This window comes from Oncorhynchus kisutch, linkage group LG15, assembly GCF_002021735.2.
Source record: "Oncorhynchus kisutch isolate 150728-3 linkage group LG15, Okis_V2, whole genome shotgun sequence".
NCBI classification, from domain to species: Eukaryota; Metazoa; Chordata; class Actinopteri; order Salmoniformes; family Salmonidae; genus Oncorhynchus; species Oncorhynchus kisutch.
The window spans coordinates 73,157,406-73,279,926 of NC_034188.2; the positions used below are offsets into that span (position 1 = coordinate 73,157,406).

At 44.4% G+C, this 122,521-nt stretch overlaps 2 protein-coding genes across 2 annotated transcripts; both read right to left on the bottom strand.

The window, feature by feature from the left end:
- Nucleotides 1-13,646: 13,646 nt before the first annotated feature.
- Nucleotides 13,647-73,663, bottom strand: LOC109905846 (solute carrier family 12 member 9-like). Its single transcript, XM_020503480.2, has 13 exons — nt 73,046-73,663; nt 61,361-61,495; nt 60,850-60,987; nt 57,095-57,403; nt 54,347-54,454; nt 54,147-54,258; nt 47,468-47,625; nt 45,946-46,028; nt 44,493-44,617; nt 26,611-26,803; nt 17,721-17,895; nt 16,505-16,651; nt 13,647-16,365 (listed from the first exon to the last, which is right to left on the bottom strand). The coding sequence occupies exons 1-13, from the start codon at nt 73,269-73,271 to the stop codon at nt 15,434-15,436; spliced, it is 2,841 nt and encodes a 946-aa protein (XP_020359069.1). The 5' UTR covers nt 73,272-73,663; the 3' UTR covers nt 13,647-15,433.
- Nucleotides 73,664-79,679: 6,016 nt separating this feature from the next.
- On the bottom strand, nt 79,680-85,710 carry LOC109904876 (cis-aconitate decarboxylase). Its single transcript, XM_031789418.1, has 6 exons — nt 85,502-85,710; nt 84,978-85,035; nt 84,112-84,299; nt 83,221-83,313; nt 81,916-82,121; nt 79,680-81,031 (listed from the first exon to the last, which is right to left on the bottom strand). The coding sequence occupies exons 1-6, from the start codon at nt 85,517-85,519 to the stop codon at nt 80,086-80,088; spliced, it is 1,509 nt and encodes a 502-aa protein (XP_031645278.1). The 5' UTR covers nt 85,520-85,710; the 3' UTR covers nt 79,680-80,085.
- Between the last annotated feature and the right edge of the window lie 36,811 nt (nt 85,711-122,521).

The window sequence follows — 122,521 nt, forward strand, 5'->3', positions numbered from 1 at the left end:
TTCCTGTCTCTGTGTTTTGCACCAGATAGGGCTGTTTTTGGTTTTCCACGTTTATTGTTTTGTAGTGTTCGTGTTTATCTGTTTTTATTAAACATGAATCAATATAACCACGCTGCGTTTTGGTCCGCCTCTACTTCACCCCAAGAGAACCGTTACAGTTCCATTATTAAGTGGCCAGTGATTCCAAGTCTATGTATATAGGGCACGCGGCCTATAATGTGCTAGTAATGCCTATTTATCAGTATTTAACAGTCTGAAGGCCTAGAGATGGAAGCTGTTTTTCAGTCTCTCGGTCCCTGCTTTGATGCATCTGTACTGACCTCGCCTTCTGGATGATAGCGGGATGAACAGGTAGTGGCTCAGGTGGTTGTTGTCCTTGATAATCTTTTTGGCCTTACTGTGACATCGGGTGCTGTAGGTGTCCTGGAGGGCAGGTAGATTTCCCCTGGTGATGCGTTGGGCAGACCGCACCACCCTCTGGAGAGCCATGTGGTTGAGGGCAGTGCAGTTGCCCTTCCAGGCAGTGATACAGCCAGACAGGATGCTCATAATTGGGCATCTGTAAAAATGTGTGAGGATTTTAGATGCCAAAACAAGATTGAAGAGGCAACTTGAAGCTTTCCACCTTCTCCACTGCTGTCCCGTCAACGTGAATGGGGGGTGCTCCCTCTGCCGTTTCCTGAAGTCAACGATCAGCTCCTTTCTTTTATTGATGTTGGGTGAGAGGTTGTTTTCCTGGCACCACACTCCCAGGGCCCTCAGCCTACAGGGAGGATGTATCTCGTTATTGTTGGTATTCAGACCTACAACTGTTGTGTCGTCTGCAAATTTGATGATTGAGTTGGAGGCATGCTTGGCCACGCAGTCATGTGTGAACAGGGAGTACAGGAGGGGCTGAACACGCATCCTTGTGGGGCACCAGTGTTGAGTATCAGCGAAGTGGTGTTTTTTCCTGCCTTCACCACCTGGGGGTGAGCCGTCAGGAAGTCCAGGACCCAGTTGCACAGGGCGGGGTTCAGACACAGAGCCTCATGATTGGTGATGAGCTTGGAGGGCACGATGGTGTTGAATGCTGAGCTATAGTCAATGAACAGCATTCTTACATAGGTATTTCTCTTGTCCAGATGGGATAGGGTAGTGTGTAGTGCAATGGAGATTGCATCATCTGTGGATCTATTGGGGTGGTAAGCAAATTTAAGTGGGTCTAGTGTGTCAGGTAAGGTAGAGGTGATATGATCCCTGACTAGTCATATAGTTCAGTTACCTTCACTTTCTTGGGTACAGGAACAATGGTGGACATCTTGAAGCATGTGGGGACAGCAGACTGGGATAGGGAGAGATTGAATATGTCCGTAAACACTCCAGCCAGCTGGTCTGCGTATGCTCTGAGGACGCGCTAGAGATACCATCTGGGCCGGCAGCTTTGCGAGTGTTAACACGCGTAAATGTCTTACTCACATCAGCCACGGAGAAGGAGAGCCCACAATCCTTGGTAGCCAGCCGAGTCAGTGGCACTGTGTTATCCTCAAAGCGGGCAAAGGTGTTTAGCTTGTCCAGAAGCAAGATGCCGTGTCCATGACGTGGCTGGTTTTCCTTTTGTAGTCCGTGATTGTCTGTAGTCCCTGCCACATATGTCTCGTGACTGAGCCGTTGAATTGCGATACCCATTCACCTTGCCATGGTTAAATGTGGGGATTCGCGCTTTCAGTTTTGCGCAAATGCTGCCGTCTATCCACGGTTTCTGTTTAGGGTAGGTTTTAATAGTCACAGTGGGTACAACATCTCCTATACACTTCCTGATAAACTCAGTTACTGTATCAGTCTATTCGTCGATATTATTCCTGGAGGCTACCCGGAACATATCCTAGTCCTCGAGCCATTGGATTTAGGTTAAAAGTTGGGTGAAAAAATGTAATGCCCTTACGTTGATGTCTTTTTGCAAAACCATCAGTTTTCCATGTGTATTCATCTTCATCACATTGATTTTTGGGGTTGAAATTACTTATAAACAACGTTGATACAACCAGTTTTTGCCCAAAGGGATCATGACCCAAAATTGTCAAAGCACAAGGAATGGTGTGGTAATGTTTTTTAGATGTTGTATGGATGTTTGGTTGGGGTTGAAGCAATGGGCTGGGAGCCCTTGCAGACTTCAGTATTGTCTTTTAGTACAGAAAAACATTTCCCAGGCATTTTATTTATCGCTACAGGGATATGCATTTTACCTAGAGAGTGGGAGAGATGGAGGAAGGAGGGGGAAGGCAGAGAGGAAAAACAGAGTGGAGAGGGGGAAGAGAAGGGTCCTGAGATGGCTGCTATAAACATAAGGGTTTCTTTCATCAAAATGAGTTGCAGCTTCATAAGGCTAGACCAACTTTAATCTTATTCACTCACTCCATCCTCCTCTCGAACTTCCTGCTATGTAGAAAACATATTTTATTAACTCTTTACTCTCTCCCACCCACCCACCAACCAACCACCCACCATCTTCCTCTCTCATTTTTGCCCCATCTCTCTCCTCCTGCTCCCTCCCTCCCTCCCTCCTGCCCCACTCTCTCTCTCACTCTCTCTCTCCCTCCCTCCTGCCCCCCTCTCTCCCTCCCCCTTCTCTCTCCACAGTGTCTCTGGTTTTATGAGTCCTGGGGATATGAGGTGGGTTGATCCTTGATGGCTCCACCATGTGTGAGTGGGCTATTAATCTATCATCCCTAGCCTCTCCACTAGTTCATAAAAGCCCAGGCAAAAACACCCTCACAGGTAACCACATATGCCTTGAAGGATACGGACAGAGGGAAAGAGGGATGAAAAGAGGAGGAGAGGGGTGGAAAGAGAGAGGAGGTATGTGTTGAGGAGTAGAGCTAAGGGAGTGTATGTTTTCTTAACCAGCCCCTCACACACAGCTCCATCCAGATCAGTCCCAGAGCAGTGATCCTGTGGTCAGTTAGGGACTGTGGATGGAGTATTACCTTTCACCAACAGGTGGGCCTTGGCTGTCACTCTGACGGGACCTCAGGGGACCCCAGTGGGGACAGGTGACCTGTAGAGCACAGCCAGGGGCCACACTGACCAGGGAGAGACATAACTGAACACACACTCCAGGGCCCGACCTGACCATGTAAAAGAGTACTGAGCATAGTGGTAGTGAAACCCCCCCCCCCACCCACCCACACACACACACACACACACATTGAACATTGAAGGGATGGAAACCTCTTTTCATTTTGATCAGATTGGGCGCACGCATACACACACCTCTGTTTGTGATCTCTCAATGCCACGCCTCAACAGATTCAATCAAAGGGGAGATTTGTTTGTCTTCCTTTCTGCCATTTTATTTACCTTTCCTTTCTCGTTCCCCCACCGGATCCAAATCACTTCAGTCTGAATGTTCAGAAGTGTCTGTGGAACAACACACAGAGACTCACGGCAACACCACACACACACACTGCAAAAACAAATACCTAAACTCACTAAAACACACACATCCACGGGGGGGAGGGGGGTGATTGAAACTACCAGATGATGGTTATATGTGAGTGAAACAAGTGTGTGTTTGTCCAGGAGGAAATGAGTGTGTGAGGTACAGTGTGTTGGTCCAGATGACAGAGTGAGTGACTTTCCAGCTGTGTCTTAGTGCTCAGATTGGACTGGCCCTGAGATTTATACACAACCTCCTTTTTCTCTGTCTTCAGTAGACACACACACACACACTGCTGAAGTCTGGATACCTTAACGATGCCTCAACTCAATGTCAGAAACACTTATAACAAATGTCAGGAAGAATTTGTTTGTTACAATTTATGAGGTAACCCATACCCTGTAAATTGTACTAACCGATACAAGGAGAGAGAAAAGTTGGCACACTCTACATTGGTATGCCATTCAAATGTAATTCAACCTGACATACATTTTTCCCCAGAATGGTTTTGAATGACAGAGCCAGAGTCTCTTAACAGTGATACATTTTTATTGTTGGGATGTGACTTACAATACATAGGTCTGTGTTCATGGAGTATGAACCTGTCTTTTTCGCTTTCCAAGGGGATGTTTACAGACTGACCAACAGCTTTATTCCTAAAATCTCTAGTCTACCTAGGACCACTTCTGTCTTTCTCTCTCTTTCATTCTCTGACTCTTTTCTCCCACCCTCTCTTCCATTCTCTCCCTTCCTCTGTCTCTCTACTTTCCGCTTTTTCTCTCTCTGCCTTTCTCTCCACTGTCTCTCCCTCCGTCTCTCTCACATAAAGTTTGCTGCGCTCTGCTGACTTTTATATGACAGTCGCATTTTCTGCTGGGGCTAAATAACAACACACAGAACTGTTAGTGTCAGCAGCTCTCTCTCTCTCTACTACCAGTCCCTCTAACCTAGACATAACCATACTCAACTGCATTCAATGACTCAGAACCATGTTGAAGAACACACTGATTGTCATTGAACCACTCTGGACCAGAAGTGGTCAAACAGAGCTTGAGAGCATAGCAGGGGAGTGATCACAGACATGGGCGTTTGTGCGTCAGTAAATGAGCGCTGTTGGCGGGTGGTAGGGAACAGTCCATTACCGTCCAGCCAGCCATTCCTTCTGCACCAGTTGGCTTGAACACTTACTCACGATGCTCTAATTACCAACGCTCTAACCAACAACTGTGTCCTTCCCCGTTTTTCTTTCTCTAAACCTGTGATCTCTTGTTCCCGTAGAGGTTGAGAGGTATTCATTTGGTGCCTGTGTGTTTGTTCCCACAGCGATAAAAGATGAACAGACTCACCTGGGAGAACAAAAGAGAAAAGACAATCCCATTAAACAGGAGTGGTCATGACAACTGGGCCGCTTAAATATGGAGGGAGGAGAGGGGAAGAAAAAGAGAGGAAGAGGGAGGAGAAAGAACAGTAAAGAGGGAAGAAACATAAGAAAATATTTGGAAAAAATCAGAGATGGAGATAAGATGGAAATTAAGTGATGAAGAGGAGGTAAAGAAAGGGAAATGAACAGAATAAGACAGAAGGTGGGAAAGAGGGAGAGAGAAAATAAATTAGGGAAATAGAGATGATAGTACATAGTCAGAGAAAGGGGAGGAGAGAGATTGGGGTGAAACAGAGGTTGAGAAGAGGGGATAGTTAGGGAAAGGAGGATAGTTAGGGAAAGAAGGAGTTTGGAAGGGACTTTTAGGGGCCCTAAACTTATGCAAGCGCAGACACGCATGTGCACACCCGCACACAGGTTGGTAACATAACCCCCCCATTGGGTGTAACCATACGTTTACACAAATGGGTCCAATTACAGTGAATGAATCTATGAAATCTGCCAACCTCATAACTACATTCATTCCCCTGCTTCCTTCCTCGTTTCTCTTCGCCAGGACAGACAGGGCTTTCAGACAGAGAGCCTGAACCCAATCAACAAGGAGAGCCTGCAATTACACACATCCTCTCACACAATCTCACACGCACTCTCTCTCACACACTCTCACAGCTCAAACTATTTACACAGTTTGGGAGCAATTTGAGCAGAACCTAGCAGAGAGCTGAGTCACCCAACATTGCACTTAACTGCTAGGTATGAAGGAGGATGTTATGTAGGAACACAGCATGAAACATCACACAGGAAAGGACTAGAGGAGTCACGCCCTACTGAATCTGAGACATCTGTGTGTAACATCTCATTGAAATGCCCCTCAATTTCATCCACTTGTATGATGGGAATACATAAGATGTAGCATTTGTTCCGTCACATGGAATGAATAGCAGACAGCAGGACATTAGGCCACCAGGGATCCCTTAAAACACATGAAGCCTCTGATGCATGGGGTCATGATGGCATGGCACAGCTAGACAACTCACACCACAGCAGCTACACACAGCATATATTAACTCTACAGCACCTCTAGAACTCAGTGTGAGTTGTTGTTTAGTGGTGGTCAGGTGGTGAGGAGGCGGGCAGGCAGGCAGGAAGATGAGAGCGTGGCTCCTCTTTGTGGTAATAACACCCTGCAAGCTCGTGATCTCCCCAGATTAGGACACCTAAAGCAGCCACCGCAACGAGCAAACAGCCCAATCAATATGCAGCATGTCTGTGTGTGCGCTTGAGAGACAGAGAGAGACAAAGAGAGAGAGAGAAAGCAATAGAGATGGGATGGATAGATCGATCGATAGCACAGGAGGTTGGTGGCACCTTAATTGGGGAGGACGGGCTCTTGGCAATGGCTGGAGTGGAATGGTATCAAATACATCAAACACGTGGATTCCATAGATAGATTGATAGATGGGTGTTGTGGGGATGAGTCCTTGAACCAGACAGAATAATCAACAATTTCCTGTCTCATAATAACTGCTGATGACAATTTGACATTGACCAGACATTCAATTATTTGTGTAGGTGTGTGTATTAACAGCAGGTAATCCTTTTCCCAGACTATAAAGTGACCCAGACACAACTCACAGAGCTCCCACTAACCCCAGACTACACACTCATACAGTGCTTTTCAGTCAGCCTACTGGGGGTCTTGAGATGGAATAGAGAAGAGTGAAGCCATGATGTCACAGGGAGGTAACTGATGTCATAGAGAAGACAATGGTGATGTCAACGGAGGAGCTATGAGTGATAATAGTGATGTCATAGAGGACCTAGAAGTGATGTCACAGGGAAGATAAGTTAATACTTTATAGAGGAGATAGTTGTGATGTCGTCACAGGCATGATTGCCATGTTGTCATAGAGGAGGTAGTAGTGATGTCACAGTGCAGATGTGCTCATAGGATCCGATTCAGACATTGAAATGTATGCAAGTGCATAACAGGCTATGCAGGAGCAGTTCCCATTAGTGTGAGCTGAATACATGTGATTTAACCGCTGAAAACCCTCCAACTTGCTGGCCAACATACAATTTTTTTTGTTTTCATTCAATAGGGCTTTCAGTACATTTATCTTAGGCATTCCATTTAAATATGGTGTACCAATTCGAATTTTGTCAATGGACTAAAATAGTTAGAGAGAACAGGTTCAGAATATAGAGATCAATCAAAAAAGCCATCAAAATCTATGCATATTGATCTCTGTTTCAGTACAAACTGGTAGATTTAAAAATACTCTAATCTTGTAGATTATTTAGGGACATTTTGGGTTATTAAGAAAGTATGTAAAAACATATATTTTTTAACTGATTTGGAGAGCCTTTTAGGCACAAAATATATTGATGAATAAAAAACATTGGTTTGATTCATTCTGAAAGTTGTAATATTCAAGTTCAATCCATTAAATATTGGAAGGTGCGGAAAAAAAGTATAAAAAAGTGTAAGTGACAGTTATAAATGTATGTGGGTATTACTGATGGTGGCTAATAGTTAACATGATACAAATGGTCAAATAAAAAGGAGAAGAACCTGGGCATATAATCAAGACATTCTAAAGCGCATACATCAACTCTGCAGGTTCCGCCCTACAAAAGGCATTAGCTTGTGTATCCAAATTTCATCCATACAAATGATGAAGGAACACAATTCTGAATAACAGCACAACTATTTATAGCCTACTTTACTGTGGAAAAGGTGCCGCAATGACAGGTTTCACATTTGTCTCCAGGGATCACAAGGAAAAATAATCTAAAACAATTGCCATGTGTATTTACAATCCCCTTCTACAAACGGATTACTCATTTAACAAGCCCTTATCAATATATCAGCATATCGATTTATAATTTACAGTGCGTGGAGAATGCTGCTATTGCTATCGGGAAAAAGAAAGTAGAGGCTTTTTCAACTTGGAACCGGCATCTTCGCTCGACCTTATTCGTGGTTTCCTCAGCATAAAGATGGTAGAATTGAGAGGGAATTTTGTCAAGGTCTGAAGACACACCTCCACCATATCTTCATTTCCTAGATCTCCACCCGAATGTATACCATGCTATTCTCATGTTTAAATTCAATGTCAAATTACGCATAGAGAAAAAAGTACATAGAAAGGGAATTACGTTCAATTTATGCGCTTAACTCAGGTCGGAATCAGCCCCATAGTGCTGCTTGCAGTTTCATCACTGGAGAGCCTGCCATGTCATTAAAGAGAACCCTACAGAGATGTTAAAACTAGTAACCTGCTCAACTTGAAGCCTTGATTCAATTTTACTTCTGGTCTTTCTCATCAACCCAAGAATGTATCTTTGAGCCCTCATTTCTAAATGACATGGAGGTTCCCGAATTCTGATTAAATTGGAAAATGTAGTTGCATTGAAGGGTGAGATTATGGCAGATTGACTGTGTAAAGGGCACTGGAATATGAGACAGATGTAGCAGAATAGAGGAGGGCACACACAGTATGCCCCAACCCCAATCTAATACCCAGCATCTCTCTATATGGTACAAACTCACACACATACAACGATCTCCCAAAAACAAATACAGTGCATTTAGAAAGTATTCAGACACCTTTACCTTTTCAACATTTTGTTGTTACTTTAATAGTTTCCCCCCCTCATCAATCTACAATACCCCAAAATGACAGAAAAAAAGTAAATAGAAATGTTTGCAAATGTATATAATAAACAGCAACTTAAATATTACATTTACATTAGTATTCAGACCCTTAACTCAGTACTTTGGCAGCGATTACATCCTCGAGTCTTCTTGGATATGACGCTACTGTCACGACATCCGCCGAAGTCGGTCCCTCTCCTTGTTCGGGCGGCATTCGGCATCGCCGGTCTTCTAGCTATCACCGCTCCCTTTCATTTTCCATTTGTTTTGTCTTGTTTTCCCACACACCTGGTTCACATTCCCTTATCAGACTAAATGTATATTACCCTCTGTTTCCCCCATGTCTGTGTGTGGAATTACGCTACGGGCTGGCTTGCGCTAGGTTTTGTTTGTTTTGTTTAACCCGGTTCATGTTACCGTGGTTGTGCTTTTTGCTCGCCGGTGCCTTTGGGCCAGGGTGTATATTAAAGTTCTCCTGTTATCACCCATCTCTGCTCTCCTGCGCCTGACTTCCCGGCAACCAGTTACAGCTACAAGCTTGGCACACCTGTATTTGGGGAGTTTCTCCCATTCTCCTCTGCAGATCCTCTCAAGCGCTGTCAGGTTGGATGGGGAGCGTTGCTGCACAGCTATTTTCAGGTATCTCCTGAGATGTTCGATCAGGTTCAAGTCCGTGCTCTGGCTGGGACATTCAGAAACTTGTCCAGAAGCCACTCCTGCGGTGTCTCGGCTGTGTGCTTAGGGTCGTTGTCCTGTTGGGAGGTGAACCTTTAACCTCAGTCTGAGGTCCTGAGTGGCCTGGAGCAGTTTTTCATCAAGGATCTCTCTATACTTTGCTCAGTTCATCTTTCCCTTGATCCTGACTTGTCTCCCAGTCACTACCTCTGAAAAACGTTCCCCCAGCATGATGCTTCCGCCACCATGGTTTCACCGTAGGGATGGTGCCAGGTTTCCTCCAGACATGACGCTTGGCATTCAGGCCAAATAGTTCAATCTTGGTTTTATCAGACCAGAGAATCTTGTTTTTCAAGGTCTGAGAGTCCTTTAGGTGCCTTTTGGCAAGCTCCAAGCGGGCTGTCCTGTGCCTTTTACTGAGGAATGGCTTCTGCCTGGCCACCCTACCATAAAGTCCTGGTTGGTGGAGTACTGCAGAGTTGGCTGTCCTTCTGGAAGGTTTTCCCATCTCCACAGAGAAACTCTGGAGCTCTGTCAGAGTGACCATCGGGTTCTTGGTCACCTCACTGACCAAGGCCCTTCTCCCCCGATTGATCAGTTTGGCTGGGCGGCCAGCTCTAAGTAGTCTTGGTGGTTCCAAACTTCTTCCATTTAAGAAAGAAGGATGGAGGCCACTGTGTTTTGGAGGACCTTGAACGCTGCAGAAATGTTTGGGTACCCTTCCCGAGATCTGTGCTGCGACACAATCCTGTCTCGGAGCTCTACGGACGATTCCTTCGACCTCATGGATTTATTTTTGCTTATATAGACAGGTGTGTGCCTTTCCAAATCATGTCCAATCAATTGAATTTACCACATGTGGACACCAATCAAGTTGTAATATCACAAGGATGATCAATGGAAACAGGATGCAACTGAGCTCAATTTCAAGTCTCATAGCAAAGGGTCTGAATACTTATGTAAATAAGGTTCTGTTTAATTTAAAACATTTGCAAAAAATGCTTTGTCATTACTGGGTTGTGTGTGAGTAGATTGATGAGGTAATTTTTTAAAATCCATTTAAGAATAAGGCTGTAACGTAACAAAATGTGGAGAAGTCCCTACTGTGCATATTCGTAGTACAAATAGTTGAAGGGTTAACTTTCTCAGAAACTGATATTTAATTTTCCACCGTACCTTAATCATCCTTCCTGATATAGATTTGAGATGACAGTAGAATTGTTTCAGGCAGTTCAAGCCATTGAAGGTACGGCCTCCATTACTACCACAAGAAAACGGACTCAAGGGGCATCATGGGATGTTGGCTCTTTCTATTAGTGTACCATACCAGGGCTTTTCCATTCACTGCTTTATTTGTGTATCATACTACATTTGTATCCCTCTCAAACACACCTCTCCTTCATTACTAATCCTGCCTAGCATCAAGTGTGACCAAGTCCCAAGTCCCTTCTATCCTTCTGATGACTCTGACAATCTGCATCTCATGTAAAATTAACCAGATGAAACCATTGGCATTGTGATATAACTCATACCCTGAGATAGATAGAAAGAGAGAGGAGAGAGGTAGAAGAGATGGAGGAGAAAGAGGAGAGAGCGAGAAGATAGGAGAGAGAGAGAGAGAGAGCGAGGCTAGAGACGAGAGAGAGATCGGATCAGAGGAGAGTGCTAATTCAAAGTGATCAGTGGGTATGTATAAATTATGTGTCCCTGTGGTGTGCCCAGTGGTCAGTGGTTGGCAGTGTGAGTCTTGGTGAGTGTGACATGTTGCCCCTCTGAACAGGGTTTCAAGTCTGTTGTACACCAGGGGCACCGCAACACCCCAACACATAGCCAGGACCCTAACAGTGAGACCCCCCTCCCCAATCCGCTCTGACTGCACTCCCTATTTCCTACTATCCCAGAGCAATAAGAGTTCTCTTGTTAGAAAACTGTCAGAGGAAATTGAGGCTCTCTGATCATACAAACACATTACACACATCACACACTTTCTTTGACCTTTTCAGGGCAAATAGAGAAATCTTACACCAAATACCATGTCTTCTACAGCACTTTCAGTGTGGCTCTTTATCTCAATCACTGTTCAGCTCCGTTTTCTGACCAGTTATTCATGGTTATGTTGGGTCATTTTTCATATCTCTCCCTTACCTTACCTCCATTTATTTTATAGTTGCCAGCTAGGGGACAGAGCAATGTGTCTGGGCTTGTCTGTGTGGACTGGAGCCTCCCCATCCAAGTCTAGTTTATTTGAGAAACACAGCACAGTTGGCACAAGGCCTACAGCTGCAAGACACATGAACTAATTAACCTTGACACACCCAAAGGTTACCATAGACAGGGCAACAACCAGGGTTTGAGATGAAAGGATTCCCACTGACACGTAGCATCAGTGACAGTCAGTTATAATAATTAATTGCATAAAATCATCCACTCTTTACATTGATCTCTCTTTTCTCAGTGTTCATCAGTGGAGGCTGGTGGGAGGTGCTATAGGAGAACGGGCTCATTGTAATGGCATAAATGGAATTGACTCCGTTACATTTATTTCATTCCAGCCATTAATGAGCCCATCCTCATATAGCTCCTCCCCCCAGCCTTCACTGGCGTTCATTGCGAATCAAGCACCACACAAAACACGAGCCCGCAGAAATACGTTTTTTTCACATCCACATTATTAGAATATTTCTTATGATTATGTTGAACAGTGATGTAGTAGTAAAAAAGGGTGGGTAATGGGTACACTATAAACTCCATTGGGCGATAGAGAGATAACCAATATAAACAAAAATATGTTAAGAACTGTGTTGTTTGATGTATGCTTAGGCCCATAGGGAAGATGTGATGTTCATATTGAAACAAACGGTTTTAAAATGGCCTTTTGTCCAGCATCTCGCACACACACTGTCAGCAGCGTCTCTACTTGAGCCGACTCGCTCACTTCAAGCTGGGTTAGTTCGTTTCACGTCTCAAGTCTTCGGCCTGTGCCACCAGAGAGCGGAATCAGCCGTTTGAGAGAGTGGCGAATGTGCTGCTAAAAAGCCAAATCCCGGGGACGCATGCGAACATATCGAACAAACTGTTCATGATTCCACTCATTCGCAGAGGCAGGCGCGTGTAGAATGCAGATCAATAATATTAGCGTTCTGAGCTTTGATCAACGCTAGGAGCAATATTTAGGTGTTGACCTTGACCCGTGATAGATTTTCTTTAGTGTACAAGACATATATTTTTTCAAATTAGAAAACATTGCTGAGGTCCGGACCTCGGTGTCCTTATATGTACACTGAACAAAATATAAACGCAAAATGCAACAGTTCATACAAGGAACAAGTCCATTTAAATGAATTAGGCCCTATTAAATAAATGAATTAGTCCCTAATCTATGAATGACTGGGAATACAGATATGAATCTGTTGGTCAAAGATACCTTAAAAAAAAAAAGATATGGACGTGGTTTAGAAAACTAGTCAGTATCTGGTGCGACCATCATTTGCCTTATGCAACGTGACACATCTCTGCATATAGTTGATCAGGCCAGTGATTGTAGCTTGTGGAGTGTTGCCTCACTCCAATTCAATGACTGCAAAGTTGCTGGATATTGGCGGGCACTGGAACCATGAAGTCATACACTTCGATCCAGAGCATCACAAACCTGCTCAATGGGTGACATGTTTGGGGAGTATTTTCAACTTCTAGGAATCGTGTACAGATCTTTGCAATATGGAGCTGTGCATTATCATGCTGAAACATGAGGTGATGGCAGGACAATGATCTTCAGGATCTCGTCAAGATAGCTCTGTGTATTCAAATGGCCATCGATAAAATGCAATTGTGTTTGTTGTCCGTAGCTTATGCCTGCCCATACCATAACCCCACCACCTACATGGGGAAGTGTTCATAAAAGTGACATCCGCAAATTATCCTGCAGGTGAAGAAACCGGATGTGGAGGTCCTGGGATGTGGAGGCCTTAGGCTGGCATGGTTATATGTGGTCTGCAGCGATTGGACATACAAATTCTTTAAAACCACATGAGGCGGCTTATGGTGGAGAACATTCAATTCTCTGGTGGACAATCCTGCAGTCAGCATGCCAATTTTACACTCCCTCAAAACTTGACATCTATGGCATTGTGTTGTGACAAAACTGCACAATTTAGTGTGGCCTTTTATTGTCCCCATCACAAGGTGCACCTGTGTAATGATAATGCTGTTTAATCAGCTTCTTGATATTCCTCACCTGTCAGGTGGATGGATTATCTTGGCAAAGGAGAAATGCTCACGAACAGGGATGTAAACAAATGTGTGCACAAAAATTGAGAGAAATAATGTGTGTGGAACATTTCTGGGATCTTTTATTTCAGCTCATGAAACCAACATTTTACATGTTGCGTTTATATTTTTCTTCAGTATAGTTAACCGTTAACATACACATCAATCAACACTGTTTAGATAAATTACTGGCTTACTCAACTAATACACAATGATGAGACAGTGAAATGAATATAAAGACACAGAACTGTTACAAAATAGCTTTATTTAGTTACAATATAAACACACTTTGAAACATGATGATTTGGATGGTGCTTTTAAAATGTGCGTGTTTCAGCAAAAAGTTACTGAGCTGTATACCGGTCATACCCCAGCATTCTTTGCATAGGAGTGTAGTGTCCAATAGAAGGGCTCCATGGAGATGAGATAGATCTATATAGAATAGATATCCCTTCAGTAAACATCCATGGGATTCCATGTAGAGGAGCAGACTAGAGTTCCATAATAGTCCCATTAAACAGATTGCTGGATTTTCATATTTTAACTGTAAACTTAAGGTCACGTTTCTGATTCTGTATTAAAGACAAAAATGGTGATTTCAGAAAAGAAAACCTTTTACTGAGCTCCAATGACTTGGCAGTGTCAGACTTCAGTCCCCTTTAAGCATTATTATTTACTTTTTGGCCAGTGCAACCCTTCCATACTCATAAGGAGGATAGGGGAACGGAGGAAATACACTATATTACCAAAAGTAAGTGAACATCTGCTTGTTGAACTCATTCCAAAATCATGGGCATTAATATTAGAGTGGAGCAACAGCCCCCACTCTACTGGGAAGGCAATTCACTAGATGTTGGAACATTGCTGCGGGAATTTGCTTCCATTCAGCCACAAGAGCATTAGTGATGTGGGGCACTGATGTTGGGCGATTAGGCCTAGCTCGCAGTCGGCGTTCCAATTTATCACAAAAGGTCAGGTTGAGGTCAGGCCTCTGTGCAGGCCAGTCAAGTTCTTCCACACCGATCTCAACAAACCATTTCTGTATGGACCTCACTTTGTGCACTGGGGCATTGTCATGCTGAAACAGGATGACTTTGCCCCAAACAGGATAGCCTTTCCCAACCTGTTGCCACAAAGTTGGAAGCACAGAATCGTCAAGAATGTCATTGTATGCTGTAGTGTTAAGATTTCCTTGCCCGAACCATGAAAAACAGCCCCAGACCATTATTTCTCCTCCACCAAACTTTAGTTAGCACTCTGCATTTGGGGAGGTAGCGTTCTCCTGGCATCCGCAAAACCCAGATTAGTCCGTCGGACTGCCAGATGGTGAAGCGTAATTCATTACTCCAGAGAACGCGTTTCCACTGCACCAGAGTCTAATGGCGGTGAGCTTTACACCACTCCAGCCGATGCTGGGCATTGTGCATGGTGATCTTAGGCTTGTGTGCGGCTGCTCGGCCATGGAAACCCATTTCATGAAGCTCTCATTAAACAGTCATTGTGCTGACATTTCTTCCAGAGGCAGTTTGGAACTCCGGAGTGAGTGTTGCAACCGAGAACAAAGGATTTTTAGGTGCTACGCGCTTCAGCACTCCTGTTCTGTGAGCGTGTGTGGCCTACCACTTCACGGCTGCGCCGTTGTTGCTCCTAGACGTTGCCACTTCACAATAACAGCACTTACAGTTGACTGGGGCAATGCAGAAATATGACGAACTGACTTGTTGGAAAGGTGGCATCCTATGACAGTGCCACGTTGAAAGTCACTGATCTCTTCAGTACGGGCCATTCTACTGCCTGTTTGTGTATGGAGATTGCATGGCTGTGTGCTCGATTTTATACACGTCAACAACGAGCATGGCTGAAATTGCCAAATCCACTTATTTGAAGGAGTGTCCACATACTTTTGCATATTAGTACAGCTTTGGGGAAGGTAAGTGGATCCTTGAGCTTTGTCTAAGTAGCACTTCTACCTGCAGCAATTTGGTAAGGGGATGAGGGTTTAATCAGGGATCAGTTGGTGAGAGTTCAGGTGTTAGAGGTCAGTGGTGAGGACAGGTGTAACCCCGTGTATGAGCAGGGTAGGACCCAGGTCCTCGGTGAGCAGGTCTAGCTGGCGGAGGTAGGCCGTGTAGAGCTGCGTGTCAGCCGGGGGGTGGGGCAAATACAGGAAACGCACAGCCGGAGGGGGGCAGGCCTGATCCAGGATCAACCTATTAACCGCCAACAGATACTCATCCGACAGCCTTGTGGCGTTGCTAGGGAAGCTATTCACATAGTCACCGTCGCCTCCTTCCTTCTCCTCAAACAACCCCCTCTTCCCCAGCCCCTCCTCCTCTCTCTGTGACTGGTGGGTAGGCCTCCTCTTGCCCGCCTCACCCTGCCTCTGCCAGTGTAGCGCCACCTGCTGGTCCCAGGGCACAGTGTACACATTGGCTTTGATCCTCAGTTCCTTCAGCAGCTGACCCAGCTTTTCCTCAGAGCCTCGCAGGCTCCGCCCTTCCTCCACACATAGAAAGAGGCGGAGTCTAGCATGGCGCCACGCGCGGACCATGTTGAGGACGCAGGCAAGCTGGAGCAGGAAGAGGGAGCAGGTGTCTACATAGCTGGAGCTGTCTGGTCTCAGCAGGTTGACGGGCCACACGTCCACGTACAGAGCACCCTTCCCTGGGGACGAGGAGATGGTTGAGGCCCGGTCGAACTGGTGGAAGTAGCGGGCTAGCGCTACATTCTTCATCATCTTCATGGCATCTGCGATCACCGCCACGTATTCTTGGGGTCCCATGACTTTTCCGTTTTCCCCCATACCATCATTGGATGGCCGCAGGGCGGGGAAGTGGTAGGGCGGGCGTTCGTCCTCGGGGTCCTGAGTGGGGACGGTGGCAGTGAGGGCGGGGTCAGTGAGTTTGTCTTTGGGAGTGCAGTCATCATAGAAACCCAGGACCAATGTGTTGGGCCTCATCCCACCTAGAGAGACAGAGAGGGAAGGAAAGAGGGAGAGATGAGTGAATGGGTGTGATCGTAAAAGAGGTGTATGAGTGACAGTTGGGCCAGTTACAGCTAATAGAGTGCATGGCATCAGAGAGTAGTGAATATAATCATTGACCTAGGCCAGAGATGAAGAGTAGATGTTGGACTCCGTGCCGTACTGAGTCAGCCAGGGTGAGGTTGACAAATGCCTTGATGTTGAGGTGGTCCACCAGAGACAACCATGAGTCATAACGACACTGGAGAGGGTTGGACGGTAACGTGTCTGAGAGAAAGAGCAAGAGAGCGAGAAGGGGTGGAGGTGGGAGTATCGATCGAGAGGGGGGGGGGGGGGGTAGGAAGGAAGGAGAGAGCGAGAGAAACAAAACATCAATATCTGTGCAAACATTTTGGCCAGGGGCCATTATCTGCCAAGTCCTCAGAGAATAAGAGATTAAGTTATTTCTCTGTGTAGTGACCTGATTGTGCAGTGCCACAGAAAAACATAAGACACGAGAGAGAGACCTGAGCGAAAGAGCGTGATCGCGAGAGGCGCCCCCGAGAGCGAGCGAGAGGCGCCCCCGAGAGGCACGCCGAGAGAGAGCGAGAGGCACGCCGAGAGAGAGCGAGAGGCACGCCGAGAGAGAGCGAGAGGCACGCCGAGAGAGAGCGAGAGGCACGCCGAGAGAGAGCGAGAGGCACGCCGAGAGAGAGCGAGAGGCACGCCGAGAGAGAGCGAGAGGCACGCCGAGAGAGAGCGAGAGGCACGCCGAGAGAGAGCGAGAGGCACGCCGAGAGAGAGCGAGAGAGCGAAACACCACTGCTATACTGCACCATTATTTGCCCATTTGTGGCCCACCTGTTAGCTTGCACGATTCTTGCCATTCTCCTTCGACCTCATCAACGAGCGGTTTTCGCCCACAGGACTGCCGCTGACCGGATGTTTTTAGTTTGTCGCACCCTTCTCAGTAAACCCTAGACACCGCGTGAAAAGCCCAGGAGGCCGACCGTTTCTGAGATACTGGAACCCATGGTTTATTTAGCGAGCTACGACAATGTGACTCACTGTCAGAGCGAACCATTTCCGTGAACGAATAAACTTCACACACACTGGTAAGCAGCCTGGCTTACCACACATATAGCTTTAGTTACTGTACTAGCCAAGTCAGAGACATACTTCTTCAAACATTGGTTTGACATCAACTCAGTCGAACACAATTTCACTAGACATTCACCAACAAGCCTGAACTGTGATGGATGACAGAGGTATTCAGCCACTCTGGGAGAATAACAGAAGGGAAACGTAAAAGGCTTCTTTATTCTTAAAAAGCAAACGTCTCCGTGTTTCCTCTTACCCAGGTCTCCCAGCTGTACATGTCCCAGGACATAGAGACCGCTCTTCTTGATGTCGTTGATGAAGGTGATGAGACCTACACTGCTACGAGGGTTAGACACCATCAGCAACAGCTGGGGTCTCCAGAACTTCACATGGTCCTTACGCACGTCCAACATCAACAGGTACTTACGCACCTGGAGGGAGAGACCGAGAGTTACGTTACAAGAGCTGTATAATGTATAGCAGTGGATCCAAACCTTTTTTCAGTTACTGTACCACTAACTGAATTTTGCTCTGCCTGGAGTACCCCCTCAAACATTTTACCAGTAGGCCTATGGTCTCATGAGCCTTCTCAAGTACCCCCTGTAGATAGGCCAAGTACTCCTTACTATGGTTAGGAACCACTGATCTATAGTGCACACACTAGTTATCAGGACTGGAATGCTAAATGGTAGCAACATAGATGTAGGATCATAATTTGACCAATATTGTCACAGCAAAATAATCCTGCCGCAACAGGACTGCTATTTTTGGCCATAATTTTTCTTAAAATCGATGGTTAGGCTATTAGCCAGCCTAAAGTAAGCTATATGAAAAGTGCAATACTGTTAATATAACAATGTGTTAGTGTGGGCTTTAAGTTAATTTAAGTAAATCACTAAGCTCATCTGCGGTTCCTGCACTGCAGTAAAATTCTTAGCAACAAAAGCGTAATCAAATTAAGAGCCTACATATGTAGCTTGGTTGCCAAGGCATGTTGCTACTATTGTAGCTTAGTGGCCAGATTCTTTGGCAAACTCCCCAGTTGTTCACTGTTATACCATACATGTTCATGTCATATAGTCGTGGCCAAAGGTTGAGAATGACACAAATATTAATTTTCACAAAGTCTGTTGCCTCAGTTTGTATGATGGCAATTTGCATATACACCAGAATGTTATTTAGAGTGATCAGATGAATTGCAATTAATTGCAAAGTCCCTCTTTGCCATGCAAATGAACTGAATCCCCCCAAAACATTTCCACTGCATTTCAGCCCTGCCACAAAAAGACCAGCTGACATCATGTCGGTGATTCTCTCGTTAACACAGGTGTGAGTGTTGACTAGGACAAGGCTGGAGATCAATCTCTCATGCTGATTGAGTTCAAATAACAGACTGGAAGCTTCAAAAAGGAGGGTGGTGCTTAGAATCATTGTTCTTCCTCTGTTAATCATGGTTACCTGCAAGGAAACACGTCATCATTGCTTTGCACAGAAAGGGCTTCACAGGCAAGGATATTGCTGCCAGTAAGATTGCACCTAAATCAACCATTTATCGGATCATCAAGGAGAGCGGTTCAATTGCTGTGAAGAAGGCTTCAGGGCGCCCAAGAAAGTCCAGCAAGCGCCAGGACCATCTCCTAACGTTGATTCAGCTGCGGAATCGGGGCACCACCAGTACAGAGCTTGCTCAGGAATGGCAGCAGGCAGGTGTGAGTGCATCTGCACACACAGTGAGGCGAAGACGTTTGGAGGATGGCCTGGTGTCAAGAAGGGCAGCAAAGAAGCCACTTCTCTCCAGGAAAACATCAGGGAGAGACAGATATTCTGCAAAAGGTACAGGGATTGGACTGCTGAGGACTGGGGTAAAGTCATGTTCTCTGATGAATCCCCTTTGATTGTTTGGGGCATCTGGAAAAAAAGCTTGTACGGAGAAGACAAGGTGAGTGCTACCATCAGTCCTGTGTCATGCCAACAGTAAAGCATCCTGAGACCAATCATGTGTGGGGTTGCTTCTCAGCCAAGGGAGTGGGCTCACTCGCAATTTTTCCTAAGAACACAGCCATGGATAAAGAAGGGTACCAACACATCCTTCGAGAGCAACTTCTCCCAACCTTCCAGGAACAGTTTGGTGATGAACAATGCCTTTTCCAGCATGACGGAGCACCTTGTCATAAGGCAAAAGTGATAACTAAGTGGCTCGGGGAACAAAACATAGATATTTTGGGTCTATGGCCAGGAAACTCCCCAGACCGTAATCCTACTGAGAACTTGTGGTCAATCCTCAAGATGCGGGTGGACAAACAAAACCCCACAAATTCTGACTAACCCCAAGCATTGATTATGCAAGAATTGGCTGCCATCAGTCAGGATGTGGCCGTGAAGTTAATTGACAGCATGCCAGGGCAGATTGCAGAGGTCTTGAAAAAGGGTCAACACTGCAAATATTGACTCTTTGCATAAACATGTAATTGTCAATAAAAGCCTTAGACACTTATGAAATGATAGTAATTATACTTCAGTATTCTATAGTATCTGACAAAAATATCTGAAGACACTGAAGCAGCAAACTTTGTATCATTCTCAAAACTTTTGGCCACGACTGTACATATATGTATGGTATAACAAACCACAGAGGAGTTGGCTAAATCACAAACAAATCCAGTTACTACTGGCAACTAGAAACCATGGTGTACATGGCTTAAGGTGGCCACTCTCGCTGCATAAAACCCTTCCTTTACTTTCTTCTTACATGTGTTCCTATGCACATCCCACACAATGCCCCTTGTCTGCAGAGTGAGCGTGTGGGTCTGTCTGTGGTCTAATCAGAAGGATTCCACCACTGCAGAAACAAATTGGATCCAGAATCAGAATCCCATTAAGACATGAGACTGTGGCAGAGACTGCAGACCAGGGAGTGTGTAGGAGGGGTGTGTGGTGGTCATGAAGAGACAGTTGGCATTATGGAATGGCAGTACTGCGACCTCCCGTCATATTCTCATTACATAAAAATCACATAGCGCTGTAATTATATCTACAAGACCAATGTTGAAACATTCCACGTCTGGAACATAAACCTGCCTATCCTATATTAATTCCTGTTACATAGCCAACCATAGAAATAATTAGCAAATACTAGGTCCAAATGGCCACCAATCTACAGATATTCAAGGCCTATTAAAAATCTCTGAAAACATTACGTTCCTTCCACCCTTCCATGGCGTGATCACTGAAGGGGCATGACTTCCATGGCGTGATCACTGAAGGGGCATGACTTCCATGGCGTGATCACTGAAGGGGCATGACTTCCATGGCGTGATCACTGAATGGGCATGACTGCATATGTGTAAGACGTGTAGTCGATTCTAGGTTTCACTTAGTATCCGATCTCCCTAATTACTGATCTAACAAAAGTATTTAAAAAATAAAACGCTATGATACACGGTTTACCGATTACCATTCGTGTGTGAATTCGTGTGTATGTATGTTTCTGAGAGAGTACGTGTGTGTGTGTACATACGGCTAATGAGGAGAATGCTAAACAAACATTATCATCATTATAATCATTATCAAAGTTTTTGCCAAACCGAGAGTTCCTGGAGTCCACGTGCTTCTGCCTCCTCCACTCATCTACCGCTCCAGCTGTCCCTCACGCCGTCCTTCTCCATCACCCTCTCTTCTGATCACACATGTAATCCCTCCCCTCTCTCTCACCACCCTATCCCGTGTCATTGCATTTGCATCTTTTCTTAACTTCAACATTATTTTCTATCCGTCCACCAAGAAACTCATCTCTGGCTTTTTCTTTCATGTCAATCACTCCTTTAATACTATCCCCATCCCTCAAGACTATCAGCTTATATCTCCTTGCCTGTATCACATGAATCCAATCTTCTTCAGTCTTTCCTCAATGTGACCGATCCATACTGAGCACTGCCAAAACATGCACCCTCGTAATCCCTCCACACACACACAAGTTAGTTTAAACTAAGTGTCTCCGCGTTCCTCGTGTTTCCCTCTCTCCCTGGGGATGGGGAGAGGAAGCATTGGAGAAAGGCTCAATAAGTTAAGTGGCTGTAATAATACTCCTGGAGCAGCCTAGCTTTTGACAGGCTCCTGGCACTTCACTGCCCAGGCAACCGTCCCCTTGGCAACAGTCCCTCCTGGCAACACTAGAGCAAAAGGCTTGTAGAATAGAGGACAAATATACAAATACTTCGGGATGATAGGCTTGGGCGATATATATACCATATTCCCGGGGTATTTGGAAATAGCCACAGAATGGTTTTTCAATACTGCCAATACCATTGAAACTGTTTGAAGTATTTCCATACATTTTTATATTTGCAGCTACTTTAAGTAAATACCTGCAATACGTTAAGAGATGAAGCTGATTGTTCTTTATTTCACCCGTCACATTATTTTACGTTGTGAAGCTTAGCATAATTCCCCAGAACAGTTGAGCCAGAAAATAGCTTCATTTTCAGATGACAACCAAAGTGCAACGCTATTTGGCTGGCAAACACACAAGTAAATGAGCTTACAATGAAAAAGCAAGGTCTTTCTTGCAAGAACAATGGATGGCCATATTTCTAAATGTTTATCATATCAAATTTGATTTGTCACATACAGTTGAAGTCAGAAGTTTACATACACCTTTACCTGAATACATTTAAGCTCAATTTTTCACAATTCCTGACATTTAATCCTAGTAAAAATTCTGTCTTAGGATCACTGCTTTATTTTAAGAATGTGAAATGTCAGAATAATGAGAGAATGATATATTTCAGCTTTAATTTCCTTCATCACATTCCCAGTGGGTCAGAAGTTTACATACACTCAATTAGTATTTGGTTGCATTGCCTTTAAATTGTTTAATTTGGGTCAAACACGTCGGGTAGCCTTCCACAAGCGTCCCACAATAAGTTGGGTGAATTTGGTCCAATTCCTCCTGACAGAGCTGGTGTAACTGAGTCAGGTTTGTAGGCCTCCTTGCTCGCACACGCCTTTTCAGTTCTGCCCACAAATGTTCGACAGGATTGAGGTCAGAGCTTTGTGATGGCCACTCCAATACCTTGACTTTGTCCTTAAGCCATTTTGCCACTACTTTGGAAGTATGCTTGGGATCATTGTCCATTAGGAAGACCCATTTGCAAGCAAGCTTTAACTTCCTGACTGATGACTTGAGATGTTGCTTCAATATAGCCACAATTTTCCATTCTCATCATGCCATCTATTTTGTGAAGTGCACCAGTCCCTCCAGCAGCAAAGCACCCCCACAACATGATGCTGCCACCCCCGTGCTTCACGGTTGGGATGGTATTCTTCAGCTTGCAAACTTCTGACCCACTGGAATAGTGATACAGTGAATTATAAGTGAAATAATCTGTCTGTAAACAATTGTTGGAAAAATGACTTGTGTAATGTACAAAGTAGATGTCCTAAACGACTTGCCAAAACTATAGTTTGTTAACAAGAAATTTGTGGAGTGGTTGAAAAACAAGTTAATGACTCAAACCTAAGTGTATGTAAACTTCCGACTTCAACTGTACACATGGTTAGCAGATGTTAATGCAAATGTAGTGAAATGCTTGTGCTTCTAGTTCTGACAGTGCAGTAATATCTAACAAGTAATCCAACAATTCCTCAACAACAACTACCTAACACGCACACATCTAAAGGGGTGAATGGGAATATGTACATGTAAGTATATGGATGAGCGATGGCAGAGCGACATAGGCAAGGTGCAATAGATAGTATAAAATACATTACATACATGTGATATGAGTAATGTAAGATATGCAAACATTATTAAAGCGGTATTATTTAGAGTGCATTGTTTAAAGTGACTAGTAATCCATTTATTAAAGTGTCCAGTGATTGGGTCTCAATGTAGGCAGCAGCGTCTCGGAGTTGGTGATTGATGTTTAGCAGTCTGTTGGCCTTGAGATAGAAGCTGTTTTTCAGTCTCTCCATCCCAGCTTTGATGCACCTGTACTGACATCGCCTTCTGGATGGTAGCGGTGTGAACAGGCAGTGGCTCGGGTGGTTGATGTCCTTGGATGATGTTTTTGGCCTTCCTGTGACATTGGGTGCTGTAGGTGTCATGGAGGGCAGGTAGTTTGCCACCAGTGATGCGTTGTGCAGACTGCACTACCCTCTAAACAACCTTGCGGTTGAGGGAGGTGCAGTTGCCGTACCAGGCTGTGATACATCCCAACAGGATGCTCTCGATTGTGCATCTGTAAAAATTTGTCAGGGTTTTGGGTGACAAGCCAAATTTCTTCAGCCTCCTGAGGTTGAAGAAGTGCTCTTGCACCTTCTTCACCACACTGTCTGTGTGGGTGGACCATTTCAGTTTGTCGTTGATGTGTACTTAAAAAAAAAACGTTTCACCGTCTCCATTGCTGTTTCTTCGATGTGGATAGGGGGTGCTCCCTATGCTGTTTCCTGAAGTCCATGATCAGCAGTGGTGAAGGGTGCTGCACTTGCGTGTAGCGCAAACAATATGCTGGAAGAATTTAGGTTTGTTAAAATCCCCAGTTACAACAAATGCAGTCTCAGGATGTATGGTTTCCAGTTTGCATTTAGTCTAGTGAAGTTCCTTGATGGCCATCGTGGTGTCTGCTTGAGGGGGAATGTACACAGCTGTTATAACTATAACTTAAGAGAATTCTCTTGGTAGGTAAAATGCCGGCACTTGATTGTAAGGAATTCTTGATCGGGTGAGCAGGACATAAGTTCCTGTATGTTGTTGTGATTATGCCATGAGTCGTTAATCATAAAGCATACCCCCACCCTTCCTCTTCCCAGAGAGGTGTTTATCTCCGTTGGCGTGATGCATGGAGAAGCCCGGTGGCTGGACCGATTCCAACAACATATCCCGAGAGAGCCATGCTTCCGTGAAACGGACATGTTACAATCTCCAATGTCTCTCTGGAAGGCAACCCTTGCTTGAATTTTGTCTACCTTGTTGTCAAGAGACTGGACATTGGCTAGTAGTATACTCGGGAGTGGTGTGCACGTCTATGGAGCCTGGCCAGGTGGCCGCTTCGTCTGCGGCGTCATTCTTTTGGATCGCCTACTGGAATTCGCTCCATTGTCCTGGCTGGTGGTCCGAACAGAGGATCCGCTTCGGGAAAGTCATATTCCTGGTCGCAATGTTGGTAAGTTGACATTGGTTTTATATCCAATAGTTCTTCCCAGCTGTATGGAATAAGACTTACAATTTCCTGGGGTAACAATGTAAGAAATAACACAAAAAAATATTTCATACTTTCCTAAGAACTCGAAGGGAACATCTGTCAGTTCTGTACAGCTAACAATGCAAAAAATAGTTGGTCCTTTGCACAATGTCTCTCGTTCACATTCGCTTGGAAATGTCCAAACTCACCAAAAATGACATTCGATAGCTCCTACCTCCAGTGTATTCGGTACGTATTCAGACATTCCCCTTTTCCACATTTTATTACAGCCATATTCTAAAATGGATTAAATAAAAAAAAATCCTCAATCTGCACACAGTACCACATAATGACAAAGCAGAAACAGGTTTTTAGAAATGTTTGCAAATGTATTAAAAATAACAGATATACCTTATTTACATAAAAAGTATTCAGACACTTGCTATGAGACTCAAAATTGAGCTCAGGTGCATTCTGTTTCCATTGATCATCCTTGATAGGTTTCTACAACTTGATGTCCACCAATCGATTGGACATGATTTGGAAAGAGACAGCTGTCTATATTTGGTCCCACAGTTGACAGTATGTCAGAGCAAAAACCAAGCCATGAGGTCGAAGGAATTGTTTGTAGAGCTCTGAGACAGGCTTGTGTCGAGGCAGAGATCTGGAGAAGGGTACCAAAACATTTCAGCTGTATTGAAGGTCCCCAAGAACACAGTGGCCTCCATCATTCTTAAATGGAAGAAGTTTGCAACCACCAAGACTCTTCCTAGAGCTGGCCGCCTGGCCAAACTGAGCAATTGGGGGAGAAGGGCCTTGATCAGAGAGTTGACCAAGAACCCGATGGTCACTCTGACAGAGTTCCTCTGTTGAGATGGGAGAACCTTCCAGAAGGACGGCCATCTCTTCAGGCCTTTATGGTAGAGTGGCCAGACGGAAGCAACTCCTCAGTAAAAATGCACACGACAGCCCACTTAGAGTTTGCTAAAAGGAACATAAAGGACTTAGACCATGAGAAAAAAGATTCTCTGGTCTGATGAAACCAAGACTGAACTCTTTGGCCTGAATGCCAAGTGTCACGTCTGGAGGAAACCTGGCACCATCCTTATGGTGAAGCATGGTGGTGGCAGCATAATGCTGTGGGGATGTTTTTCAGCGGCAGGGACTTGGAGACTAGTCAGGATCGAGGGAAAGATCAACAGAGCAAAGTACAGAGAGATCCTTGATGAACACCTGCTCCAGAGCGCTCAGGACCTCAGACTGGGTTGAAGATTCCCCTTCCACAGGACAACGACCCTAATCACACAGCCAAGACCACGCAGGAGTGGCTTCTGTATAAGTCTCTGAATGTCCTTGAGTGGCCCAGCTAGAGCCCGGAATTGAACCCAATCAAACATCTCTGTAGAGACCTGAAAATAGATAATCACTGCCAAAAGGTGCTTCAAAGTACTGAGTAATGGGTCTGTACACACACACACACACACACACACACACACACATATTATACTATACAATACATTTGCATACATTTCTAAAAACCTGTTTTTGATTTGGAGAAAAAAATCAATTGAATCCATTTTAGAATAAGGCTGTAACGTAACAGAATGTGGAAAAAGTCAAGGGGTCTGAATACTTTGAATGCACTGTATGTATAATTTTGTGAGCTAGAGTGCCTGTCTTTGCAATTCATTTATTTTCATTTGTGCTCGTTAACATAGTTAGCTAGCAGCTTCCATGGAAATTAGTTATTATTTGTGCTAATTTTGTTAGCATTGTGGTAGACGCCTAATGGGATTTTTGCCCCCTTGTATACGAAACTGGTAATAGCATAAATTCCGAGATGAGAGAAGGACAGAAGGACAGTAGAACAATGTGAAAACCGCCCAACCCTACCGGATGTCATGTCAATGTTCTGCAGACTGATGTAGCTGAGGTAGTGGATGTAGAACAGAAGTGTGTGTGTACCTGGTGGAAGATGAGAGCCTGGCTGATATAGCCCCAGCTGCTGGTAGGGCTGAGGTAGTGGATGAGCAGCAGTAGAAGCAGCATGAAGGCGATGGAGGCTGAGGCGTAGATAGCGTTGATCAGGAACATCATGACAGCACAGCCCACGATGCCCAGCACACAGGTGTGCCAGGTGAAGTAACGGAAGGTGGGCCTGGAGGGAGAGGGGAGAGGGTTTACACACACACACACACACACACACACACACACACACCTTTGCAAATGCATGTGCTTTTAGAAGCAAATGATCTTATTTTTTCTCTCGCTTTCCCCACTCTCTCTCTGCTCGTGTGTGAGCGAGCGAGCGAATCTAAGTGAACGTAAAGCTCTAAGCATGATAAACAACTGAAGGTAAGTCAGTGTATAGAAAGTGATTGGGTTAATTATCCGTTGTGTTTTTGTGCACACTCATTCAGTCTTAGACTAACTGCATCTATAGAAAGGTGTACTGTTCAGTGTGTAGTTTACATGCATTGTGTGCGTTTGAGAGAGAGAGTAATGAGTGTGTGTTAGTTAATGTGTTTGTGAGCATATAATTAGAATACTAGAATGGACAGGAACCTACACACCACATATTTATTTATACTGGATTCTTGACAGCTCTAATAAACACTGAGTGTATAAAACCTTAGCCACACCTGCCCTTTCCATGGCAAATTGACAAGGAGAATCCAAGTGAAAGCTATGATCCCTTATTGATGCCACTTGTTAAATCCACTTCAAAATCAGTGTAGGTGAAGGGGAGGACACAGGTTAAATAAGGATTTTTAAGCCTTGAGACAATTGAGATATGGACTGTGTAGGTGTGCCATTCAGAAGGTGATTGGGCAAGTTAAAATATTGAAGTGCCTTTGATAGTAGGGGTATGATAGTCGATGCCAGGTGCACCGGTTTGAGTCAAGAACTGCACCGCTGCTGGGTTTTCCAGTGTATCAAGAACTTGACAACGGTGGGAAGCATTGGAGTCAACATGGTCCAGCATCCCAGTGGAACGCTTTTGACCGTAGAGTCCATGCCCCAATGAATTGAGGTTGTTCTGAGGGCAAAAGGGGTTCAACTCAATATTAGGAAGGGGCTCATGTTTTCTACACTCAGAGTACCCACTGCTGTTCACATCATTCTTAGTTTAGCTTGTGTAAATATGTATCGATTGCAGTTTAAAAAAATATTCTAGTTGTTTGACTGCATTGTTAGGAGCTAGTAACATCAGCATTTTGCTGCACCACTATAACACTTGCTGAACTGTGTTTGTGACCAATAAACTTTTAGTCAGGGAGTTGGTCAACCATAGATTTCCAGTGGTGTGATAAGATCAAATAATGAATTTGAAGAATTGATCTTATCTGCACTTTATGTTTGCTAGCAAGACAGTTTTAGAGGACTGCCAATATTCCAACATTCCATTAAAACAATGCAGTCAATCCACAGACAAACGGTTTCAAATCAGTTGATAAGGACTTAGACAAGTTGTAAATGCAACAAGTACTGATATTGTATCATATAATAACACAAGCTTTCCAAAACATTGAGGGCTCTAATTGAACAAACCGTAAGCAATGGTAAATCTAAGCGCAGGCCGTAGTGCTATAGGTTCAAGGGTTTGTCAGGAATATTATTTTCCATTTTCACTATCCCAATTATCAGTGCACTTGCTGGCGGTGTAGTGAAAAGGCTGGGTTTTGATGAATAAACAAGTAGTGGGCGTGTTGAGGCGTGGCCCCTCACTGGCCAATCAGCACATGCTCCATTGTGAAAAGTTTGGTTGCTTCAAAATTGTGTATTTATGGTCTTTTATGTATTGCCTTGGAATCAACTCAATTCCAAAGTTAGTCTCTTATAGTTTGTTAAATAGCTTATAGAAATGAAATAACAAAATGTAGACCTATCCATGCTAAATGCAATAACTTGAACCCATTTGCATTCCACATTGTTCTAATTAATTGCATGGATTCAATAGCATTCACACGGACATAGGGGCTAGACCTACTATAAATTGCATTACGGCTGAGCATGGTCATGCCAAACATCAATGAGGAAGATTCATTTAATTATTGATAAGGTCTAAAAACAAATAATCAAAACAACTTGTTTTAAATAGGCCATCACACTTAGGCACCATCATTTCTCCCCGTGGGCATAGAATATTAAAACAACGCAGACTATGGAGGGTTTTACGCACATCCAAACATTTCACAGTAGCTGGACAAAGATCCAATATAAAGAGAAAGGGAGAAAGTCCACACCGTTGTACTGCTCCCAAATAGGCCTGTGTTTTATGAACATAATCAGAACCATCTTACAGATCAGATAACATTCACACATCTCCAGAAGTTGCATTGCATGTACGCCACAGACGTAGTCTCAATAAAACCCGGAAAACTACTAATAAGATTGCTTGTTTTTCTTTTAATTATATTACAACAAATCGCTTGTTTTTCTTTTAATTATATTACAACAAATCCCTTCTTTTTTTTACAACAATAAATGTAAAAATGTAATGATATCATAAAATCGGCAGGATAAAACACACTGATGTTAAACCCGCCTTTGTTATACAGTAGTAGGCCTAAGGGAGGGCTTGGGTTTATATACAAACGTATGTGGACACCCCTCCCGAGTGGCACAGCTCAGTGCTAGAGGCGTCACTACAGACCCTGGTTCGATTCCAGGCTGTATCACAACCAGTCGCGGCTGGGAGTCCCATAGGTCGGCGCACAACTGGCCCAGCGTCGTCCGGGTTAGGGTTTGGCCAGGGTAGGCTGTCATTGTAAATAAGAATGTTCTTAACTGACTTGCCTAGTTAAATAAAGGTTAAGTAAATAAATACGTGGACTCAGCTATTTCAGCCACACCCGTTGCTGACAGGTGTATAAAATCGAGCACACAGCCATGCAATCTCCATAGACAAGCATTGGCAGTAGAATGAAAGTCACTGAGCTCTTCAGTAAGACCAATGTATCACTGTCATAGGATGCCACCTTTCCAACAAGTCAGTTCGTTACATTTCTGCCCTGCTAGAGCTGCCCCGGTCAACTGTAAGTGCTGTTATTGTGAAGTGGAAACATCTAGAAGCAACAACGGCTCAGCTGTGAAGTGGTAGGCCACACAAGCTCACAGAATGTGACCGCTGAGTGCTAAAGCACCTGTCCTCGGTTGCAACACTCACTACTGAGTTCCAAACTGCCTCTGGAAGCAAGGTCAGCACAAGAACTGTTCATTGGGAGCTTCATGAAATGGGTTTCCATGTTCGAGCAGCCAAATGCAAGCCTAAGTTCACCATGCACAATGTCAAGCGTCAGCTGGAGCGGTGTAAAGCTTGCCACCATTGGACTCTGGAGCAGTGGAAACACATTCTCTGTAGAGATTAACCACCTTTCACCATATGACAGTCCAACTGACAAATCCGGGCTTGGTGGATGCCAGGGGAACATTACCTGCCCCAATGTATAGTGCCAACTGTCAAGTTTGGTGGAGGAGGAATACTGGTCTGGGGCTGTTTTTCATGGTTCGGGCTAGGCCCCTTCGTTTCAGTGAAGGGAAATCTTAATGCTATAGCATACAAATTACATTCTAGACGACTCTGTGCTTCCAACTTTGTGGCAACAGTTTGGTGAAGGCCCTTTCCTGTTACAGCATGACAATGCTCCCGTGAACAAAGTCAAGTCCATACAGAAATTATTTGTTGAGATTGGTGTGGAAGAACTTGACTGGCCTGCAGAGCCCAGACCTCAACCCAGAGAAGACCTTTGGGATGAATTGGAAGGCGACCGTGAGCCAGGTCTAAATCACCCAACATCAGTTCCGACCTCACTAATGCTCGTGGCTGAATGGAAGCAAGACCCTGCAGAAATGTTCCAACATCTAGTGGAAAGCCTTCCCAGAAGAGTGGAGGCTGTTATAGCAAAGAGGGACCGACTCCATATTAATGCCCATGATTTTGGAATGAGACGTGTGAGGAGCAGTTGTCCACACACTTTTGGTAATGCAGTGTATGAAACCGAACAAGCAATTGTTACAGGTTACAAATAACTTAAAATACGAGGTTCACCGGGATTCACATTTCTCGCTTCATGATGGGCATGTGCACGTACATCATGGACAGGGTTTTACACACGTCCAAAACAGGACCTGCATGGTCAAAACAATGTGGGCCTGCCTGCAATGCATTGGTAAAAAGGGGATTTCAGTTCACCGTTTTACTCCTCTCAAATGTTATATTTTAATAAAACGTTGGTGATTAATATTTATTTCCAAGCGATCTCAGGAGCCAAACCCTTTAGACTACTTTGTGATTGCATTGGGCAGGACAAAAAAAGCCTTCATTGAGGGGAGGCTATGCCAAATCAAAAACAAAATGGGAAAAAAATTGTTTATATGCTTCTAAATACAAAGAATACAGGCACCAAAAGCACCTTAGGCTGGTCTTGCTCCATGCTCATATGGGCAGTGTGCGTCGTGGCTGGATAGGCTGCGTTTCCACGGTCAAAATTCATAACATAACCAACTGGGTTACCGCCAAAACCAGCTTTTGGTTCATCTTAAAACATCCCCATCAGGGCTGTCTGAAATTAGCACTTTGGATTATGTTAAGACATACCTCAAATATTTCCACCCCTCCCATTTTTATTACATTTGCAAAAAAAAAAAAAAAAAATATGGTTTTGATTTGTCATTATGGGGTATTGTGTGTAGATTGATGATGAAAAATATATACTTTCCGAATGCACTGTATGTGTGTGTCAATGAGTGTGAGCGTGTCTGATGTATGCATTTGCGTGTGTTTGATGCATGTGTATGCCACACCTGAGCTCCCCATGAGGGCAGGTGCAAACAAAGGTAGGGTCATTGATCACGTAGCGACCCCAATCTCCTGCAATAACATCTTCAGCAGATAAACAGCTATTAAGGCTAGCTACTATAATTACCATCCAAATGAACAGGCCTGGGCCCAGCTGGGAGAGCTAGGCTACGCTAAAAGGCTTAGCTTCATTAACAGAGTGGAATGCACCCGAGTGCTAATTGATAAGTAGCTCCCGCTAAAACGGGATGGGAGAGAGAGAGAAGATTAGAAAAGGAGAGGAGTGTAATGACTGTACCACTCTCTCAATCACCAGAGAAGAGTGAAGTACACTACATGATCAAAAGCATGTGGACACCTGCTTGTTGAACATCTCATTCCAAAATCATGGGCATTCATACGTTGGTCCCCCTTTACTGCTATAACAGCCTCCACTCTTCTGGTAAGGCTTTCCACTAGATGTTGGAAAATTGCTGCGGGGACTTGCTTCAAGGTCAGCCAGCCACAAGAGCATTAGTGTGGTCGGAACTGATGTTGGGCGATTAGGCCTGGCTTGCAATCGGAGTTTCAATTATTACCAAAGGTGCTCTATGGGGCTGAGGTCTGGACTCTGCAGGCCAGTCAAGTTCTTTCACACCAATCGACAAACCATTTCAAATCAAATTTTTATTTGTCACATACACATGGTTAGCAGATGTTAATGCGAGTGTAGCGAAATGCTTGTGCTTCTAGTTCCGACAGTGCAGTAATAACCAACAAGTAATCTAACTAACAATTCCAAAACTACAGTCTTATACACAGTGTAAGTGGATAAAGAATATGTACATAAGGATATATGAATGAGTGATGGTACAGAGCAGCATAGGCAAGATACAGTAGATGGTATCGAGTACAGTATATACATATGAGATGAGTATGTAAACAAAGTGGCATAGTTAAAGTGGCTAGTGATACATGTATTACATAAGGATGCAGTCGATGATAGAGTACAGTATATACGTATGCATATGAGATGAATAATTTAGGGTAAGTAACATTATATAAGGTAGCATTGTTTAAAGTGGCTAGTGATATATTTACATCATTTCCCATCAATTCCCATTATTAAAGTGGCTGGAGTTGAGTCAGTGTCAGTGTGTTGGCAGCAGCCACTCAATGTTAGTGGTGGCTGTTTAACAGTCTGATGGCCTTGAGATAGAAGCTGTTTTTCAGTCTCTCGGTCCCAGCTTTGATGCACCTGTACTGACCTCGCCTTCTGGATGATAGCGGGGTGAACAGGCAGTGGCTCGGGTGGTTGATGTCCTTGATGATCTTTATGGCCTTCCTGTAACATCGGGTGGTGTAGGTGTCCTGGAGGGCAGGTAGTTTGCCCCCGGTGATGCGTTGTGCAGACCTCACTACCCTCTGGAGAGCCTTACGGTTGAGGGCGGAGCAGTTGCCGTACCAGGCGGTGATACAGCCCGCCAGGATGCTCTCGATTGTGCATCTGTAGAAGTTTGTGAGTGCTTTTGGTGACAAGCCGAATTTCTTCAGCCTGCTGAGGTTGAAGAGGCGCTGCTGCGCCTTCTTCACGATGCTGTCTGTGTGAGTGGACCAATTCAGTTTGTCTGTGATGTGTATGCCGAGGAACTTAAAAACTTGCTACCCTCTCCACTACTGTTCCATCGATGTGGATAGGGGGGTGTTCCCTCTGCTGTTTCCTGAAGTCCACAATCTCCTTAGTTTTGTTGACGTTGAGTGTGAGGTTATTTTCCTGACACCACACTCCGAGGGCCCTCACCTCCTCCCTGTAGGCCGTCTCGTCGTTGTTGGTAATCAAGCCTACCACTGTTGTGTCGTCCGCAAACTTGATGATTGAGTTGGAGGCGTGCGTGGCCACGCCGTCGTGGGTGAACAGGGAGTACAGGAGAGGGCTCAGAACGCACCCTTGTGGGGCCCCAGTGTTGAGGATCAGCGGGGAGGAGATGTTGTTGCCTACCCTCAACACCTGGGGGCGGCCCGTCAGGAAGTCCAGTACCCAGTTGCACAGGGCGGGGTCGAGACCCAGGGTCTCGAGCTTGATGACGAGCTTGGAGGGTACTATGGTGTTGAATGCCGAGCTGTAGTCGATGAACAGCATTCTCACATAGGTATTCCTCTTGTCCAGATGGGTTAGGGCAGTGTGCAGTGTGGTTGAGATTGCATCGTCTGTGGACCTATTTGGGCGGTAAGCAAATTGGAGTGGGTCTAGGGTGTCAGGTAGGGTGGAGGTGATATGGTCCTTGACTAGTCTCTCAAAGCACTTCATGATGACGGAAGTGAGTGCTACGGGGCGGTAGTCGTTTAGCTCAGTTACCTTAGCTTTCTTGGGAACAGGAACAATGGTGGCCCTCTTGAAGCATGTGGGAACAGCAGACTGGTATAGGGATTGATTGAATATGTCCGTAAACACACCGGCCAGCTGGTCTGCGCATGCTCTGAGGGCGCAGCTGGGGATGCCGTCTGGGCCTGCAGCCTTGCGAGGGTTAACACGTTTAAATGTCTTACTCACCTCGGCTGCAGTGAAGGAGAGACCGCATGTTTTCATTGCAGGCCGTGTCAGTGGCACTGTATTGTCCTCAAAGCGGGTAAAAAAGTTAGTCTGCCTGGGAGCAAGATATCCTGGTCCGTGACTGGGCTGGGTTTCTTCCTGTAGTCCGTGATTGACTGTAGACCCTGCCACATGCCTCGTGTCTGAGCCGTTGAATTGAGATTCTACTTTGTCTCTGTACTGACACTTAGCTTGTTTGATAGCCTTGCGGAGGGAATAGCTGCACTGTTTGTATTCGGTCATGTTACCAGACACCTTGCCCTGATTAAAAGCAGTGGTTCGCGCTTTCAGTTTCACGCGAATGCTGCCATCAATCCACGGTTTCTGGTTAGGGAATGTTTTAATCGTTGCTATGGGAACGACATCTTCAACGCACGTTCTAATGAACTCGCACACCGAATCAGCGTATTCGTCAATATTGTTATCTGACGCAATACGAAACATGTCCCAGTCCACGTGATGGAAGCAGTCTTGGAGTGTGGAGTCAGCTTGGTCGGACCAGCGTTGGACAGACCTCAGCGTGGGAGCCTCTTGTTTTAGTTTCTGTCTGTAGGCAGGGATCAACAAAATGGAGTCGTGGTCAGCTTTTCCGAAAGGGGGGGCGGGGCAGGGCCTTATATGCTTCGCGGAAGTTAGAGTAACAATGATCCAAGGTCTTTCCACCCCTGGTTGCGCAATCGATATGCTGATAAAATTTAGGGAGTCTTGTTTTCAGATTAGCCTTGTTAAAATCCCCAGCTACAATGAATGCAGCCTCCGGATAAATGGTTTCCAGTTTGCAAAGAGTTAAATAAAGTTCGTTCAGAGCCATCGATGTGTCTGCTTGGGGGGGGGGGGGGGGATTCTAAAAATCAGGTGAACAGAAGGATTTGAGTTCCTGTATGTTTCTTTCATCACACCATGTCTCGTTAGCCATAAGGCATATGCCCCCGCCCCTCTTCTTACCAGAAAGATGTTTGTTTCTGTCGGCGCGATGCGTGGAGAAACCCGTTGGCTGCACCGCCTCGGATAGCGTCTCTCCAGTGAGCCATGTTTCCGTGAAGCAAAGAACGTTAGTCTCTGATGTCCCTCTGGAATGCTACCCTTGCTCGGATTTCATCAACCTTGTTGTCAAGAGACTGGACATTGGCAAGAAGAATGCTAGGGAGTGGTGCACGGTGTGCCCGTCTCCGGAGTCTGACCAGAAGACCGCCTCGTTTCCCTCTTTTTCGGAGTTGTTTTTTTGGGTCGCTGCATGGGATCCACTCTGTTGTCCTGTTTGTAACGCAGAACACAGGATCTGCGCCGCGAAAAACATATTCTTGGTCGTACTGATGGTGAGTTGACGCTGATCTTATATTCAGTAGTTCTTCTCGACTGTATGTAATGAAACATACATTAGTACCCAAGGTCATCTTAAGAAATAACACGTAAAAAAACCTAAAAACTGCATAGTTTCTTAGGAACGCGAAGCGAGGCGGCCATCTCGGTCGGCTCTGTATGGACTTCGCTTTGTGCATAGGAGCATTGATAAGACTTCCCTTCACTGGAACTAAGGGGCCTGACTCAAACAATGGAAAACAGCCCCAGACCATTATACCAAACTTTACAGTTGGGCCTATACATTGGGGCAGGTAGCGTTCCCCAAACCTCTGTCAAACCCAGATTCATCCGTCGGACTGCCAGATGGTGAAGCGAGATTCATCACTCCAGAGAACACGGTGAGCTTTACACCACTCCAGCCGATGCTTGGCATTGTGCATAGTGATCCTAGGGCTTGTGTGCGGCTGCTTGGCCATGGAAACCCATTTCATGAAGCTCCCGATGAACAGTTCTTGTGCTGACGTTGCTTCCAGAGGCAGTCTGGAACTCAGTAGCGAGTGTTGCAACCGAGGACAGACGACTTTATGCACTTCAGTACTCAGCGTTTCCGTTCTGTGAGCTTGTGTGGCTTACCACTTCACAGCTGAGCCATTGTTGCGCCTAGAAGTTTCCACTTTACAATAACAAAACTTTCAGTTGACCGGGGCAGCTCTAGCAGCACAGAAATTTGACCAACTGACTTGTTGGAAAGGACGCATCCTATGACGGTGCCACGTTGAAAGTCACTGAGCTCTTCAGTAAGGCCATTCTACTGACAATGTTTGTCTATGGAGATCGCATGGCCGTGTTCTTGATTTTATACACCGGTCAGCAACGGGTGTGGCTGAAATAGCCGAATCCTCTTATTTGAAGGGGCATCCACATACTTTTGTATTTTTATATATATATATATATATATATATATATATATATATATATATATATATATATATATATATATATATATATATATATATATAGGTGTAGCTCTTCTTTCCCCTACAGTTTGCTCAACTTTCTATCTACACTTTACATTTGTTTTCGCTCTAATTACACATTTGTCACCCCCAATGTCTTACTTTTCAATCTTACACCCCCCCCCCCCCTTCTCTCAGTCCCTCTTCCTCGTTATCCACTCCTCTTTCTTTCTCTCCCTGCTGGAGTCATTATGTTAAAAGCTCAACCTGCCTGCTCTCCCCTTTTCACTCTCTCCTTTGGTCTCTTTAATCCCCCTCTCATTAGTGGCAGTGCGTCGCTGGCACTCCATGTCTCTCCCCTCTCTCGCATACCAATCATTTCCCAATGACTGATGTCACTTTGCTGACATTATTTTTTTGCTAATGTCCACCAAGTATTGAGAGAGGGAGGGGACACGGCAGCGAGCCAAAAGACACATCATGATTAGATGACATAACTGTGCAATGGCCGACCATCACCTTAAAACACCCTCGCTCTGCAAACACACACTTGACTCAAGTGCACACAAAGCTGGCAGATCTATAAATACAATGTCAGTGAGTGCTCATTCACACATTACATGTAATTTGAGAAGTAATTAGACTAACCTTCACAAAATGTACACTCAGACTGACTGCATGTTAACAGAGCCTGGCCTTCAAGTCTTACTCAAAAATATAGCCTGTGTGTGTGTGTGTGTGTGTGTGTGTGTGTGTGTGTGTGTGTGTGTCTAAGCCACTCAGCCCTGTCCTCTAGTCTAAACCCAGTAGCCAGTCCCATCAGTAGTAGAACATACTGACCCAGAGGAGCGCTCTGAAAAACTGGAGCCATTTACTGATAAAGCTGCAGCCAACAGCCCTTTAAACACACATTCAGAAAGATGAAGAGGAGTGTGTTGGACACAGTGAACACGCACACAGATTCACACATCCCTTTACACGCTTCTCTCACACACACAGGACACACACTTAACAAGCGGACAGCTCTTCCGCTACATCATAATTCAGTATCCCGCTCCCTGTCAGCTAAAACACCCGTGTGCCAAATTTAGGGGAAAGAGGAAATATTTCTGCTAAATTAGTTATGCTAATTACAGAGCAGTTCTCAGGGGAGAGACGCACTAAATGGCTTTAAATTATTTCCGGCTGGAAAGAGACGCAGGGAACACAACAAACACCCAATACCAGCCCTGCGACAACAGCAGCAACAACAGGCTAATAGAATTAAGGAAGTGCCCCACAGCAGCCAGCCAACCACGCGCCTTATCAGCACTCCGCCCGAATCCCATCGGCCAATAGGGAGGGAGATACGGAGGGTGGGAAAAGTTTGGTTAACTATATATAAAAAACTTTGTTCACTTAATACCCTTGACACATGGACAAGCACTGATATGGACAGAAGTACAGGGATGCAGGAACTTCTAGAGATAGTTTCCCCTCTATGAAAAATGAGTTGTGATACACAGATGTGTCCACATACCTACCCAGGCACACATTATTAACAGCATACATTAGAGCTGCACAACATTATTATCTAGGTAATGCTCTAAGACTAACTGAACTGTGCTGTCTGCTGGAGTGAAAGGGGGTGGGTCTGTGTGTGCTGTGGATATTGCACATCAATATCGCAATTTAGATAAAAATTTGATTAATTGTGCAGCCCTAGCACACATCAACGTTAAGGATTCACCATATTCAACTGCATCCCTTCTGAGATGTGCAGCTGGGAGAAGTGGACAGTTGTCTTAATTAGCAGGTGACCATGACACCCAGCTGGCATACAGTGGAACACTAACACACTCAACACCATCAGACGGGGGGCAGCATGTGTATGAAAGGAAGAGATAGAACCAGAGCGAGACGGGGGGAGAGATATGGAGGCGATCGAGAGAAAGAGATGACGGAAAGAGATATGGAGGAGAAAAATAAAAAATAACAATTGAGGGAGAGAAGTCATGCAGTGGAACAGCTCCTGACTTGTTATAACTTTCTGGTTGTTAATCTCTCTGGGATATGTGGGACGGTAGCGTCCCACCTCACCAACAGCCAGTGAAATTGCAGGGTGCCAAATTCAAAACAACAGAAATCCTATTATTAAAATTCCTCAAACATACAAGTATTTTACACCATTTTAAAGATACACTTGTTGTAAATCCAGCCAGTGTCCGATTTCAAAAAGGCTTTACGACGAAAGCACAAACAATTATGTTAGGTCAGTACCTAGTCACAGAAAGCAGAAAGAGATAAAATGAATCACTAACCTTTGATGATCTTCATCAGATGACACTCATAGGACTTCGTTACACAATACATGTATGTTTTGTTTGATAAAGTTCATATTTATATCCAAAAATCTGTTTACATTGGCAGATTACGTTCAGTAGTTCCAAAACATCCAGTGGTTTTGCAGAGAGCCACATCAATTTACAGAAACTCATAAACATTGATAAACATTGATAAAAGATACAACTGGAATTTTAGATCCACTTCTCCTTAATGCAACCGCTGTGTCAGATTTCACTTCACGGAAAAAGCACGCCATGCAATAATCTGAGTACGGCGCTCAGACAACAAAACAAGCCAAACAGACACCCGCCATGTTGTGGAGTCAACAGAAGTCAGAAATAGCATCATAAATATTCACTTACCTTTAATGATCTTAGTCAGAACGCACTCTCAGGAATCCCAGTTCCACAATGTTTGTTTTGTTCGAGAAAGTCCATCATTTATGTCCAAATACCTCCTTGTTGTTTGCGCGTTTATTACACAATCCAAACTCACGAGGCGCGGGCAAGTCCAGGCGAAAGTTCAGACGAAAAGTCATATTACAGTTCGTAGAAACATGTGAAACGAAGTATAGAATCAATCTTTAGGACTTTATCATAAATCTTCAATAATGTTTCAACCAGACCCATGACTCAATCAGCTCTCATTCGCCCCCTCCTTCACAGTAGAAGCCTCAAACAACGTTCTAAAGACTCTTGACATTAATGGAAGCCTTAGGAAGTGCAATATGACCCCATAGACACTGGATATTCGATAGGCAATGAGTTGATAAACTACAAACCTCAGATTTACCTCTTCCTGGTTGGATTTTTTCTCAGGTCTTTGCCTGCCATGAGTTCTGTTATACTCACAGATATCATTCAAACAGTTTTAGAAACTTCTGAGTGGTTTCTATCCAAATCTACTTATACATATATTAGCAACTGGTCCTGAGTAGCAGGCAGTTTACTCTGGGCACCTTATTCATCCAAGCTACTCAATACTGCCCCCCAGTCCCAAAGAAGTTAAGAGCGAGACTGACACGATTAAATTAGCAAAAAGATGTGTAGGTAATCAAATTGTACAACTGAAGATCAACACAGGAGGTAAATATTGGTATTTTAACTCACTCTGTCAATCATCGTGGTAGCTAGCCAAATTCAAATATGTCAGCTAGCTTACTGTCTAGCTCCAACTGTTTACTGGTGGTAACCATAGCAACATGGCCACTGAGGCAGCGCCAGCAGCAGAGAGACTTTCCCCCCTTTTATTTTTGAATACCCAGCGAAAATCAAATCCGTGAGGGGAAGAATTAATTTTAAAAGGAATTCTGAAGGAGAACCCAGAAACTTTGTTTGCCAATTGCTCACAAAACAGGACTGTTACAAACCTGTTGTTTTACACAGACCACACTACTGCCTGGCATACAGCTGTAACCAGGCATTTCAGCTATACCACAAAGAAAGGCATCTGCAAAGGAAGGCAAATCCATATTTTTGAGGACAGCAATAAGGACCAGGAAAACAGGTTTCGGATGGTAAACATGGACCATGACAGTGAGGTTGCACTCTGCTCTTTTGTGCAGGACTTCCCCACTCTAAGGAATATGGCGGAAAGCAAAAAAGACAAGGACAGCACCCCAACCTCTCCCATCACCTCAGGCACCCCAACTGCAAGACTATCCTCCCCCCTGCCTGCCTGCCTGCAACCACCAGAGCCAAGACCACACTACCACTACCATCAGCCTGCTGAGAGACAGACTGGCTCTGTTAGATGTATGGGTTACTGAGCTGAAGGAGCAGCCCCCCAGCTACACAACCTCCAGCCTGCTGAGAGACAGGCTGGCTCTGTTAGAGGTATGGGTTACTGAGCTGAAGGAGAAGCTCCCCAGATACACTACCATCAGCCCAGACACAGCTTCTACAGGACCAGATCAACCAGTGCATGACCCAGCTGAAGAACTCTGTCCAGGAGCTCAGAGAGCCTTACCACAGCGCTTGAGGAGGTAAAGGCCACCATGAGGAGAGAGCTGGTTCAGGTAAAGGAGGAGATGGCAAAGGAGTTGTTTGTCATGAAGAGGGTGCTACAGCACAGAGAGCAGACTGTAGAGACTCCTAGAGAGAAGCTGCAGCCCCTCACCACCCCACCTTTATCCAACCCCCAATACCGACGACCCTTTACACACACACACACACACCGGGCCCAGCCTACTACCCCGCACCAGACCACCACCTCTACCAGACCAGAGAGGAAGCCCCATGGCCCAGACCTGCCCCCCCCCCCCCCCACAGGGTCCAACAGCAGGATCAGCGCAGCTACTCGGAGGATGTCATAGGACAGGAGAACCCTGTAGTATTGAGTGAGATTAAACAGCTCCTCCAATACATCTGCACTAAAACACACACGGACGCATGTGCACACACACACCTATTGTACTAAAAGTTTACTTGTTCAATGAATAGGAATATATACACAGTATATACACTGCTCAAAAAAATTAAAAACACAATGTAACTCCAAGTCAATCACACTTCTGTGAAATCAAACTGTCCACTTAGGAAGCAACACTGATTGACAATACATTTCACATGCTGTTGTGCAAATGGAATAGACAACAGGTGGAAATTATAGGCATTTAGCAAGACACCCCCAATAAAAGGAGTGATTCTGCAGGTGGGGACCACAGGCCACTTCTCAGTTCCTATGCTTCCTGGCTGATGTTTTGGTCACTTTTGAATGCTTCTGGTGCTTTCACTCTAGTGTTAGCATGAGACGGAGTCTACAACCCACACAAGTGGCTCAGGTAGTGCAGCTCATCCAGGATGGCACATCAATGCGAGATGTGGCAGAGAAGGTTTGCTGTGTCTGTCAGCGTAGTGTCCAGAGCATGGAGGCGCTACCAGGAGACAGGCCAGTACATCAGGAGACGTGGAGGCCGTAGGAGGGTAAAAACCTAGCAGCAGGACCGCTATCTCCACCTTTGTGCAAGGAGGAGCAGGAGGAGCACTGCCAGAGCCCTGCAAAATGACCTCCAGCAGGCCACAAATGTGCATGTGTCTGCTCAAACGGTCAGAAACAGACTCCATGAGGGTGGTATGAGGGCCCGACGTCCACAGGTGGGGTTGTGCTTTTACAGCCCAACACCGTGCAGGACGTTTGGCATTTGCCAGAGAACACCAAGATTGGCAAATTCGCCACTGGCATCCTGTGCTCTTCACAGATGAAAGCAGGTTCACACTGAGCACGTGACAGACGTGAGTCTGGAAACGCCGTGGAGAACGTTCTGATGCCTGCAACATCCTCCACCATGACCGGTTTGGCGGTGGGTCAGTCATGGTGTGGGTTGGCATTTCTTTGGGGGGCCGCACAGCCCTCCATGTGCTCGCCAGAGGTAGCCTGACTGCCATCAGGTACCGAGATGAGATCCTCAGGTACCGAGATGAGATCCTCAGACCCCTTGTGAGACCATATGCTTGTGTGGTTGGCGCTGGGTTCCTCCTAATGCAAGACAATGCTAGACCTCATGTGGCTAGAGTGTGTCAGCAGTTCCTGCAAGAGGAAGGCATTGATGCTATGGACTGGCCCGCCCGTTTCACAGACCTGAATCCAATTGAGCACATCTGGGACATCATGTCTTGCTTCATCCACCAACGCCACGTTGCACCACAGACTGTCCAGGAGTTGGCGGATGCTTTAGTCCAGGTCTGGGAGGAGATCCCTCAGGAGACCATCCGCCACCTCATCGGGAGCATGCCCAGGTGTTGTAGGGAGATCATACAGGCACGTGGAGGCCACACACACACACTACTGAGCCTCATTTTGACTTGGTTTAAGGACATTACATCAAAGTTGGATCAGCCTGTAGTGTGGTTTTCCACTTTAATTTTGAGTTTGACTCCAAATCCAGACCTCCATGGGTTGATAAATTTGATTTCCATTGATCATTTTTGTGTGATTTTGTTGTCAGCACATTCAACTATGTAAAGAAAAAAGTATTTAATAAGAATATTTCATTCATTCAGATCTAGGATGTGTTATTTTAGTGTTCCCTTTATTTTTTGGAGCAGTATATATATATATAACACACACAAAAAAAAATGTTTCTCACTCTTAACTTTAGTTAGTAGTTACTATATTTCTGACTGCTATTCTTTCTTTTTGCAAGTTAGCATGTGGAACATTCAGGGCCTAAACTCAACCTTTGGACTGAAGAGTTTAGCACTGGAATTCAACAAAAATCTTAAAGATGTTGACGTCATCATTCTGCAGGAGACATGATGTACGGCTGACATTGTCACTCACTGTCCCCACAGGCTACAGAGAGGTGATTGTGCCATCACAGAAACACAGCTCTGTCAATAGAGGCAGAGACTCTGGAGGACTGATCATTTGGTACAAATCCAAACTACAAAATCCAATTGATCTCCTCAAAATGGGTAAATATCACATTAGGTTAAAACTGAAAAAGAACTTGTACTGACAGAAAAAGATGTGTTCCTTTGTGCAATATATATCCCCCTCAGAATCCCCATATTACTCAGAGGAGACCTTTCCCACACTTGAGGAAGAGAAAGAACATTTCCAGGCCCAGGGAAATGTGCTCATCTGTAGGGACACAAATGCGTGCACAGGAACACTACCTGATCTAATGACCACATGAGGGGACAGCTTTATTACAGGCTGTATTGTTTCTAACGGTCTTCATCTCCCCCATAGTGACAGCACCGTCTACACCCAACAACAGTGACAGCACAGTCAACAAAAATGGAAGGTATCTATTGTAGCTCTGTAGAAGCCTGGGTCTGCACTAAGGTCCTTTGCTGATGTTCTGTGATTGATTTGCACTTTCCGCACCAAAGTACGTTCATCCCATGGTGTTTATACTGTGTACTATTGTTTGTACAGACAAGGTCTGAGGTCTTGGCTGATTTCTTTTGATTTTCCCATGATGTCAAGAAAAGGCACTGAGTTTGAAGGTAGGCCTTGAAATACATCCACAGGTACACCTCCAATTGACTCAAACAATGTCAATTAGCAGCTTCTAAAGCCATGACATCATTTTCTGGAATTTTCCAAGCTGTTTAAAGGCACAGTCAATTTAGTGTATGTAAACTTCTGACCCACTGGAATTGTGATAGTGAATTATAAGTGAAATAATCTGTCTGTAAACAATAGTTGGAAAAATTACTTGTGTTATGCACAAAGTAGATGTCCTAACCGACTTGCCAAAACTATAGTTGGTTAACAAAAATGTGTGGAGTGGTTGAAAAACAAGTTAATGACTTCAACTGTACATATCTACCTCAAATACCTTATTCCTCTGCACAATGATCTGGTACCGGTACTCCCTGTATATAGCTCCACATTGACATGGTACTGGTACTCCCTGTATATAGCTCCACATTGACATGGTACTCCCTGTATATAGCTCCACATTGACATGGTACTCCCTGTATATAGCTCCACATTGACATGGTACTCCCTGTATATAGCTCCACATTGACATGGTACTGGTACTCCCTGTATTTAGCTGCACATTGATCTGGTACTGGTACTCCCTGTATTTAGCTGCACATTGATCTGGTACTGGTACTCCCTGTATATAGCTCCACATTGATCTGGTACTCCCTGTATCTAGCTCCACAATGATCTGGTACTGGTACTCCCTGTATATAGCTCCACATTGATCTGGTACTGGTACTTCCTGTATCTAGCTCCACAATGATCTGGTACTGGTACTCCCTGTATATAGCTCCAATCTTCTGCATTTTATTCCTTGTTAGTTACCATTTAATTTTGCATTATTATTTTCTAAACTCTGCATTGTTGGGGAAGTTTCATAAGCAAGCATTTCATTGTAAAGTTCACACCAGTTTTATTTGGCATGTGTGACAAACCCAATTTGATTTAGTACCTGAAGTTAGGAGCTGAGGCCCACTCCAGAGCCAGACAGGCCAGGTCCACAGCTGCGTACACCAGCAGGAAGAAGATGGTTACAATGCTGGCGATGGTGTTCAACTTCCCTGTGAACAACACAAACTACAGATGGAGAAAAGGAGAGAGAAGAAATAGATGAGAGAGATGGAGGGGAGAAATAGTTTCTCCTCTGACATCCACAACACAGTCAGTGAGAGTCAGTCTCCTCAGTTCTCCCCTTTAATAAGAGTATTAATTAGCTATTAACTGAGCCCTCAGCCATAGGACAGTATGGGCAACTTCTGGGCCTGCCACTGCATCATTGTCCTGTCTGTCTGTGAGTGAGATCAGGTCAGTTGTCTTCGTGTTGTATGTCCAGTCCCCATAAACCCATGGTAATCACCAAGCTCTTCTGAGAGGCTGAGTTATCACTAACATCACACAGCCCTTTACAAAAAGGTCAAACCACAAAGATAGAGGGGCTTCTAAATCAGTCCCAAGGTTTCCCCTCTTCCTCAAATATCATCTGGATCACTTTGAATTGATGCATGACTTGTCTCTATAGCCATCTCCCTTTTGGCCCAACACCTTCTTTCACCTTCCTTCCTGACCTCCCTCGCTCCCTTTCTCTCATCTGTGAGATTGTTTAACATGGAGTGAGATTAGAATCACACTTGTGTCATCAGTGAATCATTCAAATGGCAGAGAGAGAAAGAGCAAGCGGCAGAAAAGAGGGGGAGGACTAGTTAATGAGCTCTGATACAGGCTAATGATTTCACTCTAATTACTCCCCCACTCCAGTGTAGAAGCGGAGCGAGGGATGAGCGAGGAAGACAAAGACCAGCCATTTGGACTTTAACACTAGCTTCTTGAAGAGTATCTGACTAGCCAGTCATTATCAGAGCTCTCTCCACCTCCATCTATTTTTTCTGTCTCTTTGTATCTTTACCCTCCCAACTCATCTCCTTTTCTCATTATGTTTTGGCCAATTCTCAGTACTCTCAAAGTACTTTCCTTCTCCATCTCTCTTTTTCCATTTACCCTTCTCTCTACTATATCAATCTACCTTTTCCTTCATCGGACCTGATCAGAGATTATTGATCAGGTGAAATCAGACCTATTCTCTCCTCTGTGTCTTACCTGTACTAGTAACCAGGAGAGGACAGACACCCAGGGGTTCCTATTGACCTACCTGGTCTAGGAACCAGGAGAGGACAGACACCCAGGTCTTCCCATTGTCTTACCTGTACTAGGAACCAGGAGAGGACAGACACCCAGGGCTTCCCATTGTCTTACCTGTACTAGGAACCAGGAGAGGAGGACAGACACCTAGGGCTTCCCATTGTCTTACCTGTACGAGGACAGACACCCAGGGGAGGGGTTCCCATGGTCTTACCTGTACTAGGAACCAGGAGAGGAGGACAGACACCCAGGGGTTCCCATTGTCTTACCTGTACTAGGAACCAGGAGAGGAGGACAGACACCCAGGGGTTCCCATTGTGAGATGTCTTCTTAGCTGGAGACAACACCGTGCCTGCAGACGGGGGAGAGGAGTGAGCAAGAGAATACAGTTGTTTACATACACTTAGGTTGGAGTCATTAAAACTCATTTTTTAACTACTCCACAAATTTCTTGTTAAAACTATAGTTTTGGCAAGTAGGTTAGGACATCTACTTTGTGCATGACACAAGTAATTTTTCCAACAATTGTGTACAGAGAGATTATTTCACTTAATCACAATTCCAGTGGGTCAGAAGTTTACATACACTAAGTTGACTGTGCCTTTAAACAGCTTGGCACATTCCAGAAAATGCTGTCATGGCTTTAGAAGCTTCTGATTGGCTAATTGACATCATTTGAGTCAATTGGAGGTGTACCTGTGGATGTATTTCAAGGCCTACCTTCAAACTCTGTGCCTTTTTTCTTGAAATCATGGAAATATCAAAATACATTTCCACATGCCTGAAGGTACCACGTTCACCCGTACAAATAATAGTACGCAAGTATAAACACCATGGGACCACGCAGCCGTCATACCACCAAGCTCAGGAATGAGACGCGTTCTGTCTCCTAGAGATGAACGTACTTTGGTTCGAAAAGTGAATATCAATCCCAAAACATCAGCAAAGGACCTTGTGAAGATGCTGGAGGAAACAGGTACAAAAGTACCTATATCCACAGTAAAAACGAGTCCTATATCGACACATTCACATGTGTGAATGTTCACCTTCTTAAAATAAAGAGGTGATCCTAATTTTTACTATGATTAAATGTCAGGAATTGTGAAAAACTGAGTTTAAATGTATTTGGTTAAGGTGTATGTAAACTTCCGACTTCAACTGTATGTGAGAGCAAGAGGGAGGAAAATAAAAGGATGGAGAGAGGGAGGGAGGAAAATAAAAGGATGGAGAGAGGGAGGGAGGAAAATAAAAGGATGGAGAGAGGGAGGGAGGAAAATAAAAGGATGGAGAGAGGGAGGGAGGAAAATAAAAGGATGGAGAGAGGGAGGGAGGAAAATAAAAGGATGGAGAGAGGGAGGGAGGAAAATAAAAGGATGGAGAGAGGGAGGGAGGAAAATAAAAGGATGGAGAGAGGGAGGGAGGAAAATAAAAGGATGGAGAGAGGGAGGGAGGAAAATAAAAGGATGGAGAGAGGGAGGGAGGAAAATAAAAGGATGGAGAGAGGGAGGGAGGAAAATAAAAGGATGGAGAGAGGGAGGGAGGAAAATAAAAGGATGGAGAGAGGGAGGGAGGAAAATAAAAGGATGGAGAGAGGGAGGGAGGAAAATAAAAGGGTTCAGTCTAGTCTCTGTTCTGCTCCAGTTGCCCACTCTACAGGGGAAACCTGCTTAATACTGCTATTCATCTCCCATATCCACAAACAACGCCAGTGAGAAGGGAGAGAGAAGAAGCTATAAAGAGAAATCATAAGGGTGAGGTGGATCGTGAGAAAGAGGACATAAATGTACCCACCAAACAGGTCGTCCCGTGCCAGGGCGAAGAGGATGCGAGAGGCCCCTATCAGGTTACTCATGGCAGCAGACATGGTGGAGGAGTACACACCAACGGTCACCAACGGGTTCCACACATTAATGTCCCGCAGGAAACTATAGTCCCTCTGGAGGAGAATACTGAGAGAGGATGAGAGAGAAATCAGATGATATACATGCATATGAAACCCTCCCCCACTCCACCCATCTCTGTCAGTTAGTCTGTTTTTCTGTCTGTCCCCTCTGTCTGAAAATTAGGAAATGCCAATGATATGATTTGTGTGTGTGTGTGTTATTTGGTGTGTGAGTGTTGGTCTGCATTATTGTTTGTGTGCCGCAGTTAAACGTTTATGAACCATTGCTTTAAAATCAGGCTCTGACATTCTTAATAATGATTCACTTTAAAATGTTACCATCCACCAGCAGCACACACAGAGTAGTGAAAACAAATCAAATCAAAATCAAATCAAATCACAAGTCATTTGAGTATGCACGTGTGTTGGTTAGACCATTGAAAGTTACTCTGGTGTGTGTGTGTGTGTGTACGCGTGAGCTTGCGTAATGGAGCTGGTCAATGCTATAGCCTGGTTATTCATTCCTGTGACGTGTGGAGTGCAGTATAAATCTGAACAAGCTTGACATTTTAAAACCTGCACTCCAAAACAAAGCCATCATAAAGAGGTGGCAGCCATGCAGAGAGGGGGAGAGCGGAGGCCAGCCCGTGAGCCATGCAGAGAGGGGGAGAGCGGAGGCCAGCCCGTGAGCCATGCAGAGAGGGGGAGAGCGGAGGCCAGCCCGTGAGCCATGCAGAGAGGGGGAGAGCGGAGGCCAGCCCGTGAGCCATGCAGAGAGGGGGAGAGCGGAGGCCAGCCCGTGAGCCATGCAGAGAGGGGGAGAGCGGAGGCCAGCCCGTGAGCCATGCAGAGAGGGGGAGAGCGGAGGCCAGCCCGTGAGCCATGCAGAGAGGGAGAGCAGAGGCCAGAACGTGAGCCATGCAGAGAGGGAGAGCAGAGGACGTGTGTGTGTATGCACATTTTGGTACTTTGTGATTTTTTTTATTAACATGTCTGTGAAGGCTATGCCTTTGTATAAACAGGCGTATACAGTTGTTTTTGAGTGTGCGTCCTCCCCTCCATCCCATAATACAGATTATTGATCAGATCATGAAGCTGGAATGAGCTGTGCCATGGAAACAAAGAACAGAACGAAGTAAAGCACCTGACAGAAGAAAAACATTATTTTAGGAGGGGAGTGCAGCTAAATGAGAGCCTGGAGAGACTGGACGTTCATTCTCATTCTACACATAATTTGTTTATTCATACGTTAATATTATTTTGCCATTTCTTTTAAATAAGCTTAAAAACCAACTACAGGGGGTGGGAGGCAGAGAGAGAGCAACAGACAGAGACAGGCTGAGGAGTATTAAATGGGATCAACAGCTAACAAGGCCTGTAGATCTCCTCTCCACCCCTCCCTCTGCTACTCTTTCACATTCACTCTACCTCTCTCAATCTCAGACTGTCTCTACTATAACCCTTTTCTCATATTACCTATTGTTTTGCTACATTCTCATTCCTTCTACTATATTTATGGTTGTTTTTTTATTTCCTTATTAGGATCCCCATTAGCTGTTGCTTATGTAGCAGCTACCTCTTCCAGAGGTCATGGGCAACATAACATGAACCTCCTCATTGTCTTCTCCATCTCTATCCCTGTGTGTTGGCAGGGACAGAGAAAGATACAGAGAGAGATCAGAGATGGAGAGAGACCGACAAGAGAGATCTGTGGTGGAGAGATAGCAAGCAAATAAAGGATGGATGGACAGAGAGCCAAGGACAGGCACTCTGCAGTGGGGTGATTGCAAGGGAACAGAGGTATGAAATGAAAGCAGAGAAGGGCAGACAGACTGAGAATGTTGGACTTGTTGCCTCAATGTCTGGACAAGAGACTAGCACTACGAGCCAGCGAGTATGGGGGGGACATGAGAGAGAATTAAACAGCCCCAGGGGAAGCTAGGGAGGAGACAAGATGCTCAAGGGAGAACGGGAGGGAGTGAAAAACAGTACCACATTCTAACACAAATAAAAGCCATATGGGGGGGGGGCTGAAAAACAGAAGAGAAAGCTAAGAGATAGAGCCTTGGGGGACTGCACAGCTTCCACACACACACCAGGCTGCATGTTGAAGATAGCAGAACAAAAGAGGGAGGCAGATTTAAATTAATATAATTATTCAGCCAGTAATAAATACATAAGCTTCTATAGCAGGATGGGATTAGTCAACAGGTCACTGATGCACAATACACAGAGGTGTACACACACACAACAAAGTCACTCAACCAGAGACACACACATGCGCCACACCTGCATATATACACCCTCCAATGTCACTCATCCATAGAGGGAAGATAAAGATACACACACACAACCACACTCTGTAGTTAGTCATCCAGAGAACGAATGCACACACACACACACACACACACACACACGTTCTTCACTTATCCAAAGAAAGAGATACACACAGATCATTCAGGTCTCAGTCCCTAAACAAGATACAGACACACTCACTCTAAGCTTACTGTATGTTGGGGGATTGGGCTGGAAAGTTGGCAATGGGCTATCTGTCACCACTCCCTACCCTGTCACACTGGGTTAATATACTTCTCATAGCTGGACAGGAAACCATCATCATCGTCTTTTACATTGGGCTCCTATGCACCTTCCCAGAACACATACACACTAACTGTACACCTGTAACCTATTCAGGTATGCATCAGATGTCATTCTCCTAAAAGGCAGCACTATTGTAGATCTGAACAGCCATTCTTAAATCTCCCTGACATTTATGTTAAGTGAACACAGTGCCTTTTACCAAGAAAGCAGAGTAACTAGCTGAAGAGGGGAGCAATTTACTTTGGCTTTATTCAAAGGTTATCATTTCTGTATCTGTAAGGTTGCATCCAAACAGGTAGCCCAAATCTGATATTTTTCAACCAATCAGATCAGCTCTGAAAAAATGTAATTTGATGTGAAAACTACTAATGTGATTGGTCAAAATATCAATTAGTGGGGAAAAGATCAGTATTGCGCTGCCTGTGTAAACGCTACCTAAGAAACCCCTCAATGTCAGAGTGAAATTCAAAGGGAGCTCCTCATGTGAGATGGTGTGACCTCCACCTGTTGGATACTTCTGGGTACTGCTACCAAGTAACTTTTTTTTTTTTTACCAAAAAAAAGGGGGAATAACGTCCAACTCAAAAAGCTTCTATTTGTTCCCCCCAGAGAAAATCACTTACCCAGACCATGATAGACATTCAACTGCTCTCCCTTCAACGAGGCTTTGTTGCTATAGCAATGCAGAGAGTGTCCGTGGTGAAGGGGGGGGTCCAGTGTTTGGCATTTAGTAATGTCACTTTGATGTGACGTTGACTGATGGCTTTAATGCACATTCTCCCTATTTAATCTGAGTAATCCATTTAGTCTGTCTCTTAATGACACACTGGTGACACATTGACTTTAAAAGTGCAGAAAGTGCTCTTTAGTTTGGCGACAGATGCAACAATCCGTGACTAGCGCCAGGAGTTTCTGAATAGTGACTTGACTTGGAAAAACTCTGGCCCCTTTTTCTGCAGCCTTACAACTGACAACCAATTGTAACTTTCAACTAAAGGAAATGTGGCCCATTGTTGAAAGACAACCTGTGACCTACCTTGTGACAAGGGTGTAACTGTTTCATAATGTAAATTGGCATTTATGAGAGTTTACCTCTAGTCAAGAATGTTATACAGCCCTTTGAAGTAAATTAGGCTACAATCAATGTGGAATTCCATGGCCAGAAAAAACACATGATTCCAGTAACATGCATGATGAAATGGTGACCTCAGCCCTGGCCAAGTTATCATTATCACTTCCACGGGTCGCTGTACTCTTCCACGGGTCGCTGTACTCTTCCACGGGTCGCTGTACTTTATGTACAACTGGAAGAGCAGTCAGTGTGTTTTCACATGTACAGGAACTACTAAGACAGTTCAGGATAAGGTTTAGATATGGTTGACACACCATCAAGTACCATAAAAGGACCTTGGAGGCAGTATCATTCATAAACCCTGTAAATTTCCTCCATTCAGTCCGACTATCTAAGACCAATAACGTCACACTCCACTGCATGCCGGGCCCTGTCCAACAGCAATAAAGCAACACTAAACCAACAGCAGATAAGGACACAGCTAGATAACAACCGGACTGAACACACCGAAGGAGGAAATGCATTCTTGTTATCCTTTGTTCATATCCTGAAGTATGGATTGAAATGGACTCAATTTCCCCAGTGTAAAAAAGAATGTATGCGTGCATGCGAGAGAGGTACTGACCGGTCCTGAATGCCACTTCTCATGATCTAGATTGTGTAGAAATCAACCACCTATGATTTCATGATCCAGTGTGTCTGATCAACGACTACATTATCCATCAACGACCACATTTACATGCGCAAAGTATTCCACATAGTAGCTCATATCCTGCTTACGGTCTTATTCGGGATAAGCTGTTTACATGCACCTTGATATCTCGCTCACGAGTATCCTATAGCCATGAATAAAGGGAATATTCCTCATTTAAGTTCATTTGGGTTAAATGGAAAAGTAACAGAAATCTGGACACTGACTATAGACCTATAACCTCTCACATGTAGAGGAATATCATATGAACTCCTACAGAATTAACAATTTCTTGTAGTCTGCTTAAAATTAGATAACATGGGTTACATATGTGTCTCGGGAACAGGAGTGGAGAAAAAGGACTTCGGTCTTTCAGCATCTCCAGAAAATGCAAATGTAACTTATATATTTTACACTAACGTAAGCAGACAGTATTTCTACCACATATAATATGCACCCAAGGCAAACTGAAGTACTCAGCTTTTCATTTCCTTAACTGGCCAAACGGATGACATTTGGACATTTTGCACAGGGATAATCTTTTCACCGTTGTGGAGTTTCCTCCACAGTCCCTAACCAAACAGAGAACTTTACCGGTGTTAACTACATTACTAATTCTATTGGATGTAAGACATTCTGGTTAGCACTACTTTAGTGAGAAGCTGCATGTATCTAATTATAGTTGATAAACGGCCTACCAAATGCTGGAAATTATAAGCAGAAATGTATCTAAATTAGGGGTGGAAGTAGCCGAAGCCACTAGGCTATACGGTCCAGTAGGCTACGGTGTATCAGCAAAATAATTCCATAATTTATGGTGGACGGAAATGCGCAGGTATGGCCTACTTTAAAAAACAAACATTTTAAGTGATTTGTTTGATAATCAGATGAAAACATCAACACCCATGATATTCAATACTGACCCTGAGCAGACTGCAAAAACAGTAAACTGGATAAGATGTTTATATTTATGTTATTTATTTCTGTTATTTTACCAGGTAAGTTGACTGAGAACACGTTCTCATTTACAGCCACGAACTGGGGAATAGTTACAGGGGAGAGGAGGGGGATGAATGAGCCAAATGTAAACTGGGGATTATTAGGTGACCATGATGGTTTGAGGGCCAGATTGGGAATTTAGCCAGGACACCAGGGTTAACACCCCTACTCTTACAATAAGTGCCATGGGATCTTTAATGTACAGAGAGTCAGGACACCCGTTTAACGTCCCATCTGAAAGACAGCACCCTACACAGGGCAGTGGGATATTTTTTAGACCAGAGGAAAGAGTGCCTCCTACTGGCCCTCCAACACCACTTCCAGCAGCATCTGGTCTCCCATCCAGGGACTGACCAGGACCAACGCTGCTTAGCTTTAGAAGCAAGCCAGCAGTGGTATGCAGGGTAGTATGCTGCTGGCATACATGCCACAGTATCCCATCTAAGATCAGCATTTCCCAGGCATCCTATCCGGGTTTCTCATAACCGCGATAGAAGCTTTTTCGGGTTATTATAAATGGGATATGATGTTAATATGCGTCAACTCAAAAACAATACTTGAGTATCCCGAATAATAACGGGATTTTGGTGGGCATGTAAACACGGTCAATGAGTCAGCATATTTCCCTTTCTATCTGCCAATGTCTGATCTACTGAGGGGGAGAGGGCGAAACAGGCAGATTTTTTTATTTTATTTTTTATTTTACCTTTATTTAACCAGGCAAGTCAGTTAAGAACACATTCTTATTTTCAATGACGGCCTGGGAACAGTGGGTTAACTGCCTGTTCAGGGGCAGAACGACAGATTTGTACCTTGTCAGCTCGGGGGTTTGAACTCACAACCTTCCGGTTACTAGTCCAACGCTCTAACCACTAGGCTACCCTGCCTCCCAGATGGGAGGACAGGGAGGAGTATAATTGATGGCTGTATTGATTTCCAATGCATCTTTAAAGGGCCTTTTATGTCACTTTAGCACTTTGGCAACACTTGTGTTAGTGCCACATCAATACTGCACACTGGCACTGAGCTAGAGACGGGAGAGGGAGTGAGAAAAAGTGTGTCGGCGAGAGATAGAATTGTAAATGCGAGTATGTGTGTCTTTCATTGAATGCAAATGTTTGTGTGTGCCTATATCTGTATGTGAACATATGTGTTACAGGTGTGTTTATCTACATAGATTATGCCCAAACTAGTGTGTGTGTGTGTGTGTGTGTGTGTGACTGACCGGTCACAGGAGCAGGCCACCATCAGACTGAGGAGGTTGTAGATGATGAATGTGAAGATGACAGCTGTGATGGTTCCTCGAGGGATAGAGTAGCTAGGGTTCTTTAGGTCACCTGGGACACAGCACAACACCAGGTTAGACACAACACAGACAATCACACATTCCTGACAGACTCCTTTGATCAAAAAACTATTTATTACCTGACATGTTGGATCCGGCCATGATGCCTGTGCAACCGTTAAACATGACCGCAAACACCGTGGCAAAGGACATCATGGTTCCTGTTGTGTAGTCCACAGCATAGTCAGCTAGGGGAGGGTTAGATATAAATTCAATCAGCTTAATGTTCAAATCCTCCACAAATTCAGATAATGAACAACAAAAATGGAATTGATTAACATGCATGCCTCTTGCCTTTGAGGACAGCAATGCTTCATCTTGCCATGTCAAGTTCAGATATAGCTTGTTACAGTTGAAGTCAGAAGTTCACATACATTTAGGTTGGAGTCATTAAAACTAGTTGTTCAACCACTCCACAAATTTCTTGTTAACAAACTATATAGTTTTGGCAATTAGGACATCTACTTTGTGCATGACAGGTCATTTTTCCAACAATTGTTTACAGACAGTTTATTTAACTTATAATTCATTGTATCACAATTCCAGTGGGTCAGAAGTTTACAGACTGTGCCTTTAAATAGGTTCGAAAATTCCAGAAAATTATGTCATGGCTTTAGAAGCTTCTTATAGGCTAATTGACATAATTTGAGTCAATTGGAGGTGTACCTGTGGATGTATTTCAAGGCCTACCTTCAAAATCAGTGCCTCTTTGCTTGACATCATTCGAAAAATCAAAAGAAATCAGCACAGACCTCAGAGAAAAAGAAAATGTAGACCTCCACAAGTTTGGTTCATCCTTGGGAACAATTTCCAAATGCCTGAAGGTACCACGTTCATCTGTACAAACAATAGCACGCAAGTATAAACACCATGGGACCACGCAGCCGTCATACCACTCAGGAAGGAGACGCGTTCTGTCTCCTAGAGATGAATGTACTTTGGTGCAAAAACTGAAAATCAATCCCAGAACAGCAGCAAAAGACCTTGTGAAGATGCTGGAGGAAACAGGTACAAAAGTATCTATATCCACAGTAAAACGAGTCCTATATCAACAGAACCTGAAAAGGCAGCTCAGCAAGGAAGAAGTCACTGTTCCAAAACTGCCATAAAAAAAAAAGCCAGACTACGGTTTGCAACTGCACATGGGGACAAAGATCGTACTTTTTGAAGAAATGTCATCTGGTCTGATGAAACAAAAATCGACCTGTTTGGCCATAATGGCCGTTGTTATGTTTGGAGGAAAAAGGGGGAGGCTTGCAAGCCGAAGAACACCATCCCAACCGTGAAGCATGGGGGTGGCAGCATCATGTTGTGGGTGTGCTTTGCTGCAGGAGGGACTGGTGCACTTCACAAAATAGATGGCATCATCAAGAGGAGGAAAATTATATTGATATATTGAAGCAACATCTCAAGACATCAGTCAGGAAGTTAAAGCTTGCTCGCAAATGGGTCTTCCAAATGGACAATGACCCCAAGCATACTTCCAAAGTTGTGGCAAAATGGCTTAAGGACAACAAAGTCAAGGTATTGGAGTGGCCATCACAAAGCCCTGATCTCAATCCCATAGAAAATGTGTAGGCAGAACTGAAAAAGCTTGTGCGAGCAAGGAGGCCTACAAACCTGACTCAGTTACACCAGCTCTGTCAGGAGGAATGGGCCATTCACCCAACTTATTGTGGGAAGCTTGTGGAAGGCTCCCTGAAACATTTGACCCAAGTTAAACAATTTAAAGGCAATGCTACCAAATACTAATTGAGTTCATGTAAACTTCTGGTCCACTGGGAATGTGATGAAAGAAATAAAAGCTGAAATTAATCATTCTACTATTATTCTGACATTTTACATTCTTAAAATAAAGTGGTGATCCTAACTGACCTAAGATAGGGTATTTTTACTAGGCTTAAATGTCAGGAATTGTGAAAAACTGAGTTACGGTATTTGACTAAGGTGTATATACATTTCTGACTTCAACTGTATGAAGCTATTGACTTCTAACCTACTTCCTTGTTATTGGAGGGAAAGCTTTACAGTGGCAAACAAAGTGTGAAGTGTGTCAATGTGTGATTTTGTTGACAACAAGGTCTTCGAAGGCGAAGGTGGATTTCCACCCTGAATATAAATCCTTCAGCTCAGTAGTCAGGTTGGTACGTTACGGTGGAAATGGGGAGCCAAAGGATATTTACGAGACCCACTAATTACAACTAAATAATCAATTACCTTTTTCACTGCCAGCAACCCTGGTAAACATTCAGTAAATCAAGAGGCTAAGGCTATAAATGGTGTGTGTGTGTGTGTGTGTGTGATAAACCAGTAAATTCTGCCACCATAAAGTATGTGCATAACTGACATGAGACGTCACTCACATATGCGCATCTTAATAATTATTTGCTATATTCATTCCTTAAAGATGCATTATGCACAAATTGCTCCACCATTTCCTGGTTGCTAAAATTGTAATAGTTAGCCTAATTTCAGTTTATGTGAGAAAACAAGCAATTAGAATGTAGAGAATTTTGTACAAATTTAAACAGCAGTGAAATATATTTTCCATAACCAAAAATATTGTTTTTTTAGCTGTTTGAAGCTGGTGTACAAAACCGAAAGTAAAAGATGCAAAAACTAAACTCAAGAACAGGAAGCATAGCGCGCACAGATCAGATCTACTGCTTTTTAGATTTGCTTTCAATGAGAAAGAAATGTGTGTTATAGAGCTTTCAATGTGAATTGGTACTGGCGCCCAAAAAGTGATATATTGCAGCCTTAAATCAAGCGAAATTCTATTTAAAATGACACATACAGTGCATTAAGCACACACACCCCTTACTCACCATCCAGGTTGCCCAGCAGTGTGTCCAGTTTAAAGCCGGTAAAGTTGGCCATGTTGGGTGGCTGTGGCCCTGTGTTGTTGTGGGCGGCAGGCAGGAGGATGGTACGCGGGCTCATGGCGAAGAAGCTGATAAAGATGCTGGCCAGCACAATCATGACCACCAGGAAGATGAGGAAGGAGGCCTTGGCATAGATCTCTGCCCCCACCAGACACACAAGTAGGCAGAGGAGGAGGATGCCGGTGGCATAGAGCAACGACCACCAATACCCAGCTGGCAACACCTGGAGGGAACCCGCTGGGCTCACCCCATCTGGAGTGGGAAGGAAGGGATGGTGGTGAGTAGGTTAAAAGGTGTAGGGGGTTAATAAGAGAGTGAAGGAATGAGGGTGAAAGGGTGAATGCTGAAACAGATCATGAAAGGTCAAAGGGTGGGAATCCAATTCAGTTTGAATTAAACTGAATACATTTAAATCAATGAGCATTAACATGGGCATGCAATGCATTAGTAGCCATTGTGAAATCAGATTAGTTTTAGATCAAATACAAAAATACTAGAAAACTAGTCTGTCAATGTAAACATAGCCGACCCCCCTCAGCTCCCAGCTGTGCCCTGGACACCATTTGTGAATTGATCGCCCCCCATCTAGCTTCAGAGTTTGTTCTGTTAGGTGACCTAAACTGGGATATGCTTAACACCCCGCCAGTCCTACAATCTAAGCTAGATGCCCTCAATCTCACACAAATCATCAAGGAACCCACCAGGTACAACCCTAACTCTGTAAACAAGGGCACCCTCATAGACGTCATCCTGACCAACTGGCCCTCCAAATACACCTCCGCTGTCGTCAACCAGGATCTCAGCGATCACTGCCTCATTGCCTGTATCCGCAGTCAAACGACCACCCCTCATCACTGTCAAACGCTCCCTAAAACACTTCTGTGAGCAGGCCTTTCTAATCGACCTGGCCCGGGTATCCTGGAAGGACATTGACCTCATCCCGTCAGTTGAGGATGCCTGGTCATTCTTTAAAAGTAACTTCCTCACCATTTTAGATAAGCATGCTCCGTTCAAAAAATGCAGAACTAAGAACAGATACAGCCCTTGGTTCACCCCAGACCTGACTGCCCTCGACCAGCACAAAAACATCCTGTGGCGGACTGCAATAGCATCGAATAGTCCCCGTGATATGCAACTGTTCAGGGAAGTCCGGAACCAATACACGCAGTCAGTCAGGAAAGCTAAGGCCAGCTTCTTCAGGCAGAAGTTTGCATCCTGTAGCTCCAACTCCAAAACGTTCTGGGACACTGAAGTCCATGGAGAACAAGAGCACCTCCTCCCAGCTGCCCACTGCACTGAGGCTAGGTAACACGGTCACCACTGATAAATCCATGATTATCGAAAACTTCAATAAGCATTTCTCAACGGCTGGCCATGCCTTCCGCCTGGCTACTTCAACCTCGGCCAACAGCTCCGCCCCCCCCGCAGCTCCTCGCCCAAGCCTCTCCAGGTTCTCCTTTACCCAAATCCAGATAGCAGATGTTCTGAAAGAGCTGCCAAACCTGGACCCGTACAAATCAGCTGGGCTTGACAATCTGGACCCTCTATTTCTGAAACTATCTGCCACCATTGTCGCAACCCCTATTACCAGCCTGTTCAACCTCTCATCTCGTCTGAGATCCCCAAGGATTGGAAAGCTGCCGCAGTCATCCCCCTCTTCAAAGGGGGAGACACCCTGGACCCAAACTGTTACAGACCTATATCCATCCTGCACTGCCTATCTAAGGTCTTCGAAAGCCAAGTCAACAAACAGGTCACTGACCATCTCGAATCCCACCGTACCTTCTCCGCTGTGCAATCTGGTTTCCGAGCCGGTCATGGGTGCACCTCAGCCACACTCAAGGTACTAAACGACATCATAACCGCCATCGATAAAAGACAGTACTGTGCAGCCGTCTTCATCGACCTTGCCAAGGCTTTCGACTCTGTCAATCACCATATTCTTATCGGCAGACTCAGTAGCCTCGGTTTTTCGGATGACTGCCTTGCCTGGTTCACCAATTACTTTGCAGACAGAGTTCAGTGTGTCAAATCGGAGGGCATGCTGTCCGGTCCTCTGGCAGTCTCTATGGGGGTGCCACAGGGTTCAATTCTCGGGCCGACTCTTTTCTCTGTGTATATCAATGATGTTGCTCTTGCTGCGGGCGATTCCCTGATCCACCTCTACGCAGACGACACCATTCTATATACCTTCGGCCCGTCTTTGGACACTGTGCTATCTAACCTCCAAACAAGCTTCAATGCCATACAACACTCCTTCCGTGGCCTCCAACTGCTCTTAAACGCTAGTAAAACCAAATGCATGCTTTTCAACCGGTCGCTGCCTGCACCTGCATGCCCGACTAGCATCACCACCCTGGATGGTTCCGACCTAGAATATGTGGACGTCTATAAGTACCTAGGTGTCTGGCTAGACTGCAAACTCTCCTTCCAGACTCATATCAAACATCTCCAATCGAAAATCAAATCAAGAGTCGGCTTTCTATTCCGCAACAAAGCCTCCTTCACTCAAGCCGCCAAGCTTACCCTAGTAAAACTGACTATACTACCGATCCTCGACTTCGGCGATGTCATCTACAAAATGGCTTCCAACACTCTACTCAGCAAACTGGATGCAGTCTATCACAGTGCCATCCGTTTTGTCACTAAAGCACCTTATACCACCCACCACTGCGACTTGTATGCTCTAGTCGGCTGGCCCTCGCTACATATTCGTCGCCAGACCCACTGGCTCCAGGTCATCTACAAGTCTATGCTAGGTAAAGCTCCGCCTTATCTCAGCTCACTGGTCACGATGGCAACACCCATCCGTAGCACGCGCTCCAGCAGGTGTATCTCACTGATCATCCCTAAAGCCAACACCTCATTTGGCCGCCTTTCGTTCCAGTACTCTGCTGCCTGTGACTGGAACGAATTGCAAAAATCGCTGAAGTTGGAGACTTTTATCTCCCTCACCAACTTCAAACATCAGCTATCTGAGCAGCTAACCGATCGCTGCAGCTGTACATAGTCTATTGGTAAATAGCCCACCCTTTTCACCTACCTCATCCCCATACTGTTTTTATTTATTTACTTTTCTGCTCACCAATATCTCTACCTGTACATGACCATCTGATCTTTTATCACTCCAGTGTTAATCTGCAAAATTGTAATTATTTGCCTACCTCCTCATGCCTTTTGCACACATTGTATATAGACCCCCCCTTTGTTTTCTACTGTGTTATTGACTTGTTAATTGTTTACTCTATGTGTAACTCTTTGTTGTATGCTCACACTGCTATGCTTTATCTTGGCCAGGTCGCAGTTGCAAATGAGAACTTGTTCTCAACTAGCCTACCTGGTTAAATAAAGGTGAAATAAAAATAAAAAAATAAAATAAAAATAGCGCAGGATGGCATTTATTGGGATGGCTCATGTACTGGAGGCAGCTCTGCAGGGCAGTCACTAGCTGTCACAGCCAAAAACTAATAAAATCAGATTTTAAACCGCACCACACTTCCAACATTATGCCTAACCTTAAATTAAGACCAAAAAGTACATTTTTGTTTTCATCAATTTTTACAATATATAGTAAATCTTGACTTGACCGCTGGCCCATCTTGTGGAAATCACACAGCTCTGCCTCCAGGACAAGATCTATCCCAAAAAACATTGACCTTCAAACAAAGCAGGAAAAGGGAGAGAGTATGGCTGTATACCTTCTGGAAGCCCGAAAGTTGCTACTATGGCCTCAACCAGACCCAGTATATAGAGGGCACTGCTACACACATTAGCCAGGAAGAACATAACACCTAGACTGCCCCCAAACTCTGGCCCCAACGCACGACTTATCATGTCTAGGGGAGGAGGGAGTTAAGGCTGGTTCAATGTGTGTGAGAGAGAGTGTGTGTTTGTATGTGCATACTAAAGTGTAGTGAAGGCACTGAAAGAATAGGCACAGACATACATACACACCGCTCACACACTCACAATGTGTCTTACAGATAAAAATGAAAGCAATACCAGCCATTCACTGGCACACACACCAATACCTGAACGAATGCAATGCTACATTAATGAAATAGAAAGAACACTGAACACACTAGAGTGTGTGTAAAGTATATGGGGTGGTGTGAGAAAGGCATTCATACATCGCCTGAAATAATATGTCTATACATCTGACTATCATATTCAGCTGTGTGTGTGTGTATATATTGCTGAGGAGGATACAGTAGGCTCCTCCTGCGTCCAGGGCTCCATTGGTTGAGATGGCACACACCGACAGCACGGTCATACTGATGATGAAGTAGGCCACTAAGAACATGGCTATGGCCTGATACAGCCCACACTGGCCCACCACAAAACCTGAGGAGGAGAGAACACAAGGGCCACACTGGTTAAACACAACGAATTCAAATAATCGAATTCAACGAATTCGAATAATCTCAAAGTCACTAATGGGAACCGGGTTTGGTGATTTAACAAGTGGTGGAACAACTTTCCTACAGGAAGTTGAAACTGGAATTTACAGTAATTGTCTATAAGAACGTGCAGTGGGGAATTCTCATTAGCTTTCACCTTAACTACACAGTTGAGACAGCAGTTTGACCCACCTCCCTCATACAGCATCATGTCATTATTAACCAAAACATCATTCCAAGGCATTAAGATTACAGGTCGACCAATTAATTAGAATGGCGGATTAATTAGGGCCGATTTCAAGTGTTGATAACAATCGGAAATCGGTATTTTTGGGAGCCAATCTGCCGATTGTAAAAAAAAAAAAAGGTCAGTTAAGAACTCTTATTTTCAATGACGGCCTAGGAACGGTGGGTTAACTGCCTCATTCAGGGTCAGAACGACATTTTCACCTTGTCAGTTCGGGTGATCCAATCTTGCAACCAGTTAACTACTCCAACACAATAACGACCTGCCTCGCTCTCGTTGCACTCCACAAGGAGACTGCCTGTTACGTGAATGCAGTAAGCCAAGGTAAGTTGCTAGCCAGCATTAAACTTATCTTATAAAAAAAACAATCATAAGCCCTAGTTAACTACACATGGTTGATGATATTACTAGATATTATCTAGCGTGTCCTGCGCTGCATATAGTCTGACTAAGCATACAAGTATCTGACTGAGCGGTGGTAGGCAGAAGCAGGCACGTACACATTCATTCAAACAGCACTTTCTTGCGTTTTGCCAGCGGCTCTTCGTTGTGCGTCAAGCATTGCGCTGTTTAGGACTTCAAACCTATCAACTCCCGAGATGAGGCTGGTGTAACCGATGTGAAATGGCTAGCTAGTTAGCACGGGCTAATAGCGTTTCAAACGTCACTCGCTCTGAGCCTGTGGTTGTTTCCCTTGCTCTGCATGGGTAACGATGCTTCGAGGGTGGCTGTTGTCGACGTGTTCCTGGTTTGAGCCCAGGTAGGAGTGAGGAGAGGGACGGAAGCTATTCTGTTACACTGGCAATACTAAAGTGCCTATAAGAACATCCAATAGTCAAAGGTTAATGAAATACAAATGGTAGAGGGAAATAGTCCTATAATTCCGATAATAACTACAACCTAAAACTTACCTGGGAATATTGAAGACTCATGTTAAAAGGAACCACCAGCTTTCATATGTTCTCATGTTCTGAGCAAGGAACTGAAACGTTAGCTTTCTGACATAGCATATATTGCACTTTTACTTTCTTCGCCAACACTTTGTTTTTGCATTATTTAAACATGTTTCATTATTTACTTGAGGCTAAATTGATTTTATTGATGTATTATATTAAGTTAAAATAAGTGTTTGTTCAGTATTGTTGTAATTGTCATTACAAAGAAATACTTTATTTTACTATTATTTGTAATTATTATTTTTTTTTTAATTTTATTGGCCGATTAAAAAAAATCGGTATCGGCTTTTTTGGTCCTCCAACAATAGGTATCGGCTTTTTTGGCCCTCCAATAATCGGTATCGGCTTTGAAAAAATCATAATCGGTCAACCTCTAATTCAGATACGTTTAAGAAATGTTGTTGAATGTCACAAAATCAGTTTAGACTGACAATATTTTTTTATTGATAATAGCCTATGGCAAAATACCAAACTTCTACAATGCTACTATTTCCTTGCAACATTCAACAATAGGTCAAAATGCATAACAAGTTATTTCATGCTTTTAACAAAAACAGAACTCTTCCAATTCACTGGGCAGCACTCCTATTGCTCCTATGCATTGTTGAAACATAAGCACTATATTGTTCCAGATAAGACCCAATGCACTGCAGTGCTTATGTTATGTGGAATAGTATTATTGTCTCTCAAACTGGTGGCTGTTCAGCCTGTGCGTTTCTACACCACAGCAGCAGAGGTATGAGACAAGGGGCAAAACAAAGGGGGGAGCACATCAAGGCAGGAGAGAGAACACTTTACTTACCGTGTGATAGAATGAAACACCTCTGAACAAAGAAAACAGATGAGATATTAATGAATGGGGATTGTATTTGTAAACATATCTTCGTAATATTTGTGATTACATTAGAGATACTGTTGTATTATTGCCATCAGATATTGGACTTCGAGCTCTGCATCATGTGAACGTGATTAATGGCTCGAGACTGAAGTTATGGTGCGAGGCAATAAAGCCATTTCTTCCAAGAGCTAGAACTACATTTTACTCCAAGTTAGTCCACTTCAAACTACTCTATTCCTCCAATAAGAAAATGGTTGTCTTACATATTATTTCACATTTATTATCATGACTATGACCGCCATAACAGTCCATTCCCAATGTGTCCTGGGATGCACTCACTCCAGTAGGCCCTATCCGTTAACCTACTTTTTCTCCATACCTCTCAGGAGTTCATACCCTTGTGCTGTAACACATCAAGGGACTTTCCAAGTGGTACAAGGGTCATTCCACCAAGTGTAACGTGGTAAAAAATGGTTTGATTTCAACTAATTTCAAGATTGTCATAAAGAGCACTTTCAACACGTTATTCCCATCTCAAGCGGTTAAAAACAAAATGCCTATAGTAAGTGCCAAGTTGAAGATTACAGGGTTTCACCTTAAATCATCCATTGATCTCATTATGACAGGGGTAATCAAAGCATGGATGTGTGTATCAGGGAGTAGCAACTGAACGCAGAATTGCTAAAACATTTCAAGCTGGTCTATCCATGTCAGGGTTGAAGTGTTCTGCTCAACCTGCTTCAATTTCCACCAGAAAATGGCCAATGAGAATAGAACCAGCTCACCTGCTTTTACACTGTTTAAAAAGGAATAGGTTCACCATAACAAAATGAGAGTTTAGTTCATGTAACAGGGTTGACCTTAAAATGAGGGACAGATGTAAATTAAATCCCTACTGAATAAAACATACAAGTTAAATGGGTTTCCATCGCGGTTTCAACTTTACTGATCTCATATTTTTTTCTTTACATTATATATAGTGAGTACGCCACCTCCCGAATTGGCATGTGTTCTAACCAGGGGCATCACTGGGGACAGGGCGGACATGAGACACACACACCCCCCCCCCCCACACATTCTGAATCAAATGATGAAACTGTAGATACTCTTTTTCAGCGCAATGTCTTTATTAGTCAGTATAGCAATGTAACTTCATTGATCTGTCAGTTTCCCTAGCTAATTTCCAACTGGTTACACTGACATGGTATAAACAGCTCTACAGGCTTCACTGTTATGGTGCACAGTCAGTACACAAGACTATGCTCATGTCTTAGCAGGATCAGATGGTGACAGGTGTCCCTGCAGGGTCATACAGCCATGGAAGACCAGTCTACAGAGCTCAGGTAAATGAGTGAATGGATATATAGTTCCATCTTGAGTTGATGGGTAGGCTACAGTCTGGGATCTGGGAATAATGGTAATTTAAATTATTGAGCCATTATATTATCTAAGAATAGAATCAATGTATAAATGTACACCAAGGTAATTATTTGTAATGCTTCATCTGAGCAGGATCAGATGGTGACAGGGGTCTCAGTGTCAGGCATCCAGGGAAGACCAGTCTGTGACTTCACTGAGGTGAACCTTTTTGCAGATGCAACACTTTATTCTCTTGTGCAGTAAACACTGGACAAGCCAGACGCTTCAAAGATTGAACCTATTGTAAGGCAGTCTGGCAAACCTCTAAAATTGATATCCAAAATATATCAAGGGATGATAGAGGCTTTTCCAGATGACAAAACAAAAATGTGAGGAAGACCTGGGAGACTGAATGGAAACAGATGTTTGAATGCTCCGTCATGTTCATATAATCTCAGACATAAATTACTGTAGTTTAAGACCATCCATAGAACGTACTATAATGCCAGAGAAACTAAACGTCATTCACTCAGAAATTGTATTATTCTGTTGGAGGTGTAAAGCACAAAACGGAACATATTTGCATATGTTGTGGTCTCATGAAGGCGGGCTGAATTCTGGCAAAGAGTAAGTTCTTTTATCTCAGCATGTCTACAGATTTTCCCCGTTTTTGTTTGCTTGCAAACGTTGATACTGGAGATTGTTATCAGAAGAAACTGTGCAACCTTGCATTTATAGCAGCTAAGAAATGCATTGCCATTAATTGGAAGGTTGGTTGTCCTCCAACAATATAACAATGGATGGCAGAAATATCAAGTTATGTATCACTAGATTTGATTTATTACAAGATTAAGGGTTTGCTTTGCAACTTTCATGAGGTCTGGATGCCTTATATGGAATACAGTACAACAAAAGGAGACTAGATGGAAAACATGCCCACTTCAAGGGAGATACCTATTTAGGCAATTTGTAGCTGCTGGACTGCTCAGTCCTGGCCCTGGGGGTCTGCCATACTGTTGGTTGTCGCTCTGGAATTGGCCTAAAACGGAACCAATAACGTATGTTTCACTAAGATCCTAAAGCTGAGTTGAGTTGGGTCGCTGCAGGGTGGTGGTCCCATAGGAGCAGGATGGGGTGATTCCAGCTATATTGTATGCAAGTAAAAATAGCTCTACAGTACTAAACTCAGCAAAAAAAGAAACAACCGGTGACAGGACCCTATCATTCAAAGATAATCAAAAAAAACTTGCGCCTCAGGCATGCTGCAAGGAGCCATGAGGACTGCAGATGTGGCCAGGGCAAGAAATTGCAATGTCCGTACTGCGAGACGCCTAAGTGATAGGAGAATTATGTTCTCCAGGTACATCACCCAATTTATTTATATTACTCTCAGTCTGCAAACCAGAATTTGTAAGATCCTGGTCGAATGAAACAGACGGAGGCCCAGCTAAATAGTCAAAGGTTTATTCACGGAACTTTGAAGTCAAGAATACAAAACAATTCATTTTATACTGACTTCTCACGCCCACACAAACACACGCTCACACACGTCCTGCTACGTACACTCTGTCTCTCACTACCCAGCCGACAGAGATAGTGACTTTGTCCTTGAGATGTACTCCCAGTTCTCTCCCAAATCTCTAGTCAGGTTGGCACCACTTATCACCAAGACAGCGCTACAGGGAGCCAGGACAGACAACTGATCGTCCTCTCAGTGGCAGACCATGTGTAACAACGCCTGTACAGGATCAGTACATCCGAACATAACACCTGCGGGACAGGTACAGGATGGCAACAACTACCTGAGTTACACCAGGAACGCACAATCCCTCCATCAGTGCACAGACTGTCCGTAATAGGCTGAGAGAGGCTGGACTGAGGTCTTGTAGGCCTGTTGTCTGATGAGGACCTGCCTTACATCACCGGCAACAACGTCTTTTATGGGCACAAACCCACTGTCGCTGGACCAGACAAGACATGCAAAAAGTGCTCTTCCCTGATGAGTCACAGTTGCGTCTCACCAGGGGTGATGATCAGATTTGCGTTTATCGTCGAAGGAATGAGCATTACACCGAGGCCTGTACTCTGGAGCGGGATCGATCACAGCATCATCGGACTGATCTTGTTGTCATTGCAGGCAATCTCAACTCTCCTATCCAGCATGTAAAATGCATGTTCAAAAGGATTCAGATCTGGTGATTGACTCAGCCAGTCAAGGATTTTCCACTTTTTGGCCATCAAAAACTCCTTCGTTGCTCTAGCAGTATGTTCAGGGTCATTGTCTTGTTGCATGATGAAGTGCCGTCGAATGAGTTGGTTTTATTTGGTTTTGCATTTCGTTTTATCTGAGTAGATAAAATATCTGTAGACTTCAGAATTCATTGTTCTACTTCTGTCTGCAGTCACATTATCGATGAAGACAAGTGAGCCTGTTCCACTGGCATCCATACAGGCCCAAGCCATAACATCCCCTCCACCATGTTTCACAGATGAGGTGGTATGCTTTGGATCATGGGCATGTCTTTTTCTCCACACTTTCCTCTTTCCATCACTCTGGTACATGTTCATCTTTGTCTCATCTGTCCACAACACTTTTCTCCAGAACTCTTGGGGCTCTGTTAGGTGCTTTTTAGCAAACGGTAATCTGGCTTTTCAGTGGTTTGCATTAGAGGTCAACCGATTAATTAGGGCCGATTTAAAGTTTTCATAACAATCGGAAATCGGTATTTTTGGGCGCCGATTTTTCTTATTTTTTTACACCTTTATTTAATCTTTATTTAACTAGGCAAGTTAGTTAAGAACACATTCTTAATTTCAATGACGGCCTAGGAACGGTGGGTTAACTGCCTGCTCAGGGGCAGAAAGACAGATTTTCACCTTGTCAGCTTGGGGGATCCAATCTTGCAACCTTACAGTTAACTAGTCCAACACAATAACGACCTGCCTCGCTCTCGTTGCACTCCACAAGGAGACTGCTTACTGCATTTACGTAACAGGCAAAGGTAAGTTGCTAGCTAGCATTAAACTTATCTTATAAAAAACAATCAATCATAATCACTAGTTAACTACACATGGTTGATGATATTACTAGTTTATCTAGAGTGTCCTTTGTTGCATATAATCTGACTGAGCATACAAGCATACAAGTATCTAAGTATCTGACTGAGCGGTGGTAGGCAGAAGCAGGTGCGTAAACATTCATTCAAACAGCACTTTCGTGCGTTTTGCCAGCAGCTCTTCATTGTGCGTCAAGCATTGCGCTGTTTATGACTTCAAACCTATCAACTCCCGAGATGAGGCTGGTGTAACCGAAGTGAAATGGCTGACTAGTTAGCACGCACTAATAGCGTTTCAAACTTCACTCGCTCTGAGCCTTGGGGTGGTTGTTCCCCTTGCTCTGCATGGGTAACGCTGCTTCGATGTGGTAGCTGTTGTGTTGCTGGTTCGATCCCAGGGAGGAGCGAGGAGAGGGACGGAAGCTATACTGTTACACTGGCAATACTAAAGTGCCTATAAGAACATCCAATCGTCAAAGGTTAATGAAATACAAATGGTATAGAGGGAAATACTCCTATAATAACTACAACCTAAAACTTCTTACCTGGGAATATTGAAGACTCATGTTAAAAGGAACCACCAGCTTTCATATGTTCTCATGTTCTGAGCAAGGAACTGAAACGTTAGCAAATATTGCACTTTTACTATTACACTTTGTTTTTGCAATATCTAACCAAATTTAACATTTTTCATTATCTACTTGAGGCTAAATTGATTGTATTGATGTATTATATTAAGTAAAAATAAGTGTTTGTTCAGTATTGTTGTAATTGTCATTATTACAAATACATTTTTTATTATTATTTTTATTATAAAATCGGCGGATTAAATCGGTATCGGCTTTTTTGGTCCTCCAATAGTCGGTATCCATATCGGCATTGAAAAATCATAATCGGCCGACCTCTAGTTTGCATCTTGTAGTGTACCCTCTGTAGTCCTGCTGGTGTAGTCTACGTATGGTAGACTGACACATCTACACCTGCATCCAGGAGAGTGTTTCTGATCTGTTGGGCTGTTGTCAGGGGGGGGGGGGGGGGGGGGGGTTCTTCACCATAGAGTATTCTCCAGTCATCCACTACAGTGGTCTTCCTCATGTCTTTTGACATAGAGTTCACCGGTTGTTTTTTTCTTGTTAATGATGAACCAAACTGTTGACTTGGGCATGCCCAGGGTTTTTGCAATGTTCCTGATTGATTTTCATTTCTGAGCCTTATGACGGCCAGCTTAATTTGCATTGACACTGCCATCTTCCTCATGTTGTCACACCCCAACAACAACGTCCAAAGGCAAGAGCATAGTCTAGAATCAATACTTTTCATCAACAGCGCTCCTGCATTCACTAACGACACAAATTAATACACCTGCCTAACGACACACATCTGAAGCCAATTCAACAAAAACTTGCAGTACCTTAAAATGGGGGGGGGGGGACCATGTACAAAAAGGTGCTACCATTTCTAAACGGTTCATCCAATGTATGAAAATACCCTCAAATTAAAGCGGAGTCTGCACGTCACCCTCATTGTTATTGTTTCCTTTCAAAGTGCTAGAGTACAGAACCAAAATAACAAAAAAAAGGGTCACTGTCCAATGAATTATGTAGATATTCCAATTATTATTTATCTGCTGTTTCCAGCTACAACAGTCATTTACAACATTAGCAATGTCTACACTGATCTGATCAACTTGATCTTATTTTAATGCACAAAAGTGATTTTCTTCCAAAAAACAAGGACATTTCGAAGTGACCCCCAAAAAAATGTTACGTTAGCGTATGTGTGATTTTATTAAATGTATTTTTTCCAAACCTTTGCCCTGAGACATTAAAAAAAAACATAGGAAGGAAGTTGTGTTGGGGAGAGATTTGAGTTATTGACTAGAGTGATAAGGGTTGGGCGTGCAGGTGGTTCAGGCTGGCTGGGCGGTCTGGCTGAAATTTGATATAGATGTCTTGATAATTTTTTATTCTTTAAGTCTGTACTTTGTAAGAGTTGTTTATTTGTTAGGCTATTGGTTAAAGGTGCAACAATATTGATTAGTTAATTATCATTGATCTAGTTTTATCAATCACTCAGTGGCGATTTAAGTCTGTACATCTTGGTGGGTAAACATTTTTTTAAAGTGAGATGAATGCCGGCAAAGCCACTACACAACACTAAACAATACATTAACTGCAATATAACGATGACAAACGGTGCCCACAAACTATTAGGGCCTACATAAGAGTCCCAACAGCAGTCCCAACTCCTTACCACTGCTACACCTACCTGGCTATCAGCGGAGCCTTGTCTGGCAGTGAAACAGTCTCATTTACTGACTTTAAAAAAAATATGGGCTGAGATCCCGCTAACGGGATTGATATGACAACAGCCAGTGAAAGTGCAGGGCGCCAAATTCAAAACAGAAATCCCATAATTAAAATTCCTCAAAAATAGTAGTATTTCACACCATTTTAAAAGATACACTTCTTGTTAATCCCACCACAGTGTCCGATTTCAAATAGGCTTTACGGCAAAAGCACCAAACAATTATGTTAGGTCAGAGCCAAGTCACTTTTTTCCAGCCAAAGAGAGGAGTCACAAAAAAAATCAGAAAGAGATCAAATTAATCACTAACCTTTGATGATCTTCATCAGACACTTATAGGACTTCATGTTACACAATACATATGTTTTGTTCAATAAAGTTCATATTTATGTAAAAAAAAATCTCGGTATATATTGGCGCGTTGTGTTCAGTAGTTCCAAAAACATTCAGTGATTTTGCAGAGAGCCACATCAATTTACAGAAATACTCATTATAAATGTTGATGAAAATACAAGTGTTAAGCATGGAACTTTAGATACACTTCTACTTAAGGTAACCGCTGTGTCAGATTTCAAAAAAGCTTTACGGAAAAAGCAAACCATACTATAATCTGAGTTTGGCGCACCAAACAAGCCAAAAAGATATCCGCCATATTGTGCAGTCAACATTAGTCAGAAATAGCATTATAAATATTCACTTGATCAGAATGCACTCCCAGGAATCCCAGTCCCACAATAAATGTTTGTTTTGTTCGATAATGTCCATCATTTATGTCCAAATAGCTACTTTTGTTAGCGCGTTTTGTCTCGAAGCGCAAAGTCACGAAGCGCGTTCACTAGGAGCAGACGAAATGTCAAAAAGTTACGTTACAGTCCGTAGAAACATGTCAAACGATGTATAGAATCAATCTTTAGGATGTTAACATAAATCTTCAATAATGTTCCAACCGGAGAATTCCTTTGTCTGTAGAATTGCGATGGTACGCAAGCTACCTTTCACGTGAACGAGCGTCACGAGCTCAAAGCATTCTGCCAGACCTCTGACTCATTCCCCTCTCATTTGCCCCCACTTAACAGTAGAAGCATCAAACTAGGTTCTAAAGACTGTTGACATCTAGTGGAAGCCATAGGAAGTGCAACATGACCAATATCCCACTGTATCTTCAATAGGGAATGAGTTGGAAAATGACCAACCTCAGATTTCCCACTTCCTGGTTGGATTTTATCTCGTGTTTTTGCCTGTCATATGAATTCTGTTATACTCACAGACATCATTCAAACAGTTTTAGAAACTTCAGAGTGTTCTATCCAAATCTACTAATACTATGCATATATTAGCAACTGGGACTGAGTAGCAGGCAGTTTACTCTGGGCACCTTATTCAGCCAAGCCACTCAATACTGCCCCCAGCCATAAGAAGTTAAACAAATGTGCTTTCTACTGACAATTGAGATGTACAAATTATGGCATAAGGGGACGACAAGCAGATAAGAGGCTATTCGTAATTTTGATTAAGACATTAACGAGCAAGCTAGGACGGACGTAGTCTATTTGTTCAGCACTTTTGAAATGAACAGTGACAGAATTAAGAACATGGGCCATTCTTACAGTGTTCTCCCTGTACACCAGTCAGAACCATAAGATAAATAAAGGGGGCATATAAGCAGACAATGAAAGCTCTTACAACATTCAATGATTACATTTATCAAAAACAGATCATAGGCTACATGTTCACCACCAAGTCAGAACAGTAGGCAAAATTAAGAGGTGAAACAAACAAATTATTAGGGTGAGGCACATGGGCTACGAACATCTTACTACACAACATACACTTAGTATTACTTTCTTAGCTACAGTATGCATATATCCCTGGCATATTACATAATTTATGCAGCAGCATACCAGACACTTTTGGACTCATCTTGTTGTGCTGTGCTCACTTGAACAGGAAGGTGGCACGGAGGTCCTTCTTGGGCAAACGTTTTCGTCAAAGTCTGGGATTCTCTGGATTTATGGTGCTTTCAAGACAACTGGGAACTCAAATATATAGAAAGGTTTAATCATGATGACGTCACTGATCTTCAGGTCGTAGCTCTAGAAAGAGGCAGCGTTATGAATTTACAATTCCGAGTTGGATGAAAGTCCAAAATGTATTTTCCCAGTTGTAGCTTGTTTTTCCCCGAGGTCCCAGTTGTCTTGAACTCGCTAAAATCAGATTTTGCAGTTCCAAGTTAAGTTGTTTTGCGAGCGGCACAAATCACGCTTCATTGACAGCATGGCCAATGTTGAATGTTTATCATTTTAAACTAGGAAAAGAGAATGTCACCGGTCTTCTAGCCATCGCAGATCCATTTTTCATGTCTTGTTTTCACACACACCTGGTTTCAATTCCCTAATTACATGTTGCATATTTTCCCTCTGTCTAGCGTATTCTTTTTTAATCGACATTTGGAAAGTTTACCGAAAAGAATTGTTCCCATCAGACCTGTATTTTTATTCAAGAATGTTGAATAAAATTATATCTAACGTTAACATTTGTTTTCCACATTCTGGCTTGTAGAGGTGGTGAGAGTTAACTTTCCTGATTCCAATTTTAAATTTATGCCCGATGTAGAATTCGATGGAATTCAAAGTCGGGTTTCCTGGCAACAACTGGCTCAAATTTACCAACATGGGCCTAAAATAAAGCTATGCTGTGGACACTGTCATAAATAACCGTAGGCTATACTCACCAATTCGTAGGAAAACCACCACGCTGAACATAGACAGTAAGGTGGGTATCACCACCCCAAAGAATGTGGAGAGTTTTTTGGGACGACTCTGGTGCGCCGACTTCAGTCTGGAAAAAGCCAGGGACTGCTCCACAGTCTCCCCAGACAGACATGTATGATGCTCCCCCGACTGCTCATTGACGCTTGTGGAGAGACGATAGTGCAGGAGCGGTGTCCTCTCCGACATGGCGAAGCTGCTGTTGGCTACTAGGACTAGCCAGAACTTCAGAACACCCTGCCACCAATTGTTTCGGCTTTATCAACTAAACTAGTTTCTAGAGTTCACTCCCAAACGTAGAAGCAAAAATCAGTACGCGTGACTTCACTAAGACATGATTTTCTCAATAATGTAACCAGACGCTGGACAACATTGTCACGGGCCAATCGTTGAAGGCTGAATGTTAATCAATATAGTGATATAGAATGCCTACCTCGAGATTATAAATACATGTTCTCCTCGTGTGGCCTAACTCCACTCGAACTCAGAGACAGCACTGTCTTTTCGTGGGCCTACATTAAAAACCACACATTTTCGTAAAAGTTGTCTTTAGCGTTACCATTATAGCCACTGTGTTGTGAACCCAGCAACATCTAGGTCATGTAATCATACAGCACATTTTCAAAATAAAAGTTATTAAGCAACCTAATTTAGCAGGGGTAAAAGAAACGCCTGAGCGGAGTTCCCACGTTTGGTTTTCACGGGAAAGGGAACCTAGGTTGAAGGTATTGTATCCCTGAAAATCAGATGACCAGGTTGTTTCCAATGCCAGAAAACCAGATGCATCCAATGCCAATGACGCTAAGGGTGAATGTAAAATTGCTTAAACATACATTTATCCAAAATAAAAACAATATATTATTGAAATCAAATAACAAACTTTGAAAGTCCCAAGTATGTATGCTGCAATAGCCTATGTGCCAGGTTGTTATCTGGTGTACTGTGATCTTAGAAATGCTCTCTAGGACCATGCCTCAGGACTACCTGGCCCGACAACTCCTGGCTGTGTCCCCTTCCCCAGTCCATCCAGTTGTGCTGCTGATCCAGTTGTACTGTTCTGCCTGCAACTGGGGACCCCTGACCTGATTCATCGGGTGTGCTACCTTGTCCCGGACCTGCTGTTTCGGCCCCTTCTGTCTCTCTCTCTCTTTCCCGGCCCTGCTGTCTTGACCTCTGAATACATAGCTATGAAAAGCCAACTGACATTGACTCCTGAAGTGTTGAACTGCTGCACCCTCTAAAGAGTTTTTTCATTTTAGCTCTACACATCACATTTCTACTGTACCATTTAAACTACAGAAGTTGTCAGCCCTGTACATCTGCTTAGTATTGTACTTTTAAAACTATAAAAGTTGTTGTTTTGGAATGTCAGACCCTCTACTAATGGGATCCTGTGTCATACCGTGAAGATTTGTGACATTGGGGTATTTTTTAGAGAGATTTGTTTTTAAAAAAGGCCTTGGGTTATTGGGGTATTTTTCGGGGTCAGTGGTCACAGTAGCTTTCTGCTGAAAAATAGACACTTGCGGTAAACTTCATGGTGTGAAACTGGATCTTATTAGTAGAGAGTCTGATGATTCTGAAATGCCCCCCTTTTATGCTGACGACGTCTATAGTTTAAAATAAATGTTATGTAATCAAACATCTGTTGATCAATCAATCAAATGTATTTCATAATGCCCTTTTTACGTCAGCAGTTGTTACAAAGTGCTTTACAGATACGGAGCCTAAACCCCCAAAGAGAAAGCAATGAAGATGCAGAAGCACAGTGGCTTGGAAAACAACCATAGAGGCAGGAACCTAGGAAGAAACCTAGACACCAGACTCTATGTTGTTTGTGTTTTCAATAAATGCATGGAACTTTAAACTATATGTTTTTTTAAATTGTTAAATCAGAAAAGCATTCTTTAACAGTCAAATAACCTTTTTTTCAGGGGGGATTTTTTATTAGAAAATGGCCTTATGGTGTACTGGTGTGTGTGATGCTGGCCTTGTTCAAGAGAGTCAAATCACCATACATCCTGGGTAAATGCTGACTGACTGTTCTACAAAGTAGTTATTTATGATGCAAGGTGATTTGTATATCAGTCAATCGACAATGTCGAACAAGCCATTGTGTTCAAGTAAATGGAGAACTTTTATTTTGAAGCTATTTGGGACACGTTGATGTCGCATATTGGCGCTGATTTCACGGAGCTCATTCCGTTGACTAGATTTATCATGTGACGCCAGTATTTTCTAGTTTGTCATCCGCTCGTATGAGCCAGCCCAATTGTCCAATCAACTCTCTCCAACTTGTCAAAGCATTTTGGTTTAAAATATTACATTGTGACAATCTCCGTGTCTTACTTCCTTATTACTGGAAACTTTGCATCGAAACGAAAGTTGACACATGTTTACACTCAACAAGTGACATTGTATCCTTGGAATAAATTAGCCTACAGTAATTATGTTGCTGTTGGCTAATCCTTCTATCTGACGTTACCATGGAATCGCAACCTAAAAACTGCTAAATAAATCCAGCACTAATACCAAAAGTCCACACTCTTTCATTAGATGTAATCTTATACGGATGTAGTCTATAAATAGAAACCATGGGTAGGCTACATAACGTCTATACATTTAATTATTTACATAGCCTACACCGTTTAATGGAATGCCTTTCAATTTGTTATAACATTCCATGTAACAGGCTACATCATGCATATTGAAAATACAGAAATAATAAGCAAATCATATTTCAATATAAAATGTGACATAGCCAAACATGTTTTTTCGACACCTTTTTATTCAGTCTTTTGGCTCAACTTTTTCCAAACCAGCCATTCTTCAGAAGTATGCATTTGATAAATATTCCTCTTCCATTCTTCCAACCAGTGCAGTAATCGATTTTAACCACCTATATTTCCACCATGGATGTTTTTTCCCTCCTATCATGGCTGTGAAAAACCATACATAATAGGCTACCTTTACTCTGTGGATATTCCCATTTGAGAAAATAATGTAGCAAGTCTTCTTCCAATTTGGCACAGAGCCACTTTAAAGTGGGGCCAACAGTCTTTAGAATTGTCTCATCTAATTAAGAGCATAGGTCCAGTCTCTGTGGACTTTGCCTCACTGATAGTGCCTGCTTCTAACAGAGAGCCATTAATGGCGTCCTTTTGTGGATCTAACTCCGCCATGGCTCGCTGGCCAAAGCCTATGGGGAAATTAATGGGGTTTTTGGATTAACGCTGAAAATAAGGATTTTGATAAGCACAGGTTGGGGAGATTGTATGCATTTTGTTCTATGAGATCATCTTCATCAGCTAATGTCACTTTTTGTGAAGTTTGAAGCATTTATGTAAGCAGCAAAGCAAGGACAGAAAGACATAATTCATAAAGGCAGTGTTAACTGATATTATCTTACAGAACAAAAAATATAAGATCTCCTAAAGCTGTCATAACCACATTCTTTCAACATTCATTTCCCCTATAGGAATGGCTGAACCAACCAGAGGAAACTCATTTCCAGTTTTTAGGACTACACGCTGGCAAGCTCTATAGAAGCCAGTTGTAGCCTACTCAGATCCCACCTACTCCTCAACGGGTACCACACCATGTCGTGCTGTATATCACCATCAGAGGACTCTGTAACTCTGTAACTACATTTCAATTATGACAGACAAAATGAGAAAAAAAAATCACATTGTAGGATTTTTAAGGAATTTATTTGCAAATTATGGTGGAAAATAAGTATTTGGTCATCTACAAACAAGCGAGATTTCTGTCTCTCACAGACCTGTAACTTCTTCTTTAAGAGGCTCCTCTGTCCTCCACTCGTTACCTGTATTAATGGCACCTGTTTGAACAATGGCCACTCCAATACCTTGTCTTTGTTGTCCTTAAGCCATTTTGCCACAACTTTGGAAGTATGCTTGGGGTCATTGTCCATTTGGAAGACCCATTTGCGAGCAAGCTTTAACTTCCTGACTCATGTCATGAGATGTTGCTTCAATACATCCACATAATTTTCTTTCCTCATGATGCCATCTATTTTGTGAAGTGCACCAGTCCCTCCTGCAGCAAAGCACCCCCACAACATGATGCTGCCAAGCCCGCGCTTCACGGTTGGGATGGTGTTCTTTGGCTTGCATGCCTCCCCTTTTTCCCCCCAAACATAACGATGGTCATTATGGCCTAACAGTTCTATTTTTGTTTCATCAGGCCAGAGGACATTTCTCCAAAAAGTACGATCTTTGTCCCCATGTGCAGTTGCAATCCGTAGTCTGGCCTTTTTATGGCGGTTTTGGAGCAGTGGCTTCTTCCTTGGTGAGCGGCCATTCAGGTTATGTTGATATAGGACTCGTTTTACTGTGGATATAGATACTTTTGTACCTGTTTCCTCCAGCATCTTCACAAGGTCCTTTGCTGTTGTTCTGGGATTGATTTGCACTTTTCGCACCAAAGTACGTTCATCTCTAGGAGACAGAACGCGTCTCCTTCCTGAGCGTGTGACGGCTGCGTCGTCCCATGGTGTTTATACTTGCGAAACATTGTTTGTACAGATGAACGTGGTACCTTCAGGTGTTTGTAAATTGCTCCGAAGGATGAACCAGACTTGTGGAGGTCTACAGTTTTTTTCTGAGGTTTTTCTGAGAGAGAGAGAGACAGTCCGGGACAAGAGAGTCCGGGACGAGGTAACACGTTCAGTGAACAGGTCAGGGTTCCATAGCCGCAGGCAGGACAGTTGAAACTGGAAACCCCAGCACAACCAGGTGGACTGGGGACAGTCAGGAGTTATCAGGCCAGGTAGTCCTGAGGCATGGTCCTAGGACACAGGTCCTCCGGGAGGGGAGGAAAAGAGAGAGAGAATTAGAGGGAGCATTCTTAAATTCACACATGACACCAGATAAGACAGGAGAATTTCACCAGATATAACAGACTGACCCTAGCCCCTCGGCACATAGACTATTGCAGCATAGATCCTGGAGGCTGGCAATAAAGTCAAATAAACAGCAATGTTACTGTGTAAAACACATATGGTCAACTCTATCTGGACAGCTAGAATTCTGCTTATATCAAGCTATATCACAACCGTAAAGTTCAGGTGTTGAGTCTCCAAGACCATTAATTGAGTGCTTTTGAAGTGACAGGTTGGAGCGTACCCATGCCGCTCACGAGTACAGCAACAAGTTGTCATATGGCACAATACACTTCTGATCAAATTCGACCCATGTAATCAATTAAGCTATGCCAGCGTGAACATGTTTCCAATATGTACTGTTCCATTTACAACCATGAAAACCAATAGGCTACTAAGAAAACCATAATAGGATGTATCGATTTCTATGTGGAAACATTCCGATATGCACACCCAAAAAAGTGAGCGCCAGTTTATGCTCTCACTAGTGTCCCAACCACAATAATATACTGACCATTGGGATCTGAAATCGAGGATGAGAAAATAACATGTATATTTTCCCTTAAAAACTACAACCAGGAAAATATGTGACACTGAGTTGATGGTTCATGTTTTTACAATATCTTAAAAACAATATATTTGTTAGCAGAGTGAAAGTAGTGCTTCTGATACAGTGAGTTAAACAAAGATGTGAAAACAGGTGAGATGCAGAGTTTTCAACCTTTTTATTTAGAGATGAAAGTATAGAATAAGAATAATACACAATTGATATAATATAAGACAGTTTAACTTTTCTCAAAATACAGAATAAGAAAATGAAGTATATTAATTGTATGTACATATACATCTATAGCACAGCCATCATTCAAATGAATTGTTTCCATTCTCCCAATCCACACAGAACGGTAGAGATACATTGTCAAGTAAACACAGTAAATCCATAAATGGATGCAGTAAAAGGTACAGTACGTTATAATAATTTAGCTTTGATTGTTTAGATCATTTAATGTACAGTTAAAGTTAATCACCTATAGTCTATCCCACCTCCCTCACATTGGAGGTTGATTCTTAATTTGAACTTAATTTAGCTTTAATTCTTTAAATCATTCAATGCAGTTAAATGTCTCTTCCCTCACATTGGAAGTAGATTCTTCATCATAACTTGTCTCACAGTAGAAAGTGTTAAAATGCTACAAGCAAAGTCCCTTCATGACACTATAGTAAACAGCAGTGGTGGAAAAAGTACCCAATTGCCATACTTGAGTAAAAGTAAAGATACCTTAACAGAAAATGACTCAAGTGAAAGTGAAAGTCACCCAGTAAAAGACTTATTGAGCAGAAGTCTAAAAGTATTTGATTTGAAATATACTTAAGTATCAAAAGTAAATGTAATTCAAATATCTTAAGTATAAAAAGTAATATTACTTTACTTCTAAAAGTAGTATTTTGTATTTATTTACGGATAGTCAGGGGCACACTCCAACATCATTTACAAATGAAGCATTTGTGTTTAGTGAGTCCACCAAATCAGAGGCAGTAGGGATGAGCAGGGATGCTCCCTTGATAAGTGTGTGAATTGGACCATTTTTCGGTCCTGTTAAGCATTCAAAATGTATTTTACTAGGCAAGTCAGTATTAAGAACATATTCTTATTTTCAACAACGGCCCAGGAACAACTGCCTTGTTCAGGGGCAGGACAACAGATTTTGTACCCTGTCAGCTCAGGGATTCGATCTTGCAACCTTTTGGTTACTAGTCCAACACTCTAGCCACTAGGCTATGCTGCCATTCACTATGTTGTGGTGAATGTAGTGAAATAAAATGAAAAGTTGTTAAAAATATAAATAGTAAAGTACAGATTCCCCCAAAAACGATTTAAGTAGCACTTTAAAGTATTTTTACTTAACTACTTTACACCACTGGCAAACAGAACATCCAAAACCAACGTACGTCATGCATACCTGAAGATGCAAGCTCATGGCCTGTATATATCTATAGACACCTGATGTGAAATGCAGAAAGATCAGCTGGTCAGAAAAGAGTGATGTGATGAGGTGTATATTTGTGTGTGTGTGTGCACGTCTGTGATGTGTGTGTGTTTCACTGCAGCTGTGCCAGTAGACGAGAGCAGTCCTCCAGACTGTCCAGTCCCTCTACAGCCTCAATCAGCCCCTCCACCTTTTCCCTGGGTAGGACCGCACCAGCGTTGCTACAGAACTTCTTCTTCAGGCTCTCATTGGTCAGCGGGTTGCGCCAGTGACCATAGAAAGTATCACAGCGTCCCTTCAGCACATCTCCACCCACCAGCGTCACCTGCACCTCGCCATACATGTTGTCAAAGTTAGCCGGGTTGTCATGGGGATGCTCAACGCGGACACGCCCCAGCAAGGCCAGCAGGTCGGGTCGCTGTAGCGCCTCCTGGGAGAATGACAACACGGTGACCTCCCCATCCAGCAGTGCAGAGCAGGCATTGAACTGGAAGGAGTGTCTGGCCTGATGCTCCGACTCCGGGAATGGACGGTTAATGTACTTGGAGTGGGGAACCCTCAGCAAGATGTCCTGCACCTGACCTACGACCTGTGACCCTCGCCCCATCCCCTGTGACCCCAGCTCCCCCAGCAGTAGCTTGTGCACTGAGGCAGCAGCGTCAGCCACCCAGTGCATCCCCAGGTGGGCCGGGAACCTCTTGAACCCCATGTCCTGGTCCTCCAGTAGGAACCGCAATCCCGCCTCCTCTGGAGAGGTCAAAGGCTGTGGGGCGTAGTCCTCGTAGAAGGCACTGAACCCCGCGACCCCGGAAGTGTCATCCAGGACCCTGGGAGAGGCCTCCAGTCCTATTGAGGACAGCAGAGCCGCCTCCAGGCCCAGCCGCGCAGCGTTTCCGATGTGGAGGGGTTTAGACTGGGTGGCCGCATTCGCCATGGGGGCTCCTGATAGGCTGGCAGCGATGGCCAGGGCGTGGCTACACTGAGAGCGTTCCAGAGAGAGGAGGCGGGCGCAGGCTGCAGCACTACCCAGAGTACCCACGACGGTGGGGGGGTGGAATCTGGAGGGAGGGTATGGGTGTAGAGGGGGGGTGGAGAAAGGGAGGGACGGACGGAGGGAGGGGGGGACAGAGAGAGATCAGATATTTTGGAAGCACAGGTTGATGACTAAACTAAAATAAACATGTCTATTTTAGTAGCAGCCTAATCGAGTAATCTTCAGTAAAGTGTCTGTCTCAGTCATTATTAAATGATTCCTGGGCCAGTGAGTACAAATGTCTGTCTAGCAAGTTGATGTTTATTGTTGTGGATCTTGTCCTGGAGGCTGAGCGCTTTCCCCTTAGGTAGGCCAGCTGCAAAATCAAAATTGGCTATATTCATGAAAACAAATATTAGCTTCTTGGTCTTAATTTAAGGTTAGAGTTAGGCAATAGGGATAGCAGTGTGGTTACGGTTGCGGTTAGGTTTCAAATCTGATTGTATGACTTTGTGCCTGTGCCAAATAGTGGCAACTCTGCAGAGCTGCCTCCAGAACAAGATTCCTGATCAAAAACGCTAACCTGCATTTGTCTAAAGTGAGGACAGGTGTCTGTCTAGTGCAGAATGGAATACTACTGGACAGAACAGCCATCTGGTCTATACAGTTTAGGTCTGCGTAGGGAGGAGAGGCTGAGAGTCTGTTTTAGCGGTATTGAGGGATTTAACAAATGATAAGTCATTTCACCGCATTCTCACAGTGTAAACACAGTAGAACGGCTGTAATGGTGTTTAAACACCAATGTCCGAGAGAATCCACCTGTTAAACTAAACGAATTAGACTAGCCACTGAGCCTCTCCTATCCCAGAGACAGGCTGGTAGAATACCACACAAACAGACCTGTGGGCATTGAGAATACTTTATTTTACAGCCGCATAGAGAGCACCAGAGAAATGGTCCAGTCCTCACCTCTTGGGGATATTCTGAGCCTCGTTGGAGAACCTCATCAGGCGTCCCTGGACCTCTATCCCAACGTTGAAGGCCAACAGGAAGTCCCGCCCACTAGGCTTTCTGTTGTTGGGCAGCATATCGCTGACTGCCAGTAGGGCAGGAAGGACCGCCCCCGATGGGTGAGTAGCAGGGTGCCAGGTGTCGTCAAAGTCCATGGAGTGGGTCTGTACAGGACAACCGACACGCAACAGGCACACAATAGGCACAGTTAGCCCAGACACAACAGACAACAGATACAGTTATCTTGGACAACAGACAGACAATGGAGACAGACAATGGAAAGACCACAGTTATTATCAGACTCATTGATTTAATGATTCAAATGTTATTTGAATTGCAAAAACAAGGAAGGTGGATGTACACAGTTGGTTTACCACATGAGAGAATAAATAGTGACAAATACTGACAACTATATGTGAGTTGCTGGATGTTTTTATGTTATGCTGGATACTCTGACTCTGTCTGTCTTGTGTCTGTCTGTCTGTCTGTCTGTCTGTCTGTCTGTCTGTCTGTCTGTCTGTCTGTCTGTCTGTCTGTCTGTCTGTCTGTCTGTCTGTCTGTCTGTCTGTCTGTCTGTCTGTCTGTCTGTCTGTCTGTCTGTCTGTCTGTCTGTCTGTCTGTCTGTCTGTCTGTCTGTCTGTCTGTCTGTCTGTCTGTCTGTCTGTCTGTCTGTCTGTCTGTCTGTCTGTCTGTCTGTCTGTCTGTCTGTCTGTCTGTCTGTCTGTCGTAATAGGAGCCCTATAGTGTCCACATAGTCCTATAGTGTCCTCTGTTCTCTGCCTCTCCCTCTCTGTTAACAATAAAGACTGTAGCAGACATTGTCCAGCATGCCTAGGCCTCTATCTGTGCACATGCCTGTATCTGCCCATCATCGCTTCATATTCATATTGAGACCTGTCTATCTGTCTGTTTAACTCTAACCCACAAACAGAAGGTGAAGGTTGAGGGTTTCCTTTTTCCAGGTTGTGTGGCTGAATGATTGTGGTGGTGGTGATGTGGTATAAGACCAAGTCCATATTATGGCAAGAACAGCTCAAATAAGCAACAGGAAAAACCTTCCATCACTACTTTAAGACATGAAGGTATCTGTGGTACACAAGCAATGGACATTAGATCTGTACTTTGGTCTGATGAGTCAAAATTTGAGATTTTTGGTTCCTACCACCGTAGCTACTGTCTCTCCGCTACAGTGTTTATGCTCTTCTACCTTACATATATCTACACTCATGTCTATGCAGATCTACTGTAGATGTATCTACTCACGGCCACTCCGTTGACGAAGGCAGCAAGGGTTGGGGAGAGTCTGGTTCCTCTGCGTCCGTAAACAGAACTGACGTCATCGGGAGCATACATGTGCTGCAGGACACAGGAGAGATAGTAGCGAGAGGTAGAGAGAAAGAACAGATGGACAACATAACTGTTAAAACAACCTGTTTTTCTCCTCTTCCTAACAACACTGTGTCCATATCACGCTGTGTTTCCACACAGCTACACATGAACTTAATCACCATGGGGACTGTGAGTGACCAATTTTTACAGAGTACATTCCTTCATTCCTGTCCTGACTAAGTGATGACAGAGTGTCTGCCTCTAACAGTTATGTAGTCTGTCAACTGTCTCTGTCTAACCTTAACCCTAGTCCCAGTGACTGTGTGTTGTCTGCAGGCTGTCTCTTACACACTGTTACAACACTGGGCTGGATTCATAGAGCTGTCAGTAAGGGAAAGCCCTTGCCTCTTCACGTTGTGTCCTCTCCTTCATCTGCACTGGAGTGCCAACCTGGTAGACTGACATCACTACAAGCTATCTGCTTTCACATCAGTTAGGGGTAGGGTGAAAGGTGAAGGGAAGGAGACGAGGAGAAAAGGAAGCTGAAAGATGCTGGTTCAAGTCCCAGGCGACACAAAAATGGGAATGGAACTGAACTAGCAGCTGAGAAGCTGCTCGTCTCTGAGCCCATACACCATCGCCTGCCGTTGGGCCCTTGAGCAAGGCACTTAACCCCCCACAATTGCTCTGCATCCAGGGGCGCTCTGTGCGGCTGACCCTGTGCCTCTCAACGTGTGTGCGTGTGTATATCGGGTGTTGGGAAAGGCAGAAGACAAGTTTCTGTTGTAACCAATGGGCAATAAAATATCCACTCTATTATCTCACCTGACAGTGTTGTAGGGCCAGCTGGAAGACGTGTGTGGTACTGCCCAGTAGTCCCACTCCGATGGAGTCCAGAACCATCCTCTTGCTACGGTGGAGCAGGGTGGGGGTCAGGTGGTGGGGCTGGACACCCTGGATAAACTGTCCAAAACTGTCCGTCACACTGTCCTCTGATGCTGGACGCTGTATCACTGGAAGGAAGGAGGAGAGGAGGGGGATGGGAGGAAATTAAGAGTGATGAGGAGGATGACGAGGAGAGAAGGAGGAGGAGGGGGAGGAGAGGAGGAGGCGGAGGGGGAGTGAGGGGTGAGGGAGGAGAGGTGGAAAGGGGAAGGAAGAAAGGGGGAGAGGAGGAGGAGGGAGGGAAAGGGGGAGAGGTGTTGACGAGGACGAGGAGAGGGGAGAAGAAGGGAGACGAGGACAGGAGGAGACAGGAATGTTTAAAACCTCCCCAGTATGTTCTAAGCTCAGTTTATTCACGTCTGAACTGAGACGGAGAAACAGAGGAGAGTTAGAGAACCAACACAGACAGCCTATGTCAATGTAGGTCTATGTAGCCTAGGTCTATGTACAGTATAGACCTGACCAACATGAATAGAACAGAACAGACCAATATTTACTACTGTCAAACATAAGCTTTCTCATATCCAAGCCAGAAAGAAACACTTAGCTAACGTGTTTCTCTCTGTGTGTGTGTGTGTGTGTGTGTGTGTGTGTGTGTGTGTGTGTGTGTGTGTGTGTGTGTGTGTGTGTGTGTGTGTGTGTGTGTGTGTGTGTGTGTTTTGATATTGTGATAAAGGAAAATCCTAACACAGGATAGAGACAGCAGAGAGTACACAGTACAGAGTAGAGTGCTGAGCAGAGCTTACCTTCCAGGGCAGACTGGTGGAGTCCTCTCAGTGTAGCAGACATGGGTCTGAAGGATCTCTGACAAACACACAAACAGACAGCCGTATGTCAGTAATACAGTCCTGACAGATGGATAGAGAGAAAGATAGAGAGAGAGAATGAACATAAAACAGCTTGGGGAGCTGTGTGTAGCCAGGTGTGACGTGAAGTATTCACCATACAAATCACAGACAGACAGACATACTGTACATACATACAACTTTATTCTCTCTCGGCTTCTAACCTCACACACTAACGGTCAGTGGAAGAGAGAGAGACTAACATATATCAATGTATGATTAATCAGTTAATGCATGGTGTCCATATAGCTCATATTACAGCCACACACATCACCAACAGTCAACAACATCCTTTCTAGGTCTCTAACCAGACACACTGACAGGGAATGGGATAGAGAGAGACCCATACTATAAATATCAATCATTTCATATAATTCTCATATAGGTTATATGCATAGTGAGTGACAATAGTGACTGGTGCTTACCTGTACTTTGAAGAGCATGTTCTCTGTCTGTTATCACTCTCTCTGTGGTTAAATTCTTCCCTCGTTGTTTGACTGTCTGTCCTCTGTTTTATCGTTTTGGGCTCTTCTCTCTGTTTGTCCTCCTTCTCTCAATTCGTATTTCTCTTCCTCGTAGATCTGTTGGTGAGATGGAGGGATATATGAATGGATGGAGGAAGAGTATATGTAGAAGAGGAGGCAGGTTGTCTCTCAGGTGAAGTCTGTCAGTCTTTTATACCCCAGAGGGACAAAGATCCCCGACACTGGGCAGGGAGAGGGAGGGAGTGGGACGGAGGGGCAGGGAGGGGGGGGGGGGGGGGTGACAGAGAGGGCAGGGAGGGGGAGGGAGTGGGACGGAGGGGCAGGGAGAGGGAGGGAGTGGGACGGAGGGGCAGGGAGGGGGGGGGGGGGGGGGGGGGGGCAGGGAGAGGGAGGGAGTGGGAGGGAGGGGCAGGGAGGGGGGGGGGCAGGGAGGGGGACTGAGAGGGGCGGGGGGGGGGGGGGGGCAGATAAGGGTGGGAGGGGCATACAGGGGGACAGAGAGAGGCAGGAAATTCCACAAACAAGAACCTCTACTCCGATAACAAGCTGGAATTTTCCCTCACTATCATCAGCATCTGGAGGAAGGCATTTTCTTCTTAGGTAAGGTGTGATGTTATACTCCAGAGAGATAAAGATCCCTGATACAGGACAGAGAGGGGCAGGGGGGGTCATTCCACCAATTCGGTGCCTTATGAGATGTGTGACTTGGTGGGGCAAAAAAATGATGTCATAAAGAGCAGAGTTGAACCTAATAAAAGAGGGTTAAATAAATAAAAAATGTGTCCAAAAAAAGTATCAGGGTTGACGATTTCACCTTAAAATCAGCAATAAATTCCCTTGTGACAATGGGATGGAAGCTTGTGTGCAACAGGGAGGGGCAATTGAATGGAAGTAAAAAATGCACAAAAAAAAGTGAATTGTTGAAACATGTCTAGCCTGTTTATCTATGGATAACAGGGTTGACGTGTTCTGCTCCACACACCCAGTTTTTCACCACAAAATGGTTTTAAAAAAGAGTAGAACCAGTCCACCTGCTTTTACACTGATTTGACTATTAGATGTTCAATGTCTCTTTTGAAAACATTGTTTAAAAGGAATAGTTTCACCATATTAAAACAAGAGTTCAGTTCCGATGACCGGTTGATCTTAAAATGAGGGATAGGTTCATTTGCATTTTTTAAAACCTTTATTTCATTCATCTTCAGAACATACATTGTCAACACAACAAAATAACTAGGGCTTTACAGATGAAAGATGGCGCCGAAAGATAGGGCAGCCGCGCTTCCAGCCCCTAAGCAACTTGTTTATTTTACAAGAATTTCACTACACTGACAATTTTTTATTTATTTTTTATTTCACCTTTATTTAACCAGGTAAGCTAGTTGAAAACAAGATCTCATTTCCAACTGCAACCTGACATCTGCTAAACATGTGTATGTGTCACGTTCATTGAATGGAGGAGACCAAGGCGCAGCGTGATATGAATACATCTTCTATATTTAATGACGAAAGAACACTAAATCAAACTTACAAAGCAAAAAATGAACGTGACGCTATATATAAACAGTGCAGACACAGGCAATTAGACATAGACAATAACCCACAAATTACCCAAAGATGGCTGCCTAAATATGGTTCCCAATCAGAGACAACGATACACACCTGCCTCTAATTCAGAACCAATCTAGGCAACCATAGACATATATAACGCCTAGATAGTCAACAACCCCAAAAACCTACAAAACCCCTAGACAGTACAAAAAACACATACATCACCAATGTCACACCCTGACCTAACCAAAACAATAAAGAAAACAAAGAATACTCAGGTCAGGGCGTGACAGTATGTGACCAATAACATTTTATTTTGACAATAATTGTAAAAACTTGGAGAAAAGTTGGTGTTAAGTGGGTTAAAGAGTGCTGAGGGACATGTCAAATTTGGAATTTTGGCACTTTAGCAAATCTATTAATATAAAGAAATGTGATTGATTGAATTCTCCATGTGGTCTATATTAAAGTGCACGTCATTAAATATAAATGGCTTTTAAAATGCAACATTGGTGCATATTTTCTACTTAGAAGATCAGTGAAGTCAAAAACAGGATTTTCCTGTGTTTTATATACACTGAGAGTACAAAGCTCTTTCCATGACATAGACTAACCGGTTTGAGTGTGTCAAGAACTGCAGCACTGCTGTCACACCCTGGCCTTAGTTATCTTTGTTTTGTTTATTATTTTGGTTAGGCCAGGGTGCGATATGGGTGATTGATGTGTTTTGTCTTGTATAGGGGTTTTTGTAGATATATGGGGTTCAGTTTAGGTGTCTAGGTAAGTCTATGGTTGCCTAGATTGGTTCTCAATCAGAGGCAGGTGTTTATTGTTGTCTCTGATTGGGAACCATATTTAGGCAGCCATATTCTTTGGGTATTTTGTGGGTGGTTGTTTCCTGTCTTTGTGTTTTATGCACCAGTTAGGACTGTTACGATTTTCATGTTTATTGTTTTGTAGTTTGTTCATGTGTTCTTATTAAAGAACCATGAACTATAACCACGCTGTGTTTTGGTCTGCCTCACCTTCCCAGGAAGAAAGCCGTGACAACTGCTGTGTATTTTACACTCAACAGCTTCCCATATGTATCAAGAATGGTCCACCACCCAAAGGACAACCAACCAATTTGACATGACTGTGGGAAGCATAGGACACCGTTTAGAGTCCATACCCGACTAATTGAGGGTGTTTTGAGGGCGAAAAGGGGGGTGCAACTGTTTGTAAATAAGAATTTGTTCTTAACTGACTTGCAAAGTTAAACAAAAATGTAATAACAATAACTCAATGTGCCTAATGATTTGTACACTCAGTGTATATTTTCACACTGAGTTGGAATAATACTGTGAAGTTGTGAAAATGATGATATCCTTTTAGTGTAAGAGCTGTTTGAAACCTGTTTTGGTGGGATGGAGTTTGGCCTGTTTGTTGACATCACCAGGTGGTAAATTAGTTAATAGACAAATAAGAAAGAGTTGCAAACATCCCTGCCAATAACACATTTTCAGTTTCCCCCTCCCCACTTCCATACAGTCCTAGCAACATTTTTGCGAAAGAAATTGCTCTTTACTAAGAAGCAATTTTTGTTAATTTTTCACAAATTTAATTGAGAACAATCACATGCATTGGCCCTTTAAAATATCAAAGGGACACAAAAGGCACTCATTTCATGGAACAACCCAGGTAAGGTGTGATGTCACCTCTCGGGGGGTGAGGGCGGAATAACTCCTCGAGCTCCTCCCACTCTCAGGATGGGATATTAATGTTGACAAACTTTCTTCCAGAACATCTGGCAAGCAACGTCGTCTCTCCCTGTTCGATCAAACTCATCTGAGCATCATCATCATCAGCTAGTAGTGGCAGCAGCCTCCTATCTCTCTAGGCAGCAGACGCCTATCTCTCTAGGCAGGAGCCTCCTTCTCTCTAGGCAGCTGCCTCCTATCTGTCTAGGCAGCAGCCTCCCATCTCTCTAGGCAGCAGCCTCCTATCTCTCTAGGCAGAAGCCTCCTATCTCTCTAGGCAGCAGACGCCTATCTCTCTAGGCAGGAGCCTCCTTCTCTCTAGGCAGGAGCCTCCTTCTCTCTAGGCAGCTGCCTCCCATCTCTCTAGGCAGCAGCCTCCCATCTCTCTAGGCAGCAGACGCCTATCTCTCTAGGCAGGAGCCTCCTTCTCTCTAGGCAGCTGCCTCCCATCTCTCTAGGCAGCAGCTTCCTATCTGTCTAGGCAGCAGCCTCCCATCTCTCTAGGCAGCAGCCTCCTATCTCTCTAGGCAGCAGCCTCCTATCTCTCTAGGCAGCAGCCTCCTATCTCTCTAGGCAGCAGATGCCTATCTCTCTAGGCAGGAGCCTCCTTCTCTCTAGGCAGCAGCCTCCTATCGCTCTAGGCAGCAGCCTCCCATCTCTCTAGGCAGCATCCTCCCATCTCTCTAGGCAGCAGCAGCCTCTATAAGCAGCAACCCCCTCTCTCTCTAGGCAGCAGCCTCCTTTCTTTCTAGGCAGCATCCTCCCATCTCTCTAGGCAGCATCCTCCCATCTCTCTAGGCAGAAGACTCCTATATCTCTAGGCAGCAGCCTCCCATCTCTCTAGGCAGGAGCCTCCCATCTCTCTAGGCAGGAGCCTCCTATCTCTCTAGGCAGCAGCCCACTATCTTTTTAGGCATCCTATCTCTCTAGGCAGGAGCCTCCTCTATAGGCAGGAGCATCATATCGCTCTAGGCAGGAGCCTCCTATCTCTCTAGGCAGGAGCCTCCATCTCTCTAGGCAGGAGCATCATATCTCTCTAGGCAGGAGCCTCCTATCTCTCTAGGCAGGAGCCTCCATCTCTCTAGGCAGGAGCATCATATCGCTCTAGGCAGCAGCCTCCTATCGCTCTAGGCAGGAGCCTCCATCTCTCTAGGCAGCAGCAACATATCGCTCTAGGCAGCAGCCTCCTATCGCTCTAGGCAGGAGCCTCCTATCGCTCAAGGCAGCAGCCTCCTATCGCTCTAGGCAGCAGCCTCCCATCTCTCTAGGCAGCATCCTCCCATCTCTCTAGGCAGCAGCAGCCTCTATAAGCAGCAACCCCCTCTCTCTCTAGGCAGCAGCCTCCTTTCTTTCTAGGCAGCATCCTCCCATCTCTCTAGGCAGCATCCTCCCATCTCTCTAGGCAGCATCCTCCCATCTCTCTAGGCAGAAGACTCCTATATCTCTAGGCAGCAGCCTCCCATCTCTCTAGGCAGGAGCCTCCCATCTCTCTAGGCAGGAGCCTCCTATCTCTCTAGGCAGCAGCCCACTATCTTTTTAGGCATCCTATCTCTCTAGGCAGGAGCCTCCTCTATAGGCAGGAGCATCATATCGCTCTAGGCAGGAGCCTCCTATCTCTCTAGGCAGGAGCCTCCATCTCTCTAGGCAGGAGCATCATATCTCTCTAGGCAGGAGCCTCCTATCTCTCTAGGCAGGAGCCTCCATCTCTCTAGGCAGGAGCATCATATCGCTCTAGGCAGCAGCCTCCTATCGCTCTAGGCAGGAGCCTCCATCTCTCTAGGCAGCAGCAACATATCGCTCTAGGCAGCAGCCTCCTATCGCTCTAGGCAGGAGCCTCCTATCGCTCAAGGCAGCAGCCTCCTATCAATCTAGGCAACAGCTTCCTATCAATCTAGGCAGCAGCCTCCTATCAATCTAGGCAGCATCCTCCCATCTCTCTAGGCAGAATACTCCCATCTCTCTAGGCAGCAGCATCCCATCTCTCTAGGCAGCAGCCTTACATCTCTCTAGGCAGCAGCCTTACATCTCTCTAGGCAGCAGCCTTCCATCTCTTTAAGCAGCAGCCTTCCATCTCTTTAAGCAGCAGCCTTCCATCTCTTTAAGCAGCAGCCTTCCATCTCTTTAAGCAGCAGCCTCCCATCTCTTTAAGCAGCAGCCTTCCATCTCTTTAAGCAGCAGCCTCCCATCTCTTTAAGCAGCAGCCTCCCATCTCTTTAAGCAGCAGCCTTCCATCTCTTTAAGCAGCAGCCTTCCATCTCTTTAAGCAGCAGCCTTCCATCTCTTTAAGCAGCAGCCTTCCATCTCTTTAAGCAGCAGCCTCCCATCTCTTTAAGCAGCAGCCTCCCATCTCTTTAAGCAGCAGCCTTCCATCTCTTTAAGCAGCAGCCTCCCATCTCTTTAAGCAGCAGCCTTCCATCTCTTTAAGCAGCAGCCTCCCATCTCTTTAAGCAGCAGCCTTCCATCTCTTTAAGCAGCAGCCTCCCATCTCTTTAAGCAGCAGCCTCCCATCTCTTTAAGCAGCAGCCTTCCATCTCTTTAAGCAGCAGCCTCCCATCTCTTTAAGCAGCAGCCTTCCATCTCTTTAAGCAGCAGCCTCCCATCTCTTTAAGCAGCAGCCTTCCATCTCTTTAAGCAGCAGCCTCCCATCTCTTTAAGCAGCAGCCTTCCATCTCTTTAAGCAGCAGCCTCCCATCTCTTTAAGCAGCAGCCTTCCATCTCTTTAAGCAGCAGCCTCCCATCTCTCTGGGCAGCAGCCTCCCATCTCTCTGGGCAGCAGCCTCCCATCTCTTTAAGCAGCAGCCTCCCATCTCTCTGGGCAGCAGCCTCCCATCTCTCTGGGCAGCAGCCTCCCATCTCTCTGGGCAGCAGCCTCCCATCTCTCTGGGCAGCAGCCTCCCATCTCTCTGGGCAGCAGCCTCCCATCTCTCTGGGCAGCAGCCTCCCATCTCTCTGAGCAGCAGCCTCCCATCTCTCTGGGCAGCAGCCTCCCATCTCTCTGGGCAGCAGCCTCCCATCTCTCTAGGCAGCAGCCTCCTATCTCTCTAGGCAGCAGCCTCCCATCTCTCTAGGCAGCAGCCTCCTATCTCTCTAAGCAGCAGCCTCCCATCTCTCTAGGCAGCAGCCTCCCATCTCTTTAAGCAGCAGCCTCCCATCTCTTTAAGCAGCAGCCTCCCATCTCTCTGGGCAGCAGCCTCCCATCTCTCTGGGCAGCAGCCTTACATCTCTCTGGGCAGCAGCCTTACATCTCTCTAGGCAGCAGCCTTACATCTCTCTAGGCAGCAGCCTCCCATCTCTTTAAGCAGCAGCCTCCCATCTCTCTGGGCAGCAGCCTCCCATCTCTCTGGGCAGCAGCCTCCCATCTCTCTGGGCAGCAGCCTCCCATCTCTCTAGGCAGCAGCCTTACATCTCTCTAGGCAGCAGCCTTCCATCTCTTTAAGCAGCAGCCTCCCATCTCTTTAAGCAGCAGCCTCCCATCTCTCTGGGCAGCAGCCTCCCATCTCTCTGGGCAGCAGCCTCCCATCTCTCTGGGCAGCAGCAGCCTCTCTAAGCAGCAACATCCGATCTCTCTAGGAAGCAGCCTCCTATCTCTCTAGGCAGCAGACTCCTATTTCTCTAGGCAGCAGCCTCCTATCTCTCTAGGCAGCGGCTTCCCATCTCTATAGTCAGCAGCCTCCCATCTCTCTATGCAGCAGCAGCCCCTCTAAGCAGCAACCTCCTATCTCTCTCTCGGCAGAAGCCTCCAATCTCTCTAGGCAGCAGCCTCATATCTCTCCAGGTAGCAATCTCCATCTCTCTAGGCAGGAGCCTCCTATCTTTCTAGGCAGCAGCCTCCGATCTCTCTAGGAAGAAGCCTTCCATCTCTTTAGGCAGTAGCAGCCTCTCTAAGCAGCAACCTCCCATCTCTCTAGGCAGCAGCCTCCTATCTCTCTAGGCAGCAGCCTCCCTATCTTTCTAGGCAGGAGCATCCTATCTCTCTAGGCAGGAGCCTCCTTCTCTCTAGAAAGGAGCATCCTCTCTCTCTAGGCAGCAGCCTCCCATCTCTCTAGGCAGCAGCCCACTATCTTTCTAGGCAGCAGCCCACTATCTTTTTAGGCAGGCGCATCCTATCTCTCTTGGCAGGAGCATCATATCTCTCTAGGCAGCAGCTTCCCATCTCTCTAGGCAGCAGCCTCCTATATCTCTAGGCAGCAGCATCCTATCTATCTAGGCAGCAACCTCCCATCTCTCTAGGCAGCAGCTGCCTCTATAAGCAGCAACCCCCTCTCTCTCTAGGCATCAGCCTCCTTAATCTCTAGGCAGCAGCCTCCTTTCTTTCTAGGCAGCATCCTTCCATCTCTCTAGGCAGAAGACTCCTATATCTCTAGGCAGCATCCTCCCATCTCTTTAAGCAGCAGCCTCCCATCTCTCTAGGCAGCAGCCTCCCATCTCTCTAGGCAGCAACCTCCCATCTCTCTAGGCAGCAGCCTCCTATCAATCTAGGCAGCATCCTCCCATCTCTCTAGGCAGAAGACTCCCATCTCTTTAAGCAGCAGCCTCCCATCTCTTTAAGCAGCAGCCTCCCATCTCTCTGGGCAGCAGCAGCCTCTCTAAGCAGCAACATCCGATCTCTCTAGGCAGCAGACTCCTATTTCTCTAGGCAGCAGCCTCCTATCTCTCTAGGCAGCAGCCTCCTATCTCTCTAGGCAGCAGCCTCCTATCTCTCAAGGCAGAAGCCTCCTATCTCTCAAGGCAGCAGCCTCCTATCTCTCAAGGCAGCAGCCTCCTATCTCTCAAAGCAGCAGCCTCCTATCTCTCTAGGCAGCTGCCTCCTATCTCTCTAGGCAGCAGCCTCCCTATCTTTCTAGGCAGGAGCATCCTCTCTCTCTAGGCAGCAGCCTCCTGTCTCTCAAGGCAGCAGCCTCCTATCTCTCAAGGCAGCAGCCTCCTGTCTCTCTAGGCTGCAGCCTCCTATCTCTCTAGGCAGCAGCCTCCTATCTCTCTAGGCAGCAGCCTCCTATCTCTCAAGGCAGCAGCCTCCTATCTCTCAAGGCAGCAGCCTCCTGTCTCTCTAGGCTGCAGCCTCCTGTCTCTCTAGGCTGCAGCCTCCTATCTCTCTAGGCAGCAGCCTCCTGTCTCTCTAGGCAGCAGCCTCCTATCTCTTTAGGCTGCAGCCTCCTGTCTCTCTAGGCAGCAGCCTCCTGTCTCTCTAGGCAGCAGCCTCCTATCTCTCAAGGCAGCAGCCTCCTATCTCTCTAGGCAGCAGCCTCCTGTCTCTCTAGGCAGCAGCCTCCTATCTCTCTAGGCAGCAGCCTCCTGTCTCTCTAGGCTGCAGCCTCCTATCTCTCTAGGCTGCAGCCTCCTATCTCTCTAGGCAGCAGCCTCCTGTCTCTCTAGGCTGCAGCCTCCTATCTCCCTAGGCTGCAGCCTCCTGTCTCTCTAGGCTGCAGCCTCCTATCTCTCTAGGCAGCAGCCTCCTATCTCTCTAGGCAGCAGCCTCCTGTCTCTCTAGGCAGCAGCCTCCTATCTCTCTAGGCAGCAGCCTCCTGTCTCTCTAGGCTGCAGCCTCCTATCTCCCTAGGCTGCAGCCTCCTGTCTCTCTAGGCTGCAGCCTCCTATCTCTCTAGGCAGCAGTCTCCTATCTCTCTAGGCAGCAGCCTCCTGTCTCTCTAGGCTGCAGCCTCCTGTCTCTCTAGGCTGCAGCCTCCTGTCTCTCTAGGCAGCAGCCTCCTATCTCTCTAGGCAGCAGCCTCCTGTCTCTCTAGGCTGCAGCCTCCTATCTCCCTAGGCTGCAGCCTCCTGTCTCTCTAGGCAGCAGCCTCCTGTCTCTCTAGGCTGCAGCCTCCTGTCTCTCTAGGCAGCAGCCTCCTATCTCTCTAGGCTGCAGCCTCCTGTCTCTCTAGGCAGCAGCCTCCTATCTCTATAGGCTGCAGCCTCCTGTCTCTCTAGGCAGCAGCCTCCTATCTCTCTAGGCTGCAGCCTCCTGTCTCTCTAGGCTGCAGCCTCATATCTCTCTAGGCAGCAGCCTCCTGTCTCTCTAGGCTGCAGCCTCCTATCTCTCTAGGCTGCAGCCTCATATCTCTCTAGGCAGCAGCCTCCTGTCTCTCTAGGCTGCAGCCTCCTATCTCTCTAGGCTGCAGCCTCCTATCTCTCTAGGCAGCAGCCTCCTGTCTCTCTAGGCAGCACCCTCCTGTCTCTCTAGGCAGCAGCCTCCTGTCTCTCTAGGCAGCAGCCTCCTATCTCTCTAGGCACAGGCACCGGCTGTACACTGGCTCCCTCCAGTCACCCTTACTGCACTATGACTCCTGTGTTTGTTATTGGGAGTGTGTGGATATGAGACTCAGCACCTATCTGACACTAGGTAGAACAGGGAGTAGAGAGGTACTGCTGGGCTCTTTGAGAGGGATTGCTGAGTAAGTATGGGGAGGAGGGAGAGAGAGGGAGGGGGAAAGTGAGTAAAAGAGAGAAAGGCAGGGAGGGATGTGGTAATTCACAAATGTGTTTTGAGAAAAAGTAAAGTGTAGATTACTGTTTTTCATATAGACGGCGACGTGATCATTATGTTCAGTGATAAATAACACAAAGTATCGAGCTGAATCTTAACCTGAGCCCTTTCTAGACAGTATGCTCCAATGATGCCTGTTTTTCTCTGTCTGGGAAGGACCTGTGTCAACTCATCTGTCCCAGTCAACATAATATTTATATCTCCATGACTGGGCCAGTGACATCATCAACTCTGCAAATATATCCTCTGGTTGTTTATTGTCCAAAACACATTTATACTAGAAACACATTTATACTAGAAACACATTTATACTAGAAACACATTTATACTTTATTTCCAATCCACAGAATAAAGAAACTGGCAGGACAGGAATGAGACAATGTTGGGTTTACATTTAGAGCAAGAGGTAGACTTAGCCCTGGGTTCGAGGAGAGTGTTGACAGACAGAACAGCCTAACCACACCAGTCTAGGGTTCCTGCATCCCAAATGGCACCCTATTCCCTATCTAGTGAACTACTTTTGACCATGGCCCATAGGGAATAGGGTGCCATTTGGGACCCCAGCCTAGAGGCTTATAGTTAAACACTTCAACCCAGATTGATGCTGGAATAATAGGGTACTGAATAGCTTGTATGTTCATCATTCATCTGTCTGTCTTTTATTTTCTTCGCTGTCCTCTCTCTCATGTTCACATAATATTATTACTGTCTCTGTTGCTTTACAGCTGTAGCTAAAATGACAGACGCCATGGCAACCTCTGATGGTTTTCATGCCAGTTTCTATGGTGAGCTGGGGGTGTTGGGCATGTTATCCAATGGGATCAGTGCGTTCCTGGTTCTACTGCAGAACTTCAACACCACTAGAACCGGAGTACAGGCGCACGGGATGGAAAACATCATGGCAGGTACGCTAATCAATCCATCCATCATGATCACTATCACAATGACTAACTCTACTCTTTGTTTTAGCTGTTGTCTGTTTTAAGAGTTTGTTCAACATCACCAACAGTGTTGTGTGTTTGCAGGTGTTCACCTGATCCTGATAGGTGGAATGTGTCAGCTGATTTCCAGCCTTCTAAGCAGCACTGCCTTCATCAACTACGCACCACTCTGGGGGATCTACGGCACCACTCTGGGGGAGCTACGCACCACTCTGGGGGAGCTACGCACCACTCTGGGGGAGCTACGGCACCACTCTGGGGGAGCTAAGCACCACTCTGGGGGAGCTACGCACCACTCTGGGGGAGCTACGCACCACTCTGGGGGAGCTACGGCACCACTCTGGGGGAGCTAAGCACCACTCTGGAGGAGCTAAGCACCACTCTGGGGGAGCTACGGCACCACTCTGGGGGAGCTACGGCACCACTCTGGGGGAGTTACGGTACCACTCTGGAGGAGCTACGGCACCACTCTGGGGGAGCTAAGCACCACTCTGGGGAAGCTACGCACCACTCTGGGGGAGCTATGCACCACTCTGGGGGAGCTACGGCACCACATGCATCTTCCAGGGTGTCTCCCAACCAATCACTACCAACTTGATCCTGTCACATGACCTAATGAGCAGCATGACAACACCCACTTCTTTCATAACCAATCTATCCCTGTCAGCTGAACTCCCTTACATCCTCCTCTCCTTCCTGTTGGCCTTCTGCTCAGCCATGGTAAATGTCATCGTGTTTGGCGCCATCACGCTGACTCTGCTGTTCAAGGTTGCGGTATTGGGAGTGTCCTCTGCCTGGCCACTGATTGTCTCCGGTATTCTAGAACTCCTCATCCTCCCTCTCGCCATGTACGGCAGTGCCGCCATGCTGGTGAAAGGCCTGGCACAGTGCTACATCCTGAAAGAGTTCGGCACCCCCCTATTTAACGTGCTCTTACTTGGGACCAATCAAATCCCTTTGGCCAGTGCTCAGAGCCTTTGACAGGAGAAGAAGAAGAACACGAGGTACACTGAACCCCAGGCGCTCCGTTTTTTTTTTGCGACACTGTGTCTCCTTTCATCCTGCTGTTCTACATCTTCGGCTACGTCACATCCTTCTCCCTGGGGCCCATGTGGGTGTCCATCCTCTCTGCTGCTCAGCTCCTCTCCAGCTACTAAGCTCACCTGCGCCATGACGGCTACCTGGCCATCTAGGCTGGACTGCACGCCACCTACTGGCTGACCAAGGCATAGGAGGAGTTTGTGTTGACGCCCGTAATTGTGTCGGAAGGAGAGGTGGCTGCTGGGAGACAGTCGATGGTTGGTGAATGGTTCTTCATGACCGCGGTGCTGCCCCTCCTAGTGGTGAGTCTGAGTAACGAAGCCCTGGGAATTGCCCACAATGCATTGTTCCTGCTGCTGTCCGTCTCCACTGTCCCGTAGATCCCCCTCCAGGGGCACTACATGTTCTTTGGGGTGTCCTCCTCCCTGTTTGCCCGCTCCTCGCTTTACGCGAAGTTCTGCCGCCTCATCAACTCCATTTCTGAGAAGATTCTGATCCCAGTGGGTCCTCAGCTCGTCTCCTCTGACCGCCTCCGCTCCTTCCTGTGATGCTGATGTTCCCCGGGGAAACTCCAGGGGTGCTGTCATCATCACCACCGACCATTCAGATCACTGACACTCTATTCTACCTGACCAATGGGTTGGTAGCTCTCTCGGCGCACCACTCGGCCTTGTCCAGTCAGCGGTTGGTGTTCCTGCGGCTGAGCGTTCCGTGGGTGCTGGTGTTGGGAACAGTGGTACAGGGGTTGGTCAGCAGACTGCAGGTCAGGGGAGGACAGAGGTTTGGGTCCGTCATCCCATCTTCATCCCTTCTTGTCTGGGCTACATGGACATGGTATCCCTTCGCAGGTACACGGTTAACTTGTGCTGCCTCCTAAATGACACCCAATTCCCTATATAGGGCTCTTGTCAAATTTAGTGAACTATATAGGGAATAGGGTACCATTTGGGATGTACCCGTAAAGATTAGAATACTTTATTATCCATTAGGTTTACACAAAACGAAAATGTATCTTTGGCACTGACATGTACACACATTTCACACATTGACAGATCCTAACAGGAAGAATGTGCCTTTAAGTTTAGCCTAAATCATACAATAATTTCAAAAGGAGATTTGCAGCAAAATGAGTCAGTGTTGCTGTTGTTGTTGTCGTCTCCATGCTCTGTGACCTGTTTAGTAACCAGTACTCTCTTATCTATTTTCAGACCTCATACTACAGATCTCTCCAGCAGGGTCCATAGGGTTTACAGCTGGAGTCATCGCTTTTCTGGACTTGAACGCTTTCCTCATGCTCATGAAATGACCAAAATCTACCTCTTCACCTGCTTCAACAGATAAAAAGAGTGAAAACTGAGGTTGTGTTTGGCACCATACTCCTTATACCCTTATAGGCCTTGGTAAAAAAAAACTAATGCTTCACCATATAGTGCAGGGACCATCAACTATATTCAGCCGAGGGTTGATTACAAATAATTTATAGACTGCAAATTGACCGCAGGAAGCCCAAACAGATATAACATTTGACTAAAACATAGTCATTTCTATACGATCACATATATCTCTCTATTATGTGTGTGTCACGGTCGTCCTCCTCTTCATCTGAAGAGGAGAGGCGACCGTGACAGAATCACCCACCAACCAAGGACCAAGCGGGTGGTAAAAGACAGCGACGACAGCAGCAGCAGCAACAACAGCGGCCAGCATCACAGGACTCCTGGACATGGGAGGTGATACTGAACGGAGAGGGACCCTGGGCACAGGCTGGGGAATATCGCCGCCCCAAAGCAGAGCTGGAGGCAGCGAAAGCTGAGCGGCGGCGATATGAGGAGGCAGCACGGCAGCGCAACAGGTACGAGAGGCAGCCCCCAATTTTTTTGGGGGGGGGGGGGGGGGCAGACGAGGTGTGGGGCTAAGCCAGGTAGCAGACCTGAGCTCACTCCTCGTGCTTATTATAAGCAGCGCATTACTAGTCAGGCACCGTGTTATGCGGTTAAGCGCACGGTGTCGTCAGTACGTGCCCATAGCCCGGTGCGCCATAGGGCAGCCCCCCGAAAGTGCCATGCGAGTGTGGGCATCGAGCCAGGGCGTATGGTGCCTGCTCAGCGGGTCTGGTCGCCGGTACGCAGTTTTGGTCCAGGGTATCCTCCGTCGGCTCTGCGTGCTGTGTCTCCGGGGCGCTGGGAGGGTGCAGTGCGTCCTCTGCCTGCGCTCCGCTCGTGCCGGGCAAATGTGGGAGTGGAGCCTAAGGGAGAGGTGCATGTAGTAAGCACTAGATCTCCTGTGCTTACCCACAGCCCGGTTCAACCTGTGCCTGCACTCTGGAGGGTCCGGGCTAGAGTAGTTGTCCAGCCTGGGGAAGTGGTGCCAAGGTTGTGCACCAAAGCTCCAGTGCTCCCCCACAGCCCGGTCCTTCAGGTGCCTCCTCCTAACACCAAGCCTCTTGAAGGTCTCCCCAGCCTGGTGGTTCCTGTGGCAGCCCCACGCACCAGGCTGTCTCTCTGTCTCCTCCCTGCAGGTGGTCCTGTCTGTCTGGCGCTGCTGCCGGAGTCTCCCACCTGTCCGGCGCTGCTGCCGGAGTCTCCCGCCTGTCCGGCGCTGCTGCCGGAGTCTCCCACCTGTCCGGCGCTGCCGCCTGTCCGGCACTGCTGCCGGAGTCTGAGGCGCCAGACCCCTCAGCCCAGAGGCGCCAGAGCCCCTCAGCCCAGAGGCGCCAGAGCCCCTGCCCCTCTGTCCCGAGCTGCCCCTCTGTCCAGAGCTTCCGCCCCTCTGTCCAGAGCTTCCGCCCCTCTGTCCAGAGCTTCCGCCCCTCTGTCCAGAGCTTCCGCCCCTCTGTCCAGAACTTCCACCCCTCTGTCCAGTGGGGTCATTGAGAAGGGTGGCCATGGTTAGAAAGCCACGGAGGCGGACAATAAGGCGGACTAAGACAATGGTGAAGTGGGGTCCGCGTCCCGCGCCAGAGCCGCCACCGCGGACAGACGCCCACCCAGACCCTCCCCTATAGGTTAAGGTTTTGCGGCCAGAGTCCGCACCTTTGGGGGGGGGGGTACTGTCACGTTCTGACCTTTATTTCCTTTGTTTTGTATTTATTTAGTATGGTCAGGGCGTGAGTTGGGTGGGCAGTCTATGTTTGATTTTCTATGATTTGGGATTTCTATGTTTCGGCCTAGTATGGTTCTCAATCAGAGGCAGGTGTCATTAGTTGTCTCTGATTGAGAATCATACTTAGGTAGCCTGGGTTGCACTGTTTGTTTTGTGGGTGATTGTCTATGTTGATGGCTTGTTTCAGCGCAGCTCACATTAGCTTCACGGTTGTTATTTTGTTTACTGTTTTTGTATAGTGTTTCAGTGTTTTCTTTATTAAAATTCACGATGAACACATATCACGCCGCATTTTGGTTCTCCGATCCTTCTCGCCTCTCCTCTTCAGATGAAGAGGAGGACGACCGTGACAGTGTGGGAATACTTTGGAACAGATTTCCAAAACTAAAATCACTTGGAGCTAATTTGCTGGTGGTTTCCGGTCTTTTATGTCCAACAGATTATTTTGATCAGAAAATTTTAGGGGCCAAATAAAATCGCCTGTGGGCCGCCGTTGGGGATGCCTGATATAGGGCATAGGGGGTCATTAGGGACACATGCAGTATATTCATCCTGTATTCCTAACTTTCTGCATGTCTCTGCTCCACCTCTCCATCTCTCCACCCCCCCAGCGGTGTATGGGAACCTGGTCCTCTTCTCTCTGACCACGGTCATGGAGGTGGTCCTGGTCTGTTTCCTCCTGTCCACCCTCCAACAGCTCCCCTACCAGTTGGAGAGTAAGGAACCAGTTTCTCACCTCATTCCATTTACACAGCTCTTACAGCACTTGTCTCAGACCTCACAGTATCTCTGCCACAGTGACCATGTATGCTTTCTGTTCAAAACATTGCATCATATACGCAGTGTTTTCATACCTAGACGTCAGTTAAATGTTACTGTTCTAACATTGCCCTGGCGTTCTTCCTGCAGTTGCCATGCTAGCTGTCTTCTCTGTCATCTGTGTGTATGGAGCCCTGGTATCGCTGGTCAACTGTACCTTCTCTCAGAGACTGCTGCCCCGCCACTTGTGAGAACAACACACTCCTTTTCCATTTCTACTCCGTTGCATTCTGTTCCATTCTGAGTCCCGAGTCCCTGACCGAGTCACCGGACACCTGTGTGATGTCACAGGTCAACTCGTCATCACCTCTGCCAATCCCATCGGAGAACCCGACAGCATGCACCACAACATGGTCATCAGGTCTATCAAAATACTCACCTGTATTTAAGATTGTTGGTGCTTACTTATTAAACCTTATAGTGGTAAATGATCACATTTATACAATGAAATAAATGGTGCACACTGCAGCACCAATGTAATTATTAGATACCAACATTTTGACAGCTATGCTACCTTCATATGGGTTTCATCAAATGATGACTATTTAACCTGCAGAGCACTGTTTGATGTGATGCTGAGATAAACGTCAGTATTGAAGTATTTCTGCATCCAGGAGGCTGGTTCTAGAGCAGTTTGATCTTTCCTGTCAGGCTGGTTTCATATCAGTCAGCCTGTTGTGTAAACATACAGTTATGCTAATGTGTTAGTCCTCTACTGGTTACTAGGCCATAATGTAGATGTTATTTATTCTTTATGCAGTTCTGAACCAGAATCTGAATTTACTCTGATACTGTCTCCCTAGTACTGATAGTGACACGGTCTCCTCTATCTGTGTATTTTTCAGTCGTCTGGGCCATAAGATCCAGGGTGTTTTGTGTGACTCGGATTCCAACGAGGTCGTAGCCTCCACAGTGGTCAACTGCCTCAAGATAGATGAAAGTATGATGTCAAAACTAACCCCTTAGGCTGTGGGATGTCTCACCTGGGGATGGAACATTCCAATACCTTTCCCCAAATTTCAAGAAATCCCAGTTGGAAGATTCCTGGATTTCAGAAGGTTTTAAGTAGGAATTTTCGGAATCGTCCAACCAGGAATTTAGTTAAAGTTACCAGGACTTTACAACCGTAGTCTCACCCCATGGTCCCTTGTGTGTCAATGATCACTTAGTCAGTCTTGTTTCCTCCTCCCCTAGGTACAAGTAGCATCATGAAGGAGGGCTGTGTCCCAGCTATCAAGATCCAACAGATCTTTGAGAGGGTGAAGAGCAGTATGCTGTGAGGAGGACCTTCCCTCTCTCCTCCATTCTCAAATCCATCCACCATCCTCTGTTCACCAATGATGACTCTCAGATCAGATACTGGACACACATCTCAGGCCACCAGCCAATGAAGAGTGTTCTCTTTTTTTAAATGTTTTGATTTATTTAACCTTTATTTAACTAGGCAAGTCAGTTAAGAACAAAATATTATTTACAATGACAGCCTAGGAACAGTGGGATAATTGCCTTGTTCAGGGGCAGAACAACAGATTTGACCTTGTCAGCTCGGGGATTCGATCTAGCAACCTTTCAGTTACTGGCCCAATGCTCTGACCACCCCCTCTTGAAGATAACTGTAGTGTAAAAACATGGCTGGCAGACCAACCCTTAGGATCCTTAGCATGAACTGCATACATTATTACGCTTATTATTAGTTCATTGTGGAAATATATATATATATTTTATATATATGTTTGTATATATATGTTTTAAATAACTGTATATAGTATAATCGAGGTGAGTGCGCTGGAAATTATTTTGGCGTTAATCTGCTTCTGTTCTGTGGGTGGCACTGCGTGCTCTTTTCAAAGGATGTGTCCCAATCTCTCAAAGGCCCTAGGATCCAGGTGGTCAGGGGTGGTCTGCCAGTCACTGGGATGACAACACAACTTGGGATGGGGGGAGATTTTAGCAGGTGGAATAGTGGAGAACAGTTAGAGGTTTACTCAATAGCAGTGCAAACATCGTGGTACAGCTACAGTGTATGTACACCCAATCATTATGGTACTTTCTAATGGTAAGTTTACAAACATATACAGTGGCAACCCGTCAGAGACCCACCTGCCCTGAGTTAATTGAGTTAATAAAGCCGCATACAAACATGGTCTCTTTTTTGCTTTCTTGATACGGAGCGTAGTGGTTGGTAATGTTCTCTAGTTGCGCCGTGATTGGCTCAGTGTTCTGTCACTCATGGGGACACTACATCTGAAACAGCCCACTTGAGGGCGAGGAGCTCAAGTTTCATACTGCTGTAGTTCCTGTCATTCTTTTCAGCATTACGGAGCATCCTGCTGGCGTACGCTATTACTCTCTTCCTATCTCCTTGCTGCTGGCAGAGAACAGCACCTAATCCTTGGCCACCTGCATCTGTCTCGACAATGAAAGTACGAGTAAAATCAGCATAACCTAACACATGACATGGGGTAAGTTTCAATTTCAACAGCACAAAAGCAGCCTGGCACTCGGATGTCCATGAACCTTCAAAAAAACGTTTAGCTTTTGCAGGGCTATCTACTCTGAGGCATGCATTGACTATGTCACGGAGAAGGCCAGCCAGTTTGGAAAAACCTTCAGTGAACCTCCTGTAGTAACTACAGAAGCCAAGAAACGACCTCAGATCTTTGAGTGTACTAGGGACTTGCCACTGTTTTACGGACGTGATCATCTCTGGGTCTGTCCCAACACCCTCTGCTGAAATCTGATCCCCAAGGAAACTTCTTGCTGAAAGAAATGGCACTTCTTAAAATTAACTTTCAACACTCTCTCAAGTCTCTCCTAGTGGTCCTGGAATGTCTGAGAGAACCCAAGTACTGGTGTGTCATCGTTAAGAATAATACAACCCAGAGCACGATGCATCATCTCCAGATGAAGAAGAAATCCCCCAAGCTGAAAGAGACATTTTTGTCAAACAACAGCAAAATAACATGGTCCTTGTCACCATATGACAACCAGGGCAGGATGGCAGCACAACATGTCATAAGGATAACCCCAGGGCCCACAAGACATGCAGTTGTCCATGACCATGAGATCGCCTCTACATGTTCATCACACCAGCCATCGGAAAAATCATCCTGGAAATGACACATTTGGACGGTTTCCGTAAATATGGAGACAACTGGAAAAGGATGGATGAGATTGACCTGCGTGTATACATCAAATGTATTTATATAGCCCTTCGTACATCAGCTGATATCTTAAAGTGCTGTACAGAAACCCAGCCTAAAACCCCAAACAGCAAGCAATGCAGGTGTAGAAGCACGGTGGCTAGGAAAAACTCCCTAGAAAGGCCAAAACCTAGGAAGAAACCTAGAGAGGAACCAGGCTATGTGGGGTGGCCAGTCCTCTTCTGGCTGTGCCGGGTGGAGATTATAACAGAACATGGCCAAGATGTTCAAATGTTCATAAATGACCAGCATGGTCCAATAATAATAAGGCAGAACAGTTGAAACTGGAGCAGCAGCACGGCCAGGTGCTGGGGACAGCAAGGAGTCATCGTGTCAGGTAGTTCCGAGGCATGGTCCTAGGGCTCAGGTCCTCGAGAGAGAGAAAGAAAGAGAGAAAGAGAGAATTAGAGAGAGCACACTTAAATTCACACAGGACATCGAATAGGATAGGAGAAGTACTCCAGATATAACAAACTGACCCTAGCCCCCCGACACATAAAATACTGCAGCATAAATACTGGAGGCTGAGACAGGAGGGGTCAGGAGACACTGTGGCCCCATCCGAGGACACCCCCGGACAGGGCCAAACAGGAAGGATATAACCCCACCCACTTTGCCAAAGCACAGCCGAGTATAGCCCACAAAGATCTCCGCCACGGCACAACCCAAGGGGGGGCGCCAACCCAGACAGGAAGATCACATCAGTGACTCAACCCACTCAAGTGACGCATACACACTTGCATACTGTCCTACATGTGCTAATTAGAGTTGATTTATTCCAGTTCTTCATGTTTTTGTTTTGTATCTATTATCTTATTTTATTCTTATTTATTGTTGTTGTTTATACACCTTGTGGGAGGGGGCAATGGTTAAAAAATGGGAGAAGTATTTTGTAGTTGAATTCCTCATTGTACAGTATATAAGAATATATCAATATGTTGCCCAAAAATTTCAAGACTTATTTTTTCCCTTCAATAAAATGCATTCAAAACTACTTTCTGCACATTTCTTCTACTTTGTTAGACTATACAAGTGCTATCTCTTGCTAAAGAATGTATGTTTACACCTACACAGTACCTTTAGAAATAATAATAATAATAATAAATCTATACTTGTGTCCACTGATTAAATGCAGTCTTTATGCATTGTGAAGAGAGAGAACCTAGATATTCACAAAGTTTGTGATGAATGACAGGTTGTTTCTTCATGCAAAATAGATTTGGGGTTTAAAATTCAATTAAGCTGCTTTATTTTAGGAGTTTAGTGAAGGCGGGTCATTTTTGACCCTTAGGACAAGGGGAGTATAGAGAATGTTAAGACTACACAAGGGGAGTATACAGAATGTTAAGACTACACAAGGGGAGTATACATAATGTTAAGACTACACAAGGGGAGTATACAGAATGTTAAGACTACACAAGGGGAGTATACAGAATGTTAAGACTACACAAGGGGAGTATACAGAATGTTAAGACTACACAAGGGGAGTATACAGAATGTTAAGACTACACAAGGGGAGTATACAGAATGTTAAGACTAAACAAGGGGAGTATACAGAATGTTAAGACTACACAATGGGAGTATACAGAATGTTAAGACTACACAATGGGAGTATACAGAATGTTAAGACTACACAAGGGGAGTATACAGAATGTTAAGACTACACAAGGGGAGTATACATAATGTTAAGACTACACAAGGGGAGTATACAGAATGTTAAGACTACACAAGGGGAGTATACAGAATGTTAAGACTACACAAGGGGAGTATACAGAATGTTAAGACTACACAATGGGAGTATACAGAATGTTAAGACTACACAATGGGAGTATACAGAATGTTAAGACTACGCAAGGGGAGTATACAGAATGTTAAGACTACACAAGGGGAGTATACAGAATGTTAAGACTACACAAGGGGAGTATACAGAATGTTAAGACTACACAAGGGGAGTATACAGAATGTTAAGACTACACAAGGGGAGTATACAGAATGTTAAGACTACACAAGGGGAGTATACAGAATGTTAAGACTACACAAGGGGAGTATACAGATTGTTAAGACTACACAAGGGTTAATCAATTTGGAAATTTTTCTAAAAACCTGTTTTCGACTTTGTCATTATGGGGTATTGTGTGTAGATTGCTGAAAGAAATACATATTTAATACATTTTAGAATAAGGCTGTAACGTAATGAAATGTGGAAAAAGTCAAGGGGTCTGAATACTTTCCGAGGATACTGTCATTGTTTAAATCTATTTCACATTAAAACTCAACTAGACCTAAATCCACAGTTTTGATCTGTTTTCAATACCGTAACCAATATTTATCATGTCTTAATAATGAATGAACAAGTCTCAATAATCAGCCTAAAATAAGTTGTATCTACCACAAGACCCAGCATCTGAAGAGATAAAAAACACACAGGAATAAATAGAACATTATTAAAGATCTCCATGTATTAAACAATGTCAAGTTTGCAGAACTATGGAGTAGGGTCTAGTTTTAGAGGATGCTGTACATGCTGCTTCATACAACCTCCCTAGTTGGTCAACTGAAAACCAATTCTCATTTGCAATTACTTCTGGACATGAGGAAGCACAGCTAAGATAAATGAAACCTTCACATTCAAAATGGTCTCCAATAGAAATGGATCATTCCAGTAGAGATCTGAGGTGAATTTTGAAATTGGTTTACAAAAACATCAGTATATACCTGTATAAATTCAAATAAATTGTAAAGGAAAAGAATGTAAATCGTGTCATTTCAATTTTGGAGATCAAGTGTTTGGAATGTGTTGAGCTCCCATATCAATCCATGCATTCATTTCGAGGTACATGTAGGCTGTAGAACGTCACAATAATTATATTCCATAATAATCAATAAATATTCATTCATTTACATCCATCACCACTCAGAATGGTCTCCAACGAAGTTGGGACATTCCAATAGATCTCTGAGCTGGGGTTCTAGTAGCCTCTAGCCAGGACCTAACCGCCCTCCTTAGCTTCTTACCAAGTCATGCCACCCAAAAGCTAGCTATTCGGCAGCACAAGTAGGGTCACTTCAGGCTGAGGAGTGAGTTTCACACACACCCTTCTGCTACAGAAGCACTTCAAAAGAACTCTGACTTACCAAAAGCTCTGAGGTGGGATTCTGAGGTGTGGCTGTACTGTCCTGTCTACATGAGTCACCCAGTCGACACAAATTACAAAACAAAACAGGATACTTACTCTTAGAATAATGGAGGGTTTTGGGGAAAATTGAGAATTCTATATATACCAACAGTCTCTCTCTCTCTCTGTTTTCATAAAAGCGTATTGGGTCGCAGTGTTTTGATTTACAGGGTTTTTTATAGCAGCATGACGCCACAGTCAGGGTCAGGGTGGGGCATTGGAGCATGAACGCGGACACACACACACTGTTCAACTCTCCAACAAAGCCTACTGTTCACCCTCTGAATGGAGAGGTGTTTTGAACCAAGCAGAGTAACTCGACAATGTGAGAGCCCATAGATATGATATTATTAATGTAGTATGGAGCTCACCTCTTTGGTCAGGTTTTTTTTTGCTAAGAATTCCAGTTGCCTAAAACTGATATATCTGGTTCTACTTCTTTCTAAGTGAAAGACAGACAATGTATGGCATTTATTGCAGTTGGGCAAGTTGAGCCTGCTACATGTGTATGCTGTGTACATTGCCTAGTGAAAGTCTACACAACAATTGCACAGGTTCTTCATGACGATACCATTACCAAGAACCTCTTTCACCCCTCAGAACATCTCTCACCCCTTTCTGACCCCTCAGAACCTATCCCACTCCTCTCTCAATGACAGAGGAGGCTGGTGGGAGGAGCTATAAGAATATGGGCTCATTGTAATGGCTGGAATAGAATAAATATAGCATTTTCAAACACATCAAACATATTAAAACCACATTTGACTCCATTCCATTTATTGCAGCCATTACAATGAGCCCGTCCTCATATAGCTCCTCCCACCAGCCTCCTCTGCTTACCCCTCAGATGGAGACATATTTCACTTTAAAGGAGGCAGTGAGAATGAACAGTTGATTGGGGGAAATGTCCATGGCTAGGGCCAACAAATAACTGTTTGACCAGTCTTTCAACAGCTATAACGTGATTAGCTGGTCCAGTTTCTGGAATTAGGTGAAGCGGTATTAACATAGTTTCATGATGTATGTGATGGCATCTCTCTTCACAGGTACCAGTCTTTCTCACATCAAGATTAGCCTCCTTATCAACATGTTTTAGGTAAGTGAGGAACGTAAAATAAGATAAAATCAGTAAGGAAAGTGAAGGTACAAAGGAGAGGATCAAATCAAAAATCCAATCATATTTATAAAGCCCTTTTTACATCAGCAGATATCACAAAGTGCTGTACAGAAACCCAGCCTAAAACCCCAAACAACAAGCAATGCAGATGTAGAAGTATGGTGGCTAGGAAAAACTAAGAATTCCAGTTGCCTAAAACTGATATATCTGGTTCTACTTCTTTCTAAGTGAAAGACAGACAATTTATGGCATTTATTGCAGTCGGGCAAGTTGAGCCTGCTACATGTGTATGCTGTGTACATTGCCTATTGAAAGTCTACACAACTATTGCAGAGGTTCTTCATGATGATACCATTACCAAGAACCTCTTTCACCCCTTTCTGACCCCTCAGAATCTCTCCCACCCCTCTCTGACGCCTCAGAATCTCTCCCACCCCTCTCTCACCATAGGCTTACAAAGATTTGTAGTTAAACAAGGTGTTGAATGTATATCATTTTTTTCTACTTGACTTGAAAACTTGTGACTCGACTTGCTCTTAGAATGCACAACTTGGACTTGACTCGAGTCTTGACCCTCTCTACTTGGGACTCAACTTGAGACTCTGACCTTGCAACTTGAGACTTACTTGTGACTCGAATAAGAGTGACTTGGTTCCACCTCTGCCTTCCTCACACCTCAGAGACTCTCTCACTCCTCTCTAGAGGAGAGTAAAGCCAACAAAGGACGTTGTTAAAGTTGTTTAACCAGCCTTAACTGATACCACAGTTTCATGATGAGTTTACCTGATAGATGTACTTCCTTATAGCATAAGTGATGTCACTGTTACACTCTACACTGGCATCTATCTTCTCCCTCCATTCTGAGCATCAAGAATGCCCATCAAAATGTTTTACGTATGTTTAACGTCACAATAGCCAACCATTCGACATGTTTCCTTGTCATCATTTCGCAGGTACCAATCTCCCTCTCATCACAATTCACCTACTTATCAAATGGTTTATATTCATTTTACGTGAAGATACTATTCCCCAGAGCCTCTCTCATTGCCAACAATGTCAATCATGAAAAATGAATTATAGATGCATGGAAGCATGAAAATATGACTCCAATTTCCTGGCTCTTGATAGGCCCATCTCAGTTTACTGCTTCTGGACCTATCAGTTAGGTAATAACCAGTAAGTCAGTGGCCTGTTTGTTTCTAGATGTAATTTATGGGCAAATGAAATTATTTCATTAAAGCAAATCTAAAACACAGACAAACACAGACAATGTTCAACTACAGACATTCTGTTCATCTGGAGCCTAATGAACATGTCTGAGTATGAAGTCTTTGTGGCGATCAGTTCAGGTCAACACCACTGCTCACCTTTTAGAACGATCAAATACACAAAGGTGTGAGTCACAAGCAATACAATGTAATAAAACACATGATCAAATAGACACTAGCCCTGTTTAGATGATACCTTGAATCAGGTATATTTACAAAGTTAGGACATTGAGTCTTCTACATTATTATACATTTATATTACATAACACTACAACATTTTATGACATCCATGTTAGCTCCCCATGAACATTACATGAAAATATGACTGCAATATTTAAACAATGCTACTGTACGTAACTCAATGTTTAGAAGTATAACAATATTCTAAATGCTAAAAGTTGTAGCAACATTCTAAAATATAAGCTCAACATGCAACAATTTCAAAGATTTTACTGAGTTAGAGTTCATAAAGGAAATCAGTCAAGTTAAATAAATAAATTAAGCCCTGATCTATGGATTTCACCTGTCTGAGAATACAGACATGCCACAGACACCTTTAAAAAAAAGACAGGGGTGTGGATCTGAAAAACTGTCAGTATCTGGTGTGAACACCATTTGCCTCATGGACATCTCCTTCGCATAGAGTTGATCAGGCTGTTGATTGTGGCCTGTGGAATGTTGTCCCACTCCTCTTAAATGGCTGTGTGATGTTGATGGATATTGTCGGGACCTGGAACACCCTGTCATACATGCTCAATGGGTGACATGTCTGGTGAGTATGCAGGCCATGGAAAAACTGGAACATTTTCAGCTTCCAAGAATTGTGTACATGATGATATCATGATGAAACATGAGGTGATGGCGGCAGATGAATGGCACAAGAATGGGCCTCAGGATCCCGTCACGGTATCTCTGTGCATTCAAATTGCCATGTATGAAATGCAATTGTGTTTGTTGTCTGTAGTTCATATGGCATTGTGTTGTGTGATAAAACTGCACATTTTAGAGTGGCCTTTTATTGTCCCCAGCACAAGGTTCACCGGTGTAAGTATCATGCTGTTTAATCAGCTTCTTGATATGCCACATCTGTCAGGTGGATGGATTATCTTGGCAAAGGATAAATGGACCTGGTCAGTACTGGATGGGAGACCACATGTTGCTGGAAGTGGTGTTGGAGGGCCAGTAGGAGGCACTCTTTCCTCTGGTCAAAAAATATCCCAATGCCCCAGGGCAGTGACACTGCCCTGTGTAGAGTGCCGTCTTTCAGATGGGACGTTAAACGGGTGTCCTGACTCTCTGAGGTCATTAATAATCCCATGGCACTTATTGTAAGAGTAGGGGTGTTAACCCCGGTGTCCTGGCTAAATTCCCAATCTGGCCCTCAAACCATCATGGTCACCTAATAATCCACAGTTTACAATTGGCTCATTCATCCCCCTCCTCTCCCCTGTAACTATTCCCCAGTTTGTTGCTGCAAATGAGAATGTGTTCTCAGTCAATTTACCTGGTAAAATAATGGATAAATACAAAAATACAAAAATGCTCACTAACAGGGATGTAAACAAATGACTGCAAAAATGTAACAGAAAGAAGCTTTTTGTGCATATGGAATATTCCTTGTATTTTTATTTCAGCTCATGAAACGTGGGACCATCACTTTACACGTTGTGTTTATATTTTTGTTCAGTGTATATGGCTCTGACTTGAACTGTGTTAAACATGACCACACGGTTCTGATGGCAGCTGTCTGATGCGCTTTTGAGTCATTTTTTATTGTCATTTCTTATTGATACAGATCTTAATTTAACCATGCTTCTCAAAACAGGAAACTAATCCTACAACAACAGGAAATGTGGATTATTGTGTAGATTATAATTAATAGTCATTCCTATGGGGTGAATCAAGTCTGACAATTTAAAGTGGAAATTAGTAGCCTTTTTATACCTTGAATGCAGTACAAGTTAGCATTTCCTGTGGTGCCTGAAATGTACTGCAAAAAAAGGGTAATCAAATTAAGATCCTACATCTGTACAGTACATACACATGTAAAAAATGCCCTCTAATTATATACATGCACTGACAATAGCTTGTGGTGGTGATCCATTCCAAAGGGTGAATAGGTTCCAAGAGGTGTTATTAAGACGGTGCTATCACTGTTCAGCATCGCTGCCATCGCCCCCTTGCACAAGAAACCATTCCTTGATCAAGACCTCTCAAACCACAGCCTATTTACAAACTCCCCTTTCTATATAGTCCTGGAGAACATACTAGCAACAGAGCTTCAGTCACACCTCAGTGCTAAGCATCTTTATGAAGCTCTCCCGTCTGGCTTTAGACCCATGCACAGTACTGAGATAGGCCTGGTGAAGGTTGTGAATGACCTGCTCATTGCTGCAAGACCTCAGTGCTGCTTTTGACACAGTAAATCACACCATTCTACTGCAGCACCTAAGAGAGCGCACACAATTCTACACATTTTGTCATTGATTATGACATGTTCATTTTCTGGTTAAATAAAGGTGAAATATATATAGATATTTTTTAACTCTGCATGTCCATTTGGTAATCAGGCCCTGCCCTCAAGAGTCAGTGCTAGGACCTATGCTCTTCCTGCTCTACGTGCCCCCACTTGGCCAGATCTTCAGACAGCACAGCATCCAATTTCAGTGCTACACAGACGACACACATGTGTACACTGAAACTAAGCCTGACAACATTGTCCAATTGGAAAAATTCAAATCTCAAAAAGGTCAAATCTTAAAAGCAGAACAACTTCTTCCAATTCCGGTATTGATTATGGGAATGCAGTGCTTGGGGGCCTGCCTGCAGATTCAGTTTATAAACTACAGCTCATCCGAAACATTGCCTCAAGGATTCTTGACAGAAACAAAAAAGTCTTCCAACATCACCCCCATCCTTGATCACCATTGGCTACCTGTTCCTCAAAGAATTGACATTAACATTCTCCTCCTTGTCTGATAAAACATAAATGGCATTTGACCCACCTACCTGTCAGACCTACCCTCCCCCATGAACTTCCCTTACGTTCAAGCCACGCTAAACTCCTCCATGCCCCCAGGACCAGGCTCCACACAATGGGGAACCGTGCCTTTTCCTCTCGTACACTATGCCTATGGAACTCCCTCCCTGATAATCTCAGGGCTGTTCAGACTGTTGTGGCCTTAAGACTCATCAGCTGGCCTACCCTTCTCCTAGACTTTGATTGTTGCTTTCATGATAAGGTTAGATATAGACAAAAACAGAAAAATAGTTTAAAAAACAAAACAAATAAACTATTTTTCTATTTTTTATTAAATTTTATGCAATTTGAGATTATTACTGTATAATGAAAAGCGGGGTTGGGTAAATTTTGACCCATTCCTCCTGACAGAGAGAGTGTAATTGAGTCAGGTTTGTAGGCCTCCTTGCTCACACAAGCTTTTTCAGTTCTGCCCACACATTTTCCATAGGATAGGTCAGGGCATTGTGATGGCCACTCCAATACCTTGACTTTGTTGTCCTTAAGCCATTTTGCCACAACTTTGGAAGTATGCTTGGGGTCATTGTCCATGTGGAAGACCCATTTGCAACCAAGCTTTAACTTCCTGACTGATATTTTGAGATGTTGCTTCAATATATCCACATAATTTTCCTCCGCATGATGCCATCTATTTTGTGAAGTGCACCAGTCCCTCCTGCAGCAAAGCACCCCCACAATATGATGCTGCCACCCCTGTGCTTCACAGTTGGGATGGTGTTCTTCGGCTTGCAAGCCTCCCCCTTTTTCCTCCAAACATAACGATGGTCATCATGGCCAAACAGTTCTATTATTGTTTCATCAGACCAGAGGGCATTTCTTCAAAAAGTACGATCTTTGTCCCCATGTGCAGTTGAAAACCGTAGTCTGGCTTTTTTTATGGTGGTTTCTTCCTTGATGAGCAGCCTTTCAGGTTATGTCGATATAGGACTCGTTTTACTGTGGATATAGATTATTTTGTATCCGTTTCCTTCAGAATCTTCACAAGGTCCTTTGCTGCTGTTCTGGGATTGATTTTCACTTTTCGCACCAAAGTACGTTCATCTCTAGGAGACAGAACGGGTCTCCTTCCTAAGCGGTATGAGGGCTGCGTGGTCCCATGATGTTAATACTTGCGTACTATTGAACGTGGTACCTTCAGGCGTTTGGAACCCGATGGTCATTCTGACAGAGTTCCAGTGTTCCTCTGTGGCAATTGGAGAAACTTCTAGAAGGAAGTTGCACATCTCTGCAGCACTACACCAATCAGGCCTTTTTATGGTAGTGGCCAGACAGAAGCCACTCCTCAGTAAAAGGCACATGACAGCCCGCTTGGAGTTTGCCAAAAGGCACCTAAAGGACTATCAGACCATGAGAAACAAGATTCTCTGGTCTAATGAAACCAAGATTGAAGTCTTTGGCCAGAATGCCAAGAAACAAGTTTGGAGGAATCCTGGCACCATCCCTACGGTGAAGCATGGTGGTAGCAGCATCAAGCTGTGGGGGTGTTTCTCAGCGGCAGTGAACAGGAGACTAGTCAGGATCAAGGCAAAGATGAACAGAGCAAAGTACAGAAAGATCCTTGAAGAAAGCCTGCTCCAGAGTGCTCATGTGTTGTTAGCAGAGAGGTTTGGATCCCTCTTTTGTTATTGGTCTATCAACCAATTTACCGCATGGTGATTTCACCTTGGAAAGCTGAAATTCTCACCATGCAAACCTGCTGATTAGGTCATGTGTAGATTGTATTTTCAACCAGAAACTATGAGGAAATAATACTGATGAACTTTTCTATACTTTAGCGGTGTTCGTCTTCTTCAGCTGTACAATATGATTTAAAACATTTTTAAAGCTTAATTTTGACTGCACTGGGCCTTTAAGTTGAATTTCCCCAATAGGAAGGCTCATGTAATTGTTTTGTGCAATCAAAAATCTTCTCCCTGTTTGGAGATCATGAATATGACAATATCTGTCTGAAAACTAATAGCCTTGATTCCTCAATACCTCACCCCACTCTCAAAGCTCATTGGAGGAGGAGTTGACAGCTAATACAATTTTATGATGCAATCCCTGTTGCGGTCTTCAAAAGTTTTATTTTTTGTTTTTGTTTTTTGTTATCCCAAAGCCGAGCTTAGCAGGCATGAACCAGACTTGTGGAGGTCTACAATTGTTTTCTGGGTTCTTGGCTGATTTCTTTTGATTTCCCCATGATGTCAAGCAAGAGGCACTGAGCTTGAAAGTAGGCCTTGAAATACATCCACAGGTACACCTTCAATTGACTCAAGTTTGGTCAATTAGCCTATCAGAAGCTTCTAAAGCCATGACATAATTTTCTGGAATTTTCCAAGCTGTTTAAAGACGCAGTCAACTTAGTGTATGTAAACTTCTGATCCACTGGAATTGTGATACAGTGAATTATAAGTGAAATGATCTGTCTGTAAACAATTGTTGGAAAAAATTACTTGTGTTATGCGCAAAGTAGATGCCCTAACCGACTTGCCAAAACTATAGTTTGTTACAGTTTTTCTCAATTGCTAAAACACAATTTCTGAAACCTTGCTCCATTTCCTGAAAACATTCAACACAAAATCTCATCTTCAAACACTATTTACATAACCTCTGACTCCTCTTGCAAAATGAGACATTCGCCTCAAAACAGTTTTACCTGTTTTCAAAATCAAACACTGCTCTCAAATCATAAACAAAGTGATCAAAATGATATACACTCTCAAGCAGTCAGTAAACAATACACCGAAAAATAGAAAACACACTGTTCAAAACATACAATTCTCAGGGAGAAGTACATTTTTAATTAAAAAAATATTCATATTTTTCCGTCATTGTCTTTTGAAGAACGAAAACATGTTCTATCATAGTAGCTCAAAATTGATCAGAAATTACTACTCTGCTTTGATCTTTGCAATTTTGTTTTTTGTTCTTCCTCCTCCTTGTACTCCTATTTTTTTTTACAGTATTGTGCCCTGCATCTCACAAACTTGTCCTTTGTCTCTGTGATACTGTAATTCTTGTTCTTTGTTGATATGTACCTGCAACCAGTCAAAATTTATTGAGCAGTCAGTACTGTTAATAAATGGAAAGCACAAAGTTCAGGGCAATACAATTTGTCCATACAGCCTACAATGCACTGTACTACAGTATCCATTCTCAGACTTTCTCCTTCCCACCTTCAACAACCTGTTTGCTCTCTGAACTGGCTTATATTGGTTGTGAGAGAGAATAAAGTAGATGTCACGGGTCAAAATTTTGATTGATGACCCTATGTGAACCTATGTGAACTCTATGTGAACCCTATGTAGTGATGACGTGTGCATGTCTTCTGGTCAGGCAAGCCTGGTTAGGTGGGGGCTATGGGGTGAGTAAGGGTCCATTTGACAGGCCGTTAATGATTGATGACCCAAGCCTGATTTATGACCCTATGTAATGATTTATGACCCTATGTCATGTAGAAGGGTGCATGCCCTGGGTTGAGTAAGTGACCATGTGTCAGGTCAACCTGTTACTGTTTCTCACGGTTTGGGTTGGTTAAGGCCCCTTATAAAGCCGCTGAACAATACCTGTTTAAGACTGTACATGATAACCCCCCTGAATATTAAACAAAAATGACACCTATGCCAATTTTAGGGATGTTATGCTCGGCTTGTCATGAACCCAGTGACCAAAGCCTTGAAGAAGTTCTGTGTGAAGCTCCAGAATGTTTTAAAGGATTTTTGGGTACGAGTGAGGGCCACATGTCTTACATATTCCACCCGGAGGATTCTACGGTAAAGATATTCACAGACCGTGGACCCAAACCCCTTTATCCTGCAAAACCTGGGAGTTTTCCCCCGGCTCTGGGGATGAGAGAATGGCTAAACATCAGGCTGGCTCTTTGTAAAATTGAACAGGTCCTAAGTGTTACAAATGTGCCAGGATATGCGTTGGAAGAACAGGTCTGCGGCCGCAGTGATCTCAAGGCTCTAAGAATTGCTTCAATGGACTATAGCCCTGACAACAAAGTGACAATTTTAGCCTGTGACCTTTATGATAAGGCTAATGCTACAAAGTCTGTCAATTCTCCGGTAGCTTCCAGAGCACGCAAACATGTAAACTTTTTTATTCCTGTGTTTAGTTTTAAATGGGTGGATTATCCAATTTTCATAACACTTATGAATAAGCTGGACATTCTCTTCCAAAATGGGGAACAGTTAAAGCGCTGGGCGAGGCTTTCCTTGAGACAGAGTCAAGACCAAAAGGCCCGACGGAGGATCTACCCCTGGAGTGAAAACTTACCATGTGTTGATGGACCTAGCAAGAGAGCCTTGCCTTTTGAGGGTGAACTCGACACGGACAATGGCGGTTGGTTGCATAAGCTCCCAGGATCTGTAAGAAAGGCATCGTAAAATACCTTAAGAATGTAAGGATATAAAATGTATGTACTAAATATTTTGAATGAAATAAATGGTTTTAAAATCAGAATCTCACCACGTTATGAACTCTCGCGTTTGTTCACTCTTAGCGCAGTCTGTCCCTGAGAAAAATCTTGCGGAAAAAGCCATGTGCGCGCGCATGTGCGTGAGGGAGTTTTCTGTAGTGGCTGTGTGTGTGTGTGTGTGTGTGTGTGTGTGTGTGTGTGTGTTTCAAAAACAGAAAAAGGGGGGCGGGTTGTTTGTTAAAAAAATACCCTTGCATGCCTGGTGGGTCGTTTGAAACCAAGGTTTACACTAGCCTGCAAAACAGATGCCTACCCCCAACAATAATATTGTGTCTTACGACTCCTAATCTTAAAGGCCTTTCATAAAACTATTTTTTTAGGTGGGCTAAAAAGTCATTCATCCCAGCGATGTCGAGAACAACCCACCCCCCCATGCATCTAGGGGCTAGCACCCCGGAGATTTTAGAAGCTCCAAAAGGATCCTAATGTTTAGACACACCCAATACCATGTGTTTGAAATGTGTCAAATATACCATGGGCGGGGGTATAGCCCGAAAAAAACGACAAACCCCAAATGCTATGTAAAAAATCATTCAGGGGTTTTTCTCTAGGTCGTAGGGTACAAAAGCGCTAGAAACCATGGGCAATGTTAGCAGCGTTTTAGTTCCGATGCAAACAGCACCTCCAGAAACTCCAAGAATCGTTATCGGACTGAAGCGTTAAAAAAGATAATCGGGGAAAACAGTCTAATGGATCTATCGCAAGGTGAGTTCTTGAAATAAATCTTTATTAGATTTGGTTGTTGTGGGGAATTGTTTGAAAAGCGTGGGATGTTATAGAAATATTAAACAATCATTAGGATCAGTATGCTTACCGTATAACAAGGCAATATTAGCTAAAGTGATTATAGCTTTAATATTGTCGAATGTTTTATAGATTCTGAAGCATTCACGCAGATACTCCGAGGTATAACTGAGCTCGAACCATCCAATGGGGCTCCGAAACAAAGTGCCGACAAACAAACGCCTGCCCTGAATTGTCAACGTAAGTAAGCTCCAAGAATTCCATACATAAAAATATTTATACCTTAAAAACAAAAAGTGTGGGCATCTTATATTAAAAGTTATTTTATATGTTTACAGAGGACCTAAAGCCTAGAAGGTTAAACGATGCCATATGGAGCCTGAACGGTTTCTGCGAAGCATATGACTACGAGACAATTCTGCCCTACTCCCAGGATGTATTTACACAAAAGCAGCGAACAGAGACTTTAAACGGCCGGTCAACTCCCCTTGGCCAGGACAACGTTGTCCCCCATATTTCTAAACACCAAAGGATAATTAGTGCTCAGATCCACAGTTCCGCTTCACCCGAACAATTCTACTTGGCCGATATTCACGAGACGTCGTTCCAAGGACTAGGTATGAATCAATTATATATTATTATTTATATATATTATTATTTTAATATTTATATATTTTTTTTTTATGCCGGAATATGTTAAAACAAGGCCTAATGCTGTTTTTTTTTTTTTTTTTTTTTTTTTTTTTTTTTTTTTTTTCAGGCTCACCATCTACCGAACCTGCAGATGCTGTAATACAGGTTGAACAAAGACATCAGCCCCTGGTTTCAGAGCTTCTTCAGAACAGCCCTCGTCAAAAAAGCCGAGGTATTTAATTAATGTATTGTTAATATATAGGCTTATATCTGAAATGTATTTGGCATTTTTAACATATTTTAGGGTTAATAACCTATTTGTGTATGTATTATTTTTATTTCAGACTCCTCACCGGCTTATGAACACAACGCACAAACATCGGAGGATGCCCAGACAAGCATCCCCGAGGAGGCTCCAAAGACACCAGCGAAACCTGATGATGTCAAAGATTTAAATGACATTTCTGAGGTAGACGATTTGATGTTCTGTGAAGCTGCCAACCTTCTTGAATCGGCCAATTCTGTGGGGGAAACAGCAGATTCTGAAATAGACCAAGAACGTTTTTTCAAAGCGTTTACCCTGGGTTTAAAATCACGAAAGGCTCTACTCCAGAGGCGCATGTGTATTCTACTCGAGCATCAATACAATCAGGATGTGTCATTCTGGCGTAGCGAGCTACCCCGTATGTTAAAAAACATTAGGGCTAAAACAAGCAAATACCGCCGTTAAAAAACACACATGTAAACACACACACACACACACACACATCCTTAATTAGACAGATGGCGCCCCCTATAGACCAAAGTGAGACAATTGAAACCCTCTTAGCCAGGATCCCTACAGAGCTCCAAGATATAGTTAACCATATGAATGATTCGGGGGTAATTGACATAATGACAATAGATGAAAATCTATTATCCCAGATTCCCTCCGAACTCATAGACATTATTACACGTATGAATGAGTCAGGGCCTTCCGAGGAAAACATGTTAACACAGATTCCCGAAACCATCATATCTCTAATTACCCAGCTTAACGCGAGCCCTAGGTTTAATTCGGCCCCACAGACACCTCTAAGACAGCCTTTAACAACATTGTCCGAAGAGTCTGAAAGTCAATATGATGTTTTTGAACAGTTGGACAAATGTCTAGCAAATCTGGAGGGGGGCGGTCTTGAGATCAGTGTACAGAACGAGAGCGCTAGGTTTAATTCGGCACCCCAGACACCTATAAATCAGCCTTTAACACCAATGTCCGAAGAGTCTGAAACCCAATACGATGTTTTTGAACAGTTGGACAATTGCCTAGCAAATCTGGAGGGGGGAGGTCTTGATCGAAGTGTACATGTTTTGCGTCGAAATAAATTCAACAATATTGAGGTTCGCCAGTTTTTCAATTTCGCATGGGGGGGTCAGATTCGGGAATATGCTGTGTTTTACGTAATGCTTATGGACACTTTGAATGAACTGTTAGCGAGGATTAGAGATTATAGCGAACCTAGGGATCTCTTACAGTTGGAAATTTGTGGAGACAGTCTACAGAGCAAGGTATCGCTTATTTTACAGAATGGTGAAGCAGAGCTTGAACAATTTGTTAAACTGCTAGAACGCCTTGTTCAGTCAAATTTAAACGTGCTAGCAGATAGGACCCTCGAACTTGTAGTACAATTAGTACGCCAACCACAAGGGGGCGGGGGTCAGAGACGAAAGCTCGAGAGTTTAATGCAGTCCGAAATCATAAGCAATAAAAGGGCCTATCTCATAAACGTTCACAATCCAGGTAATAAGCTATGTTTTGCCATAGGTTTGGCCCACTTACTCAGCCCAGGATGTACTGATCAAGCCGCGTTACATAAAGCTCGAGAGCTACAAACTGCGGTGGGTCTCGGTATACAGGATGCTGTGGCTTTCTCAGACATAGTCAAATTTGAAAACTTTCTGAACATCAAGATTGTGGTTTTGTACCACAGTAGGGCTAATGACGCTCTCCTCAAGTTCCAAAATATACCCGAACCACATCCTAAGACTATGTACTTTTATGTGCAAAATGAGCATTACTATGCCGTAACTAACATCACAGCCTTTTTAGGCGCGCCATATGTCTGTCCAGCCTGTCATACCGGCTACACACGCATGGGGGGGCACTCGTGCCGTTACAACTGTTCAGTATGTCTGGATAAACATTGCCCTATGCAGCCGCTAAACTTGACCCCCTGTGCGGATTGTCACCGCACATGTCGTTCGGCCTACTGTTACGAAAAACACAAAACTGAAACATGGCATCCCAAGGCATGTAAATCTGTAAGCAGTTGTGACATTAACAAGAAATGTCCAAAATGTCATTGCAATTACAACCTTAAAATAGATAGCCCTAAACCTCATGTTTGTGGAATTATACACTGCCCAATCTGTAAAGGTCCTTTGAAAAGCAGAGACGCGGAAGCGGTTCAAGAAGTAACACATGAGTGTTACATTCAGCCCTTGGCTGAAGATGAACATACAGAGAAATATGTGTTTTATGATTTTGAGACAAATCAGCAATCAGGGGTTCATTTGCCTATTTTTGTGTCAACCATGACTTTCAAGGGTGAAAAATGGTCGGCCGAGGGACCCAATTGTGCCCGGCTCTTTCTAAAACATTTTAGAAAAGCCCAGTACAGAAACTTCACGTTTATAGCTCACAATGCTAGGGCCTATGACTCCTATCTGCTTCTGAACCCTTTGATACAGCAAGGCGTGGCACCCAGTGTCATAGCTCAAGGGAGTAAAATATTATGCTTTGTTGACCCCGCCTTCAAACAGAGATACATTGACAGCTTAAGCTTCTTACCCATGAGATTGGCTCAAATGCCAGAGGCCTTGGATTTTGAAAACTCTGTCAAAGGCTATTTCCCTCATTTCTTCACATCTGAGGAGAATCTACATTATATAGGATCTTATCCAGCCCCCGAAATGTACGGGTGTGATCAAATGTCTCCCAAAGAGCGTGAGAGATTCATGACATGGTACGAGACCGTAAGACATGGCACTTTTGATTTCCATAAAGAGATGGAATCATACTGTGACAATGACGTTGTTATACTTCGTGAAGGATGCCTCAGATTCAGAGAAGAGGTAATCAAAGATGCGGGCATTGACCCCTGGAGCTGTACAACTATTGCATCAGCGTGCATGAAAACCTATCGTACACACTATCTAACTCCTGAATCTATAGCTATCCCATCGCCAGACAACTACCGACGCCAATTCAAGGCCTACTCTAGTGGTTCCATTCAATGGTTGGAGTACTTGGCCCAGGATAAAGATATTTTTATCCAACATGCTTTGAATCGGGGGGAGAAGGCTTTTGGGCCTTACCATGTAGATGGATACACACAGATTGACGGGGTTGAGACAGTGTATGAGTACAACGGTTGTTTCTTCCACGGTTGTAAATTATGCTTTGTCCCCCACACCTTGTGTGTCCTAACCCAAAAGACTTTTGGGGAAATGTACCAAGAGTTTCAAGACAAACTGAATTCTTTAAAGGCTACTTACGGGTTAAAAGTTGTGGTTTTGTGGGAGCACGAATGGACAGCCCTCAAAAAGGCAGATCCTAGTGTTAAGGCCTTCCTTACCCATTATGACCCTCCAGAGCCCC

What these genes read in the sequence shown, in the direction of transcription:
- LOC109905846 (XM_020503480.2), bottom strand. Translation starts at nt 73,271, where the DNA reads ATGTCGGAGAGGACACCGCTCCTGCACTATCGTCTCTCCACAAGCGTC. An exon ending in GGCACGGGACGACCTGTTTG is followed by an intron (nt 46,029 to 47,467) that starts GTGGGTACATTT and finishes CCCCGTCTGCAG; the next exon opens with GCACGGTGTTGTCTCCAGCT. An exon ending in GCCTCAGCTCCTAACTTCAG is followed by an intron (nt 26,804 to 44,492) that starts GTACTAAATCAA and finishes CTCTCCCTCCAG; the next exon opens with GCCCACCTTCCGTTACTTCA.
- LOC109904876 (XM_031789418.1), bottom strand. An exon ending in CCACCAGTCTGCCCTGGAAG is followed by an intron (nt 84,300 to 84,977) that starts GTAAGCTCTGCT and finishes CCTTCCTTCCAG; the next exon opens with TGATACAGCGTCCAGCATCA. An exon ending in CCTTCGTCAACGGAGTGGCC is followed by an intron (nt 82,122 to 83,220) that starts GTGAGTAGATAC and finishes TGTCCTGTACAG; the next exon opens with ACCCACTCCATGGACTTTGA.